A 144179-nucleotide genomic window follows, 5' to 3' on the forward strand; every position below is an offset into this window, starting at 1 on the left:
GTTTTCCAGATCAGGGTACATTCCATTCGATCCTGAGATCGAGCGCTCTTTTAATAGGCAAAGGAAAATCTATAGACAAATTCTGGCGGGTTTTGAGGAGGACAACAGTCGAAGAGATCCTCCCTCTGATTCTAGTGACACAGATATTCCTTCACATTCAGAATCAGAGATGATGACCCTGAAGAAACTCAGTGACTACTCGCAGCCGAAGCTCACAGATTTCCCGCACCTTACTCCCACTTCGGAACTAGATGGAGTTCAATTCGAAATCAAGCCCCAATTTATCACTATGATAGAGAGGAAGAAATTCAGTGGAGCTAAGGGTGAAGATCCTAATCTTCACATCGCAGATTTCTACCAATATTGTAACACCATTAGACAAGTCGGGGTCACACAAGACAAAATCAGGGAGATTCTTTTTCCTTTTAAATTATGTGGAAAAGCTAAATTATGGTTTAATGGTTTGAATAGAACTGCACTTGGTATTACTGACTGGGAAACTCTTGCTTTGAATTTCTATAATAAATACTATCATGCAAAGAGAAAAGCGGTGCTAAGGAGTGCTATTCAGAACTTCGCTCAATAGGCCGACGAAACGCTATATGAGGCTTGGGAGAGGTTCAAGGATCTACAGAGAGAGTGCCCCCACCACAATCTAGCACAATGGCAATTGATCCAAGCATTGTATAACGGACTTGGAAATTCTTCTAGATCAGTGCTAGATTCTGCAGCTAGTGGGAGGTTCATGAATTTAAATGTGGACGATGCAGGACGGGTTATCGAAGACATGGCAATACACAATTCCCAATATGGGAATCCGAGAGGGTTTGCAAATAAAGGAAAATAGAATGTCGATTCCGTATCCTTTTTGCAAGCTCAATTAACGTCTATTTGTAAAAAATTAGATAATCTTACTGTTGCTCCTAACTCTGTAGCTAATGTTTCTGCTGTTGCTAACAATGAAGCTTTTTGTGAAAATTGTGGAATTGTAGGTCATTGGGAGAAAGATTGTAGGAGCTCTATGGAACAAGTTAATGCCTTTCAAACCTATAGGCAGAATAACCCCTATTCCAATTCCTACAATGCCGGTTATAAGAACCATCCATATCTTTCATACCGGAGCACCAATGTACAAAACCCTCCACCTCCACAATAACCACAACAGAAAACCCCACCACAGCAAAAATATTATCATCCTAATTCCGGCCAGAAAAGCCAAGCATCACCCTTATCATCTTCCGACCCTACCATGACAGAAATTAGAGCAATGCTTACTAATATTCAAAAGCATATGGAGAGTAGGGATGCGCAAATTGATTCTATCCTAGCCCATAATAAAATCATGGACAATCAAATTGCACAACTTTCATCTACCCTACAATCCCATCAGTAGGGAGCTCTACCATCACAACCTATCCATCCTACAGATCATGCCAATGCAATCACTCTAAGGAGTGGTTCACATTATGATGGACCTCCTATGCCAAAGGAAGATAGACCAGTTTCTGATCTAGATTCCTCTATACCAAACGCTAATCCTGCCAGCCCTGTAGGGCTACAAATAGATACTAACTCTACTAATGTTTCTGTGCAGGGTAAATCGCAGGATAAGGGAGGAGATGTGCAGAGCCCGGTTATCAAACTTTCATTCCCTAATAGACAACTGAAGAGTAAGCTTCATAAACAATTCGGTAAGTTTTTATAGGTTGTGAAAAACCTACAGGTAACAGTTCCTTTTACTGACTTAATCACTCAAGTTCCCGCTTATGCTAAATTTATGAAAGACATTCTTACTAGGAAAAGGGCCTTTAGTGAAGTAGAAACTATAGCTTTCACAGAGGAATGTAGCGCTTTATTTCAAAACAAATCCCCTCCTAAATTAAAGGATCCCGATAGTTTTTCTATCCCTTGTCATATAGGGAATGTTTTTATTGATAAAGCTTTGTGTGATTTGGGTGCTAGTGTCAGTGTCATGCCATCCTCTATCTGCGCTAAACTTAATATGGGAGAATTAAAAGTTACTAATATAACTTTGCAAATGGCAGACCATTCGGTAAAATACCCCTTAGGTATTTTAGAGGATGTCCCTGTCAGAGTTGGTAAATTTTTTATTCCCGTTGATTTTGTTGTGTTGGACATGGCAGAGGATACAAAAATACCCATTATATTAGGTAGGCCTTTTCTCCATACTACAGGAGCAATTATTGATGTTAAAAATGATAAACTAACCCTTTATGTAGGTGACGACAATGTTACTTTTTATTTAGGGAAGGTTTTGAAAGGGCCTATGCTGGAGGAGAATTGTTGCTATATTAATGTAATTGATATAATGGATGATATTTGTGATGATAGCTTGCCACAGGTTCTTACAAAGGATCCCCTAGAGGAAGTTCTCTGCGGGAATTTATCTAGAGACAATGCAAGCATTTGGGGTAATAAGGTACATGATATTGAAAAGGCTCTTTCCTTAAAAGAGTTAAGCCCCAAGGAAACAACGAAGGTAGTAAATTTAGTTCAAGAATCAAAACCTGCAGAGGTCAAGAAACCTGAGCTAAAACCTCTCCCTTCTCATTTAAAATATATTTTTCTTGATGAACAGGAACTATACCCCGTGATCATCAGTACTGCACTTACTGACCTACAAACTTCCCAACTTCGAGGGGTTCTCAAAACCCATAAGAAAGCTATTGGGTATAGTATTGATGATCTCAAGGATATTAGCCCTGATTTTTGTATGCACAGGATACATCTAGAGGACAACTATAAGACCTACATTTAACCCCAACGAAGATTAAATCCCAACATGCAGGAAGTAGTCAAGAAGGAGGTTATGAAATTACTTGATGCAGGTATTATCTATCCTATTTCTGACTCCAAATGGGTAAGTCCTGTGCAGGTAGTGCCAAAAAAAGGTGGTATGACTGTGATAACAAATGAAAAAAATGAATTAATTCCCACTAGAACTGTAACAGGGTGGCGTATGTGCATTGATTATCGTAGATTAAATATCGCCACTAAAAAGGACCACTTCCCTCTTCCCTTTATGGATCAAATGCTTGAGAGGTTAGCTAATCATAAATTCTTTTGCTATTTGGATGGGTATTCGGGATTTTTCCAAATTCCGATTCACCCTGAAGATCAGGAGAAGACTACTTTTACATGCCCTTATGGCACTTTTGCATATCGTAGAATGCCCTTTGGTATATGTAATGCACCCGCTACCTTTCAACGTTGTATGATGAGCATTTTTTTTTATTTCATAGAGTCTATTATGGAAGTCTTTATGGATGATTTTAGCGTGTCTGGTTCTTCGTTTTATTCATGATTAATTAATCTCGCTAAAATTTTGAAAAGATGAGAAAAGTGCAATTTAGTTCTAAATTGGGAAAAATGTCACTTTATGGTGACAGAGGGAGTAGTTCTAGGTCATATCGTATCTGATAAGGGCATACAAGTAGAAAAAGCTAAGATATCAGTGATTGAGCAATTACCTCCCCAAGTCAATGTTACGGGAGTTAGAAGTTTCTTGGGTCATACGGGGTTTTATCGCCGTTTTATCAAAGATTTTTCTAAAATTGCTAAACCACTGACTCAGCTTTTACTCAAGGATGCTCCTTTTATTTTTACTGACGAGTGTCTTCAAGCTTTCAACAGGATTACGCAGGCTTTGATATCGGCACCCATCATATGTGCTCCCGATTGGAATCTTCCTTTCGAGATCATGTGTGATGCAAGTGACTTTACGCTAGGAGTCGTGCTTGGACAGAGAAAGGACAAGGTTTTGCATGCTATTTATTATGCAAGCAAAACTTTGGATGAAGCTCAAGTCAACTATGCCACTACGGAAAAGGATTTCTTGTTGTTATCTATGCTTTAGAGAAATTTAGATCATATCTTGCTGATTCTAAAGTCATTGTTTTTACTGACCATGCAGCATTAAAGTACTTGATAGCTAAGGCGGAATCAAAGCCAAGGCTACTCCGATGGGTTCTTTTGCTCCAAGACTTCAACATTGAAATAAAAGATAAAAAGGGAGCAGAGAACGTAGTGGCAGATCACTTGTCACGAATCAGGTATGATGAGGGTAAGGACTCTCTTCCTATAGATGATTCATTCCCTGATGACAACCTTTATGCAGTTGTAGAGAAACACCCTTGGTATGCGAACTTTGCTAATTATTTAGTGGGTGGTACTCTACCTCCTTACTTGTCCTACCAACAGAAAGAGAAATTCCTTTCTGATCTTAACATTATTTTTGGGATGATCCTTTTTTGTTTCGTGAGTGTGCAGATGGATTATTTCGCAAGTGTGTTCCCGAATGGGAAGTTCATGGCATTCTTACCAGTTGTCATACTTCACCTTATGGAGGCCATCATGGCCCCACTAAAACGGTGGCTAAGATTAATGAGTCAGGATTCTATTAGCCCACTATGTTTAAGGATGCTAACACCTTTGTGCAGGCTTGTGACTCTTGCCAGAGGACTGCCAACATTTCGCGGAGGCATGAGATGCCCTAAACCGGGATTCTTGAAATAGAAATATTTGAAGTTTGGGGTATTGATTATATGGGGTCGTTCCCAACTTCCAATGGGAATTTCTACATACTCGTAGCCGTCAATTATGTGTCCAAGTGGGTCGAGACCATAGCTTCACCAACAAATGATGCCAAGGTAGTCATCAAGCACTTTAAGAAGATCAGATTTCCGAGGTTTGGTGTTCCATGGGCTATTATTAGTGATGGAGGTATTCACTTCCATGAAAGACAATTGGATAACCTCCTTAAGAAGTATGATGTATATCATAGAACCGGGCTTAGTTACCACCCTCAAACTAGTGGTCAAGTTGAGGTCTCTAATAGGGAAATCAAGGCGATTCTAGAAAAGCTAGTAGCCAAATCAAGGAAAGATTGGAGTATGAATCTTGATGACACACTTTGGGCATACTGAACGACATTCAAGACACTAATTGGTACTTTGCCTTATAGATTAGTTTATGGTAAGGCATGTCATCTTCTTGTGGAGTTGGAGTACAAAGCTTTTTGGGCGATCAAGGAGCTTAACATGGATTCTAAGGTCGCAGGTAAGAGAAGACTCCTCCAACTCAATGAGTTAGATGAGTTTAGATTTTCGGCATATAATAATGCGCGAATCTACAAGGAGAAGACCAAGAAGTGGCATGACAAGAGGATCTTACCAAGAGAGTTTGCACCGTGTGATAAGGTTCTTCTCTTCTATTCTAGATTAAAGATTTTCCTAGGAAAGTTGAAGTCTAGGTGGTCCGGTCCCTTCACTGTCACAAGGGTGAACAAATTTGGTTCGGTAGAGTTGGTCAATGATAAGGGTGAAGAGTTTAAGGAAAATGGTCAACGATTGAAAGTGTATCATGAGGGCACTACTAGTAGAGATGTGGAGGAAACCCTCCTAACTCCACTTCCAACCTGAGCAACAAGATGGTAAGAAGGTCGTGCGGGACCTAGATAAACAAGCGTTTGCAGGAGGCAACCTGTATTTCTTGCTTTCTAGACTAGTTTTCCATTTTTTTTTATATTAGAGAGGTGAGGAGAGTGAAATTTTACCTTTTATAAGTGTTTCTGTACAGGTATAGATTTGAGAGGTATAGAGATGTAGAAAAATTTGAGTACGAAAAGAAATCGAAGAAGAAGCGAAGAGAATCCGACTGGGCACGGGCTCGATCGGGCGGAGCTTGCCTGATCGGGAGCGCAAGCGAGGAAAATTTCAGCTCTTAATTCGCCCGATCGGGCGCGCAACTGAGTTGGATTTGGAGCTTAATTCGCCCAATCGGGCGTATTTTTGTGGAAAATCGAGTGAAGGAAAAGATATGTCGGGCGAAGCTCGCCAGACCGGGCGAGTGAAAAGGCAAAATTTTACTTCGTATTCGCGCCCGATCGGGCGGATCTTGCCCGATCGGGCAGGCAACCAGACATCTGGAATTCAGTATTTTAGCCCGATCGGGCGAGGCTTGGCCGATCGGGCGCGCCTATTTTTGGCCGTTCCTTTTATTCCTTTCCCTTCTTTCTTTCCTCACTTTCTTCTTCTTGCATCTTCTTCATTACTACTTTCTCTCTCTAAATCCTCCATTTTTATACCTTCAAACTCCCTTATTTTCAAGATCTCCTCCAATTCTTCCATCAAAACTCAAATATTTTTACATATTCTTAAGCCTTTCATCTTTCTCTACAATCTACACCAAATTTCTACCACTTTCTCTCAATTTTTCTCAAAACCCTAAGAGAGAGAGAGAGCTTTAATTCCTACCATTTCTCATAAAAAATGGCTCTCAAAAGATCTAGGACCATAAGGGGGGAAAGCTCAAGGAAACAAGCGCCTAGGATTGACCCGGAGTTGCAAGTTCCGGGATGGGAGAGGGTGGTCATCACCACCCAAGAGCAAAGGCAAAGGATGATCAATCTCACGTCAAGGCAGGTAATTCCTACACGTTTTGTTCATCACCCCACCCTTGCTAGATTAGGAATTGATAAATCCGTAGAAAAATTGTTTAAAGGAATTGGCATGAGTGGTTTGTTTAACTTGCACTATGATACTTATGATTATTTGACCTTGGAATTTATTTCTAGTTTTAATGTCATAAAATCTAATGCTTTGATTACTCATGTTCAATTTCGATTGCTTAATAATGATGTTAGATTGTCTTTGAAAGAATTTGGCAAATTATTTGAGTTAAAATCGGATAGACCAATCGAACCTCCTCAAGACAACATTGCCATTGTCTATCAATCCTTTACGGGGGATGCCAACTTGAACCTCCAACATGCCAAGGGCACTTGGATTCAACATCCCGTGCCAAAGTTTTGGCAACGGTTTGTTGGCCTTAACATCTTTGGGAGGCATGAACCCGCCAATGTTAGGAGGGATGAACTAGAATTGTTAGGGTCATACATGATACCTAGGAGTGATAAGCTCAACATTGTCCATAAGATGGCCCAAAACATCCAAAGGGTGGCCAATGCGGCCGAGGCGGGTAGGTCTAGGGTACCCATTTATTTTGGTGGTCTAGTAACTCACATAGCGGTCAAACACCTTAACTTTGTCCCTAACAACGAAAGGAAGGTAGCCGGCCCAAAAATTATGGACCTACCCTATTTAGGTGGCCTAAATTGGATAAATGTCATAGGAGGTGAGACTTGGTGGGTGATTCAAAGGGAATCGGGTAGAAGGGACAATGCTTTTACTTTGCCTAACCCGGTTTTGACCAAGTTTGAGAAGGGTCTACCTTCTTACACCTTCGACTTAGGCAACCAAGGTGAGGCCGAAGCGTCTTACTAAGCACCACCCTCACCACAACCTCAATTTCACCAACCATCACCCCAACCCTACACATATGACATTCCCACTTCCTCAACCAACTACAACATTGACCCCAACGCCCCTTATGACTTTTCGGCTTTTAGGAGCCAATTGGGTATGATTGAGGTAGGGCAAGAGAGAGTCGAGAGTATGGTTAGGAACTTGGACACTAGAGTTGGGTCTCTAAATAGACGAGTGGGGTATGTGGAGAGGAACGTCAGGAGGGGTTTGTACCCAGTGTACGATGATTATGCACGTCGGGGGGCTATTACCCCCGAATCACTTGTTCCTGATTGGTTCCAATATCCTCAAGGAGGATACACGGACCTAAGTGCCTACAGTACCTATGTGGACTACTCATCGGTCCATGGTTATGGGACCGATGTTCCTTTTGGTGGGCTTGGGGGGGAACGTGGATCCTAACTACTTTGCAGGTGGTTTGGGTTATGGAGGTGGTGGTTCGAGCCATGGAGGAGCCGGTTCTAGCCATGGAGGGGGCTATTCGAGGATGGACGAGGATGAGGAGTAGGCTACACTCCCAAGTCAATGAGGGCATTACTTGATTTGGCTTGGGAGGGTGATCTTTCGCTTGGTAATTCTCTTCCTTTTCTCTTTTTATTTGCTTTCTAGTATAGTTTTTATTTGTTTTCTAGTGTAGTTTCTATTTGCTTTCCTTTATGAGAAAAATACAAAAAAATTGAAAAATAAAAAAAATCCAAAAATACGTTCCAATGAAATGTAAATCATGCCTCCCTGTGCCCCTTACTTGAGAAAATTTGTTTTGATTCTTGGTTATTGATAATGAGCATTGTGGATTTGTTGGTCATGATTTGAAGTTTAATTGTTTGGATTCCTAAACATGCGTCAATTTTTCCAACTATTTGTGAATATAGTGCTTGACTAGTTGATTTGGTTAGGAATGTGTGATAGTTCCATAGTTCCTGGTATGTCAATGAATTTGAGTATTGATTTGCAACTATGAGTAGTGTTTCATGACTTATTATTATGCACATGAGGAGGACGAAGGCGTTCATTCTTTTAGGTAGCCTTCAGAGTATTTAGATACATTTGTTCCCTTCTTGCTACCCATGTTGTTGCCTATGCCCTTTTATTGTTTATTTAGCCACATTACAAGCCTATATGAGCCCATTGGTTACTAGTCCCAAGCTTGGCTTGCGTGAGCTATTAGTTGGTGAGGTGAGGGAGTTGTGGTATGCACATTATTTGCACAATGTGGGAATAAAATAAGAGTGATTGTTCTTTGATTTTTGATTGGAAAATATTGTTATGTTGTGTTACAAAGTTGAAATTTCCAATATGAGTTAAAAAGAATAAAAAATAGCAAAAGGAAAAAATTTTAATGTTCAAATGTTCTATTTGAAGGTTGTTCAAGAAAAAAAAAAGGAAAAAGTTCAAGTTTGAAAAAAAAGAAAAAAAAAAAGAGAATGAGTTCAAAGTTTGTATTTCACTCAAGTTCTACATTATCATATTTTTATGAGTGAATTTTGTAAGTAATGGGTTTGTTTATGTTGATTGGAGTTGTATTTGGTGGTTCTTGTTGGAGTTAGTTATGTTGTTGGAGATGTATGATCATCATTTATTTTTTATCATGGGTTTGTTAGGATTTGGCTCCCTTAATGCATAGCTTTCCTCTCCCATACTCCCAAATTTATCCTACCCTTTACCCTAGCCTTACATTACAAGCTTTAAAGACCTTCCGACCTTGTGCATGGAGTTGTGTAAATGTGAAAGTGTTGTTTATCAATGCAAGTTATGACTTGACATATTCCGAGTCGACTATTAGGTTGAGTGTATGTCTTTTTAAACACGAGTGTGTGAGTTTGGGAGGGAATTGTTCACAGTAAAGGGGTTGGTTGGAGAGCGATCGAGTACATCTTTTACTCGCCACATAAATGAGAGTTGAGTGTGTGAGCACTGGTCTTGAATTCTATTTGCTCTTGTGGTTTGCTCTATTTGACAATTGTTGGGGAGGAAGGGAGATTGGATGAATAAGATTGATTTATGTTAAAGCATGTTCATTAGATTTGCCTTGAATTGTTTGTGCTTGATTTGATTATTGGGGTGAGGCATGTTTTATAATGTTCATTAATGAGCTCTTTGCTTAGGGACAAGCATGTTGGGGTTTGGTGAGTCCGACTCATCGCGGAAACGACCCCGACATAAGGAACCACTCGTAATTAATAAAACCATAAAGCATAAATAAACACGAGAAAAGGAAGAACGAATCATACCCTTGAAGCGAGCTTCACCCTCACAAAACAGGCTCTTACTTGAAAGCCATGAGCACCGCAAATGCCGTGCCTCCAACGGTATCCACCCACACAGGACGAACACGACTTTTTAGGTCCGTTACTTTGGAGTTGGCAAGGTCCGACCAAAACCCAAGTGTTATTGGAGTTTAAGAGTTTTTCCAAAATATGGAATGCTCTTTCTAACTCCCACTCAAGCACATTTCTCCAAATCCCAAGATTGGTATTTATAGAGAAATGTAGGAGTGAGAATTTCAATCCCATCAATGTGGGATCATGAAATTCCTCAATTTAATTTAAAGCTAAAATAAATCAAATATGCAAGCAAGTAATAAATCAACAAGTGTCTTAGTCATATGTAAAGAGGAGTATGGACCACTTGGAGAGGAGGGGACCATACTTACTCCCCACTCCTTCCTCTCCTTTTGACACTTGTCCACACAAAAGCAAGCTTCACTTACTAGCTCTCCCCTTTACCCGACCCTATGCCACGACCCAGCTAGCCCCGCCCGTGCAAGTAGTAGCGCACGCGCCAGCATGCCTCGCTTTGCTTGCGGGCTGTTGGCCGCTCCTTGCTAGCACGCCTCGCATATGGTTCGGGCTGCTAGCTCGGCTAATCCCCTATCACTCAGGATTCCGATGCTAGGGTTATTTTGGTCATTGTTGATTTATTACTAATTTGCCGTCTCGTCTTTTTTATTATTTTTGACTTGACTTCCGACGCTCGGTTTCGACGCTTTAAGCTCGAATTTCCGACGTCTCAATATTTAACACTCGGGCGACGAATTAATTTCTTCCGAATTAATTCATCGAGTCGGTTCGTATATTTTGCTTATGTGTGACCCGAAGGGTTCAGTCAAGATTAAGCTGTAATATTAATTATATTAATATTACTGATCGGAAGCGGCCTCCACCCAGGCATTCCGAACACTTGACCTTACTGAATATATTAGCTTTCTAATAATTTTGAACCCGCCATCAGAATAATACACTTGTTCGAAGGACACCATTCCTTTCAGTCTCCCACTTGTCCTTCCGGACAAGTGTGCATTTAGTGTATAGCCCCTTTCCTATGTCTCTTCATGAACTACAGAGTAAGATTACTTGTCATCTCTGTTACGTCCAGAAGTGTTTCTCGAAATCCGAGTTTGACTGTCAATAAGCAGATGATTTCTAAAATCCATCTGAGCACGGCCATGCATTTTCACAGTCTCGCTCTTCGAGAGGCCTTGTAAACAACAAGACATGTTCCCTATTGTTAGTAGGGGGACATTTCCAGTCTTGTAATGTAGCTTCTCTTACTAAGAGGACCTAGCCGCCCGATATCTGTCGTTATAATCCCCAGTTACGGCAGACGTTTGGCGGATACCATAGCGGACTAGTACTCAAACAAGAGACCTCCCACTACTCATGGTCAAGGAAAAGAGTTCCGATAGTAATAATGAGAAAAATATTTATGACGATTTTTAAATCTCTTAAAGTATTCTCATAGGTCGATCCAGTATGATTCTAAACCAATACCTGTGCAAATGATTTATATCCTCATAGCACAAGAAACGGTGCTATAAATCATACTACACACTAATCTCTAATGGTCATTAATCGTCCACAAGAAATATGACCTTGATTAGGGATAATTTTCGATTAAAATATTCAATGTTCACTTAATAGGTGTTTCTTTATCCAAGCCATTGACTTGATACCCTATTTTAAATATTTATTAAAATCGAATGGACTCATTATTTAATTCTAAACCACAATTAAATAGTTTTGTGGAATATTTAGAAATATTTTATTCCACTATGAAACTTCACAATGTTTCATCTTATGATAAATGGTTTTTCCCAAATGTTTTAAGAGTAGTACTCTTCATAAAACATTCACAAAAATCACTCTCATATTTGATATGCTTGATTTCTTTCATGCAATTATGAATGTTGTCGTTCACTTATTGCATAGGTTTAGTTATAATTACTTTGCAAACCTTAGCATCTTCATTATCCACCATTTCCATAATAAGATGATAAAATTTTGAGAGTGTTAATGGATTACATGTGATTCAGGATTTATTGTCCAAGCAATGGCTCCCACTCATTTTCATGATTTGAGACCTTCTACTTGACAACCTACAATCATTAATGTTCAACAACGAACTTTTCCATTTAACATCTATCTTATTATTGCCTTTAAGGCAACAATATTCTCAACATATGTTTTAGTACACTCTCCGCTGATGCCTTGCATGTATTTCACTCCAAACGACTCACAATGGTTCGGAATACTCAAATCACTTAAGATCATGGAAATTTATCTTAAATTTCCACACATTATACATTGATGCATATCCATGTTACCATTCTCAAGCCACGACACTTCTTTCCTCGTGCTTATAATTGGCTTCCTTGCTAAGGATCTAATCCTTGTTAAGGTTTGTGCTTACAACATCAAAACTCAAGTTGTATTTTTTTTCCATGCGTCAAGAACTCATCCAACTACTTATTTAAGTGCTATGGATGTTCTTGACTATAATCTAATGATCTAATACTTAGATTAATGTCGACTGGTATTATATACGTACTTCACAAGCTCTAAGCAAGTAAGTCGTCTGACGATTCCATATCATAGCTTTACATGATGGATTTAATTCTAGAATGATTCTTAATTATAATCCATCCACGTGACATTTAGCTCATTCAGTTACACTGAGTTTTCCCAAAATGTTCGCTATGTGATATGGTTGAAAGTCTCTTACTAGAGTCTTTCTTGGTTAACTTAGTATTTAGCCTAGCTTATGCTTAGTTCAAACATTTACTTAGCTTCATACATATATGGGTCGAAAGCCTTTCAATGTCCTTCATGTTTAACATGGTAAATTCCTTTACTCATTTAAACATTTAATTAAGTCTATACCATAGAACTTAATTCCCAACATGTACTAAGTATCGTCTTTAGCTTGGTCCATTGTCGAAAATACTTTCAAATCTAAGCATTTGGCATTTGATAGTTGTTTCACAATATAGTTCGTAAACTTCTCGTTGGACCTTTACTTTTGCTTCCACTAAACTTCTTGTTCATCAGAATTTCTATGTTTCTCCATAAGTCAATCCTCTTATTAACTTTATGAGAAAACACGTTCCAATTCCTTCATGCAATGCTTCCTTTAATCCCATGACGGATTCCATGTGCTTGCTATCAAATCTAGCATTATTTAGATTTTCAAAACCCTTAGACTATTCCATAGTCACTTCCAAGATCCTATTTTGGGAAGGCGGTTTTGGTATCTATTTTTCCATATTTCATATTTGCAATTTTGCTAGATCAATCACGAAAAGACTTAAGCATTCCGATTGGTGAATAGGTTTATATTAAAACCAACTCCTTGAAATTAATTATATCCTTTTCAACCAATATAGCTATGTATGCATATACATTTCCACATTTGTTAGTCTTCTCCTTGAAAACTTATTTGCAATTGATGGATCTTTCATCCTTCATGCAAATTAATCATGTTTCGAACATGATTTTCAAACATGGAGTCTATTTCGGATTTTCATGGCCTCTAACCATCATTCGGAATTTGGATTTGTCGTAGCTATCTTACAAGACATTATTCCTTTGCTTGTAAGTCTTAGGTTTATTTCTAACTTAATAGAAAATTTATAGGATTCAATCCAAGCCTTTGGTGAATTCTATACCTATACGGGGTAATTGCATCAAACATTGAGTTTTAAGGCGCTTTCAAAGCCCTTTTATCATGTTGATCTTACTCCAACATTTTTAATGTTTTGTGAGTAATGAATTCTCTTTTAAGGCACTTGTAAAGTCCTTTTGAGTATTCTTGATCAAGCATTCTCATGAAGTCCTTTAAGGTATTCCAAGATTCTCAGTTCTAGTTTGTCGCTAAGCTCGATGGTCATCGAGTTCATTTTCCTCCCACTTGTCGTTTTGGAAACGTTTTACTTTCCAGAAAGACACCACTTAGAGAAACAAACATTATGTTCTCAATTAGGATGTGGAGGTAATGCCCGTAGTCTTACTTGAATGCTTACAAAGAGACATGTATATTGTCTTTGGGTAAAAGTTTGTTGTGAAACAAATAGTTAGCTCCCACTTGAGCTATCTTTAGTCTTTATTGAGCCATTCAGCTCCCACTAAGCCACCTAGCTCCCACTGAGCCACTTAGCTCCCACTGAGCTAGTGAACTCCCACTGAGACTAACAGCCATAGACATATACTTGAAAAGACTTTTAGAAGTTATTTCTATCCATAACTGAATATGGCGTCCTTTCTTAGCTTTGACATATTGTTTAGTGTAACATTAGTCATTTGTGTAAATCATTAAGAACTTTATAGGAAGGGTTGTGAACCATCATCGTTTGAGTCATTTTTCAATGACATCAAGGTCTCCGTGAGGACACACTATGTTCTATGTGGAGTTCTTTATGAAAATTTCCATTCATAACTTTGAGATGGTCACGCTTGGCTCAAGCAAACATTGCTTGATCTAATCTAGAAGTTTTGATATCTTGCCAAGTCGATTCTGTACTTCATTGGACTCTTGAGTTACTCAGGTCAAGTTTGTTCACATTTGATGAATATAGCCATATCCTTTCAAATTCTTTGTGAAACGTTGAAGTAATTGATTCCTCTTTAGCCTTCGGAGTCAATTGTCTATACCAAGAACAATAGCTCTCTGCTTTGTCGGTTTCAACAACTAAGACTTGCTTGTGTTAGAATGATTCCAAATTGAGCAACTATCAAGAGCCTATCTAATAGAATCTTGAATACGTTCTTGTCGATATGACATTGTTAAAGATGTTTGGAACGCAAATCAAGCCCATGACTTGAACTTAGTGAGTTAATCATGTTAGGGAAATGTTTGTTTATAATCAAGCATTCTCGACTCAACGCTTGGATAACCATGCCATTCAAATAAATCTCGCAACTAATTCTCATTACTTTGAATGTGAGTCTTTCCGTGTGTAAACGGATCAATTGCTGATTATGGAACATAATAACCATTATTTGTTCCAGCCTTTGGCTTAAAAGGTCTTTAAACAAAACATATGACCTTACAACTGATGTAGATTCTTCTTGCTTCTTTCTAAGCTTGTAAGTCGATAACTTAGCTTAACTTCAATAGTTTGAGGTCACTATCATAGTGGAACACTCAAGCAGTATCCGATACTTGTGAAGATAACGAATTGCTAAGTTAACTACAATAACATGAACTCATGAGTTGAAATGGAATCTAATTCCTTTTCTTTGTTCCTTCTTTCCTATATTTCTTATCATACAATATCTCATAATCTTACTTTAAGAATTATTTCTTTAAGTACCTTGACTCTTATACTTTGTTAGGAATAATCAAGCACCTAGTGCGCCGTAAAACAAAGTTCCATCTTTTCCATTAATTCTTACTCGAATTACTACATCAATGAGTCCTACTCAATTATGTATGATGCGAAAAGATACATTGGTTGTCAAACATTGACAATCTTGAGTTTGCAACTCAATACCTCATGTTTTTTCAAAACTACCTAGTATTTTGAATACATGATGTCTAACTGTCCTTTCGTACTTAGTTATAAAAGTCATTTATGAGAATTGTATTTTAGAAATGTTTTTCCTGTCTTTGAGAACTATTATCAAGGATTTCCTTTACCAATCATGGAAACAATATTATTTGATTTAGAATACTATAAATATAAGTGCAAAGTATAACCATTTATCAAGAACATAAAAATTTTGAAATTTAATAGCATTCATGCAAACTTCAATTTTATTAAACGTCTTATTTACGCATAAAAATTGTCCCTATTTGGCGAAAATAAGGCGATTCCAAGATACGAAGAAACAAGGAGTGGTTAAGCATGCTTTGGCTTGTCTTAACACTAAATCTTCTAAGGTAAGTATTGCCTTTTTAATGGCTCTAAGCCACTCTTGGTTAGATAATCGTCGCATCTAATGCATCTTTGACGATGTATCTCTTTTACCACGGTATGTGAGGACTCCTCACTCATACCGATGAGTTCAACCAAAACCAACGTGCACACCCGGTGTGCCTTATGAGCCTTGGAGAAGTGATGGCACCTCGCTTTGGCGTAGCCTACCATCACCCTCGTTCGGTTGGTAAGTGTTGTTTTGGAAAGGAAAGTTTGACTCAATATTATTAGGGACCTTGGATTTCTATGTTGGTTGATTTAAGTGAACTTAACTAATCATCGCAACATAAAGAAAACCTAAACATGCATCTAACGAATAATTTACATGTATATATATAAGCATAAAATATAAAGCAAAATTATAAATGCATATTGGCAACTAGCATGACCCCTTGAATTCTTCAAATCTTCACAAGGTCTTCATTTGCAATTCAAGGCTTTGGCTTCCAAGATATGTCGTCTTCAAGACTTAACCAAACTATGCAAATACTAGTGTCTACGACTAGGAATAATCTAAATATTAAGGTACAAAAATACATAACGGTGCGTAGATCGTATTTAGATTTACAAAAAATACATAACGGCACGTAAACCGTATTTTCTATCCTAATCGGGTCCCACTAGTTGCCATTTCATATAACCTGTGAGAGAGAATATATATTCCATTCATCCATTCACTATTTGAGAATGGCCCATGCAATTTACAATATCAAACAAGTAAAATGCATTTAAACAACGCGCGCACTAGTAACTAATCTAGGTGGTTAATCCGATTAACACGCCTAATTAAAACTAGTTAAAGTTGTTTAACCGATTATGTAATTGACGTCATTAATAATTGAAGCTCCCACTAAATTCCGCATTTCCCTTAATTAATCTAACTAATTAAGTCGGTAGCACCCAAACTTGTCAAAATAAAATTTTTCCAATGCCGCTCAAAACCGAGGCCTAGCCTCCCAAAATTTTAATTAAAATAAACAAAATTAATTAAAATAAATAAAACGACAAAGTAAGCAAATATTAAGCCAACCGCATTTCAAGTGGCTTTTGCTTTAAGCGTTTTGCCAAAGAAACTCGAATAATTGCAGCTCGTGCAAACCAAGCACACTACGGCCATTCGCCTCACCGCACCAAGCACATACACACACAAAAGCTCCGCACACACGGCCCGCGGCAAGCAGCCTTGAGCTGCTTCCACTGCCGCACGCTCGCGCACGCACAGCCATGGCTCCTGCTGCGTGGCTGCTGTGGCCATGTGCTGCTGCCGCGCATATGGCCGTACGCAAGACGGGGCAGCCACCTTGGCAGCCACATGCGGGCTGCTATGCAGCCCAGCTAGCCAAGGGTGGTTCTTTGCCTCGTTTTGCGTGCCATGGCCTCGGGATTTGATCCCATTTCGCGAGACATAATTAATTAATTCTAAATTAATTTTAGAACTAACTGAATGAGCAAAAAATAAAAATTTTAAACAAGTCCAACTTAATAAAATTTCAAAGTGCAAATAACAAAAATAATTCCAAGAACCATTCTTAATGAAATTGGTTTAGCTTGGTGCAATAAAAAAGTTGAGACAATTTCTCACTTTTAATTTAATCAATTTAAATTAAACTTGAGAATTTGACAAAGTAAGGGGAAGTTGGAAAAATATGAACTTTAATGTTCAAATGAAAATTCCAACATCTAAATTTTGTGAATCCTTGAAAATTATATCTTCCAACATGAAGATAACCAAATTTCTATCACAAAAATTGAAACTTTATCTTTCCAATCAACTCAAAATGATTAAAACAACAAAGTTTAACATAAAATAACATGGAATTTAGTGGTTTTTAAAGTTTCAATCACTTATCACAAATAAAGATTGAATCTTTAACACTTAGGAAGCCTCAAAACAAAAAATTTCACACTAAAAAGCAATTAGTTTGCAATTATGTGAAAATAAATCAACCTTTAAGCATCAAATACTACCAAGTAAGTGTGCTTTAAGGGGACTTAAAAATGCAGAAAATAATGCAAATAATCAACCACATAATCAACAAGTTATGCCATTAATTTGAAGGTTAGAAAAGACTTAAAAAATTTTCGTCAAAAACAAAAAATCCCTCGGAAAAGGCATTTCTGGTAAGAATTTGGCTAAAACCACAGTCCCGTAGGGAGAAAAAACCTTTTCAGAACACCTTTTCCACCGTAATTAATAAAACCATAAAGCATAAATAAACACGAGAAAAGGAAGAACGAATCATACCCTTGAAGCGAGCTTCGCCCTCACAAAACGGGCTCTTACTTGAAAGCCATGAGCACCGCAAATGTCGTGCCTCCAACGGTATCCAACCACAAAGGACGAACACGACTTTTTAGGTCCGTTACCTTGGAGTTAGCAAGGTCCGACCAAAACCCAAGTGTTAATGGAGTTTAAGAGTTTTTCCAAAATATGGAATGCTCTTTCTAACTCCCACTCAAGCACATTTCTCCAAATCCCAAGATTTGTATTTATAGAGAAATGTGGGAGTGAGAATTTCAATCCCATCATTATAGGATCATGAAATTCCTCAATTTAATTTAAAGCTAAAATAATTTAAATATGCAAGCAAGTAATAAATCAACAAGTGTCTTAGTCATATGTAATGAGGAGTATGGACCACTTGGAGAGGAGGGGACCATACTTGCTCCCCACTCCTTCCTCTCCTTGTGACACTTGTCCACACAAAAGCAAGCTTCACTTACTAGCTCTCCCCTTTACCCGACCCTGTGCCACGGCCCAGCTAGCCCCGCCCGTGCGGGCTGCTAGCTGCTGCCAACTCGGCCCATCACGCCCACGCACAAGAGTGCGGGCTGCTGCAGCCGAGTGGCGCTGCTAGCTAGCCACGCACTAGTGCGGGCTGCAAGAAGCAGTGCACGCGCCAGCATGCCTCGCATTGCTTGCGGGCTGTTGGCCGTGCCTTGCTATCACGCCTCGCATATGGTGCGGGCTGCTAGCTCTCCTAATCCCCTAACACTCGAGATTCCGATGCTAGGGGTATTTTGGTCATTGGTTATTTATTACTAATTTGCCGTCTCGTCTTTTTATTATTTTTGACTCGACTTCCGACGCTCGGTTTCGACGCTCTAAGCTCGAATTTCCGACGTCTAAATATTTAACACTCGGGCGACGAATTAATTTCTTCCGAATTAACTCGTCGAGTCGGTTCGTACTTTTTTCTTGGGTGTGACCCGAAGGGATCAGTCAAGATTAAACTCTAATATTAATTATATTAATATTACTGATCAGAAGCGGCCTCCACCCAAGCATTCCGATCACTTGACCTTACTGAATATATTAGCTTTCTAATAATTCTGAACCCGCCATCAGAATAATACACTTGTTCGAAGGACACCATTCCTTTCAAAGCAAAGGTTTAGCTTGGGGGAGTTTGATATGTCCATTTTATATATTAATTTACCCCCATCCCTTGGTCATAATTAGTAGTGTTTTTGGCTCTTTCGAGCCACTTTTATTACTAATTGGTGTTTTCTAGTGTTTTCGTAGTCTTTGTTGATTTTTGTAGGAAATTGCACCTTTGGAGCATTTTCTCAGGTTTTTCATGGAGCGACGTTGGGAATTAGAAGAGCACGACCATCTTTGAAGCCCAAGGCCGGTTAGATACCGAAGTATTTGGACCGAGTATTCAAGACCCGAAGAGGAAATCCAGATTAGGCCGAGGAATCAAGCCCAATCGAAGTCCAAGCCTCGAAGAGAAGCAAGGGCCCGATCGGGCAAGCTAGCACGATCGGGCGCGGCATGAATTTGGTGCTGGTGCGTGTCCTAGAGCGCTCGATCGGGCGTTGCTGCTGAGAAGAGGCGCAAGGAAAAAGGCGCACCCGATCGGGCGGCCTCTAGCCCGATCGGGCGCGTGTTTTTCTCAGACCTGATTAGATTAGTTTTAATTTTTGTTTTGAGGAATGTTTAAGTACGAATTATGTACGTAATTTTGGATTACCTTCTGTTTGATAGATTTTCTCTCTCTACTTAGGATATTTCTCTCTCTTAAATTCTCTCTTAACTTTTGTTCTTAATTACTTCCATTAATCCTGATTTCCTTTGGTAACAATTTCTTCTCCTTTAATTTCACCTATTTCATTTACTTCCTTGATTATGTTTTGTTTATTTATTTGATTAGTTTAGATATGATTATGTCTGAGTAGTTTCATTCTATGGTTTATGGGGATCCATAATTAATATGAAGGGATAATTTATTATTATTGATTATTGGTATTGCATGATAATTTCTTATTGAATTGTTTTAATTCTTTGCAATTAGATTATAAATCTAGCAGATGTAATTTTATTGTGAATGTTTAGCAATATTGAATTGATGTATCGAGCAAATGTTAATTTAATATTAAAGGCTATTTTTAATAGGAACTTAGAGCTAGTAAATTGCGAGAGCCTGTTGATCATGTTATTTGTGCAATGGTGATTATTAGTTATTATGTTTTATCCCGGAATAATAATTATTGGTGAACCTGTGACCCTATGCCTTCTTATTATTGTTTTTCTCCCTAAACTTATTCTTCGTAGTATATAATTTATTCCCAAAAATATTGGTTACTTAGATAATTTAGATTATAATAATTAAATAGGAGTAAAAAGACTTGTTTCCCTGTGGAGTTCGACCCTACTTCCCTATCTACTTTAGTTAGAGGACTTAGGTATTTACTTTTGATTAGGGGATACGACTTTACCCTGTCAAATATGCTTATTATGATTCCTGTGATGCTTCCTTTTCTTTCCTAATATCATGTTAGTATCATGTTAGGGTTAAAGATTTGATTTTTATTGTTTAGTGACATGCTAGGGGTTGTTAGTATCATGCCTACCATCTTGCTATTATGCTTTAACATGATTATTATGATTATGATTATAATTATTATTTATGATTATTATGTTACTTGATATTTTTATTGTTATTGCTTGATCACAGCTTTTGTGCATGTTTAAGGGAATTGGTACTTGTAATCATGCTTAATATGATAATTAATAATTTTGTTTAGGGTTAAATTTATTATAATTGAAGTAATCGCTAATAATAGTTTTATTTTAGCATTAATATTCAACCAACATAGATAAACATGAATACGAGAAGAATAAAGTAAGAAAGCGCACATGAATACGAGAAGAAAAAGTAGAGGTCTATTATTAGGGCAGGTTCAATCTCTTTTAGGTTGGATTTGTACCTTCATCCCCGAACTACCAGTCATGGTTCCAGACCTATTGGAGTTGACGATCTCCTGGATCGTTAAGGGGTGTAACCTTCACCTCGTGAATGGTTTGCAATTTCCTAGAACTTGTTGGCGAATCTTTTCCTCTAGCTTCTTTCCCTTTGGACGCCACCATACTTAAGTATATGATCACAGTGGGGTTTCAAGTTTGGGGTAACGCTTGAAATATTCCCTACAGGTTCCGGATGATATTTGGGGAAGAAATGATGTATAACTTGCTTCTCCAATTTTTCCATTTATTGTCTTTCCCCAAAGTCATAATGCTATTTCTTTTTCATTTTTTTGCTCCCCCATTAAGTCTAGTATAGACACCTTTCTTTTCCCTTAGATAATTTTGTAGATTCTTTCTTTTTTCCCTTTTAAAATGAGCATTTATTTCCTTATATATGATCATTTCATTATATTGCATTTAAAAAAAAAAATAAAAAATCCATGTCCAACCAAGAACAAGGTATACCAATGATTTGAGGCACCCCTTGTAGCCACATCATATTGTTTTTCACCTTTCTAATTTACAATCCTTTCTTCATAAACAACTTTGAGCCTCGTCTAATGATAGACCTTTCAGTTTTCAACCTACATCTACCTAACCTTGGGATGGGATGGTGTGTAACTTATGTAACTTCAAAAAGCTTGAGTGATTTCAAAAGATCAAAATAAATAAAAAAAAGCGATAAGAAAATAATAAAAGTGTACAAAAGGGCAAGTGTTCCAATATCTTTGATATGATAATGTCTTCGATATGAACACATCTCAGATTGCGTTTCTTATCGAGTGCTCAGTACTGTGCCTGAGAAACATGAATGCCAAGTGAGTGATAGACCGCATGATCGGGATTGCCCAGACTTATTAAAATAAAATAAATAAAGCATAAAAAAGAAAAGAAAAAGAGTGAGAAACCTCAAACATGAAAATACAAATATTCCAAAAGCAAAGTTGCACACCTTGGGGGCTTTTCTAGGGTCTCGAGCCTTTTATCCCTTCCTTCTTCAACCTTAAGGCTAACCAAGTTATAACCCCTAAAAAGACCTTTTTGATGTATACACACATTTGTGCGAGGTTCTGCTAGAGCTACGTTCGGCCTGATTCCTAACGGATACGTAGGCAACCTCACATCGAGGTGCGGTCGTAATAAACATGCATTCATATTAACATTCACACATCATTATCATATCAAGGGATCTCCAATGCTCATCCCTATCTACTTAGAGCTACACTTGGGGGTTTGATCCTTACATCTTTAACTTACCTAGCCTAAAGAGTCACTATCATTTGACACTTCTTGAAATAATATTTTCCCACACACTTAGCTCTTGCAGCCTAACTTTAGTATCACTTTCACACACCGCAGAGATACATGACCAAATATACTTTCCCTTAGGAACCCTTTGTCATGAAATCTTAACATAACGCTAAAGCATGCCTTGTCATGTCAAAATCGCTCATCAGTGATCATTCCATCACAAAGTATGAAGTACATAGCCTCCACGGCTAAGTTACCTAAACACTTTCATTATCGAGTCAACTAGGATAGTCTAAGATGTTACAATCCTTGTACTATAAGAGAAAACGTTAACGGAATAAAATCATTTAACATGTACCTTTAAAAATTTTGCTTCTTTCTTTTTTCGCGTATTTCTTTTTCGGGTGAAAGTCGGTACCCTCCACAAAAATGACAGAAAACTTTTTATTTTTTGCATTTTTTAGTCACACGATCACAATACAATGCACACACGGGTCATGAGTCACACGTGTCAATTCACCTTATGTCAACCTCAAGTCAGTTAGTCACGTTGAGTCAACCTCAAGTCAATCTGTCACGTTGAGTAAACCTCAATCAGTCAATCACCTTAGGTCAACCCTAAGAAAGAAACATCAAGCCTTAGGTGAACCCTAAGAAAAGCACTAGAAAAGTCTTTTGGCAATCTTTTGATTTTTATAGGATACAACTAATCAGCAAAGCTCCTGTTCTCAGCCAACCGAACGATCGCAACAAACATTCAAGTATCAAAGCTCTATTGTTCAGAGACGCGTGGACATATCATCAAAGATCTTTGTTCAGAGACACGTGGACATATCATTGAAGCTCTTTTTCTCAGAGACGCGTGGGCATATCATTCAAAAGCTCTTTGTTCAGAGACGCGTGGGCATATCATCAAAGCTCTTTTGCTCTGAGACACGTGGGCATATCATTCAGAAGATCTTTATTTAGAGACGCGTGGATATATTAAAAAGAAGCTCTATGTTCATTGATACATGAACATATCAAAAAAGCTCTATTGTTCACAGACGAGTGAACATCAAAACAGCAAGATGGCGTTCCCTAGCTTGTGGAAGGTTGTCACAACGACAAATGCAGCAACAAATAAGTTACCCCAGAGACGTGTGCTTGACGGTGTAAGATACGCGTTTCTTTGACTCTCTTATCTATTTTAACTAACCATAGTTTGCAGGTATCGGCGTTATGAGAATGATTTAGGATTGCAGAATGTTCTGAATCATTCTCTGTCCCATTTGATACTTTGACTTTTGTTTTCGAAACTTGCGTTTCTCCAAACTCAGTCAAAGTGGGGGCTTCTGTAAACACACATTTGTATGTCCCCAAAACCAAACCCACTGATGAATACCTTTCATGTCATTTGCTTATCAAACAAATTGAAAGTGTGAAAATTCTAGTGATGAGGATATTTTTATTAAAATATCTCTTCTTTCTGTTTTTGAAAATATTTCTTTTCTTACCTTATTTATGAAAAACGTGCATTACAGTTTAATTTGTACCATGATAAGGGTCCAATAATAGTGCAGTTGGATAGGGCTTGAAAAGACCTTTCCAACGATATATTATAAGCCCAATTCCGATGAATAATGAGGAAGTTATGGCCAAATTACTAAACTGGGCTCAAACCGAATTTTACCTACGGCCCAATGATCTAGATGAGGGCCTATTATTAATTATCATTCCTAAAGCTATTAGGATTTATTATAGTCTTCTAGAATATTCTAGAAGATTCTCTTAAATCCTAATGGAGTGAGGATTGACAATTATGTTTCAAAAAGATTGAAATTGAATAAAACTACTCCTTTTTAGAATCCTTGTTTTATACGAAGTGGAATATATTCAGATTTTGTTTTTGAGCCTCATAATATTTATCCAAATCTTATATGGTTGGATATATCTTGAAATATCTTTCCAATGATATATTATAATATTAAATCCGAGGTATAACGAAAAAGATATGAATATGAAACTTTATCCAAAACTGACACCCTTCCACTATTTCGGCCATATCTTTGTATCTACAAAAGATTTTAATTTGATTATAATTGGGTTGGGAAGTAGACTTCAAGATCTTTCCAACGACATTTTATATGACTTATTTGTACTTCTAGATCAAAACATATGATAAAAACAAAATCCGCAAAAACTGTCTTTCAGCGTCGGACGACAGGACCAGCGTTCAGCGCCAGGCCCAGCGTCTGGCGCCAGACCTGGCATCTGGCACTAGAGTCCAGCTTTTGGCGCCACGCGCGTGATTGAAGCTGCAATCGTGTTTTATTCTATTCAAAACTCTAATTCGTTTTTTATCTTATCCGGCTAATTTTCTCTATAAATAGCCTTCTAAAACCTTTGTTTTCGATCATCAATTCTGTAATTCTGTGTCACCAATTCTCATCAAGAATCTCTTGATTACTCTCTTTCTCTCTCTTTTCTAAACTAGCTTTTTACAAACACCATACCACATTCACAAGATCTAGGAACACCTAGCCAAGTTTGAAGTTGCCTTCGCCCTAAACGTGAAAGGTTTTAATTTTCTGAGGGTTTGGTCACAATTCTCTATTTCAATTATTTAATTTAATTGTTAATTTTATATTTTCCTTGAAGTTACTAACGCGTGTATTTTGATATTAGAAAGAGGTACGAGGCATCTAAGTAATTGTTTTAATTGTTTGCATTGTTATTATGATATAAAAATCATGTCTAGGTTGTTATTAAGATTCCTAGTGTCATGTTAGGGTGTTTTGATCTTCCTTGTATCATGTTTAGGGTAACAACTTTAATTTCTTATATCAAATATTCTTATTATGATTCCTGTGATGCCTCCTATTCTTTCCTAATATCATGTTAGTATCATGTTAGGGTTAAAGCTTTTATTTTTATTGTTTTGTGACATGCTAGGGTTTGTTATTAATCTTGTTAGTATCATGCCAAGGATCATGCTATTATGCTTTAACATGATTATGATGATTATAATTATAAGAATTATTTATGATTATTATGTTGCTTGATATTTTTATTGTTATTCTTTGATCACACATTTTATGCATGTTTAAAGGGAATTGGTACTTGTAATCATGCTTAATAAGATAATTAATAATTTTGTTTAGGGTTGATTTGATTATAATTCAAGTGATCGTCAATAATAGTTTTGTTTGTGCATTAATATTCAACTAACATAGATAAACATGTTAATGGTTAATCCTATTGATTGCATGTTAGTCAGATTGCGCACATGAATACGAGAAGAATAAAGTAGAGGCCTATTATTAGGGAAGGTTCAATCTATTTTAGGTTGGATTTGTACCTTCATCCCCGAACTACCAGTCATGGTTTCAGACCTATTGGAGTTAACGATCTCCTTGATCTTTAAGGGGTGTAACCTTCACCTCATGAATGGTTTACAAGTTCCTAAAACTTGTTGGCGACTCTTTTGCTCTATCTTCTTTCCCTTTGGAAGTCACCGTAGTTAAGTGTATGATCACAGTGGGGTTCAAATTTGGGGTAATGCTTGAAATATTCCCTACAGGTTCCGGATGGTATTAGGGGAAGAAACGATGTACAACTTGCTTCTCCAATTCTTCAATTTATTGTCTTTTCCCAAAGTCATCATGTAACCTTTATTACATGACAAGGTGAACCACCTGGGACCGGATGATTGGGGAGCTTTACTTTGGTAATGCGTATGGGTGAAGGCCTCAAAGCTAGGTTCAATGTCTTGCATCCTACAAGCGGCTACAAACCCTACAATATTAACCCAAGAATTGGGTGCTAGGTACCATACCCCCAGGCGGTACCCATCCTGGATCCTTTTAATAGCCGAATCTAACGGAAATCTAAGGCCTTCCTGTATTGTGGTAGAATAGCACCCAAAGCATGAATCTCCATAGCTTTGGTCAGGCGGCCAGACAACTACGTCGTCAATGGCAGGATCATTTATTTGGTAGACGGCACCCATGACATAGGTGTCCCGAAAATTCCCCAAGTTTTTCCGCATGGTTCTTTGGGTAGATGCGTATATATAGGTAAAGTAGTGTAAGGAATATTTCAAGCATTACCCAAAACTTGAACCCCACTGTGATCATACACTTAAGAATGGTGGCGTCCAAAGGGAAGGAAGCTAGAGCATAAGAGTCGCTAACAAGTTTTATGAACTTGTAAACCGTTCACAGGGTGAAGGTTACACCCCTTCACGATCTAGGAAAGTGTTAACTCCAATAGTTCTTGAACCTAGACTGGAAGTTTGGGGATGAAGGTACAAATCCAACCTAAAAGAGATTGAACATATCCTAATAATAGGCCTCTAATTCATTTTTCTCGTACTCATGTGCGCTTTCTGACTAACATACAATCATTAGGTTTATCCTAAACCTGTTTAATCTATGTTGGTTAAATATTAATGCACAAGTAAAACTATTGTTGGCAATCACTTGAATTTTAATCATATTTACCCTAAAAAAGATTATTAATTTTCTATTAAACGTGATTTCAAGTACAAATTTCCTTTAAACATGCATAAAAGGCGTGATCAAGCAATAATAATAAATATCAAGCAATATAATAATAATAGTAATAATAATAATCATCATAATAATTATAACAATTATAATCATAAATCATAAAAATAATCATAATCATGTTAAAGCATAATAATAGCAAGATCTTAGGCTATAGCCCTAACATGATACTAACACGCTATTAAGAAAGAAAATAGGAAGCATCATAGAAATCATAATTGATATAAGCAAATTACCATAAATATGATACTAAAAAATTATCCTAACATGATACTTGGAAAAGCATCCTAACATGATACTAGGAATCAAAATAACAACCTAAACATGATTTCTATATCATAATATCAATAAAACAATTAAAGCACTTACTTGGATGCCTCGTATCTCTTTCTAATAACAAAATACACACGTTAGTAACTTCAAGGAAAATAATAAATTAAAAAATTTAAATAGATATTAAGAAAGTTTAGACTAGATTTGGGACCAAACCCTCATAAATCAAACCTTTCACGTCTAGGGAGAGGGCAACTTCGAACTTTGCTAGGTGGTTCTAGTGCTAATGTATGAGGAATTGTGTTTGTAAAAAAGTTGGTTTAGAAAGAGGGAGAGAGAATCAATAAATTCTTGATGAGAATTGGTGAGAATTGATAAGAATTGATGATTTGAAAAAGGGGAGATATGACCTCTATTTATAGAGAAAAAAGAGGGTCAAAGAATAAGAAAAGAATCCGAATTCGAATTGAAATAGAACTCGATGGACAGCAGTTTTTGCGGATTTTGCTTTTATCATATATGTTGATCCAAAAGTCCAAATAAGTCATATAATATGTCGTTGGAAATATCTTGAAGTATATTTTCCAACCCACTGAAAATCCGATTAAAATATTCTGTAAATAAAAAGATATGTTCAAAATAGTAGGATGGTATCAGTTTTGGATGGAGTTTTGTATTTCTTTCATATCTTTTTCGTTATAGCTCGAAATTAATATTATAATATATCATTGGAAAGATAATTTCAAGATCTATCCAACCATATAGGATTTTTATAAAGATTATGAGGCAGAAAAATATTATCGAATAGATTTAGGATTTAAAAAAAAAAGGAATGTTTTAAAAAAGAAAAGTTTTTATTTAACTCAAATTCTTTACTCTTATCTTTTCAAAAAGGATAATTAAGATCTTCTATAAACTTATAGAATCTTCTTATTAATCCTTATTAGTTTAGGAATAGGATTAGACCTTTGGACCCTCCTTATGATCATTGGGTCGTAGGTAATAACCGATTTGGGCCTAGTTTAATATTTTTGCCATAACTTCCTCATTATTCATTTGAATTGGGCTTATAATATATCGTTGGAAAGGTCTTTTCAAACCCCATCCAACTACATCATTATTGGACCCATATCATGGATAAAACTAAACTGGAATTCACGCTTTTCAAGAATAGGGTAAGAAAAGAAATATTTTCAAAAACAGAAAGAAGAGAATTTTAATAAAAACATCCTCATCACTAGAATTTTTACACTTTTGCTTTTTTGATAATCAAATGATATGAAAGGTATTCATCACTATGTTTGGTTTTGGGGAGACACAAATGGGTGTCTACAGAAGCCCCTAGTTTGATTGAGTTTGGAGAAACGCAAGTTTCAAAAACAAAAGTCAAAGTATTGATAGGGACGGAAAATGATTCAGAACGTTCTGCGATCTTAAATCATTCTTATAACGCCGATACCTGTAAACTAGTGTTAGATAAAATAGATAAGTGAGTTAAGAAACGCGTATCTTACACCGTCGAGCACACGTCTCTGGAGGTAATCGATCTGTTGCTGCACTTGATGTTGTGACAACCTTCCACAAGCTAGGGAACGTCATCTTGCTGTTTTACTGTTGCTGATGTTCACTCGTCTCCCAACAATAGAGGTTTTTTTGTTTATTATGTCCATGTGTCTCTGAATAAAAGAGCTTCAATAAGCCGCCCACGCGTCTATGAGCAAAAGATCTTTTTGAGGGATGTTCACTCGTCTCTGAACAAAAGAACTTTGATGATATGTCCACGTGTCTCTAAACAAAGATCTTTTTAATAGTATGCCCACCCTTCTTTGAGCAAAAGAGCTTTTTGATATGTCCACGCGTCTCTGAACAAAGAGCTTTGACGATCTTCCTTAAGCTAGGGGATACCGCCTGAAGACTGCTACCCCTGCAAATTCCTCCAATTTTTGATGTGATAGTCTTCTACAAGCTAGAGAAAACTATAGAATATTGCTTCGCCTGAAACGATCTTCTACCGCCTGATGACCATCTTCCGCAAGCCAGGGAATATGATCGAAGACTGCTCCACCTTAAGCCATCCTTAGTTGTTGCGATAATATTCCAAAGAAAAATACCAATGATCAACGCTTGTTGATCCTTAATGCTACTTGAATTTTAATGTTGATGCTTTGGGTGATGACAATGCTCTTTTCTTTGGGAATAGTTGCCAACATAACTCTTGTATGAATTGATGCAATCCGATTTAGGGAAAGTTGTCAATGCTTCGTAACAATCCATCCTTGGAAATGTTGCCACGACGAAGCAACAATCCGTATCTCGGAAAATTTGCCAAAATCCAATTTTGGGAAAAGTTGCGAATGCTTCGTAACAATATGTCATAAGAACTTTGCTACGATTGACAATCCACATCTTGGCATATAACTTTTGAAAGAAATCCACCTTGGAAATTTGCCAATGCTATGCGACAATCCATTTAGGAAAATATTGCCACAATTAGAAATCCTCGTCTTGGGACATTTGCTAAAAAGAGTTGACCGACAATCCAATTCGGGAAAATTTGCCACTTACTGAAATGAATGACAATCCACATTGAGGAACTTTTGCCGAATTTTATGATGAATAAAGACCTACGACAATCCTTTGGGAAATTTTGCCTTAAGGAACTAGGTGTATGATAATCCAATCTCAGAAATCTTGCCAGCGATGACAATCCGAACTTGGAAAAAATTGCCAAACTAAGAAGGAGCACGACAATCCACGCTTGGAAACTTTACCAGAGATGACAATCCAATCATAAAAAAAATATCGTTTAAGAAGAATGTGTGACAATCCATATTTGGAAAAAAGCATCGAAAGAACCCTCTAGTTCCACGGTCACTACTTTTGTGATTCGTGCTGGTGATTTCTTTTGTTCTCTCCATATGTTTGATAAGGAAACCGGAAAATCGGTCATCAAGGGTCTGAAAACCAAAAAAAAATGGAAAATAAACTTGTAAGTTACCTATGAACTGTTGAATTTGAAGTCGCTTTTGCATCAAAATCACTATACAAACCATTAAATGTATTACTGACATCCTTTTTCCTTTTTTCTACAGCTTGAGCACACTCAAGAACTAGTAAAGGGCAAATTGGTCCCAAGTGTGGAGAATGACCCTTTCACCATGGCTTTGGGAAGGCCATACCATCCAGGATGAGTAGTAGGTTAGGGAGGGTCATTGCTAGGATGGAAAAAGGTGATGGGTCCAGAATACACAAAATCAGGTAGATCTCGAGCCATTGTTAACTCACCGAGGGAGTTGGATGCCAAGGTAGCATTAATTAAGGAACAAGTACGCAATGAGTTAGTAGGTGAATTCAATGCTTGGGAGAAGATGATGAACTTACCGACTTTGCCGCTCCTCGCGACTACACTTGTCGACTCATGTTCTCAACCAAAAGGACAAGGAGAAGGTGATAGAAATGGAGGAGATGAGATACATGGAGAAGATGTGCTACCTGAGGTAATTTCAATTGGATAATTAAAATTTTAATAATACTGAGTTAATTGAGATATGAGGTGGCATGATTGATGAACTGTTGCAGGTTCCTACTCCTACACATGCGAACTCGAGGGAGCTTGATAATCCAACACAGTATGAATATCCAGAATTACAGGTGATTTGTAACACTCTACCTTAATGAATTTTGTTATATTATCAATGGTGTAGTAAAAGACTTATTTAGATAACTTCTTTTTGTTTAAGTGTAAGAAGACAACCGTTGTGCACTTCTAGCCTCAAGCATGAAAATAGTGTGCAACTGAGTTTCGTGGCATATGGTTCTGCATAAGCGACGACCGGTGCTACGACGAGGCCACATCATTACCAAGTTGGGATCGCTTTGGTGGTTAAGGGGTTCGAAGACATCCCACTACCTGTACCGATAGAGGAGGTTGAGATAACAAAGCTTTGGCAAGCTATAGGTAGCTTCGTTGATTCGCCACGTGCGTGGGTGAGGTTGATTAACGAGGTAATTTATTTATTTTCATTTTTTTAGTGTTAAATAACCGTTAAGCACTCTCTAACTGCACTTCTGAAAATAAAGCCGCTAAAATAGCACGACTTCCTGGGCCCCATCTCCGATGCCGAGGCAACGCCAGCCTTCATTGGTGCTCCATGCGCTGCTCCGGCCTCCGAAGCGCTTGCCTGGGCTGCTCCGGCCTCGGCAGCAGGCTGCCCGGGCTGTTGCAGCCTCAGCAGCAAGCGACATCCTGGGTTGCTACAGCCTCGACATGCGGTGGCCGGGGCTGTGGTGGCCGGGGCTGCCGTGGCCTCGGCGGGGGTTTCCAGGGCGGCCTCGGCGGCGGCTGCTTAGGCTGTTTCGGCAGGGGCAGCGGCGGCGGCTCCCTCGGCTTTTCCGGCCTCAGCGGAAGGTGCACTTTTTTTGGGAATATTTTGAGCCATTTTTTTTTTCTTAACTCAATCCGCCATTGAATTAATATCATAATTACAAATTGTAGACACCTAAAAATGTCTCCCCAAAACCAAACCGGTTGATGAACACCTTTCACCGCCATTATTGGTCGAGTTGATTATTTAATCTTTGGAGTGCATAAATCCATGTTCTATCCAATATATTTCATGAACCAATCCAATTTCTAGCTCATTTCCCTAAACCATAACCTATTTTCCACTTTTCGTGTCCACATCGCAAAACTGAGAGAAACTGATTTTATGGATATAAAATTTTGATCCAATTATTATTTTTTTGGATAGGAATTTAAATAAGCTTTCCAACCATATATCATAAGCCCAATTCCGAGCTATAACGAAAAAGATATGAGCAAAACATTAAACTCGGCCCAAAACCGATACCCTTCTACTAAAACAGCCATATCTTAAAATATACAAATTATTTTGACCTGATTTTAATTGGGTTGAAAATTAGACTTGATAAGATTTCCAATGATATATTATATGCTTTATTTTGAGTTACGGATCAAAAGTTATGATGATTTTAAAAACGGGTAAAAAACTGGAATTACCGCGCAACAGCTAAAATGCCGCGACGCGGTAAGATCTGACGTGGCACGGGAGAAATTCCTGTGACACGGTAATTTGGAGGGCATTTTCATATTTTTTAGTGCCCCGTGACTTGGCATAAGTACCGTGACCCGGCGCCATATGCCGTGACACGGTGGACTTTGCCGCGTCACGGCGTTTTCTGCCGTGTCACGGTGGGTTGCTGCCGTGTCACGGTGCTTAAAACTTTCCCGCGTCACGGGGAACTGTGCCGCGACACGGGAATTACTGCCGTGTCACGGTAGGAATTCCCGTGTCACGGTGCCAGTGCTGTGACACGGGACAACTCCGTGTTTTTTCCGCGTAATCCCTTCACGCGTTTTTACTCCCGTAGGTCAAATATTTCCCGCGTCACGCTAATTTCCCCCGTGTCACGGTACAGTCTGACCGTGTCACGGTATAGTCTGACCGTGTCGCGGTAGCCTTTTTTAGGGTTCCGTGTGTTCCCTCTGCTCATTTTCCCTATAAATACCCCCCTCCTTTCTGCAGTTCGGGGCAGCAATAATCATTCTCTCTCACCTTGCACCAAAAATCATCCTCTTCTCCCTCTTTAACCTAATTTCTAGCCTCCTTATTCTTCCATAATAATTCCCCTAAGAACTCCAAGGAGTCTATACTTAACCCGAGGTTCCGTCCTTAAACCAAGGCGTGAAAGGTACAAATAACTGAGGGTTTGGACCAAATCAATTCTACTTTTTATTTAATTTAATTTTCATTTGCTTTATTATTTTTATTAAAGTTACTAACAATTTATTCATGATGTAGCAATTTAAAGGAACGTGCGAAATGTGAGTAATTATTAATTAATTTAATTACTCTTATTTTATTTTCTTATTGCTAGTATCATGATTAGGTTATTTTATATTTGATTTGACTAACTCTATTATTGTTGAATTGCTTCCAATATTAATGTTTATTTTATTATATTTATGATCACTATATTGCATATTTAAAGGGAATATGTAATTGAAAATCACGCCTAATAAGATAATTTGGACAACCGGTTTAGGTTCCTTTTTAATCTTGTTATTTAATCAAGTGATCACAAATATTTTAGAATTATATGTTGCATTAATATTCAACCAATTTAGCCTAATAATAGTTTGGAGAAAATTGAATATTTTATTGTATGCCTTTGAGATCACAGGAATGCTTTTCAATATAAGAATCGAGTAGAGGCCAATACGGGCGAATGTGACTCCATGACTCACTTCGTACCATCATCCCCGATCCTCCTTTCGTGGTTCCGAACCATATGGAGTTAGTAATCTCATGAATTATGAATGGGGTGTAACCTTCACGGGTCAATCGTTGTTGCCTATCGTTGTCCCTTATCGTGGTTGCCTTTTTATGATCCGTGAACGGTTTACAAGTTCCTTAAAAACTTGTTGGCGGCTCCCTACTTTATTTGTCCCTAATCGTATGTGTCAATTCCCACTTCCTATGAGTGCCAAGCATATTCACCACATGCTTTAACGTAGGCGCACTTCGAGCGACGCCTACACATATTTATAAGTGATTGTGACTTGCAATAACATTAAAGAAGCTAAGTTCTATGTTTTTGGGTCCATTTCATCAAACTAAAGCCATTTTGAGCAAAAATGGATTCTCACATGCCTATTTTCTTCATTCTTAACTTATGAACTTATTCTTTCTAAAACCATATCATAATTACATATTTATAAGTGAATGTGACTTGAAATGACATAAAAGAAGCTAATTTTTAAGTTTTTTGCTCCATTTCATCAAAATATAGCCATTTTGAGCCAAAATGGCTTCTCACTATCCTATTTTCTTCATTTCTCAACTTATAAACTTATTATTTCTCAAACCATCTCAAAATTACATATTTATAAGTGATTGTGACTTTAAATGAAATAAAAGAAGCTAATTTCTAAGTTTTTTTGTCCATTTCATCAAAATAAAGCCATTTTGAGCCAAATTGACTTCTAACAAGCCTATTTTCTTCATTTCTCAACTTATAAACTTATTATTTCGAAAACCATCTCATAATTACATATTTAAAAGTGATTGTGAATTGAAATTACATAAAAGAAACTAATTTCTAAGTTTATGGGTCCATTTCATCAAAATAAAACCATTTTATACCAAAATAACTTATATTATGCCTATTTTCTTCATTTCTCAACTTATAAACTTATTTTTCTAAAACCATCTCATAATTACATATTTATAAGTGATTGTAACTTGAAATAACATAAAATAAATCTAATTTATAATTTTATGGGTCCATTTCATCAAAATAAAGCCATTTTAAGCTAAAGTAACTTCTAATGTAACTATTTTCTTCATTTTTCAACTTATAAACTTATTCTTTTTCAACCTATATAAGATTTTGCATGGAAGCAAAACTTCAAAGAGAAAGAGGGTGGAGAAGCCAAAAAGCATTGATCAACCTAACAAGAAACTAAGTGAACGATGGTCTAACAGTGAACAAGCGTCGAAGTTGCACTATTCGAAAGGTTCACCCGTGCAACCTACTCAACTTGTTGAAGACATTGTTCTTCAATCGCTCTCTAGTGATTTGACCTTTCTTCACAACCGTGCTTGTCATTTGGCCGATCCCATGGAAGTTGCACTTCCTAAGTCAATGTTCCACTATGATAAGGATGCAGTTGCATGGATCAGCAAAGAAGATGTGAAGGAATTTCTACGTGGTGCAAAGCTTAACATTTCCCTCATTCAAACATTCATGTGATACTTCAATGCCCACATAATCTACAATTTTTTGAAGTAATTCAAATTTGTGGTGGATAACTGCTTGGGGCATAACCAAAGCACTAAACTGAAACTAATTCTCATTGTAAAGTTGGGTGGTTATGCCCCAAGCAGTTATCCACTACTAGAATCCTAGGCAACCCCCGTGATGTACTATGTTGAACAGAGTATCAGGGAATCAGTGCGTGCGAGAGACAAGTTCATATTGGCCCCATGTTATATAGAGTAAGTCTAACCATATAAAATTCAATCGATTTGGCCTCATTATATGTTGACTCCTAAATATTAATTTGCTTGTCTATTGTGAACTTATGTAGGGAGAATTGGAGCCTCATGGTTATTTGTAATTCCAATAACACAATTTATCACCTTGATTCAGCTTGATCATTGGAGAAGTGGGTAGTGAAGTCTATATTGCAAAAGTAAATATGTATAGCTACCTAGTGATGATTATTGCTAATAATAACTAGTTTAGTAGTCAGAGGACTAATCAAATTTGAGTGTACTTTATTTACTACAGTGTTATGAAGAAGCTACATTGTCACGCTCCTTAGGGTGCAACATGGAAGTCGCCGTTGGTAATTTACATGATATTGTGTTTATCTTCAAAATCTATGTTAGTAAATATTTACTAATTTCCTTTGCATGTTTCACTGATGTGGTTTATTTGTCATATGCTAGTGCGCACAACAAGAAAATGGACTTGATTGTGCTTTGTATGTGATGAGATTCATGCTTGACATAGTGACTCATTGTACGAACAGTCAACAGCTTGATGAGGTAAGTCCTAAAACTTAATGAAATGCTATTTTGATGTGATTTCTAGCCTTAGACACCTAATATTACCAAACATTGACATGTTATGAGAAATAAATAGGTCATTTAATAAGAAAGGTAGAAAATGGGCTGAATAGAAGTCATATGGGCCATATTTGTGCCATTTTGTGTTAATATGCTCTTTTGATGTGATTTCTTTCCTTATCACCTATACCTAGATAATATTGACATGTCATGAGATAAAAAAAGTTCATTTGATAAGAAATGTAGGAAATGGGCAAAGTAAAGCCATAAAGGCCATATTTGGGCCATTTTGAGTAAAAAGCGTCTTAAACCTTAATAAAATGCTCTTTTGATTCAATTTTAGGGCTTAGACACATAAAACTAGGTGACATTGACATGTTATGATAAAAAAAAAGTTCATTTGATAAGAAATGTAGGAAATGGGCTAAATAGAAGTCATATAGGCTATATTTGGGCCATTTTGAGTAAAATGCGTTGTAAAACTTAATGAAATGCAATTTTGATGTTATTTCTAGCCTTAGACACCTAATATTACCAACCTTGAAATGCTATGAGAAATTAATAGGCCGTTGGTAAGAAAGGTAGAAAATGGGCTGAATAAAAGTCATATGGGTCATATTTGGGCCATTTTGTGTTAATATCCTCTTTTGATGTGATTTATTTCCTTATACACCTATAACTAGATAATATTGACATTTTATGAGATAAATAAAGTTCATTTGAAAAGAAATGTAGGAAATGGGCAAAGTAAAGCCATAAAGGCCATATTTAGGCCATTTTGAGTAAAATGCGTCTTAAACCTAAATAAAATGCTCTTTTGATTCCATTTTAGGGCTTAGACACATAAAAATAGGTGAAATTTACATTTTTTGTTAATGAAATAGTTCATTTGATAAGAAATTTAGGAAATGGGCTAAATAGAAGTCATATAGGCCATATTTGGGCCATTTTGAGCAAAATGCGTTGTAAAACTTAATTAAATGTAATTTTGATGTGATTTCTAGCCTTAGACACCTAATATTACCCAACAATTACATGTTATGAGAAATAAAAAGGCCATTTGATAAGAAAGGTAGGAAATGGGCTGAATAGAAGTCATATGGGCCATATTTGGGTCATTTTGTTTTAATATGCTCTTTTGATGTGATTTCTTTCCTTAATAACTTATAACTAGTTAATATTGACATGTTATGAGATAAATAAAGTTCATTTGATAAGAAGGGTAGGAAATGGGCAAAGTAAAGTCGTATAGGACATGTTTGGGCCATTTTGAGTAAAAAGCATCTTAAACCTTCATAAAATGCTCTTTTGATTCGATTTTATGGCTTAGACACATAAAACTAGGTGACATTGACATGTTATGAGAATGAAATAGTTCATTTGATAAGAAATGTAGGAAATGGGCTAAATAGAAGTCATATAGGTCATATTTGATAAAATACAAATTGTTTAGCTTAATTAATTAATTCTAACATAATTTGTTTATATTTCAAGTTTTGCAAGGTACAAAAGGATGGTCTGTTGACAATCAAGGAACTTAATGAAGTTCGTGACATGTTGGTGTCTTTTATCACCTTTAACATGTAAATGTCATTTTAATTGGAAATTTATGTTAACTTTTTAACTATATATTATTTTTCATTATTTACTTTCTATCATATATATATATATATATATATATATATATATATATATATATATATATATATATATATATATATATATATATATATATATATATATATATATGTATATATAACAATTTTTTTGTATTGTATTGCATTTGGGAATATTTTTATATTTGTACATATATGAATTCTTGTTTTTAATATTATTTGTATCTTATTATAATATTTAATAATATTGTTATTATTAGTAATTATAATAATAATATATTATTAATTATTTTATTTAATATTATTGCCGGAATTACAGTTTATTATTGCAGGAATAATAGGGTGTTTTTTTTTAATATTATTGCATTAAAAAAGGAAAAAAAAAATATTACTGAAAAGGCACCGGTTAACCTATGCGAAAAACTGCTGCCACCAAAAAAAAATTGCACAGGACTATTTTAGGCACCGGTTGACCAGTGGCCAAAATAAATAAAGGCACCGGTTTACCGGTGCCAAATCCGGTTTATGGCACCGGTTTTGAACCGGTGTCAAAAAGGGGGGTAATTGGCACCCCCCATATTGTAACCGGTTCAAACCGGTGCCTTAAGCCGGGTTCGAACCGGTGTCCTTTGCTGTTTTTTTACTAGTTTCTAGTAATTCTTTGTAGGGTAAATCCCAAGATTTGAGATATGTAGGGTCTTGCTATCAAACTTCCATTCCCTAATAGACATTTAAAGAGTAAGTTAGATAAGCAAATTGGTAAGTTTTTTGAGGTTGTGAAGAATTGCAGGTAATAAATTCTTTCACAGATTTAATTACTCAAGTTCCTGCATATTCAAAATTTATGAAAGAAATTTTAAGTAGAAAGAGATCTATTAGTGAGGTAGAGACAGTTGCTTTTACTGCAAAATGTAATGCTATATTATAGAATAAATCTCCACCTAAACTAAAATATCCGGGTAGTTTTTCTATTCCATGTCATATTGGTAATCCGATGATTGAAAAAACTTTATGTGATTTGGGTGCTAGTGTAAGTGTTATGTCATTATCTTTGATCTCTAAATTAAATATGAGTAAGTTAAAAGCTACCAATATTACTCTGCAAATGGCCGATTGTTCTGTTAAATACCCTATAGGGGTTATAGAAGATGTTCCTATTAGAGTAGGTAAATTTTATATACCTGTTGATTTTGTTATTCTTGATAGGGAGGAAGATTTGCATGTTCCGATTATTTTGGGTAGACCAATCCTTCATACTGTAGGTGCAATAATAGATGTGAAAGGCGGTAAACTTACATTATGTGTAGGGGATGATAATATTATTTTTAATCTAAATAATGTCCCTAAAAGCCCCATGTTAGAGGAAAAGTGTTTTAGTATTGGTGTGGTTGATGTAAATAATTTTTCTAATAAGCCCTAAGCTCCCGTTAGAGATCCCTTGGAGGCGGTATCTTGTGTTGCATCTTCCGCAAGAAAAACTAGTACATGGAAAGTTGAAGTGGATGCTATAGAAAGAGTTTTAAATTATGTTGGGCTCGGGTTTGAAGATGAACAAGTGGGGATTAAGAAGCAAGTTGTAGAGTTTGTGCCTGTAGTGAAAGTCCCACCCGATCGAGTGGCATTTGCTCAATCTAGTAAAAATACGAAGAAAATCAATGCCAAAATGGAGTCTCGTGCAGCAAGTCGGTAAACACCATCTTATAGGACTCCAGAGTCGGGCTCGGTCCGGCCACGATCGCCCGGTCGGGCGCGAAAACACGACAGCAAAACAAGCCAACTTCAAACTGCTATAACTTTTGCGTTTCTTAACGAAATTATGCGTGTGACTTATCGTTGGAAAACTCTTCAAGTCTACTTTACAATGCAATTAGAATAACTGAATTATCATTTTTGTAAAAATTGTTACGAGCAAAATAGTGAACATGACTCGTTTTTGCCTCTTCTCTTACTAATATTTTGTTTCTTTTTTGTCCAAAATCATACCAACGTGATGCATTGCAATGTTTGGGATGGTGGTAGAATTGAGTTTGATGATGAGGAATAGTCACTTGGATTACTTGTTTCCCTCTAAGCCAATGAGGACATTATTTGATTTAGCTTAGGGGGATTTCTTGTGTATATAAGTATTCTTTCTTTCCCTTTTCTTTTTATATTCGTTAGTGTGTTTAATTTTGTTTCTTTGCTTTCTTAGTTTAGTTTGTAATTCTTTCCGAGGTTAGATTTTTTGCTTAAAAAAAAGCTAAGGAAACTCATTCGTAAAAGGTGAACAATTCTTAAACTTCAAAATCACAATTTTATCTTAAATTGTTTATTTTTAGAGTTGAATACTTAATTAAAACCCTAAATTTTTTGAAAAGTACAATAAGTCAAATGTTCAAGGTAAAAACACCAAAAAACAAGAAATTAGATAATATACAGAAGAAAATTCCAATTGTTGTTAAAAAACTTTTGAATGGATTAAACAAAGAAATTTCAGAAAGTATAAATAACAGGTATATTTTTGTTCATATATGTTTGATGTTCATATACGTTGTGCTTCATGTCTAGATATGTGTTTTATGAAGTAATAATTTGTTTATAAAATAATTATTTATTTGGATGTTGTTTTTTTGCTTATTTTGTTGTTTAATATTGAATTATTACACCAAGTACTGAACACCCTTAAGAAACTTTTGAACAACAAACAATAATCACTAAAAATCCCCCAAAAACATTGAACAGTCCCTACTTTAATATTTACGTTCATATATGTTCTATCTGTTTCATGCTTATATTTAATTTGCATTATGTTCATATATTTTGTGTTGTATGAAGTCAAAATGTGTTTAAATGTTAATTGCTTTTCATTATCTTGTTTATTTTTTTTTTTATTAAAAGTCACAACTACTAACAAGCCCCCACATACATCTTAACAATCTCCACAAATATCTGATCAACCATCACAAACCACTAAACAACCATCACAAACCACTAAACAGCCCAAACATGCATCTAAAATACCCCCACAATCATCTGATCAACCATCAAATACCAATGAACAACCATTAAAGACATCTGAACAACAACTAAAAGCATTTGACAAATCCCTGAAACTTCTTATAAGCCATCACAAGCAACTGAAAACCCCCCTAGAACTTCTAGTGTTCCATCACAAGCAACTGAAAACCCCCCTAGAAATTCTAGTGTTCCATCACAAGCAACTGAAAAAACCCCTACAACTTCTCAGAAGCCACCAGAATGAAACTTCTAAGAAGCACCCAGAAGCGACTAAAAAGCCCTTAGAATTTTCTGATAAGCAACCAGAATACACTAAACACACTTTAATAGCTTTGAACCCCCAATCAGAAATAAGGAAACCCCCTTCAAAATCCATTGAACAACGTACAAAAGCTTCTAAACTACAATCAGAAAATACTGAACAACCTCCAACAACTTCTTCAATTGGAAAGACTACATAGAATGCTGCTCAACCTTTAGTAAAGTCTTCCCAACTATTTCAGAGTTAAAATCTTTGTATAATTTTTGTTCATTTTTATTTTTATAATATGTTCATTTACTAAATAAAAATATTCATTTCCTTAATAAAATTGACTTAAATGTTCAAAACAGTTCGGGCAAAAAGAAGAAAACATGTTGCAAATAAAAAAAGGCTGAAAGAAATTCTTGAAAGTAGCAGAATGACAAGAAGAAAAAGCTCCTAAGAAGTACCAAATTCTCAAATTGAAGAAGCACAGGTTGTTCAGATGAAAGAGTTTCAGAGAGCACGAAAAGTTAAAAAATTAATAAAAGGGAATTCAAAATTAAAAGAAGGGGGTTCAGAACATAGAAAGTTTTGGTGTAAAGGAGGGTAAAAAATCATCTTAAAAAGAAGTTCATAATTCACCTAAGGGAGTACAGAAGAAACCAAAGGTTTTTCAGAGAGTCAAGAAAGGTGGACTTAGAGAGAAAAAAAGAAAGAGAAAAGATGATGATGAGGAGTTGTTTGATGTAGATAATGTTGTTAATTTGAGTGATGATAATAGTAAAGATGTAAAGGATGAAGAAGACTGGCTAAGTGTTAGATTAGGACATGTTAAGTTTATGAAGTTTGTGAATAACTTGACGAGGGGTGGAACTAGGTCGTTGAAACTAATCCTCCCTTGGTCAAACTAATTTTATAAAAACTTAACCGACCTACATACTAGTATAGAGGCAAGTTAAGGGTCGAACCCAAAGGAACGATAATGTTCAAGCGCTCTCATTTATGCGCCTAAGCTAGGTCGCAGTCTAAGGATTAAAGGTAAACACTAACAACTAACAAACGAAGAACTAAACAAATAAAACACTAGGAACGGGGATCAATAAGTAATCATGACAATTGTAGCAACTTAGAAATACATGCAGGTCAAAGGTTGTGAAGACTAATGGCAAGCTCATTCAAAAGAATCAACAAGCTATCTCCTAGAGGTCAAACTAGCGCCAACTACAAGAGACTCTAACTAGGAGCATCACTAATCAAGCTCAATTGACAATTGCAATTCATAAATCAATGGTTTGTATCATTAGAAACTACAATGCAATCTAGCATAAGTTCAAGGCCTAATCGAATAACACACACGCAAACTTCCATTAATCACTTTAATCTCAACAATTAATCAATACAATTCCCCAAATTAAGCACAATCAATCAATCATACAAGTTTCACCCTATCCCTAGCCAAACAACTTCTCAAACATCATCATTTAATTAACTAACAACTAAAGAAATCAAGAATCGACAATATATGAAGAAAAACTACACTAATCAAAGAACAAAATCAAAACAAACAAACATGAATATTAAACAAAGAAATAAAATAAGATGGAGTTAGAAATGCTCATTGATAATAGAGAAGATATTCAACACAATTGTCACCATTGAATCTTCAATCTCTCAATAACCATTGAAATTCCTCACTTTATCTCTCTAACATCTACTCCTAAACTAACCCTAAAACTAGAGAGAGAAGCTCTCAACTAAGCTAAAATTATGATCAAAATCTAAAATGAAACTTGCTACAAAAATTTGGTTCATAAGGGTATTTATTAGAGGGTCGAAACTTAGAAGAGTGAAGCCGGAACCCACAAAGGAGCGACGCGCAACAGGCATGTGCGCCCGCGCTCTTCTGGGTTTTTTTGGATCTTCTTGCGGCTTCGTACATTTGCTAAGGTCTTCGAGTGAACGCGCAATATGATGATGATGAACACTAAGAGTGGGAGTCCCAAAAAGCACTTGACAGTGGGTTCAACACCCCATCTTCATGAGAGCACGGCTTGAGAGCGCAAGAGCTAGAACTTGGAGAATCCACTTCCTTGCATCTTGAGCTTTCCAATTGCCATGAGCTTGCTCCAAAAGCATCTTCCACCCTAGTAAATCACCAATATCAAGACACGGACCTCATACAATACCGACAACCACGTAAATAGAACAAATAAAGGAGAAAAGAGTAGATTAACCAACAAATACACAAAAACTACAAAATAAGAAAGGAAAGGTAAAACCAAGACCAAATGCATAAAAGTAGGCATTTATTAAGCATGAAAGCTATGAAAAGAGGAAAAAAAACAACCTGAATGCTCATCATGTGGGTGCCATTTTTGACACCCTTCATAACTTAACCCCACATCATAAGCAAGCAGTGGAAGAAATGGGATTGGGGCATTACTTGATGTCTACCTCCATAAAATGATGTAGTATTTTGTGACGTGGTTCGCTTTTGAGACATTTTGAAGAAAACAGGTGCACTCTATACTTGTCATACACTTGTTGATATCAATGAACAATATTAATATGTGCAGATTGTATATGGAGTGCCAAGAGGAATATTCAAATATCTAAGTCAAATGTTCATAAGAAACATATAACATGTTCAGATATCTTAAAAGATTAAAATTTATTATATAATTCAGAATTAAAATAAATGTTCACAAGGAAAGTACCTCGTGTTCAAATATATAACTTAATTTGTTCATAATTCCAAATTTTGATAAAATTTTAAAAATAAATAAATTAAAAGCGAAAAAATAAAGATGAATTTTTAGAAGAACAAGCAATTAGCTTCAAACACTTCATTTATTACATTGCACCTATTTTAAATGCATAATCATTGTACATATATATCATTTCTTTTACCGTCACTTCTAACTTGTTTCCCTCATTAATTTATGGCTCTTTATTAGTTTCCACTAATACAATTGCATATATATTCATTGAAATATAATAATAATTATAACAAGTATGGTTAAACAACCTAAGATACGTGGTATATGTTAAGATATAGAACAATAATGTTCAAATGTCTAACTCAAATGTTCATAAGAAACATATATATAACATGTTAAGATATATATCTAAGCTAACTTCACATGTTAAAATTAAAATATTGTAAAAAATAAAGATACATTAATAAGAAACAAAATAAATGTTAATAAATCAGAGTTAATAGATATTCATATCAAAATAGTTTGAGTTTATTTAATAAAGTTAGAATGTTCAAAGTTATTATAATTAAACATAAGTAATAATATTTTATAAAAAAAAAAAAAATTTGATTTTAATTTTTTGTAAGTATGATTACTGATTAGTTAGAAGTATTTTGATATTTGATGTATCAAGAACCGAAAATATATTAATTTAAGAGATACGATCAAAATAAAGATTTGTATTGACTTGGATTATGTTGATGTACATATATATTTATTTAATGTTCATTTTTATAGGCACTGTGTTCAAATTAAGAACACCACTTGCTAAAATCACATGTGTACAACTATAACATATGAATATGAACTGTATTGAGAATAAATATGAACACTTGCTCAAAATTATTAGTCATTGAATTATATTTTATTAATACTTTATAATTTGATTTTTATAACAAGATCATGTAGTGTGTTTATATTAATTATATAAAATTAAAATATTTTATGACTTATTATCAATTTGATGTTTATATCAAAATTATGTATCTTCATTTAGCAAATGTATTGTGTTCAAAATTAAATATACATGTTTAATATTATTTAAATTACAAAAAAAATTTAGTTTATTTTTTTTTAATTTAATCTTTAATATCAAGATCTTTTGGGTTTATTGTATACATCAACTGTATATTCATTTTATATCAATATATTTTCAAGTTGCTGTTTTTTTTTTCAATTTATTAAACCACATGTTCATTATCACTACAAATAAAGCAAAGAGCCAATAACAGGAATAAACGTTGCCATTCCAAAAAAAAGGTAGGAATAATGGAAGACACATGTGGGTTCATTGATAAAAAGGATAGGGACCTCCATCATCTTTATTTCTCAAAGATGAAAAAAACAACATATATTGAAAAATCCTCTTTATGCATCCCTGATATGTCCACCTTCTTTAATTTGTTCTTTCTTTGCCCTCTTCGATTTCCTCTTCCTCTCATCATTTCAATTTAATTTTATCAAATCAATGCAGAACTCGTTTTTGAAATTTCCAACAAATCAATAGATCCTTCCAAATCAATAAGAATTACTAAGCAATTCTAGTAGAGTCTCATCAATTTAAAGATCAATTATACCCAATTCGCCAAAAATTTCACATCAAATCTAGGTTTTAAATAAAGTTGTTGAAAGAGAAATATTATAGGTCAGAAAATATAATCAGATTTAGAAAACAATTACTTGAGTTACATTTGACAATTTATCTTGATTAAGGAGGCAATTGGAGTTTGAGAAACAGAGATAGAGGTGGAATGAAAAATGAAACAGCGAGAAGAACAGGGAAAAGAAACTAAAGAGCTTAAAATGATTAAAACGACATCGTTATACGGGTGGTGCACATAGAGTAAGGTGGACCATGTTCATTGTTGTGCCTAAAATTTCACCCTAAGTTCTTATGTTCTACACGAAGCTAGGTTACAGGTTATAGGTTGGCATAACGCAGGTCGAAGATAGCTGAAAATCTAACATTCAGGTACCATGCATGCCAAAGATATTTTTATGGAATATTCCTAAGAATCTCTAAGTGGAAAAGGGTCCAAGATTCCTTCCAAGAAAATAGGAACCACTTCAAGAAGCCTTACCATTGAAGAAGACCAGTTCAAACGTAAAAGGAAAAGAACTGAAGATGTGGAGAGAAAATAGGAACAACCTTGGCCCTCAATTTCGGATTCTAAGGGATTGAGGGGGAGAGCCGTTGAGGGCTTCCTGGATATTCCATAGGCTACAAATGGGAGCATATTATTTGTAAAAGGCATCACAAAGTACTTGAGCCTAATTATTAAGTACAATCATAGTGTTCTCTTTATAAGATTATCTTTCTAGCATAAATCTGTAACCTACATTGTAATCGATTGATCTGATACACTTAGTAGATTGGTGGACTCATAGCCACCCGTAGTTTTTATCCTTGTTCCTGGGGTTTTCTGCGTCATCATCTTGTGTGCCTTCTTCCCTTCCCCTTTTGCTCTATCTGTGATTCCCTCCTGTTTGTTTCTTAAAACATGTTTCAGCAATTTTTTCCAAGTTAATCGAGCAGTAACTATTGCAAACCAGGTTGAACCCAGTATTTGATTTTTTTACCAAAACCAGGTACTCCTAAATCAGAACTTATGAATCTCGCGATGGATTTGCTGAATCCCCTTTTGTGGAGAAAATTGCTAGAGTGTGTATTCCCCCAAAATTGAGTATCCCCTCCTTTCCAATGCTGTATGATGGAACCACCTACCCTCAAGATCACGTGGCCCAGTACATGCAGAAAATGTGGCAATTATAAATTCCGTGGAAACTCATTGAGCCCACCATGTGCAAGTCCTTTGGCGCTACTCTTTTGGGACCTGCACTCCACTGGTTGATCAACCTGAAGCCGGGTACCATCGCCAGTTTCTCAAGCTTGGTGAACAAATTATACTAGTAGTTCGCTACCATCAGAGAGATCGAAAAACAAAGAAGTGACCTGTACCGAATCGTCCAGAAGCAGAAAGAAATAACTCGGCAATATTGAGACAGGTTCAATCGAGAAATGGTTAGCATCAAGAATTGTGATAATTCAACTTCTATTGAAGCCTTTCGTTTGGGTATTAATTATAGACCCAGATTATATTATGAGCTGACAAGATATCCATGCGCCTCTGGAAGAAGTTAGAACTAGAGCAATACCCGAAGTCCGCGTCGAGGAAGATGAGCATGCCAGAAGCTGGGTCGAGAGAAGGCCAACTAGGTATTCAAGATATCAATCATTCGGAAATTAAACCTTCGAACCCGGACAAAGTAGCTGGAAACCAAGGCGCAACAATGTCAATAGCATATCTGATCCGAAAGTAGGTGAAGGCTCTAGCAAGACAGCAATAGAGTACCACCAAAATATCAGCTCATATGGTTTTGATACAGACATAGTGGGAGTTGTGAACGCTGTAAAGGATATTGGGCAACAAGTGAGGTTACCTAGGAAGAGCGAAAAACCTGAGCACCAGAAAGATAAGTCCAGGTGGTGCAAGTACCATGAAGATCATGGGCATAGGATTGACGAGTGCAAAAATATTAAGAGAGAGGTAGCTTGGCTACTAAAACGGGGTTACATGAAAGATCTCCTTGGAAAAAAGGAAAAAGGACCTGAGGTTAAGCGGGAAGCCCTGCCAAGTCCTCTAGCTTCACCTACTCCAGGTGTCGTGATCAGTGCAATATCAGGAGGATCTAGAATCAGCGGTATGACCTATTCCAATGCAAAAAGGATAGCAAGAGTCGGCACCTCAGCCTCTAGCATCCCCCTAACCTATCTTAGTAGAAAAGAAAAAATGCATGATGAAATGAAGGTGGTGTTTGATGAAAGCAGGTTCAATGAGCCCGAGCACCATGATTGCTTGGTTATTTCCCTACATGTTGTTAATTACAAAAAGAGAGCACTGGTGTATAATGGATCATGCCGGCTTCAACGAATTGGATATCATCAAAAGATCCACAGTTCTTTTGGGGTTCAATGGAGAACCCATGAATTCCCTAGAAAAAATCAAGTTGCCAACCTTGCTCCAAGGTGTCAATATGATGCACAAGTTCTATGCGATAGACTACAAAACTGCCTATAATGTGATAGTGGGAACATCTTGGATCCACAAAATGAAGGTTGTCCCATCTACTTATCATCAGCTACTAAAGTTTCCGAGTCAATGGGGGGTAGCAGTAGTTGAAGGAGATAGAAAACAAGCGCGAGAATGCTACCAGCTCGCCCTGAAACCTCATGGACCTTCCATATAGCAATTACAGCAAAGTCCGGCGCCCAAGCGTCCGGATGAGTTCTAGTTAGATTAAGTAGTGCTGGATGAGTTAAAGCCAGATCAGAAGGACAAAATCGGAGCTACATTACTTCCAGAATAGAAAGAAGACATCATCAAATGCCTTAGAGTAAATTCAGATTGTTTCACCTGGTCACATTAAGACATGAAGGGTATCAGTTAAGAGGTCATCACTCATAAGCTGAACGTAGACCCCCAGCATAAAGCCGGTGAAGTAAATAAGGAGGAAATTGCACCAGAGCGTAATCAGATCATCAACGAAAAAGTGCAGAAACAGCTAGATACCGGGAAAATAAGGGAAGTAAAATATCTAGATTGGCTAGCTAACGTAGTCGTGGTCAGAAAAAAGAACGGTACTTGGAGAGTCAGCATCATATTCACGGATTTTGACGTCTTCAGAAAATATGAAATGAAGTTGAATCCATCAAAATGCTCATTTGGCGTATATGCAGGTAAGTTTCTAAGCTACGTAGTCACTCAACGAGGAATCAAAGCTATCCCAGATTAGGTACGTGCTGTAATTGATATTCAATCACCTAGAAACCTGAAAGAGGTAAAAAAATTAACTAGAAGAGTAGTTGCATTAAATAGGTTCATTTTGAGATCATCAAACATATTTCATCTGTTTTATACCGTTTTATAAAACAATAAATGTTTTGCGCCTCCTCTACCATCTAAACCTGCTGATGGAGAGTCTTTGAAGCTTTACCTTGCAGTCAGCACCCAAGATGTTAGCGCTGTCTTGGAAAGGAAAGATTAAAGTCAGCGGTTACCTGTTTATTATGTTATTAAAACTCTCCTTAGATCTTAAACAAGATACTCATCTCTCGAAATACTTGTGTTAGCACTAATAGTGGCTAGTAGGAAGTTACGCCATTACTTCAAAACTAACTCAATTATAGTGAAAACTAACTACCTTATTAAGGTTATTTTACGCAGAAAAGAGTTAACAGGTCGAATGGGCAAATGGGCAATCGAGCTTAGCGGATTCAGTATCTCATATGAACAAAGGACATCTATCAAATCACAAGCTCTTGCTGACTTTGTGGCCGATTAATCCTAGATCTAGAGCAACAAGCAGCCTTAGAATCAAAGCAGCTCAACCAGGTTGCCAGCCCTGGTACCTGGATACTTTATGTTGATGGATCATCTAACTTCCGAGGAGCAGGTCTAGGTGTAGGGCTGAAGTCACCACAGGGGGGACATGATGGTACAATCTATTTGTTGTAATTTTGAAGTTACTAATAATGAAGCTTAATATAAAGCTTTGATTGCAGGTATGAACCTCGAAAAGGAACTAGGCGCTACTAACTTGCAGGTATTCTATGACTCTCTCTTTGTGGCAAGCCAGATGAACGATTAATTTGCAGCTAAGGATTCCAAGATGATCTTATACTTAGAATTCGCAAAAACCCTAGCAACCAAGTTCTCGACCTTCACCATAAAGTAGATACCTAGAGATAAAAACACAGGCAGATGCTTTAGCCAACCTAAGATCAGCTCTAAGAAAATCAAAATTCTCCTCAATCCCATTGATCGACCTACTAGCACACACCATCAATGTATACATCCAACAACCAAAACCTAAGGTCCTAGAACTTGTAAAGCCAGACCCATATAATCCAGAGATACTCAACTCTACTCCTAGTAAGCTTGTTAAGATCGAACCAGAAGAACTTAACATTATCGCACCTGTAAGTAACAAAACCAGCTAGATACAACCCATATTCAAATACCTAGAACGTGAGATACTACCTGAAAATAAAGCCGAAGCAAGAGACCTTAGGTTCAATGCCAGCAGATACACAGTCATCCAAGGCATCCTATTATAAAAATCTACCAGGGATATCCTACAGCGTTGCATAAAAGAAGATGGATACGAGCAGATCCTTACAGACTTTCATGACGGAGAATGTAGAGCCCATTCATCTTGAAGAACCTTAGCCAATAGAATACTCACTTACGAATACTACTGGCCAACCTTGCGTGAAGATGCTTACAGGTATGTGCGTAAATGTGACAGTTGCCAACGACATTCAGGTATCACCCATAATCCCTCTATGCCTTTTCATACTACCTTAAAACCTTAGCCTTTCATAAGATCGGGCACGGACATAGTAGGAAAATTGCCTCCTGCCCCAGGTTAAAAGGTATATATGTTGGCTCTAACAGATTATTATTCTAAGTGCATTGAAGCAGATGCATTCTAACAGGTTCGAGACAAAGAAGTTATCAATTATATTTGGACTAACATAATCTGCAGGTTCGGAGTACCATCTAAAATAGTTTGCGACAACGGATCCCAATTCGTAAGAGCCCCAACCAGACACTATTGCGACAAATGGAACATCACGCTAGTTACTTCAACACCTGTACCTGCAAGCCGAATCCAGTAACTAGGTCATTATCGGATCCTTGAAAAAGAAGTTGAAGGCAAGAAAGGGCAAGTGGGCAGAAGAGTTACCAAGGATCCTATGGGCCAACCAGACCACACCAAGAACCGCTATCGGCCAAACACTCTTCTCATTGGTATATGGATGCGAAGAAGTACTACCTACGGAAGTCACCAATCCAATAGCTAGATATGGTTTGATGACACCAGAGCGCAACAACGAGGAAATGTCACAAAACCTAGATACCGTGGAAGAGCGAAGAGACCTAGCATATATAAGGATGGCTACCTATCCGCAAATGGTAGCTAGGAGTTTCAACAAAAACGTCAAAGTTAGGTTAATCGAAGTAGGAGATTGGGTCCTAAGAAAAGTCTTCCAGAACACCCAAGAGCTTAATGCAGGTAAGTTGGAGGCAACTTGGGAAGGGCCATATCAGATTGTGAAAGTGGTTGGCAAAGGGGCCTACAGGTTAGCTATATTAGACGGTATGATGATACCCAGAAGCTGGAATGCAGCACATTTGAAACTCTATCATTTCTAGAAAGTTCATTCATCAAAGTCGCTTGTAAAATAAAATAAGAAAAAATAAAATAAAATAAAAATTTTTACATCGTTAACCTCCGAAAAAACATTAGTACAAACATAAGCATCGAAGGGCCGTTGTTGGCAACACCAACGGTCGACTGTAACTCGCTGTTTTGCAGGAACCAATAGAGCACAACTTGAGAACTAATCGCAATCTAAAAGCACCAAGGCAACACGAGAACCCAAAGTAATTTCACCTCTAACCTCTATGATGCTGATACAGGTTCAACCTACTTAATGAACAAAGTAGCTACGGGCCGAAGCGCCAGATATTGCAGATTTGCAAAAACAAATTCACAAAAGCATAGACAAAATATACTCACAAGTCAAAGATACCAGTGCAAACTGAGGTAACATACGTTTATTCAAAGGAACCTAGCGCTCAGAATTCAAAGTTCAAAATTCAAAGTTCAACATTTGCTCCCTCGAGCAAAGTAAAGCTAATAAACAAAAGACTATGTTATAAAAAGCAAATGTAGAAAACAAAGCAATAGAAAACTAAAATTCAGTTGTTTCTCCATTCTCGTCAGTTTCCTTAGGTGGAGAATCAAGCTAATGACCTGGAGAAGACTGAACAATAGATTTTGTAGCCTGAGGATCACTGATTTTAGCAAAGACTTAGAGTACATAATATTCTGGAGACCCTGTTTTATCAACACCGCACCAAGTTAGTATAAGCCCACCAACAAGTTAGCTAGACAAATAAAAAATAGCAACCAAAACTGCAGGACCTACTGAGCTCCACCTACTAAAGCCAAAGAACCATCCAAACTTGCTAAGCTCTTAGATGCAGTTAGAAACAGAAGCTTCTGAGCAGCTGGCCATATCCCATTGTAATACCCTCCTCAGCAAGAAACTCAGCAGGAAAGCTAGCATCATAGGTATCTGGAATGACCACAGTCTCGAAAGGAGCATTAGACCTAGTGCGATGAGACTTAGGTTCCTCTCTGTCGGACAAGGTCTTGGAAGAGCTATCCTCAAATTGATGAATAGTAGTGTCAATTGAGCAACCAAGAGAACTTTCACCTCTGTAGACACCCATTTGTGTCTCCCAAAAACCAACTCGGTGATGAGTACCTTTCACGTCGAATCATAATTGAATGAAGTGAAAGTGAGGAAAGTCTAGTGTTGCGGTTAGTTTTTATTTCATTTCTTTCTCTGAATTTTTGAAAACCTACTTTAAGAAAATAGCCTATCCAGTTTAGTTTGGTCCGTGACATGGGTCCAATAATAATGTAGCTGGGTAAGGTTTGAAAAGAGCTTTCGAACGATATATTATAAGCCCAATTCTGATGAATAATGAGAAAGTTATGGCCAAATTACTAAACTGGGCCTGGTTTGATCTTTATGTGCGGCCCAATGATGTAGAGGAGGGCCTAATATTGATTTATCATACCTAATGCAATTAGAATTGGTTATAGTCTTCTAGATTCTTCTAGAATGTTATTTTCATTCCTAATTTAATTAGCATTTATAAATTAACTTTAGTTGACTTTTTAGAGTTTTAATCGGAATAAAAGAAGTATTTTTAAGGAAATTAAAATACGATTTTGCCCTTCTGTAAGGCTAAATTTTATCAAAATTAAGAAAACGCGTGACATTGTTTTCTAGCGCCTGACGACAGGATTAGCGCTTGGCGCTATGCTTAGCGTCTGGCGCTAAGTCGTTTTATTCTCTTCGAAACTCTAATTCGTTTTTTATCCATCCAGCTGATTTTCTATATAAATAGCCTCCTAAAACCTCCATTTTCAATCATCAACAACGAATAATTTTCTTATTCTCTCTAGTTTTCAAGAATCTCTTGATATCATCTCTCTCTATTTTCTAAACAAGCTTTTCGCATTCAAAATTCAGGATTCACAAGATCTAGAAACACCTAGCCAAGTTCGAAGTTGCCTTCGCCCTAGACTTTAAAGATTTTAATTTCTTAGGGTTTGTTACCAAATCTCTCTTTCAATTATTTAGTTTAATTATTTTTTTATTATTTTCCTTGAAGTTACTAATGCATGTATTTTTTTATTAGAAAGAGATACGAGGCATCCAAGTAAGTGCTTTAATTGATTTTATTGATTTTATGCTATAGAAATCATGTCTAGGTTTTTATTATGATTCCTAGTGTCATGTAAGGATGCTTGATGTTTTGAATGACAACAATGATTCCTAGTATTATGTATAGGGAAAAGGTTATAATATGAAATATGACAATTGTGATTCCTGCGATGCTTCTTATTTTCTTTCCGAATATTAACGTTAGTATCATGTTAGGGTTTAAGCTTTGATTTTTATTGTTTAGTGTCATGCTAGGGTTTGTTATTAATCTTGTTAGTATCATGCTTAGGATCTTGCTATTAATATTATGCTTTAACATTATTATGATTATTGTTATAATTGTTATCATGTTGCTTGATATTTATTGTTATTGCTTGATCTCGCCTTTTATGCATGTTTAAAGGGAATTGATACTTGTAATCATGCTTAATAAGATAATTATCAATCATGTTTAGGGTTAATTTTATTATAAATCAAGTTATCGCATATAATAGATTTGTTTGTGCATTAATATTCAACCAACATAGATAAATAGGTTTAGGGTTAATCCTATTGATTTCATGTTAGTCAGAAAGTGCACATAAATACGATCAGAATAAAGTAGAGGCCTATTGTTCCAGACCTATTGGAGTTGACGATCTCCTGGATCGTTAAGGGGTGCAACCTTTACATCGTGAACGGTTTACAAGTTCCTAAAACTTGTTGGCGACTCTTTTTCTCTATCTGTTTTCCCTTTGGACGCCCCCGTACTTTAGTGTATGATCACAGTGGGGTTCAAGTTTGGGGTAATGCTTGAAATATTCCATACAGTTTTTGGCGACTCTACTAGGGAGGATTTCTATTTTAATTCCTGAAATTTATTTTGGCAATGATTTAGAATGAGTGGATGAGACTCGAAAAATTCTAAGTATTTCATGTGCGTGATTTTGATTAACATTATTGTCATATGCGAAAAAAAGATCTCATTGGAAATACCATCCGTAATGAATTAGAACATAGGATTTTTACACGTAGGAAATTTGAGGAATATCGTTCACAACTAGGATCGAAAGAATGCTGCGCGAAACTGGAAAATTTTATCGAGCACAAAAAGCTGCTGAGGCATGTAGGAACTAGCGTCAGAAAACAGAGTCTAGCGCCGATGATTTGACTCTAGCGTTAGGCGACAGTGTCTGTCGCCAGGCGCTAAAGCCAAATCGCAGCGCCGACCTCTATTTGTTGGCGCCAAGTTCTTCCAGTACCGAGCCAGAAATATGCGTTCTAATTTTGAGCAGTTTTTAGCACTGTTTTCTCGATCCTACTTCCTGATTGAGTTTTTGTCACTTTTCTGAAACCCATATGTGTTCTACATATGGACATAACCCTCCGGGAATTCATGCTCTATCTACCTGATTGAACGCTCTTTGCAACAAAGGGTACATCATGTTGAATTCACCAAACCATGGAAGCGAGTTTTTAACTCACGGTGTCCCATCCACTCGCGCCAACCCTTCAAAGGTAAGGCTTCCACGCGTTGCATCCGGACAATTAACCATGGCCCCTCTTTGACTAACCCATATCCCGAACTTAAGAGAACTAGAGCCATGGTTAGGTTGCAAACTCATTGCATCATATTGTGCTTACTTGACTAATTGTGCATTATTTGTTGTGCATACTCTATGTGTTTTTCCTAACCCTTTGTTTATCTTGTGTTAAGACTAAATAAACTGATTAATGACTAAAATAACTTTGCCTAATTAATAAATTAATTAATTTGAGTAATCAAAATCTAATAATTTAATCAGAATTGACTTAGTATGACTTTAGGCGTACTCTGTAAAGTAATGATACCGAACGCAGTTCCAAATCAATGTTCCAGCAATGGCGCCGAGATTTGGACTGCAGCGCCCTATTGTGGAGTGCAGCGCCTGGCGACAGTTCTGTTGTTTTGCGCTACACTGCACAGTGCGGTGCCAGTCTTGTCTTTTTGACGATAGTTCAGTATATTGCTCGAGTCATCACTCTGTGTCTAATTGAACAGTTTGCTAATCAACTCGATTATTTTTATTAATAATAATACCTTGTTAAGTCCTTAATCGAGTCTAGACACTAAGTCCCATGGTCTCACACAAGAGTCAAAGCATGTCACTTGCACTCATTATATGAAGCACACACTAATATGTATGCACACTTTGACCATGTCAAAGAGAGCATAGTATGCGCTGTTTTCCGTCAGTTTTTTTAGAGGGGTAAGTCGGATATTAATCCTCCAATTAAACCACTTGTTTGAACCCTATACTTGATTCCCTAAAATATACACCTTATTTTTGCTTTTTTCTTTTTTTTTATAAACCCGTAAAGTCAAAGTCAATTTGAGTCAAGTCATTAAAACAAAAATGGTTTAATTTAGAGCGCGTGGTCAAGAAAGGAAGGGCATTTGATCAAAGACAACATTTACATTCAAGTTCAACTTTTCGACAAGCCAATTGCTCGAAAAAGGAAAGATAAAAAGATAATGGCAACTCAAGAGGAAGTTAATGAACTCAGGAACGAATTGATTACTGTGACTGAGGCGTTGAAGGTTTTAACCCTCAAAATCAATGACCCTGTGAAGCAACAACAGACGGACCTCATGCAAGAAATCTTGAGCAAGTTGTCTAGTAACTACAAGTTTCAAGGCATTAGTTCACAAGGGGTCTCGGTGGACAAGGAGCTTCTTCCGCAGAAGTTCAATACCAACGACATCCCGAAATTAAAAGCAACTGATAACCCTTATTTTCATCTAAGAGCTTTTGAATTAATAATGAGTATTAAGGTTATTGATAAGAAAGTGTTTCCCTCTTTATTTTCTCTATCTCTTGAAACCGTTTTCCAACAATGGTTCTTCTCCCTTGACAAAGAGAGAACCTTTACTTGGGAGTCAATAGTAAACACTTTCATTAATAGGGAACTTGAAATACTCAAGCAGAAGGAGAATTAAGGTTTCATTTCTTTCTTTAACAAATGGAGATCGAGAAACCTCTGCTAAGATGATTGAAGTACCAAGCGAAAAAGAATCTGTGAGGTTGTTCATAAAAAACCTTCAAGAGAAGTACTCCAAGCATCTCAAATACAAAAATAATCTCCATACCTTCAAGGTCGTCTATGACATTGGAATTAAAATTGAAGACGACCTGGCTAAGCTGAAAGCTGCTAACAGTAATTCCATCAATGGCTGGAAGGGCAAGAAGAACGACAATCCTTCTTCTTCCAAAACTACCCACTCAAACAATGTTAGCACCTATAATCTGAGTGAAGTCTTTGCTATGAACAACCAAGGACAAAAGAAACCATTTAAGAGGAAATTTACTCCTATAGGTATGAGTTATGACACCGCATTTGACCGACTAAATGCAAAAGGTCTCATAACTCCCATTGGACCATTTGGGGACCCACCAGTTGAGAAGAGAACACGTAACTGGAACCCTAATGCACATTGCAAATATCACCAAGGTAGGGGCAATCATACTGAAAATTGTTGGAAGCTTAAGGAAGCTATCCAAGATTTAATTTATAACAATAAATTGCCATTGCCTCCTGCCAGTAAGAAGCCAAGCATTGACAATGCACCTCTCGCTCATTCCTTGGCCATCTCTAATGAAGAAAACGAGGTTGATTCCTCATCTCTCATCAAACCTATTAAAGAAATTTATGCTATCGGAGAAGAGGAGGAGATCTTTTTCGATGCCATGGATGACTTCCCCAAACAAGCAAGCAAAGAAGATGTACGGATGCTAATATGGTCCATGTAGGAGGGATCAAGTTTGCTACGTGAAGCTCTCGAAGTCGCAAAGAAACAAGTAGAGGAGCTTCAAAAAAAGTGTGATAAGGTTTCACCCACGAAAAAGAAACCCTTCTCTCTACAAGTAACTGACGGACCCAAGAAGAGTAATAAACTCTATACTCATATAGGGACTTCATACGCTAAAATGTTCAAAATGTTCTCCGAGAGTGGTAAGGTCAAACTTCTCGAACCGAGACCATTTGAATCGCTAAAGTGGACAGACAGATTCTACTGTCAATACCATCAATCAAGGGGACACAATATTGAAAACTATTTAAAATTTAAAGATTTAATTCAGAAAATGATTGATGATAAAAAGCTAGTCCAAATTCCACAAGAAGAAGACATAAGCATCAATGGAGTTTGGGACAGTGATGAAGAAGATGTCTACCTAAAAGACATGGATAGACCTCCACCTTCAGTGTCATATTCCATAGCTGATTTCTTGGTTGAAGAGGATTCATCTATAGACGACCTCACAAGGTAAGGAAGAATGCAACCTCCCATTTCAACACAACCTATGCTGATTACACAGCAAGTTCCCATACCTATCATAGAAGACAATGATATTGTAAGACAATTAAAGAAGACCAAGGTCGAGATGAATGTATGGAAGCTTCTAGCTACATCACGAGAACATAGGTTGGCAGGGATGAATGCCTTGGATAAGATAGGGATGGATTATGACACCACTTCTGATGGGTTGGCAAACTTCCTTACGAGTGATCTCTCTGGTCCTATCAATTTGATCACCTTTTCTGACAAAGATTTACCTCCAGAAGGTGACAAGCATTATACGGCGCTAAACCTCAAAGTTGTTTGCAAGAGAATGAACGTCCCAATGACTCTTGTAGACAATGGATCGGCAATTAATGTCTGTCCACTTAGAACTATTAGGATGTTAGGCATAAGGGATGAAGATTTAACCCCGTCAACACAAGGAATAAGAGCTTATGACAACACTCGTCGTCAAGCTCTTGGTAAGATTACCATGAATATAACGGCAAGAGCAATAGAACATGCTACTACATTTCAAGTGGTACATATCAAAGATTCATTCAACTTATTGTTGGGACGCCCTTAGCTTCATGACCTAAAGGTCGTCCCTTCATCTCTCCACCAACAGGTAAAAGTCATAGTTGGAGGAATTCCTATCACGATCGATGCTTCACCCATGAGGATTAAAGCTATAGAAAATCCAATCATTAATGTGGAGCACGATGAAGACAATGAAGATTTGTGGGGCTTTAATGAAGAGGTCTCCTTAATCGAGGAGGATGAAAGGACCCCTCTCTGGCACGACCCCCACTCCAATATGACAGTAAATGCTATTCTAAAGAAAAAAGGGAATTTTCCCGGAATGACTCTAGGAAAGAAGACATGAATAGCAAAACGACTGAAATTACCTGGCCTCCCTAAGTTAGATATTGTCGGACTTGGTTTAGAACTGACTTGGGAAGATCTCAAGCGAGCCCAGGAAAGGTCTATGGCGCGTAGGAATGCTCGCACACAAAAGAAAGCAATCCTAATGGATCAGTATCCTGTTACTCTCAATGGATAATTCATAAAAGAAGGAGAGGACTAACTGTGCTATAAATTTCCCGAACCTTTTGTTGTAAATGGAATAAGGCAACCGGGATTTGAAATTTTCTTAAACTGCTATTTTCTAGATGAAATCCCAACTCCTATCCACAAGGAGAAAACACCCCCATGTTTTGACTTTAATGTCATTTGATTATTATTTGGGCGAGAAAAAGATGAGCCGAGATACATAGAGGATAATTCCCCACTTATCCAAACGGTCCTACAAAGCAAGAACTTTGACCCCTCAAAGCTCATCACTCCAGCAAAAGGATTAATACAAGGGTTGCACAAGACAATCAAGGTGACTACTCCAAGTGGAAGGAAAATCTCCTTAATGACAGGGCAAGGACCGATGTTTGAAGAGTCTTCTGAGTCTGAGTCTGAGTCTTTTCCTATAGTGTCATCAAAGTCCTTAGTTGTATCACCCCCTCTTTCTTCTATCTCTTCCCCTAGGATAGTTAGCAATAAATTCCTAGAGGACATCTCTCTTTTTGATGTAATGATTTCTGAATTCAATAATATGTCTTCTTCAGCTTACTCCTCATGTTTTTCTTTAACCCATGACGAGCATTGCTTAACTAACAATGAAAATGACAAAGAAATTATTAAAGCAATGGAAACACTTGAAAAGAAAACACCGATAATTGAGGAAACCGAGACACTCAATATCTCAGATGATTCAACCATTAAAAGAGATGTTAAAATCGAATTAACACTTAATGAACAAAAAAGAACCGATTTAATTAATCTACTTAAACAATTTATCCATGTATTTTCTTGGCATATGAAGATATGCAAGGTATTAATAGAGAAATAGCTCAACACACTATACCGCTAATTTCAGGAATGAAACCTGTAAAACAAAAGGTACGTCGAATGAAACCCGACGTAGCTCTTAAAATAAAAGAAAAAGTTCAAAAACTAATAACTGCAGGTTTTATCAGGGTATCCAAATACCCCGAATGGGTGGCCAACGTTGTCCCAGTTCCGAAAAAGGATGGAAGGGTAAGAATTTGTGTGGACTATCGAGACTTAAATAAGGCAAGTCCAAAGGACAACTTCTCTTTACAACACATCGATATTTTGGTAAGTAATACAGTGAATCATGCACTTCTCTCGTTCATGGATGGATGCGCGCGATACAATTAAATTCTCATGGTAGAAGAAGACATGGAGAAAACAACCTTCATAACACCATGGGGTACTTACTGCTACACGGTAATGCCATTCGGGTTGAAAAACGCGGGTACTACATACAAACAAGCAGCGACTGCCTTACTCTATGACATGATGCACAAAGAAGTTGAAGTATATGTGGACGATATGATTGTAAAATCAAAAGATCACCAAGGCCATCAAGTAGCCTTGAGAAAATTCTTTGAAAGGCTAAGGAAATACAACATAAGGTTGAATCCATCCAAGTGTGCTTTTGGAGTCACCTCAGGCAAGCTTTTAGGTTATGTCATAAGCTCTAGAGGAATAGAGATAGACCCAACCAAGATCAAGGCAATCATGTCAATGCCACCGCCCAAAACCGAGAAACAAATTCGAGGATTTATTGGCCGATTGCAATACATAAGTAGGTTCATATCAAAATTAACAACAATATGTGAACCAATATAGAAGAAACTAAAAAAAAAATGTATCTGTAATATGGGACGATGAATGTCAAAAATCCTTTGAAAAGATCAAAGCCTATCTCGCAAATCCTCCCGTATTAGCACTAGCACTTCCAGGAATACCTCTTAGGTTGTACCTAACAGTCACCAAGGAAACAATGGGAGCCATGCTTGCATAATAAGTAGAAGGTAAAGAAAATGCAATCTACTATCTAAGTAAAAAGATGCTCGAGTATGAAGTACGCTATACACCACTTGAGAAATTGCGCCTCGCATTGGTGTGGTCCACAACTAAGTTAAGACATTACCTGCTCGTGCATACAGTCTTCATAGTTTGCCGAATAGATCCATTCAAGTATTTATTCGAGAAGTCTACAATCAATGGGCGCATATCAAGATGGATAGTCAACATAGCCTAGTTCGATGTAAGATTCATGCCTGAAAAGTCTATCAAAGGATCTGTGGCCTCAGATTTCCTAGCGGATTTTCCAATAGAAGATTCAACGCCAATACACGACAATGAATTTCCAGACGAAGACTTGATGGTCACAGAAGATGATACTTGGACCTTATACTTCAATAGAGCCTCAAACCAAAAGGGATGTGGCGTTGGAGTATTATTAGTATCACCTGAAGAAGAGCATGTCCCAATCTCCATAAACCTTGATTTCAACATTACCAACAACGCTGTTGAATATGAAGCATGCGTGGTAGGCCTTGAAACAGCTTTGGCATTGGGAGTGAAGAAATTACGAATATTCGGGGACTCTTCATTGATCATCAACCAGATTTCTAAAAGGTGGAAAGTAAGGAGCGAAAGTCTAGCCCTTTTCCAAACTTATCTGGAAACTCTCACCAATCAGTAGAAAAGGTAAAATACACATATCTACCTAGAGAGGAAAATCAATTTGCTTATGCCTTGGCAAGACTAGCCTCAATGGTTAGGATTCCTACGAAAAATGAGCAAATGCCTCTAACCATAGAGAAAAGGCACAGACCGACCTATATTCAAACTATAGAGGATGATGAAGTGATCCAAGATGAAGGAGGAGAAGAAGAAGAACCATGGTATACAGACATACTTAACTATGTCACCAAAGGAGAATACCCTCCTCATGCTAACAAAAGAGCAAAACAAGCATTAAGACTTTTTGCTTCCCAATACGTACTAATAGACAACGAGTTACATAAAAGGGTACCTAAGGGTCGAGCTCTCTTATGTGTAGGTAAAAAGGATGCTCAAAGAGCTATGAGGATTGTCCAAGAAGGCATTTGTAGAACCAACGTTAATGGCAAAATGCTAGTCCAAAATATAATGCGAGAAGGATACTATTAGACTACCATGAATAGGGATTGTCATCAATATGTGAAAAGATGCCCTAAATGCCAAATTTACGCTAATTTACAACATGTTCCTCCATCTCCACTCTACACCTACAGTTCACCATGGCCATTCTCTACATGGGGAATTGACATTATTGGTAAAATTACTCCTCGAGGAACAGAAGCTCATGAATACATCCTAGTAGCAATTTATGACTTCACAAGGTGGGTTGAAGCACAATCATATGCTAAACTCGTTGTAAAACATGTAGCACTCTTTATCCAAAGGAATATTATTTGTCGATATGGAGTCCCACATGAAATAATAATTGACAATGGAGCTCACTTTCAAGCTGAGTGTGAAGAATTATAGACCTCAAGCAAATGGAGCAGTTGAAGTAGTTAATAAAAATCTAAAGACTATCATCGATAAAATGATAGAAAATTACAAGGATTGGCCTGACAAACTCCAATTCGCACTTTTGGGTTATCGCACGTCAATTCGCACATCAACAGGAAATACGACATTCTCCTTAGTTTATGGGATTGATGTCGTACAACCTGTAGAGCTAGAGATACCATCTCTACGCATTGCACTAGAAAGTAAACTCGATGAAGTTGAATGTACTAGGGCGAGATATGAGGAGCTAATTCTACTTGATGAAAAACGACTAGAAGCTCTACATCATACTCAATGCTATCAAACTCGTATGGCTAGGCATTTTAATAAGAAGGTCAAGACAAGAAACATCAAAGTAGGAGACTTGGTGTTAAAAGCATTAAGGAAAAATGTTTTAGATCCAAGGGGCAAATTTAGGCCTAATTGGTCTGGACCCTATATTGTCAAAACAATCTTATCAGGAGGTGCAGCAAAATTAACTGGTATAGATGGCAATGAGTTCTCGAACATGACAAATCTTAACCAACTTAAAAAGTAATACCCATAATTACTTGAGTAGGATACTCAAGAGAGCTACGTTTGGCCTTATTCCTTAGAAAAAGATACGTAGGCAACCCTTTACGGTGCGGCCACTTTACTTTCTGCAAACCTTCATCCCAGATATAAAAATAAATTCGACATAAATTCGACGAAGCATCGGCGTCATAGAAAAAGCTTTTTTGCCGGCCGATGAACATTAGCGCCAGACACAACATTTGTCGTCAGACGCCAGACTGCCGCAGCCGGCGCCAGTCAAAAAAAGCAACGCCGTTTCTTCTGGGAGCATCTGGGCATATTTCGGTGTTTTTCGGAAAATTTCCGACTTCCGTACTCAAAAAAATTTCTGAAATATTAAATTTTCTGTTTTCATTGCTTGAATAAATTAAATTTAAAAAAGCAGAAATTTCAATAATAAAATAAACTAAGAAATTACATTATTAATGGAATTTAAATAGCGCTTAATTAAACAAATTAACTTTAAGTTTAAAACTAAGTCTAATAATTTAAAGTTAAGCAATAATTCAATCTTTCTTCTCTTTCTTTGCTCTCTTCCAATTTTTATATGCATCCTCTTCATCATCCATGGCTTTAGCTAGTAGGCATCCTTTAGAGGACCTACATTCAATTTTGGAGTAAATACTTTCTCCCTTAGCTTGGACTCAATGTTTCTTCTCTACCCAAGCCTTCTTCTCTGAAGTTTTAGTTTTTCTTTTCCCTATCCGTTGTAGAGCTCTTTTTCTTAGGCATCATAGGTATTTTGAATTCAACCTTTTCACCCAAGCGTTCCTTAACAGAATTACCTTGTCACTAGACGACTCTTCACATCAGTCTTACTCTGATTTTTCTTCATGTCCTTTGAAGGTTCCTTGAGAAGCCACCTCTTCACATCATTGGGCAAGGAAGGAGGAACCTTTTGGGTAATCACTTCCCATAAAGGTATAGCGCTCCAATCTGCATCAAAATTTTCTACTTCTTAAGAAACCGAGAATTCATAGGGACAACGAAGACCCCCAGAAGGAATTGTTTAAAGTAGGCCGTACTGTCTTTTTACCCTGCAGGGATAATAAAAAGTTATCTTGGTTAAGCTTGGAAGACGACAGAAAGGTTGCTTGTTAACACCAACGATCTTGTCTATTTTCCACCAAGGGATGACCCACTTGATGGCAAAGTTCTAAGAGGCAAAGACATTCTTCCATTCACGGCGCCCCATCTTAGTGAAGCGTTTCTTTCTCCTCACAAAACAATTTGGAGTGTATTTTTCAACATTGTTGGGAGGACTAATTAATTCTAGTCTTTGCATTAGCCACATCTGCAAAAAATTCAATGCAAATAAATTAATATTACTATACAAAAATATGTTTTTGATTTCATTAATTAAAAATATTATTTTTCTACCTGTAATAAAATTGGAGAGCCCCGAAAAGGTACTTTTGGATTTCTCTTCAATTCATCAAGATTAAGCATAGTCTCTCCAACAATTAATGGTATTAGATTTCTCCTAGATTCAACCTGCTCTAAAACAGTGGATATAATTGCTTGGCCCTCATTAGTTCTACCACTAGTGAGAAGATATTGGTTAAGCATGTAAAAGAAAAAAACCTTTCTACTATAAACATGAAAAGATTCAGAATAAGGTCTATCAAAGTAGTGGCGTGCAAATTCTTTCAAATTAACTATGCTACCATATACAATATTTTTTAGATATTTGTCTCTTAAATTAAAGAAGTGCTCAAAATCTTTATAGAAATATTCATTTATTCTAGGGATTACTCCAAGATCTAATGTAGGGAAGCCTAAGATAGCACTAAATTCTTCCGTTAAAGGGCTAATTTCATCACACACTAGTCTAAAAAGATGAGTATTCGTATCCCAATATTCTAAGGCGGTATTAATGACGTATATATCAAGATCTACCACCTTGACACCATAGATACCCCCCATATGAAAAAAGTCTAATTCTTTTCTCTCTTTGGCAGTTAGAGACCGACACTATTCATGAGTGAAGTTGGTAAAACTCTTAGTGATTAAAGACATGATTATTTTTCAAAAGCTAAGACTATGTTTAATCTGCTGAAATTATGAAGAAAATCGGCAGACTAGGGGGCTATTTATACCCAACATCGGCACAGTTTCAATCCGGAAAGGATACGGAGTCAGCGCTCACCAGCGCCAAATGCTAGAGTCTGGCGCCAAGCGCCAGCATTAGCGTCTGGCGCCAACGCAAAACGTATGGCACCACGTGACGCTAACGTGTCTTATCAGCGAGCTTTTCAAAAACCACGTTTTTTTTTGCTGATTCAAATTTGAACAATGGCTTTATGATTTTTTATCCCTTCTTACACCCTTTGAATTAATTTATGTATTAATTCTTTCCTTTTTTTTGGATTTTATTCGGACTTAATTTTAAATTTGTTGTTAGTCCAATTTTTATTTTTCATTTTCTTTATTTCTTTTTTGAGGGAGAAAGTTGGATACCCTCCATCAATAATAAAAATGACGGAATTTTTGCGTAAAATATTAATTATCACAATTCTTCGCACACACAAATATGCACTTAAAAATGAAAAATAAATGCTAAATACATAAGCTCATAATAATATGTATATACAAATATGTCTAATAAATGAGTCAATTAGGCAAAGTTCTATACAAGTCCAATAAAAAACACAGGTATAAACTACGGCGCTAGACGACGCAGATCATGAGAGACGCCCATCATGTCATAAAACTGCGCAGTACGAGGAGTAAGCTTTTCACCAGCTCCAGCTCTAGTCTCCTCGGCAGGTGGAATACTCAGCACAAGACCCGTCCACCCAAGATCGCCCTGAGGCTGAGGCTGCGGAGGCTGCTACGATGACGAGCCGACCTCATACATCCCACAACCTCTGGAAGCCGAGGTAGCCTCTCCCTGGTCTAACGGCCCATCACGTGCGCCCTCAGATGAAGAGCCCGAGCCCTCCACCGCCTCGGTCTGAGAAGCCTCAGATTGACCACCCCGACCGCCAGAACCAGTACGGCGACGTCTCGAGCTAGACCTCGCCGGATCTCTCCGCACCTCAGGTCTCACCCGGGTATAAGATGGAATGGGCTTACCCTGCAAGAAGAAATCAAGTCAGAAGCAATCAAAATAGAAGCATAATAACGCAGAAAAAAGAAGAAATTCCTCCTAAACAGCGTCGTCGCGATGACACGTAGCCACATTCCTCATCCTAACGAGTTGACTCCGGAAGGCGTCTATACACCGTGCCATCACTGTGATCACCTCGCATGAGAACTGTCCGAGAAATAAAGTTAGTACCAATGCATAACATATATGAACAAATTGCAAATAAATGAACTTACTCGAGACTATTGGCGAGGAATCGACCGCTCCACGAAGCGCTAATCCTCAGGAGCCGGAGGAATCATCTCCTCGATGGGCCTGTATGTCCCCTGGTAATGGATGGACATACGAGGTGGCAAGAACTCAGTAGGCCCAGCCTGACAAAAGCAAATCAAAGTCAGTAAAATATCACTTGGGGGCTACTTAGCAAAAGATAAAATATGAAAATTATATCGTCGCCTCCATGGACAGAACATGGGTCGGGGCTAACAACAACAACAGCTCCTCCTTATTGAACCGCCCAAGGATCGCATAAGATCACCAAGGGGTGCCAGCCGTCTCCGACATGCTAAGCAGCCTCGCGTCATTGAACATATGATGCGGCGGAAGAACAGGAACGACGAAAGTATCCGAGGAGTGCTGAATAGCAACCCTTTCTCAAAGGTACGCAACCGCTCAATACGTCCCTAAGAAGTAGCGACGCTCAGCACTGTAATGTGCGGCTAACCTAGGGAAAACCAAGCCGTTCCACGGCCGGTACTACACATCACGCTCATGCGTAGAAAACCTATGACATGGGAATCTACTAAAGGTAATACAAAAATGTTCAACTATACAAAGAACCATGTCGAGAGGATATGATCTCGAACATAAGCTGTAGATATCCAAACGTGGCAGCCTCCCCAATAGGGCTCACTGGAAACCCGTTTGGCGACGGTCTCGCCGGTGCAACTGAAGGAAAGTACTCGTAGAACCAGATCTACAAAATACAAAAAGTATCAGCAAGTGCTAACCAAAAGCTTAGAGCTAAACTTTATGGGAGATAAAGTATACCTCTACAACTCTCCAGAAGCTGGACAGAGCGACGTTCCCTGTGAAGGAGGGGTGTCGACAAACACTCGAACAATATCAGCATAGGCTAAGCTGGCCCATTTGTAAGTCCCGATCAAGTGAAGATCACGGACTGCAGGAAGATAGTAAAGCAGCACTCTACTGCCCTTATCAGGAGAAGCGTCCCTGACAGCAAGATAAGCGCAAAGATGTGCACCCACTGCTCTCGGGTGGTGGCATCATCCTCCAAAGTCGCCGTCAGAGTTGATTGGCGAATACCTTTGGCACTAAACTGAGTCGACTCTACCTCAGTATGATCCCGAACATCAATCGGACCAAACAGCTCCTCAACCTCAGGAGAGAAGACGCTAATGTTGCTGTCGAACGACAACGTAGTGGAACTGAACTCCAGTCTCGTAATGAGACTGAAGTCGGTTGGGGTGACCATCATCTCACCCCAAGGAAAGTGGAAAGTGTTGGTGGTGTTCTAGAAGAACACCACCAGGGCGTGAGCCATGCGGTGACTCCCGTCAGAAGAAATCATGGCCTCCGCGGCCTCGAACAGTGCAGTTAGCCCACAAGACAGGTAGAGAAGTCTCACATCTCCATCGACGCTGATGTGCATCTATATAGGTCCCCTAGAGTATCGTTACCGGAGCCATGGCAACGCGTCCTACCAGCAATAATCCCACGCCGCACCCTCTCATAAATGTGGTGGACGGGGGAGAAGTATAAAGTCTGCTCATCCAACTCAGGATAAGGACCGAGAGAAGTGGACGGGTCGGCGTCCTCCTCTACAGGATCATGCTCCAATCGTGTGCCTTGGGACCGTGAACCCGAACCTCGTTATCTATCCATACTACATTGTGTAAAATATACGTAAATTAAGTTTCTATAGTATCTAAGGTTCGCCTAGCCGCATAATACTATGTTCGCAAAAACCAGAGTGCGTAATACTAAAATAGAGTACAATTTCAAATTGAGCATACACAACATTTTTCAAGCATACAAACAATTTCTTGCAATACTATGGTAATTATTGTGACAAATTGGACAAGAATTGCTAGCAAAAGGCCACATTGTCTTCCCGACCTTAAAAGGTCCAACAATGGTGATTTATTTGTTTCTTCACCAAATTGGGTCAAACAAGTCTCAAATTACTCCCAAGTAAATATATAAACATAATCAAGCAATTTCATGTCATAAAATTTGACAAACGAAGCAAATTAAGCAATTTAAGTTTTGAATTTTCAAGAAATTCGTGAACAAACATGTGAAAAATTCATCAAAAGCGGAGTGAGTTTGAAGAAAACTTACATAGACCGGGAAAGTAGATGAAAGAAGCTTTGATTTGCAACAAATTAGAGAAAATTTGGTTGAGAAACGAGCAAGATTGAGCACTTCAAACTTTTGCGACGAGTTTCTGAGAAAAGAGCAGCAACAGCGAATATGATAAAGAAAACGGATATACGGAAATCCCGACTCTAGCGCCAAACGACAGCTTTGGCGCGTGAAGCTAGATTTTAGCGCCTGGCGTTAGTTCGAGCGCCTGGCGCTAAAGCTAAAATTGTGGCTCCAACAATATTATAGCGCCGACAGAACGCTCAGCCACTCAGAACGGTTATGTCGACCTCTTACAGCAATTTTGGGTTTCTTGGTACGCTGGTTAGCCCCTCTAAAAAAATTTGACATGATTTAGTAATCGACTTGATTACAATTACATAAAGTGATCGACCTGATAAATGATCGTCTCACTTAACTTAATGCGCCTAAACATTAGCTCATTGCAAAGGCACCGACATAATGGTTCATACAAAGCAAAGGCACCGACATAATTGTTCATACAAAGTAAAGGCACCGACCTAATGGTTCACATATACAGCAAAGGCACCGACATACTGGTTCACAATTCAAAAAGCACCGACATACTGGTGCAAAAGCAGCAAAAGCGCCGACGTACTGGCATAGAAAAAGCAAAGGATCGACAGGAGTTGATCCTCGGTGATACTCTTTAGGGTATTGTCGCAACAAATGAGGATAGTTTTAGGCGAAGAAATCTTTGATCGTGTTCCCTGGCTTGCGGAAGAAGGTCACAAAGCTCTAGAAGGTCGTTTCAGGCGAAGCAATCTTCGATGGGATTCTCTAGCTTGTAGAAGTCTATCACGACGAAATTGGGGGCAGTTACAGGCGTAGCAATCTTCGGGTGGTATTCTCTAGCTTGTAGAAGATCGTCAAAACAAATAGCAGGATGGCGTTCCCTAGCTTGTGGAAGGTTATCGCAACAACTACAAATACAACAATGCAGCAACAAATCGGTTACTTTTAGAGACGTGTGCTCGACGGTGCAAGATACGCGTTTCATTAGTCTTTTATCTGTTTAACTAACGCTAGTTTTGTAGGTATCGGCGTTACAAGAATGATTTAGAATCGCAGAACGTTTTGAATCATTCTCCATCCCTATCGCTACTTTGACTTTTGTTTTTGAAACTTGCGTTTCTCCAAACTCAGTCAAAGTGGGGGCTTCTATAGAAACCCATTTGTGTCTCCCAAAAACCAAACCCGGCGATGAGTACCTTTCACGTCGAAACATAATCGAATGAAGTGAAAGTGTGGAAAGTCTAGTATTGCGGTTAGTTTTTATTTCTTTTCTTTCTCTCTATTTTTGAAAACCTATTTTAAGAAAACTACCTATCCAGTTTTTTTTTGGTCAATGACAAGGATCCAATAATAGTGTAGTTGGGTAGGGCTTGAAAAGAGCTTTCCAACGATATATTATAAGCCCAATTCCGATGAATAATGAGGATGTTATGGCAAAATTACTAAACTAGGCCCGGTTTGATCTTTATGTGCGGCCCAATGATCTAGTGGAGGGCCTAATATTGATTTATCATTCCTAATGCAATTAGAATTGGTTATAGTGTTCTAGATTCTTCTAGAAGGTTCTTTCCATTCCTAATTTAATTAGCATTAATAAATTATCTTTAGTTGACTTTTTAGAGTTTTAATCTGAATAAAAGAAGTATTTTTTAAGTAAAATACAATTTTGCCCTTCTGTACGGCTAAATTTTATCAAAATTAAGAAAACGCGTGAAATTGTTTTCTAGCGCCTGACGACAGGATTAGCGCCTGGCGCTAATACTTGGCGTGTGGCGCTAGCCTTAGCGTCTTGCGCTAATTTCTGGCGTCTTGAGCTAAGTCGTTTTATTCTCTTCGAAACTCTTATTCATTTTTTTATCCATCTGGCTGATTTTCTCTATAAATAGCCTCCAAAAACCTCCGTTTTCAATCATCAACAACGATTAATTTTCTTATTCTCTCTAATTTTCAAGAATCTCTTGATATCTTCTCTCTATCTCTTTTCTAAACAAGCTTTTCGCATACAAAATTCCGCATTCACAAGATCTAGAAACACCTAGCCAAGTTCGAAATTGCGTTCGCGCTAGACGTGAAAGATTTTAATTTATGAGGGTTTGGTCCCAAATCTCTCTTTCAATTATTTAGTTTAATTGTTTGTTTATTATTTTCCTTGAAGTTACTAACTCGTGTATTTAGTTATTAGAAAGAGATAAGAGGCATCCAAGTAAGTGCTTTAATTGATTTTATTGATTTTATGCTATAGAAATCATGTCTAGGTTGTTATTATGATTCCTAGTGTCATGTTAGGATGCTTGATGTTTTGAATTACAACAATGATTCATAGTATTATGTTAGCATCATGTTAATATCAAATATTACAATTGTGATTCCTGCGTTGATTCATAGTATTATGTTGGCATCATGTTAATATTACTAATATTCATGTTAGTATCATGTTAGAGTTTAAGCTTTTATTTTTATTGTTTAGTGACATGTTAGGGTTTGTTATTAATCTTGTTAGTATCATGCCTAGGATCTTGCTATTAATATTATGCTTTAACATTATTATGGTTATTGTTATAATTGTTATTATGTTGCTTGATATTTATTGTTATTGCTTGATCACGCCTTTTATGCATGATTAAAGGGAATTGGTACTTGTAATCATGCTTAATAAGATAATTAATAATCTTGTTTAGGGTTAATTTGATTATAATTCAAGTGATCGCCAATAATAGATTTGTTTGTGCATTAGTATTCAACCAACATAGATAAATAGGTTTAAGGTGAATCCTATTGATTGCATGTTAGTCAGAAAGCGTACATGAATACGATCAGAATAAAGTAGAGTCCTATTATTGGGGCAGGTTCAATCTCTTTTAGGTTGGATTTGTACCTTCATCCCCGAACTACCAGTCATAGTTCCAGACCTATTGGAGTTGACGATCTCCGAGATTGTTAAGGGGTGTAACTTTCACCTCATGAATGGTTTACAAGTTCCTAAAACTTGTTGGCGACTCTTTTGTTCAATCTTCTTTCCCTTTGGACGCCATCGTACTTTAGTGTATGATCATGGTGGGGTTCAAGTTTGGGGTAATTCTTGAAGTATTCCCTACAGCCTCTCTTCCTTTTAACTCGTTTAAGCGCTTCCTTACGGGACATTACTCCACTCTTCCCTGATACAACCCAGTAAGCTACAACTCTTAGCACTCTACTCAAAGCCAACAAGTGAATAAAAATGGAGTTTCAAAATCATACCTTAAGTCAACGTAGCACTAGAAGCAACAGAAGGATTAGGTTGATCACTTACAGTCTTCCCATGAATCTGATACAATACCTTTATAGTTAGCTCAGAACCGTCCTCTGGTTTGATAGCATCTAAACACAGATCTGCAAAAAAGACATGAAATCGAACCCTTATTAAATATACCTTACTCTAAGACCTATCTCACTTGAGATTGAATGCTTACCTTTGTGCCAGCCACTCCTCATCCACCTTCAAGATTCCCCTAAAGAATCCTTCCGCACAAAAAAGAACCTCGATTTCAATGACCTATCTTTGGTGTCATAACTCATGAAAGAAGGAGGATTGTACGAAGCCCTCCTATATACTGTTACCATGTCAAGGACCTTCTACCTTAACTCATAGCATCTAATAAAATCAGCAGCATTCACCTTCGTTTCCCAATCGGACGTAGCCTCATTCAAAATACTTATCAAATTCCAAACCGCAGGCATAAGATGTCCTAGGCTCAAATCAAAAGTTTCTAGGATTTTCCCAGCTAGATGAGGAAAGGGGTAAGTAAACCCACTTCTAAATGGGTACTCGTAGAACACCACATTCTCCTTGCTGCAAAGCTGTGGCCTATCATCAGGCAAGGCAAAATCAGCACAATAGAATCAGGCAATCCAGCTATTGCCCTTAGTTTTGCTAAATCTGCCTCTGTAATTTTTCTAGGTTTATCCTCATCTTCTTTCCCAATCTTACTCCGGCCGACTCTCAAGTTCCTATTCGTATATATATGACATTTCTTCTTAGCAACATGCTTAATTTTCACCGTAATTGCAAAAAACCTTCGCAAGAAAAATCAAAGGAAATAATGAAATTAAAGGGAAAGGAATTCAAAGACTTACTAGGGTAAAGAGGATTGACAAAGCTTGACTCCACTATTGCAAAATCCCAGATTAAATTACGCCTTCCCATTCTCGATTTCCTTCCCCCAATTTTTGCAATTGGAAACCTTAGATTTTTTGGAACTGGATTTATCGTGAAAAAAGATTAGTTAGAGAAATCCTAGATTTTCTAGAATTGGATTTATCTATTTATAACGTATTTATTGTGTCTAACGGCTTCAATTTATGTTTTAAAGGGATATTTATCATTTGTAACAAATTTGAATTTATCCTGGGATTTTTAATTTATCTTTTCATCTTTTCTAACGCATTTTCAAGTTTACCTCATAGAAGTCACTAGAACATCAAAGAGACAAGCTGGGGGTAAACTGTTATGCCTAAAATTTCACCCTAAGTTCTTATGTTCTACATGAAGCGAGGTTACAGGTTACAGGTTGGCATGATGTAGGTTGAAGACAGATGCACAGCTAACATTCAGGTACCAAGTAGGCCAAAGATATTTTTATGGAATATTCCTAAGAATCTCCTAGTGGAAAAGGGTCCAAGATTCCTTCCTAGAAAATAGGAACCACTTCAAAGAACCTTACCATTGAATAAGACCAGTTCTAACGTAACAGGAAAAGTCCATGAGACATGGAGAAAAAATAGGAACAACCTTGGCCCTCAATTTCGGATTTCAAGGGATTGAGGGGGAGAGCCATTGAGGGCTCCCTGGAAATTCCAGAGGCTACAAATAGGAGCATATTCATTGTAAAAGGCATAACAAAATACTTGATCCTAATTATTTGTTGGGGTTTGGTGAGTCCGACTCACCGCAGAAAAAAACCCAAAAAAAAGACTTTACTCGCAATAAATAAAACCATAAACATAATTAAATTAATCACAAGATTAAGATAAAACGATTACCTTTCGGAGCGTGCTTCACCCAACCGAATGGGCTCATATTAAAAGCTAGCTCTGAAAACACGAAGCCTCAAACGTTTATCCACCTGCACCAACGAATATCGACAAGGTCCAATGTCTTGGGGTTAACAAGATCCGACCAATAAAACCCGAGCAATTGAGTTTAAAGGCTTTCACTAAATTTGATTCCTTTTCCAACTCTTGAGTTCAAGGGTTTTCACTTACTAGTGATGCCCTTTATAACTCTTACTCAAGAATCATTTCCAATGCCCTTACTTGGGTATTTATAGGAAATGATGAGAATATGATTGTCTCTCCCGCCAATGTGGGATTGTTGGATTTTCACATTTTTTTTAAAAGTAAAATATAATTATTTAAGCAAGCTAGTAATAAATCAACAAGTGTCAATTATTCATGAGAGAGCAAGTGAGGACCACTTGGAAAGGGAGGGACAAAACTTTCTCCCCACTCTCTTCCTCTCCATGTGCCACATATCCTCCTAAGCTCCCACTTGCTCCTCCTTGGTCACGGCTCATCTACCCGTGCCATAGCCCAACTACCCGCACTTCGAGATACGGGCAACTGATTGCGGCTAGCAAGCCACGCACTCTGAGTGCGCTGCTGCTGCATGCTGCTAGCATGCCGGGCACTATAAGTGGTTGCTGTTGCAACTTGCTGCCCTTGTACGTCGTGGCTGCTAGCAATGGTGCGCTAGCATGCACTTGTCAGCCTCGTCTCTGTTTTATGCGCATGCTATCCACCATGCTTGTGCATTATGCCCCTAGCATTCGCATTTCTCGGGGCACTCCAACGATAACGGTATTTTGGGAATTATGTTGATTTATTACTATTTGCACGTCTCGTCTTTTATTATTTCCAACTCGACTCCCGACACTCGGTTTCAAGACTCTAAGCTCGAATTTCCGATGTCTAAATAATTATTACTCAGTCGACTCATTAATTTCTTCCGAATTAAGTCGTCGCTTAGGTTCGTGGACTGCTTGGGTGTTACCCGAAGGGTTAAGTCAAGATTAAGCTATAATATTAATTATGCATTAATATTACTGATCGGAAGTGGCCTCCACCCAAGCATTCCGATCACTTGACCTTACTGAATATATTAGCTTTTTAATAATTCTGAAACCACAATCAGAATAATACACTTGTTCGAAGGATACTTTTCCTTTCAATCTCCCAATTTTCCTTCCGGACAAGTGAGATTTTAGTGTATAGCCCTTTTCCTATGTCGCTTAATGCCTCTTCATGAACTATAAGGTAAGATTATTTTGTCATCCTTATTATGTCCAGAAGCATTTCTTGATTCTTAGTCCGACTGTCAATAAACTGATGATTTCTAAAATCCATAGGAGCACGGCCATGCATTTTTACAGTCTCGCCCTATGAGAGGCCTTGTAAACAACAAAGACATATTACCTAATTTTAATAGGGTGAAACTTCCAGTCTTGTAATGTAGCTTCTCTTAGTAAAAGGACCTAGCCGCCCAAGTGATGCCGTTATAATCCCCTATTACGGCAGACATTTGACAGTCATCAAAGCGGACTAGTACTCAAACAAGAAAGCTCACAATACTCATGGTCAAGGAAAAAGGTTCCGATAGCAATAATGAGAAGTGTACTTATGACGATTTTTAATCTCTTAAATTATTCTCATAGGTCGATCGAGTATGGTTCTAAACCAATGCTTGTGCAAGTGATTCATGATAATCATGTCCTTTTAGCACATGAAACGGTGCTATAAATCAAACTACACACTAATCTATACTGGTCATTAATCGTCCATTGTTTAAATGACCTCGACTAGTGATAATTTTCGATTAAAATATTCAACGTTCACTTAATAGGTGTTTCCTTACCAAGACTGGTCTTGATATCCTATTTTGAATATTCCAAAAATCAAATGGACTTATTATTTAATTCTAAACCACAATTGAATAGTCAACGGAGTGATTTAAATTGCATGAAAAATTTAATTACTCCAAAAACTGAATGGTTCATCATAGTGCTTTACATTAAAATTATCTAAAATTAATTAAAATACTAAAATAAGGAAATCTAAGCTAATCTCCAATGTGCCTGATTCCCATTGCCTCAACGTGCTTATTGTTCTTCACTTGACGCAAAGGTTTAGTCAGTGGATCGGCTACATTGTCATCTGTTCCAACTTTACAAATTCTAAAATCATGTGAAAACGCCGCTTGACATGTTTGACCTTCTGATGTTCTCTTGGCTCTCGAGCCTGAGCAATAATTCCATTATTGTCACAATAGAGGTCTATTGGTCCCTCAATGGAGGGTACAACACTAAGTTCACCAATGAACTTGCAAATCCAAACAACCTCCTTAGTTGCCTCAGATGCTGCAAAGTATTCGGCTTTAGTTGTAGAATCTATAGTTGGGCTTTACTTAGCACTCTTCCAACTAAACGCTCCTCCATTGAGACAGAATATGTATCCAGACTATGACTTGAAGTCGTCTCTGTCTGTCTGGAAGCTTGCATCGGTATAACCCTTTACAACTAATTCATCTCTACCATTATACACCAGGAATTTATCCTTATTCCTTTTTAGGTACTTTAGGATATTTTTGGCCGCAGTCCAATGCGTCTCTCCTGGATCTGATCGGTATCGACTTGTAGCGCTCAAGGCATACGACAAATCTGGCCTAGTACATATCATTGAATACATGATCGATCTAATAAGCGAAGCATATGGATCTGATTCATCCTCTCTTGCTCATTAGGTGTCTTTTGACACTGATTCATGCTTAGGGTTATGGCATGCGACGTGGGTAGGTGGCCTCTCTTGGCTCCTTCCATGCCGAATCAAGTTAGCATCTTATCAATATAAGTACTTTGACAACATCCTATCATCCATTTTGATCTATCCTTATAGATCTTGATGCCTAGTATATACTGATCCTCTTCCAAGTCATTCATTGAAAAATATTTTCCAAGCCAAGCCTTTACAGACTCTAACAATGGAATGTTGTTTAGAATGAGCAAAATGTCATCGACATATAAGACCAGGAAGGTGATGTCACTCCCATTGACCTTCTTGTAAACAAAAGACTCATCTAGATTCTTGATAAAACCAGACTTACTAATGGCTTCATCAAATTGCACATTCCAACTTCTGTTTGCTTGCTTTAATCCATAAATGGATTTCTTAAGCTTGCATACCTTTCCAGCGTTGTTTTGGTCGACAAAACCTTCAGGCTGTGTCATATACACAGTTTCTTCCAAAATACAATTTAGGAAGGCGGTTTTAACGTCTATCTGCCATATTTCATAATTATATTATGCAGCAATCGCTAGGAGGATCTGAACGGATTTAAGCATTGCGACTGGAGAAAAGGTTTCATCGTAATAAATACTATGAACTTTTCTATAACTTTTTGCCACCAATCTAGTTTTGTAAATGAATACATTTCCATCTATGTCAGTTTTCAACTTGAAAATACACTTACATCTGATAGGTGTGTAGCCTTCGGGTAAGTTAACCAAGTACCAAAACTGATTTTCAAACATGGAATCCATTTCAGATCTCATGGCCTCTTGCTATTTAGCAGAGTCGGTGCTTGTCATCGCTTGCTTGTAGGTTTTCGGTTCATCTCCATACATGATTAGGATGTCTTGATTCTAAATTAAAAAAATCCAAGATAACTATTAGGTTGAGATCTCGGCCTCTAACACCTATGTAGGGTAATGGCTGAGCATTTGCATTGTCAGTTCGACTTTGCATATTTTGACCTTCTTTAACAGATGCTACATGAGCACTTTGAGTGTCATTTTTTTTTGTTGCTCATCGTCACGAACTTTGTAGAGTTTGATTTTCCTCCCACTTGTCATTTTAAAAAGGTGTTCCTTCCCCAAAAAGACACCATCGCGAGCAATAATCACTTTGTTCTCCGATTTGTTGTAGAAGTAATACTATTTGGTTTCTTTTGGATAGCCCACAAAGTAAACCTTATCAGATTTGGGATGAAGTTTGTCAGAAATCAATTTCTTGACATATGCTTCGCATCCCCATATCTTTACAAAAGTAAACCTAGGAGGTGTGTTCGTCCATAATTCGTATGGAGCCTTTTCTATAGCTTTCGATTGAGCACGGTTCAATGTTAGTGCCGCAGTTAAAAGTGCGTGTCCCCAAAAAGAGATAGGAAGATCACTAAGACCCATGGTTGATCGTACCATGTCTAACAAGGTTCGATTTCTCCGTTTTGATACTCCGTTCCATTGTGGAGTTCCTGGAGGTGTCAGTTCTTAAAGTATACCACGATCTTTCAAATGGTCATCGAATTCTTGGCTCAAGTATTAACAACCTTGATCAACTTGAAGGGCTTTGATTTTCTTGCCAAGCTGATTTTCCACTTCACTTTGAAATTCTTTGAACTTGTCAAACGATTCAGATTTTTGCGACATTAGGTAGACATAGCCATATCTATAATAGTCGTCTGTGAAAGTGATGTTATATTGATGCCCGTTTCTTGTGGTGCAGCTCATTGGTCCACATATATCGGTATGTATTAGACCTAATAATTCTCCTGCTCTTTCTCCCAACTTGGAGAATGGCTACTTTATCATCTTGCCTAATAACATCCTTCGCACCTCTCAAAAGATTCTAAATTGAAAGAGTCAAGAACGCCTTCTTGAAAAAAGCTTCTTGATGCGTTTGATGTCAATGTTGCCATGACAACAATGCCACAAGTAAGTTTGATTTGACTCCATGGTCTTAGCTCTTTTGGTATCATTATTCACATTATAAACCTGTTTGTCTAAAGAAAGCACACAAAGACCATTTTCAGAATTTGTGATAAACATTATCGAGATAAAATGAACATTCATTGTCTTTTACTCGAGATTCAAAACATTTGGCGTCAAACGCCGAAATTAAAATGATGTTTTTGGTAATGTTGGGAACATAGTAAAAAATATCAAGTTCCCAAACAAGCCTAGAGGGTAAAGACTAATTGAGAGTTGCAACGGATACGACTGCAATTCTGGCTCCATTGCTTACCCGGAGTTCAACCTCTCCCTTCTCTAGCTTTCTAAAGTTCCTTAGTCCCTGAAAATTGGGACAAAGGTGTGAGCCACATCCGGTATCTATTACACATGATGTTTAGCTAGTGAAGCTTAAGTCTATAACGAATATACCTAATTAAGAAGCAACGGTTCTATTGTTCTTATCTTCGTGGAATTTGAGGCAATTTATATTCTAATGTCCCTTCTTCTTACAAAAGAAGCATTCAGAATCAGATTTAGAAGATGCTTTTGGAGCGTGCTTCGCCCGAGCGAATGTGCTCTTACTTGAAAGCCAGCTCCGAAAACACGAAGCCTCCAACGTTGATCTTCCCGCACCAACGAATACCGACAAGGTCCAATGTCTTGGGGTTAGCAAAACCCGAACAATAAAACCCGAGTAATTAAGTTCAAAGGCTTTCACTAAATATGATACCTTTTCCAACTCATGAGTTCAAGGGTTTTCACTTACTAGTAATGCCCTTTACAACTCTTACGCAAGCATCCTCTCCAATGCCCTTACTTGGGTATTTATAGGAAATGATGAGAGTATGATTGTCTCTCCCACCAACGTGGGATAGTGGGATTTTTCACATTTTTATTTTAAAAGCAAAATTAAATTATTTAAGCAAGCTAGTAATAAATCAACAAGTGTGAACTATTCATGAGAGAGCAAGTGAGGACCACTTTAAGAGGGGGGACCAAACTTGCTCCACACACTGTTCCTCTCCATTTGCAACATATCCTACCTAAGCTCCCACTTGCTCCTCCTTGCTCACGGCCCAGCTACCCGCGCCATAGCCCAGCTACCTGCACTTGGAGATGATGGCTGCTGCTTGCGGCTAGCAAGCCACGTACTCTGAGTGCGGGCTGCTGCTGCACGCTGCTAGCATTCCGCACACTCCGAGTGCGGGCTGCTGCAACTTGTTGCCCTTGTACGCCGTGGCTGCTAGCAATTGTGCGCTAGCACGCATGATGAGTGTCATTTATGGCATTCATAGGGTAGTCTTTTAGGATGTTTTCACCCTATTTGTATAGCTTTCTTTTATTTTTTTAGTCATTTCTCCTTTAGTTTCCTTATTTCTTTCTTTCTTCGTGTTTTACTTTCCTTTATGTGGTTTTCTTCGTGTTTCCCTTTTATTTAGCTCTTTTTATTTTTTATTTTCTTTCTTTGTTTACTTTTGTAGGTGTTTAAGGAGTTGGCTTTTCAAAGGGATGAAGAAGAGCCAAAAAGGCTAACCATAGAACAAGCAAGCTCATTGGAGAGGGCTTAGAGAGGGCGCGGGCCTTATTGCCGCAAGCGGGGGTCTGCTAGCCGCGGGCGCGGGATTGCTGCAGCCTCAAAACAACCGATTCCAACCACGAACTCCCCGCGAGCAGGCCGCGGGCACCCCGAGGGCGCAGGCCTAGCCCTGCGAGCGCGGATTCCAGGCGCGGGCTTGGGGGTTTTCTACTCTACGGGCGCGGGTTTCAGGGTTTTCTTTGCAATTTCATTTCTTTTCTCCTTTTGTATATATATTTTACGGCCTTCGTTATTCTTAATACATGAAATTCGTAAGATTAGAATAGTTTTCTCTCTCCTCTCTCTAGAATGAGGTTAGTTTAGGAGTTCCTCTCTCTAGATTAGGAGTACTTTTAGAGAAAGAAAGTGAAAGATTTCAATAGTGATTGAGAGATTGAAGACACAAGGGTGACAATTGTGTTAAAGATCTCCTATATTATTAATGAGCATTTTTAACTCTATTTACTACTACAAAAATGGTCAAAGAGACCCGTCCAAAATAGCCAAAGAGACTGCCTTAGAGGCGGTCTTTAGCTAAGCGGTCTCTTTGGCTAAGAGACTGCTTGTAAAGAGGCGGTCTTAAGTTGTTATACCAGAGACCTATTATTTAAGAAAAACAGTCTCTTTGGGTTGTTGATATTTTGAAATTGTAGAAGCATAAGAGACCGTTTTTGTCAGAAAAGCGGTCTCTCATATACCAAACTAAGACCGCTTTTTTAACTTAGCCGGTCTCTCTTTTTAAAATAACTATGACCACTTTCATAGTTAGGCGGTCTCTGTTTATTTTTTTTTAAATTACAACGTATGTGCAGAGACTTGCATGTATGATAACCAGTCTCACAATGGGAGTTTTTTTTATCAAAATTTTTTATTTTCTTTCGAATAATAAAATTTTTAAATCCTGCTGCATTAAACATTTGCGCCAAATATATATAGTTCTGGTATAAATCCCTTTTTTTTATCTAACATGTACTAACCAAAAATAATCCTAGAACCTGCTAATATATTATATACAAATAGCATTATATATATATATATATATATATATATATATATATATATATATATATATATATATATATATATATATATATATATATATATATATATATATATATATATGTATATATATATATGTATGTATGTATATATATATATGTATGTATGTATATATATATATGTATGTATATATATATATGTATGTATACATATATATGTATGTATGTATACATATATATGTATGTATGTATACATATATATGTATGTATATATATATATGTATGTATACATATATATATATGTATGTATGTATGTATGTATGCATCAAACTATATATATCCAACACAGTACTAATATATGTAAACAGTACTAGCTAGCTAGTTGCCAATGTATCAAAATACAAAATGTAGAGATATTTCAAGTATCAAGACTAAAAGTAATCATTCTGTAATCACCAATCACGAAGGTTCTTCTGGCTCCTCAAGATCAAGAACATATTGAATACATAAGTCTCTAATCTCATCAATATCTTCTGAAGAATATGTGCAAGGATCTTTGGGAAATATCTACAACATATGTTATTACTAAATGAGTAAAGAAAGATATATAATCACATAAAAGTTTTGACATAACAACAAACTAGATTACAAAATTAGTTTCAACATATGCCATTATTGGGTTTTTTTTTCTTTAATTTTTTATTGACAGGGATCATCAATACAATGTTATCTTTTGGCACACTTCTCTTTTTCCTTGAAAGATATATTCAGGGTCTGCCGAGTTAATCTCTTTGGTATGCATAGATTTTACCATTTGGTAACTAAATGCCAGATCAGAAGCAACAAAAAGGGCAGGAAACTAGTGATTTTGGGGATCTCTTAGCTGCTGCTCCCTTAGGCTCTTTTGATGTGAGACTACGGTGGGTGGCATCCAAGGTGAACAAGGATCGATTGGGTGTGTTTGCTTCTCTAACTTGGGCAATTTTGCATTGTAGGAATATCCATGTTTTCAAGGGTGAAAACAGTGTTGGTGTTGTGCATGTGGATGTCGGGTTTGTGAAGCTTTTCTTTGACTATTGTACTTATAATGCTAAGGTGTGTGCTACTAGTAAGGGGACAAGACCTATATTGAGAGCTTCGTGGCGTCCTCCATCTGATGGTAAGGTGAAAATCAATGTTGATGGCCATATAATGTAGATTGGTGGGGTTAAATTTGGGGATAATTTGACAATTACTACCGCAAGTTAATACCACTTTGTTAATTATTACCGCAAATTAAAAAAGTTGTGAATTAAAACCGCAAAAAATTTTAAGATGTTGCGATTACTACCAAACCCCCATTAAACCCAACTATGACGTCATTATATCTCTTTAACCCATGTTTGCCCATGGTTAAGGGCCTTAACCAGCCCCCCCCCCCCCCCAAAAAAAAAAAAAATTAAATGGGTACGAATATAATGACGTCATGGTTAAGGGCTCTAACCCATGTTTGACCATGGTTAAGAGCTTTAACCATGGGTTTAAGTGATATAATGACGTCATAGTTGGGTTTAATGGGGGTTTGGTAGTAATCGCAACATCTTAAAAAATTTTGCGGTAGTAATTCACAACTTTTTTAATTTGCGGTAATAATTTACAAAGTGGTATTAGCTTGCGGTAGTAATTTGCAAATTTTCCTAAATTTTGTGCTGTTATCCGTGGGTCTGAGTGGAAAATTCTTGTGGCAGTAGTGAAGCTACTGGTAGGGGGACATGACCTATATTGACAGCTTCATGGCGTCCTCCATCTGATGGTAAGGTGAAAATCAATGTTGATGGCCGTATAATGCAGAATGGTGGGGTTAAATTTGGTGCTGTTATCCGTGGGTCTGAGTGGAAAATTCTGGTGGCAGCAGTGAAGCACACGGCTCTGAGCTGGACACCCTTGATGACAGAAGCAGGGGCTGCTAGATATGGCTTGGAGTTGGGTCGAAGGCTTGGATTTTATGAGGTTTTCCTTGAGTGTGATGCATTGCAAGTTGTTTGAGCAATTTAGACATAACAGAATGGTCGTACACTAGTGTTCCTTTAGAGCTTAACCTACCTCACTAAGTAAGTCTATTGGTCCAAAGCAACTACCTGGAGAAATCAGAGCATTTGCGTCTCTAACCTCAATTACAGTGAGAGATATATGATCACAGATTGTAGAAACAATAATTTTTCATGGAAACTACTGAGTTGAAACATAACGAATGGCATTTGAGCAAGCTGAAATAGAACAGATTGCATTTCAGTTCAGATTTGAAAGATGGGAGTTGTATTGTCAGTTTACACTAATCTTCAATACAATTTATCAGTTTTGGGTGACAATTTTATTCCCTTTTTTGCATAGATTTCAATGCTTTGTACTGATTCCTAACAGCTTGTTTGAGGAAGAATAGCATAAGGAAAGGATAAAGAGAATAACAACCATTTAGGCTAGTTTTAACTTTCTTATCAAGAAAACAACCTAATAAGTTAAGTTTCCATATTCCATAGTGAATGCTGGATTTATGGGATTTATATCCTTATAAATGATTTATAAATAAAGCTTATAAGAAAAAAAAAATTAATGTCCATATTTGGTGTAACCAATCTAGTAGTGCATCCCCAAGGCTTCATCACTTACCAAAGGAAATGCAAGAAGAGGGGGCAGACCAAGGGGTTAACATATGCATGCATAAATAATACAAGTTAAATGACATGTATGTTTAATATACTTGCTTAGAAATCCATAATACTCTGTTCTATATAATGTCAAGCATATATAGCGACATACAAAGTAACCATAGTGCTTTTTGTATGAATATTGTAGAGGACATTGATACAATAAAATAACCATTAACACAGTTTGGATCTGATTTTACACTACAAAATATGAAATATGCTAAAAATAATAATGACTTACAGGTGGTTGCTTCCACCCTATTTTTGGATTCTTTTTTATTTTCTTGATATCTTTTTGATGCTTCATGCTGAATTTAACTATTCCCCTACAGAATCATATCGAGATGGCACGGTCAAGAAGCTAAGCACGATATGCTTTGTTTGATTAAAAATCATTGATATATAAATGTTTCTCAGCACATTATGCGATGCATGAAACAATGAATATTGCTCAGGTCTACAATATTTCTTCTAATGAATGTTGTCTTTAAATATGATGAAACATGCACAGTGTTGAAACAAGATTTCATGATAAGGGCTCTTAAAGGGAAGGATGATTGATATGGATATGGATGTGTGAGTGAAGTGTGTGAATGTGATACAAAGGCTGGCTGCAAGGGTTATGGTGATGGATAGAGATGTGAGAAGAGTCAAAGATGATGACTCTTTAGGCTGGGTAGGCTAAATGATGTGGGTTCAAGCCCCCAAGTCTAGCTCTAAATAGGTTGGGGTAAGCATTGGATATTCTTTGACTCGATCATGCATGGATATGAATATGAATGTGGCCGCACCTCGATGTGAGGTTGCCTACGTATCCGTTAGGAATCAGGCCGAACGTAGCTCTAACCGAACTTTGCACAATTGTGTGTACACCTCAAAGAGGTCTTTCAAGGGTTGTAATGTGGTTAAGCTGAAGGTTTAAAGAAGAAAGGGGTAAAAGGCTCAAGACCCGAGATAAGCCCCCAAGATATGCAATTGTGTATTACACTATGCAAGTTTTTTTTTCATATATTTTTTCATTAATTTTTTTTTCATTCTTTCGAATCAATGTCGGCAATCTCAGATCATGCGGTCCATAACTCGCTTAGCATTCATGTTTCTCAGGCACGGTACCAAGCACTCGATGAGAGACGCAATTTGAGACGTGTTCATATCAAAGACATTGGAACACTTGCCTTTAGACATTGGTTTGGTTTTTGTTGCTTTTTTTTACTTGTATTTGAATGTTATACAATTACACATCTTCCAATCCCAGGGTTGAGTGAATGTGAGTTGAAGAAATGAAGGCCAAACATTAGGCGAGGCTCAAAGTGGTTGATGAAAAAATGGATATGTGATTGAATGGTTAATGGGGAATGAATGGGTTGCAAAGGTGCCTCAAGTCATTGGTGTACCTTGTTTTTAGTTTGGCAATTGATTTTTTTCTAATCACATGATCGAATGTAAGAAAGAGATGCTCATTTATGAAGAAGGTAAGAAATGTGACACATAGACACATGGATAAGGAGAATATATGCTAGACTTTTTAGGGGGAAGGGTTTAAAACAAAAGAAGAAGAAAACATGAAATCTTGGTGAGAAGCATGCATCGTGCATTGTCTTCATGGCTATTTATGAGTAACTTCTTGCCGCCTGGTGAAAAAAAAAGTCTCTTGTTGTTGATGCTTTGATTGGAAGGAAAGAAGGAAGGAGTGACGTTCCCCTTATTCTTCCAACTATTGCATAGTGACTTTAGACTCAAGTACTGTGTAAGGAAGAACTAACTTAATGCATTTACTCAATACTCGGATTGAAAAGGAAGAGTGTATGAAACGATTTTGAAAACTGATGGGAAATACTCCACTCATTTCTATTACGACGAAAAATAAACGATGCATTCATGGTCCTAGTATACGATCATAAACAATATAGTGCATTACTCGAAGACAAAGTGTGTGCAATGACTCAACATGTGTGATTAGGTGAGTTTATTGAGACTCGTGGTATGATCGCATGGCTAGACATGAGGACGTTGTGAAAAACAAAGGACCCAATGACCAAATTGCACGGAAGACTAAAAGACAAACTAACTTGATTAAATTTGTCCAATTTTAATGTTTATGGTATTTACTAGGTGAAAACGGTCCATTGGCAATCGTTAGTCATAAATAAGATCAACCACAATCAAAGACAAAGAACACATGTTAAGGTTAGCACAAAAATCGATCACAAGAAACTAGGAAGAGGACTAGAATTCTAGAAGAGTTATGACTCATGGGTATAAAAAAATAAAAATAAAAATAAAAATCTAATTCTATAATCATATGTTATATGAGTTGACACAGATTAAAGGACTTGGCTAAGACTAGCTTGACAAATTTTTTTTTTTTATAAATAAAATAAAATAAAAAATAAAAATGGTAACGTTGAAATGACTCCTAAACTGGATAGGCAGTAGTATATCGGTTATTATTTTTGATCTGTGACTCTTATTAGGACGAAACCAGCTCCAAATGAAATATAAAACTCGGGGCTACAGATCCATTGGTTGCACAACACGTAACTCTTTCTAGAACTCCGGCTATAACCAAAACAAGTTGACTCTTGTGTAGTATACGGGAATAAAAATCCGAGTGACTCAAAAATTAAAAAAAATAAAAAATTCTGTGGCTCGACACTAATAATAATAAAAAAGGATTTCATAAGAGAAAATAAATAAATAAATAAAAATTCAAAAAAGGCACATATGATGCAATGAAGTTCGCAACCTAAAGTCAAGTTCTATGTTCGACTATGGTCAAGCTTAAAAGGGTGTCAAAGGGTACCATGGTTAAGAGTTTGGACGCGTTTGCAAGGAAGCCTCCCTTGAGGGTGTATGCCAACGGGCGGCTCCGCGAGTTCATGATGAAATCTAACTCGACTCCATGGTTTGGGTAGATTTAAAAACTCGGATGAACCCTTATTGCCATGAGCGTTTTTGCGTTGATAGAGCTTAAATCCCCCGGGCTAGCCACATACGTAGAAGACGTACTATTGTGGCAAAATAGGTAATCTAAAATGCATATGCAAAAATTCCCTAGAGACCGAGCCTCGCCCTTTTTCGAGTAGGGGCAGGTGGATTCCTCCTCTATGAACACCAGATGAGTTGGTTTTCTGCCGTGAAAACCACGTTTCTCACCGTCCACTTGCCGGCATAGTCGATGGCATGTTTTGCCATCATGGTTCCGGAGCTGGAGGTTTGGTTCCTCGACTATATGGGTTTATCACGAGGGATCCTATCACGAACGCCTTATGGGAATCTGCTGGTTTAGTAGATTTTTATTCGGTAGTCGTAGGGTTACGCAGTGCCCGGGGTTGTGGCCCGACAGTCGTTCGCGCGTTGTTAGAGTATTTTTGGGATACTACCAACACTTTTCACTTTGCTTTGGGGGAGATGACATTGACCCCCCTGGATTTTAGCATGATCAGCGGTTTACGCTTCACCAATCGGGTCGTACAGCAAATGTCTGACCTTACTTGGGGGCAACTGAGGTAGCAGATTTGTTAGGTCCGGTTGTTCAGCACATCAGGACTCAGCTGGTGCCTCGAGGTGGTCCTAAGAGCGGGCGATCAGAGTTGGCTTCTGTTCTGGCCCGTGGCTTTGACATGGATGAGACATTACCTGAGCAGCAAGTACAGAACTACATTTTGATTCTCATTTCCGTAAATCTTTCTCCTGATAAGAGTTCACGTGAGCTCGTTTGCTACCTTCCTTCTTTAGTCAGGATCGGGAAGATATGATCCTTTAGTTGGGCCAGCCTTTGATATGCCGATCTTCTCTTGTCGCTACGTCATGGCTGTAGGCAGCTGAATGACCAGGCCTATGTCTCTGTCTACGATTTATAGAGAGTCGTAGAGGTGACGATCTTTCTTCTTCTTATTTAGTTTTAATCTGTTTGAATCATGTGCTTAGAGACTTCTTTTCATTACAGCTATGGTTCTATGAGCACTTTCCGGGATGAGCCCCTCGACGGCGTCGTGGAGCGGTCCATGACTTTCTTGTCGCAGCTAGCTGGCGCGAACGAGGCTAGTTTTGAGTTGAGGTCGTCCCTATGCTACGCGGGCTGCTACGCCGAGGCACCTCTTTCATTGTTGTCAGAATTAATTTTGCAACATGTTTTTCTCTACCTTGATGTTATTTTCGGCGTTCATTGTAACTTTTTTTGGTTTTCAGGTTGCTGTTAATATCCAGTATCGGCCTTGGGCTGGGATGACTGATCTTCCCGAGGCCATGCAGCTTTCGGCGTACCGTACTGTTTTTGTTGTTATTGGAAGCTTTATTTGGTATCTTGGGGAGCGTGTTGTTTGTCAGCACAGTGATTATCACTATGTGGTGCCCTTGCCTCCACCGGAGTCGATGCTGGACTCACGTTTGCTTAGGGAGTTGATATACAGGGGAGAGTGCTACACCTTTCCTTGACAGGAGCTTGTGCGTATGGTGGGCGATTATTCACAAGATATGCTTCCTTTTTTTTGCTCTTTCAACCCGTCTTCCTGAGGTATGATTTCTTTTAAGATTTTTGTCGCTAGTCTCTGTTTAAACTGTCGAATAACCTGATTATCCGATCGTATTTTCAGACTATTGTTCGCGTGTGGGGAAGATTAAGGTTCCGCCTCAATCCGTCTGCTACCCAGGGTCGATTGGTATTACTGAGGGTCATATTGTTGACGCGCCAGAGGGTTTCCGAAAGGCACAGGAGTCTTTGCCTGATATGTTTGAGCCGGTATGCTTTTTGACACATTATTCATTCTTTTTAATACCACTTATTGCTGATTTTCCTTTGCTTTGTTCTCAGCCTACGCACCCCGAGATGATGGGATTCATGAAGCTTGTTGACGCTTTGAAGTACTTCATCATCAAGCTTCGGAGTGGTGGGAGTTGTCGGAGCGGTTCTGGCAATCTTCTTGAGGTATGTTCACTTTTTTTCCATTTATACCATTTGTTTTATTTTACACCATCTACCTCTTCTGATTTTGTGTCTTTCAGGAGCGACGGAGGTCCCGCTCGTGCTCTAGGCATAGAGGCATGGACAAGGGGGAGCCTAGTCGCGGCAGACGATCTCTTGAGGTTCGTCAGCATTCTCTGTCTCAGCGACAACCTCTGCTTTCTTAGTCGTTTCAAGAGGCTCAATGGCAGACGATCTCTTGAGATCCGTCAGCATTCTCAGTCTCAGCGGCAGCCTCTACTTTCTCAGTCGTTTCAAGAGGCTCAATGGCAGCAGCGGTGTTCATCTTCACAGCCTGAGTTTAGGCAAGTCATTACTCCTATGGATCAGGGTTTATACTCAGTTCCATTGTCTAGGGCGCTTCCTCCACCGGTGCCCGGTTTGTTTTTAGTTCCAGTGTCTAGAACGATGCCTCCACCGACGCTCCCCACCTCTTAGAGTCAGTCTACGCCGTTAGCCAGTTGGACGGGTCCTGCTTTGACTTTGTCTGCTACTGGAGCTACAGAGGCTAGTAGGGATACTACTCCTCGTACCCGGATGATGGAGGGATTCTTTGGTTAACCGTTCCCGTATTCACATGCTGGAGATGACACTGATCCTCACTCTTCTAGTTCTACAGATTTTTGACCGAGGGTCTTTATTTTGTACTTTGGTTGATGACACTTGACACTGCTTATGCATCTTGATTCAATTTGTACATTATTCACAGTTTATGCATTTATTAGTGTGTATTAGTGTGTGCTTTAGACTCATTGTGTGTAATTGTGTATTTATTAATAACGCGAAAAAAAACGTAAGTGGAGGGTACCGACCTTCTCCAAAAGAAAAAGGAATAAAAAAAAGAGAAAAAAGGGTCAAGTTTTACAACTCCTCCAAAATAAAAAGGAAAAATAAAAATACGCATGGAAATGGGACAAGTTGTACAACATCCCCAAAAGAAAAAGGAAAATAAAAATAAAAAAAATAATAATAAATAATAAAGATAAATAAAAATAAGAATAAAGTAATAATAAATAATAAAACAATATAATAATAAAAATAAAAATAAAAAAAATAAAAAAAAAAATAATAATAAATGGAGAATTTTATTAGGAATAAAACTCTTGAAAAACATAATTAAAAAATAAACGGTGAAGACAAAACAATAAAAATCTGGATAAAAATAGGTAAAGGATAAAATGAAAACGCGTGGGCACCGCGGCACGACACTATACACCGTGTCACGGCAAAGGCTGCCGTGTCGCAGCATAAATTCCCGTGACACGGTTAAAATTTCCGTGTCACGGCGCTCGTATTCTGTAGTAGTGTGGTTTGCACGTATAGAAAGATAGATTTTAAGCGTTTCCAAGCGTTTTTGCTTTAAAATAGGACCAGTATATTCGTGATATGCATAATTACAAAACATAAAATAATTAGAATTTAATATTTCAATGATAATGTCTTAGAAATTGATAATACATTGTGCGACTGGTCTTATTCTTTGACCAATGCTGACAAAAGAGAGTTCAAATTGTTTAATGTCAGAGGCTTATTAGCCTTGAGACATGTAGCGATAGAACATGACTTTCTTAGGGCAGCTTTAGACTATTGGGGTCCACAAACACATTGTTTTAAATTTGATTACGATGATATCTGTCCCCTACCGAAGGAATTCGGTGCCCTCTTTGGGTTTCATGCCAGAAATCTCATTGCCATGCCTACCCTACGTGAGTATTATTACCAAGATTTTGAACGCCATCTAAATTTTTCAGATCCAAATTTAAATAAAATTGTGTGCAGGAATGTGGTAGATTTAGACAAAGTTGGAAATTTGTATTTCAATCACCCTGTCTCTTATTCTTATCATGTATACCGTAGAAGTGATTATATTTTTTGCAAGTTTAGCAAGCTTTTACGGTAGGGTAGGACATGCTTGTTTAGCGTATGTGCTTGAACACGTTGAATGTGGGAGATCTCCTATGCCTACGTGCCTTGGAAAAACTTTGCGCGGCCTTAACAAAGCAAAAGCTGACCGGAAAGCCGTCAAGAAGGGCTCTCTAGTACTGTTGCAGGTAATAACGCGCTCTTAGTAGCCCATATGACACAAAACAGGCACTGTGTCACGGTGCATTCTGCCGTGTCACGGTGGTTTTCTACATTTTTCTTGTTTTTTTTATTATTTTTTTTTTTGGACTGATTTTTTTTATTTTGCAGATTTGGTTGATGGAGCGTTCAGAACATTTTGATGCCCCCGGCAATATTGAAAAATATGGTCCCAAAGATCTAGTCCGCATGAAGAAGAATTACTCTGCGAACATGTCATATGATGATTGGAAGAATTTCTTTGCAAAGAAAGAATTTTCCATTCGGTGCGTGTTGCCTTGGTGGAGGCTTACTAGGATTTTTGGCACGAATGATACTCCGTATTGTCGCGTTCCTAGTATTTCAAAGCTGACTTTTAATTATCCTTCTCGATTGACGCGACAATATGGACTTGAACAAGTAGTTCCACGCTATAACGATATTCCTCGTGAAGTATCGTTGCATGAAAGTAACGTTCACAAGTACGAGGCTTATTGGATTGGAAGACCTTTGTGGACCGTTTCTGCAAGAAACCTAGCTCCTCCTCCTTTATCTAAGAATACAAGGCATGGTTGAATCCTAGAAGTAGAAGGGATCGAGTTGGATCACGCAACTTTGATGTGAAGGGACGTCTTGGAAGTAAGAAGGCGCCTCCTAAAGATCGTCTAGGTTCGAGAATACAAGAAATTGAGTTTAAGACTCCTATAATGCCTAAAAAGTAGAATTATGTTATAGGAAAGGGTAAGGAGAAGATGGTTTATAAAGAGAAGAAATCAAAGAATTCTAAGAAAGGTGAAAGGGGTGAAGGTTCGACTAGGGGTGTGATTGTTTGGGCCACGAAAGACACACTAATGGGAAAGGCCGACCTAGTTGAAAAAAGAGAAGGAGGTTCCTAAAGTGAAGAAGGATTAGATCAATATTGTTTTGCTTATATGATTTATAATTTCTATTTTTAAAATAAGGCGCATGATGCCAATAATTGTAGTCACATTTATTTCAATAATAATAACATATTTATTTTCACCTTAAATAAAAAATACAACGAATTTTTATTTATTTATTTATTTATTTATTTATTTATATATCCTAGTCAAGAAGTCATATGCAATGGAAAAATAACAACAATCGTCGAACAAATAACAGAATTCGCAAAGTCCAGTTTTACTGCGCCGCGTATTTTTTTTTTTGAAATTCCACCGTGCCACAGTGGAAACTGGCGTGACACGGTGAATTTCCCCATGGCGCGGCAATTTTTATTTATTTTTTTTTATGCTGGTATTCCATCCTGCCACGGTGGACCCTACCGTGACACGATGAACATTTTCGTGGGGCAGGGAATACTGACGTGGCGCGACATAATTTTCTTTTTCTTTTATTTATTTATTTTTTAATTTTTTAAATTTTTTTAAATTATTTTTTCTATTTTTTGTCGTGCTACGGGGTATTCTACCGTTTGACGGTGCTGTTTGACGTGGCGCGGTGGATGCTGAACTGGCGCAATGTCTGATTTTCTTGATTTTACCTCCATTTTGTCGTGGCGCAATGCTAAACTGGTGCGTGTACTTGATCGACGGAGGAAGAATTTTTTTTTTAAAGTGGTTGGGCTCCCTTGAGGGGTTGCCTACGTATCCTTAAAAAGGAATCAGGCCAAACGTAGCTCAATTGGGTCTTGAACCCATGCAACTAGGCATAGAATTTCTTGAGTTGATCCAAGCTAAGTTGGTTAAAATGTGGAAACCGTTACTGTCCATGTCTAACAAATTTGCCGCTCCGCCAGACAAAATGGATTTAACAATGTACAGACCTGAACAATTTGGTCTAAATTTCCTCTTGGATCTAACACATTTTTGCAAAGTGCCTTAAGCACCAAGTCACCTTCCTTGATAATCCTAGTCTTGACTTTTTAATTGAAATGTCGTGCCATACGCTGTTGGTAGGTTTGGACATGATGCAAAGCTGCCAAGCGTTTTTCGTCAAGTAAGACTAGTTCATCATATCTTTCTCTAATCCAGTCGACTTCATCTAATTGGCTTTCCAACGCGATTCGAAGAGAAGGGATTTCGAGCTTTATTGGTTGTATAGCTTCCACTCCATAGACCAAAGAAAAAGGAGTAGCCCCCGTTAATGTACGAACAGAGGTTCGATAACCCCAAAGGGAGAAATATAGCTTACTTGGCCAATCTTTGTAATTTTCGGTCATCTTTTCGATGATATTTTTCACATTTTTGTTGGCCAATTCAACCGCACCGTTTGTTTGTGGTAACTTCATGGTTGTTTATGAGTAACTTCTTGCCACTTGGTGAAAAAAAATGTTTCTTGTTGTTGATGCTTTGATTGGAAGGAAAGAAGGAAGGAGTGACGTTCCCCTTATTCTTCCAACTATTGCATAGTGACTTTAGACTCAAGTACTGTGTAAGGAAGAACTCACTTAATGCATTTACTCAATACTCGGATTGAAAAGGAAGAGTGTATGAAACGATTTTGAAGACTGATGGAAATACTCCACTCATTTCTATTACGACGGAAAATAAACGATGCATGCATGGTCCTAGTATACGATCATAAACAATATAGTGCATTACGCGAAGACAAAGTGTGTGCAATGACTAAACATGTGTGATTAGGTGAGTTTATTAAGACTCTTGGTATGATCGCATGGCTAGACATGAGGACGTTGTGAAAAACAAAGGACCCAATGACCAAATAGCACGGAAGACTAAAAGACAAACTAACTTGATTAATGTTTATGCTATTTACTAGGTGAAAACGGTCCATTGGCAATCATTAGTCATAAATAAGATCAACCACAATCAAAGACAAAGAACACATGTTAAGGTTAACACAAAAATCGATCACAAGAAACTAGGAAGAGGACTAGAATTCTAGAAGAGTTATGACTCATGGGTATAAAAAAATAAAATCAAAAATAAAAATCTAAATCTATAATCATATGTTATATGAGTTGACACAGATTAAAGGACTTGGCTAATAATAGCTTGACAAGAATTTTGTTTTTTTAAATAAAAAAGGTAACGCTGAAAAGACTCCTAAACTAGACAGGCTGTAGTATATCGGTTATTAAAGATAAAACTCGGGGCTACAGATCTATAGGTGGCACAACACGTAACTCTTTCTAGAACTCCGGCTATGACCAAAACAAGTTAACTCTTGTGCAGTTTACGGGAATAAACACCCGGGTGACTCAAAAATTAAAAAAAATTAAAAATTCTATGGCTTGACTCTAATAAATAAATAAAAAGTAAAAAAAGGCACATATAAGCACATTGTCATGAATGATGCAATGAAGTTCGCAACCTAAAGTCAAGTTCTATGTTCGACTATGGTCAAGCTTAAAAGGGTGTCAAATGGTACCATGGTTAAGAGTTTGGACGCGTTAGCAAGGCAGCCTCCCTTGAGTGTGTATGCAAACGGGCGGCTCCGCGAGTTCGTGATGAAATCGAACTCGACTCCATGGTTTGGGTAGAGTTAAAAACTCGGATGAACCCTTATTGCCATGAGCGTTTTTGGGTTGATAGAGCTTAAATCCCCCGGGCTAGCCACATACGTAGAACACGTACTATTGTGGCAAAATAGGTAATCTAAAATGCATATGTAAAAATGCCCTAGAGACCGAGCCTTGCCCTTCTTCGAGTAGGGGCAGGTGGATTCCTCCTCTGTGGATGCCAGATGGGTTGGTTTTTTGCCGTGAAAACCACGTTTCTCACCGTCCACTTGCCGGCATAGTCGATGGCATGTTTCCCCATCATGGTTCTAGAGCTTGAAGTTTGGTTCCCCGACTATATGGGTTTATCACGAGGGATCCTGTCACGAACGCCGTGTGGGAATCTGCTGGTGTAGTAGATTTTTATTCGGCAGTTGTAGGGTTTCGTAGTGCCCGGGGTTGTGGCGCGATAGTCGTTCGCTCGTTGTTAGAGTATTTTTGGGATACTACCAACACTTTTTACTTTGCTTGGGGGGAGATGACAGTGACCCCCCCCGGATTTTAGCATGATCAGCGGTTTACGCTTCACCAATCGGGTCGTACAGCAAATGTCTGACCTTACTAAGGGGCGGCTGAAGTAGCAGATTGTTAGGTCCGGTTGTTCATCACATCAGGACTCAAGTGGTGCCTCGAGGTGGTCTTAAGAGCGGGCGATCAGAGTTGGCTTCTGTTCTGGCTTGTGGCTTTGACACGGATGAGACATCACCTGAGCATAAAGTACAGATCTACATTTTGATTTTCATTTCCGTAACTATTTATCCTGATAAGAGTTCACGTGCGCTCGTTTGCTAACTTCCTTCTTTAGTCAGGATTGGCAAGATAGGATCCTTTAGTTGGGCCAGCCTTTGATATGCCGATCTTCTCTTGTCGCTACGTCATGGTTGTAGGTAGTTGAATGACCAGGCCCATGTCACTATCTACGGTTTATAGAGAGTCGTAGAGGTGACGATCTTTCTTCTTCTTGTTTCGTTTTAATTTGTTTGAATCATGTGCTTAGAGACTACTTTTCATTGCAGCTATGGTTCTATGAGTACTTTTCGGGATTGGCCCCTCGACGGCGTCGTGGAGCGGTCCATGACTTTCTTTTCGGAGCTGGCTGGCGCGAACGAGGCCAGTCTTGAGTGGAGGTCGTCCCTACGCTACGCGGGCTGCTACGCCGAGGCACCTCTTCCATTGGTGTCAGACTTAATTTTGCATCATGTTTTTCTATACCTTGACGTTATTTTCGGCGTTCATTGTAACTTTTTTTGCTTTTCACGTTGCTGTTGATATCTAGTATCGGCCTTGGGCTGGGATGACTGATCTTCCCGAGGCCTTGCACCTTTTGGCGTACCGTACTGTTTTTGTTGTTATTGGACGCTTTGTTTGGTATCTTGGGGAGCGTGTTGTTTGTCTGCACAGTGATTATCACTTTGTGGTGCGCTTGCCTCCACCGGAGTCGATGCTAGACTCACGTTTGCTTAGAGAGTTGATAAACAGGGGAGAGCCCTACACCTTTCCTTGACAGGAGCTTGTGCGTATGGAGGGCGATTATTCACAAGACATGCTTCCCTTATTTGCTCTTTCAACCCGTCTTCCTGAGGTATGATTTCTTTGAAGATTTTTGTCGCTAGTCTCTGTTTAAACTGTTGACTAACCTGATTATCCGATCGTATTTTCAGACGATTGTTCGCGTGTGGGGAAGATTAAGGTTCCGCCTCAATCCGTCTGCTACCCAGGGTCGATTGGTATTACTGAGGATCATATTGTTGACGCGCCAGAGGGTTTCCGAAAGGCACAGGAGTCTTTGCCTGATATGTTTGAGCCGGTAAGCTTTTTGACACATTATTCATTCTTTTTAATACCGCTTATTACTTATTTTCCTTTGCTTTGTTCTCAGCCTACGCACCCCGAGATGAAGGGATTCATGAAGCTGGTTGACGCTTTGAAGTACTTCATCATCAAGCTTCGGAGTGGTGCGAGTTGTCGGGGCAGTTCTGGCGATGTTCTTGAGGTATGTTCACTTTTTTTCCATTTATACCATTTGTTTTATTTTTCTCCATTTACATCTTTTGATTTTGTGTCTTTCAGGAGCGACGGAGGTCCCGCTCGCGCTCTAGGCATAGAGGCTTGGACAAGGGGGAGCCTAGTCGCGGCAGACGATCTCTTGAGGTTCGTCAGCATTCTAAGTCTCAGCGGCAGCCTCTGCTTTCTCAGCCGTTTCAGGAGGCTCATTGGCAGCAACCTCAGCCTTCTCCGCCATTATAGAACTTTCAGGGTCAGTGGCAGCGGTGTTCATCTTCACAGCCTGAGTTCAGGCAAGTCATTACTCCTATGGATCAGGGTTTATACTCAGTTCTATTGTCTAGGGCGCTTCCTCCACCAGTGCCCGGTTTGTTTTTAGTTCCAGTGTCTAGGACGATGCCTCCACCAACGCTCCCCACCCCTTGGAGTCTGTCTACGTCGTTAGCTAGTTGGACGGGTCCTGCTTTGACTTTGTCTGCTACTGGAGCTACAGAGGCTAGTAGGGATACTACTCCTCGTACCCGGATGATGGAGGGTTTCTTTGGTTCACCGTTCCCGTATTCACATGCTGGAGATGACACTGATCCTCACTCTTCTAGTTATACAGATTTTTTACCGAGGGTCTTTATTTTGTACTTTGGTTGATGACACTTGACACTGATTATGCATCTTGATTCAATTTGTACATTATTTACAGTTTATGCATTCATTAGTATGTATTAGTGTGTGCTTTAGACTCATTGTGTGTAATTGCGTATTTATTAATAACGCGAAAAAAAACGTAAGTGGAGGGTACCGACCTTCCCCAAAAGAAAAAGGAATAAAAAAAAGGGACAAGTTTTACAACTCCTTCGAAATAAAAAGGAAAAATAAAAATAAGCATGGAAATGGGACATATTTTACAACATCCCCAAAAGAAAAAGAAAAAAAAATTACAAAAAAATAATAATAAAAAATAAAGATAAATATAAATAAGAATAAAGTAATAATAAATAATAAAACAATATAATAATAAATAAAAAAATAAATGGAGAATTTTATTAGGAATGAAACTCTTGAAAAACATAATTAAAAAATAAACGGTGAAGACAAAACAATAAAAATCCGGATAAAAAAAGGTAAAGGATAAAATGAAAACGCGTGGGCACCGCGACACGACACTGTACACCGTGTCACGGCAAAGGTTGTCGTGTCGCAGCATAAATTCCCGTGACACGGTGGAAATTTCAGTGTCACGGTGCGCGTATTCTGTAGTAGTGTGGTTTGCACGTATAGAAAGATATAATTTAAGAGTTTCCAAGCGTTTTTGCTTTATAATAGGACCAGTATATTCGTGATATGCATAATTACAAAACACAAAATAATTATAATTTAATATTTCAATAATAATGTCTTAGAAATTGATAATACATTGTGCGATTGGTCTTATTCTTTGACCAATGCTGACAAAAGAGAGTTGAAATTGTTTCATGTCAGAGGCTTATTAGCCTTGAGACATGTAGCGATAGAACATGATTTTCTTAGGGCAGCTTTAGACTATTGGGGTTCAGAAACTCATTGTTTTAAATTTGATTACGATGAAATCTGTCCCCTGCCGAAGGAATTCGCTGCCATCTTTGGGTTTCATGCCAGAAATCTCATTGCCATGCCTACCCTACGTGAGTATTATTACCAAGATTTTGAGCGCCATCTAAATCTGACATATCCAAATTTAAATAAAATTGTGTGTAGTAATGAGGTAGATTTAGAAAAACTCGCAAATTTGTATTTCAATCGCCCAGTCTCTGATTCTTATCATGTATACCGTAGAAGGGCTTATATTTTATGCAAGTTTTGCAAGCTTTTATTTGAAAACGGTACGGTAGGACATGCTTGTTTAGCGTCTGAGCTTGAACACGTTGAATGTGGGAGATCTCCTATGCCTACGTGCCTTGGAGAAACTTTGCGCGGCCTTAACGAAGCAAAAGCTGACCGGAAAGCCGTCAAGAAGGGCTCTCTAGTACTTTTGCAGGCTCTCTAGTAGCCCCTATGACACAAAACAGGCACTGTGTCACGGTGCATTCTGCCGTGTCACGGTGGTTTTCTACATTTTTTTTTTAACTTTTATTTTTATTTGGACTGATTTTTTTTTTTTTGCAGATTTGGTTGATGGAGCGTTTAGAACATTTTGATACCCCCTGCGATATTGAAAATATGGTCCCGACGATCTAGTCCGCATGAAGAAGAATTACTCTGCGAACATGTCATATGATGATTGGAAGAATTTCTTTGCAAAGAAAGAATTTTCCATTCGGTACGTGTTGCCTTGGTGGAGGCTTACTAGGATGGTTGGCACGAATGATACTCCGTATTATCGCATTCCTAGTATTTCAAACCTGACTTTTAATTATCCTTCTCGATTGATGCGACAATATGGACTTGAACATGTAGTTCCATGCTATAACGATATTCCTCGTGAAGTATCGTTGCATGAAAGTAACGTTCACTAATACGAGGCTTGTTGGATTGGAAGACCTTTGTGGACCGTTTCTCCAAGTAACCAAGCTCCTCCTCCTTTATCTAATGCATACAAGGCATGGTTGAATCCTAGAAGTAGAAGGGATCGAGTTGGATCACGCAACTTTGATGTGAAGGGACGTTCTGGAAGTAAGAAGGCGCCTCCTAAAGATCGTCTAGGTTTGAGAATACAAGAAATTGAGTTTAAGACTCTTATAATGCCTAAAAAGTAGAATTATGTTATAGGAAAGGGTAAGGAGAAGATGGTTTATAGAGAGAAGCAAACAATGAATTCTAAGAAAGGTGAAAGGGGTGAAGGTTCGACTAGGGGTGTGATGGTTTGGGCTACGAAAGACACCCTAATGGTAAAGGCAAACCTAGTTGAAAAAAAGAGAAGGAGGTTCCTAAAGTGAAGAAGGATTAGATCAATATTGCTTTGATTATATGATTTATAATTTTTATTTTTAAAATAAGTCGCATGATGCCACAGTGGAAACTGCCGTGACACGGTGAATTTCACCATGGCGCAGCAATTTTTACTTTTTTTTCGGTGCTGGAATTCCATCGTGCCACGATGGACACTACCGTGACATGATGAACATTTCCGTGGGGCGGGGAATACTGACGTGGCGCGACATAATTTTCTTTTTCTTTTATTTATTTATTTTTTTTTAATTTTTTTAATTTTTTTAATTTTTTTTTTTATTTTTTGTCGTGCTACGGGATATTCTACCGTCTGACAGTGGTGTCTGACGTGGCGCGGTGGATGCTGAACTGGCGCAATGTCTGATTTTCTTGATTTTATCTCCATTTTGTCGTGGCGCAATGCTGAACTGGCGCGTGTACTTGATCGACTTAAGTGATCGATATTTAATTAAGATGAGTGGATGAGACTTGAAAGATTCTTGAAAAGTAAACCTGTGATTAATTTGGAATTTTTACATAAGCATAGACGTTTTAACGTCGCATTAGGTCTGTCCCGTAGGAAAAATTGAATAACTTGATTGTGTATGAAGGAAAACAGGGCAACAATCAGATCTTACAACTGTCGTGCCATGGCATAATCTGCCGTGTCACGGCAGTCCTAAAATCAGTCTGGTGGCTTGTTTTCCCTTCTCATAGTCAACTTCCTTCGATTTTTCTGAAAAAACGTGTGTGTTCTACATGCGTCTTAGCCCCGGGGGATTTAAGCTCTATCAACTCAAAAACGCTCATGGAAATAAGGGTTCATCCGAGTTATTAAATCCACCCAAACCATGGAGTCGAGTTCGATTTGATCACGAACTCGCGGAGCCGCCCGTTGGCATTCACCCTCAAGGGAGGATGCCTTGCTAACGCGTCCAAAATCTTTACCATGGTACCCTTTTGACACCCAAAGCCATACCAATAGTTGAACATAGATCTTAACCTTAGGTTGCGAACCCTTTCTTTACATCATCGTGACTAAATGCTACATGATTTTTTTGGTGCTAACCCTCATGTGTTTGCTCTTTTTGTTTACCCCATGACCGAGGGTTTTTATTTCCACATAGTAATTAGTACGGACTAAAAATTGATTAAAACCTGAAAATTATGCGAATTTAAGCCTGGAATTGCGCACCGTGTCACGGCAGGTTTACCGCGCAACAGTGTTCAATGTCGTGTCACACTCTGTACCGTGTCACGACAGTCAGCACCGTGACACGGTGCCCAAGAGGTTAGTCCAGTCAGCTTTTTTTGGTCTTCGTGCATGCTTATGTGGTTCGTATGTCTTGTTTGGTGTCCAGTCTAGTTGTACGGTCATAACACGTGTCCATAACCTTCACTTAATCACTCACATGTCGTGTTCACACACTTTTTCCGTTAGTCGTGCACCATTTCTTGACCGTATTTTAGGGTAGTCTTGTGTCGTTTTTTTTTGGAGTAAGTCGGATGGTATCCTCCCATATAATTTTTTTTTTAAATAAAAAAAAGAAAAAAAAAAGAATAAAGAGAACTTCAAATAAATAAGTATTTTTTTCTGGATGGGTTAAGGTTATGTTTGGTCATTAAAGGTGTGTTTGTTTCGGTGTCACAACACTTGGTCAAGAAGAAGAGGTAGATTGTTACGGTTCGAGTAAATACCTCAACAACCTCTTATACTAAAGAGGCGTACAAGGAAACCACCACAATCATCTCCACAAGATCCATCTCAAGTCTACTTTCAACCAATGGCTACTAAGGAAGATATCGAGAACATCAACCAGACAAATGAGATGTTGTCTAACATGATGCAAACACTCAACACTAGAGTCAAAACGGTAGAGCAAGGCAATCAAAAAAATGTCACTGTCGCTGCAATGGACAAGATTGAGGAACGAATGAGTAAGATCTCTGAAGAGTTCACTTATATGGAGTAACCTGTCACCACTTCGTCCATAAGGGACAAGCATCCTGAGAAGTTTTCCACTGCTGACATTCCCAAGTTCAAGCCTACATATAATCCGCTTTTCCACTTGAAGGCCTTTTCTTCCACCATGGCTCTTAAGGGAGTAGATGTGACACTATTCCCTAATGTGTTCCCTCTTTCCTTAGAGCATGCCTGTCAACAATGGTTCTACTTCCTGGAATCCAAACATGTTGCGACCTGGGAGGATGTCGCTGAAAGCTTCATGAATTGTTACAAGTGTAACATCTGATGAGTGTCATTTATGGCACTCATAGGGTAGTCTTTTAGGGTTATTTCTTTCCCTTTTTCATGATTTCTTCTCTTATTTTTGGTCCTTTTTCATTTAGTTTCTCTTTCTCCTCTTTTCTTTATGGTTCTCGTGTTTTTCTCGTGTTTTCCTTTTATTTGGCTCTTTTTCCCTTTTATTTCCTTTCTTTGTTTGCTTGTGTAGGTACTTGGAGAATCACCTTTGCAAAGGAATCAAGTTGGGACCTTAATGACCAAGCAAGGAAGAAGCATTTGGCTAGAGAGGGCTTAGGGAGGCCTTGGAGAGGCCTCGGAGAGGTCTCCAAGGTATTTCCAGCAGGCCGCAGGCGCGGGTCAGTGAAGCCGCGGGCGCGGGCTCAAGAAGCACAAATTGCTAGATTTTGGCAGGAGCTTCCCGCGGTTGCCCCGCGGGCTCTCCGCGGGCGCGGGAAATCTGGAGAGGGCGCTCCGTCTCAGAGAAACCGCGGCCCCCTGATTGAGTTTTGGGAGCAGGGGATTAGCCGCGGGCGCGGGTTTATCCTGCCGCGGGCGCGGGTGTTTCCCATATAGCCCGCGGAGGGTTCCGTACCCATTTCTCCGCGGCCGCGGATTCATCGGGAGAGGGCGCGGGATTTGCCGGTTTCTTCTTTACTTATAAATAGAATTATAATTCCTTTTTGAAACCAACTTTTTGATAATATTTCATTAGCTTAGTTTTAGAGAGAGAATTTAGAGAGAAGTTAGAGAGAAGTTCTTGGTTTTGGATTTGTAACACAACATTTGATCAATCAAGTTTGGATTTCTTCATTTTCAATCATCAATATTAGTGAGAATCTCTTCCTTCTTTCATCTCTTACTTACTTGCTATTGATTTACGCTTGTTGCTTGTTTTTCTTTGGATTTGTTTTTAATATTGTTGAATATTTTGATTTCTCTTAGATTTTGATATAGAATGATCAATGCAATTTCTAGTTATTAGTTCTTGAATTTCACCATGATTAGTGAGTAGTTTAGTTGCTAGGGAAAAGGGGAAGCATGTTTGATTAATGAAATTGCTAGTTGATGCTCTTTGATTGATTGATTTGTTGCAATTAAATTGGTTGACATAGTTTTGCATGTGATTGATTAGACTAGGAGTGATCAACCTATAAGATTAATCTAGATTGCATTGCAACTCTTAGTGACATGAACAATTGATTTGAAAGTTGCTCTAATTGATTGGGTTTGCTTGTGATTCTTCTTGATTTGCCTTTCATAGTGACTCCTAGATTGGCCTATAGGAGATAGCATTTGAACTCTCTTGATTGCTACTATTGTTTGTCCATTGTAATACTTGAATTAATTGATTGAGCTCTAAACTAGCATTATCATTGAACTTGCATGTGGAACCTATATCCCTAGTGTTTAGATCTTTGATTTACTTGATTAGACTTGTTTAGGTTTACCATAGTGCCAACCATAATCTCAACTCCATCTTCGAGATAGCTTGATTTAGACTCTAGTTTTCATCATTGCATTCCCTAGGGATCGACCCTTTACTTGCCCTATACTCATATAAGGTTGGTTAGGTGTTTATAAATTTAGTTTGACTTGGGGGAAGAGTAGATAACGACATACATTTTCCTCTTGTCAACATCCAGGCCAAGACTTTTGAACGTGAACTCTCCATTCTCAAACAGAAAGAGAATGAAGGCTTCACGAATTACTTAAGCAGGTGGAGGGAAACATCTGTGCTCTTGGTAGATTCCCCCAAGGAAAAAGAGATGGTTCGCTTGTTTATTGCCAATTAGACTCATAAGTACAAGCAACACTTGAATTTTCTGCCTTTTAGTACCTTCGAAGCTGTATACGATATTGGAATAAATATCAAAGATGAACTGATAAAGACTGCTGGTAGCAACAATAATAACAACAGCACTTGGAAAAACAAGAAGAATGACACTCCTTCTTCTTTGTCTTCCAAGCCAAATAATGCTACCAACAATATCAATATCAATGATGTGCTGGCCCTTAATGTTTCTCCTTAAAGATACCAAAGGCAAAGGAGGGTTTACACGCCTTTGGGAATGACTTATGATGCTGCTTTTGACCGCTTGCATAGTCAAGGACTGATTATGCCAATTGGACCGTTTCCAGAACCTCGACCAGAGAACAGAACCGCTAGCTATGACCCCAATGCTCATTGCAAGTTTCATCAAGGCAAGGGTCATAATACTGAGAAGTGTTGGAGGTTGAGGATGCAATCCAGGATCTTATTGATGCTAATCAACTTCCTGTCCCTCCAGGGGGCAAGAGGCCTAACATTCAAACAGGTCCTCTTTCTGATGCTTTGACTGCATGTGAGATGAAGTCTCCTTTGATCCGTCAATACTCATTCAACTTATGAATGAACCTTTGCCGGAAGTTGTATTTGTCTCGAGCTATGAAGAAGTGAATGGAATTTGGGATAGTGACGATGAAGACGTCTATCTATCATGTTTGTCTCTTGGCACAACTGAAGAAGTTTAGGGAGACCTTGAGGTCAAGGTTCTCACCAGAAGTGGACGGTTGCAATAGCCTAGTCCACCTCCACCGCAATCACAACCAATAGTTGATCTCATCGACCCTATAAACAACGATGTGGTCAAACAATTACAAATGACCAAGGTGGAAATGAATGTATGGAAGCTTTTGGACACCTATCATGAGCATCGAAAGGCTGTGATGAATTCTCTGGTGAAAATAGGAGTTGATGATGATATGACTCCTCATGGACTGGTCAACTTTCACACTACTGAATTTCCAAGTACTAGCAACTTGATTTCCTTCTCTGATAAAGATCATCTCCCGGAAGGGGACCAACATAATCAATGTATGCCCACCCCGCACTGCAAAGAAGTTAGGCATAAAAAATGAAGAATTGACTCCCTCTACTCAAGGGATTCGCGCTTATGATAATACTCGTCGTCAAGCCGTGGGTGCTATCATGCTAAACATAAATACCAGAGCCATAGAACGTCGCACCAAGTTTCAGGTGGTGGACATTAAGGGTTATGTCAATCTTTTGTTAGGACGTCCTTAGCTTCATGAGCTAAAGGCGATCCCATCGTCGTTGCACCAGAAAGTTAAAGCCATAGTTGGAGGGGTTCCAATTACCATTGATGCCTCCCTCATGCGCATTCAAGTTAATGATACTCCCATCGTCCATGTCAAAAATGACAAAGAAGATGAAGATCTCTAGGGGTTTTCGCTCGATGATGTTCTCATGATCGAAGAAGAGGAGAACTGTCATCTCGACTTCGATCCTTATTCAAATATCAATGTAAATGTCATTATGAAGATCAAGGGCATTTACCTGAAATGACCCTCGGGCTCAAAAAGAAAATGGCTCAACTTTGGGGCCATCCTGGTGCACTCAAGAAAGATATCTTTGGCTTGGGATTCAAGCCAACAAAAGAAGATATGAAAAAGCCATCCCGAAAATGAAGGCTTGCAATAATGCTCAAATCATGAAGACAGAAATGGCCATGGATTCCATATCCATTCACCCTCAATGGCCAATATATCAAAGAAGGGTAAGGCTCGCAATAATGTTCGAGATGTTCCTTGGTTGTGACTTCGTCTATGAAAGTGAAGAACTCTTCACAATTGAGAAACCAGCTAGTCAAACTCTGATGATATGAACATTAACCTTTTTTTGGACTAGAGAAGAATGAATCCAAGCCTGTCTGTAATGATGATTTCAAACTCATTCCAGCTGTTATATCAACCAAGGATTTTGACCCCTCCGAGTTAATTGTCCAGGCTGATAATATTTCAAAGGGATGGAGCAAGACAGTGAAGATCACTACGCCAAGCGGAGAGAAGTTGGAAATAACCGCTGGCGAAGGTCCTATGTTTGATGAGTCGGAGTCATCTGGGTCCGAGTCCGAGTCTGAGTCTAAATCTGTAAACGAGTGCTTAGGGTCTAAGGCCGACCCTCTTTCTGCTATAGAATCCAATCCTGCGTCTCTTGTTGAGCCTTCTCTTTCTGTCCCAAATAATTCCGGCGAGGTCGCAGCTGACCTTGCCCTCCTTGATGTAATGACCAATGAATTCAATAAAATGAATACCTTTGCTTACGATGTGTGTCATTCCCCTAACCTTGATCAATATTGCTTTGCTAATGATAAAAATGACAAAGAAATAATAAAAGCAATGGAAGAACACGAAATTAAAACAACAATTATTGAAGATACAGAAACAGTTAATATTTCCAATGATACGACTATCAAAGAAGTAAAAATTTGATTAACACTAAGTCAAGATGAACACAAAGAACTAATTAACTTGCTTAGTGAATTTGTTGATGTATTTGTTTTGTCATACCTAGATATGCCAAGAATTGACAGGGATAACCTTGATCAATATTGCTTTGCTAATAATAAAAATGACAAAGAAATAATAAAAGCAATGGAAGAACACGAAAATAAAACAACAATTATTGAAGATACAGAAACAGTTAATATTCCAATGATACGACTATTAAAGAAGTAAAAATTAGATTAACACTAAGTCAAGATGAACGCAAAGAACTAATTAACTTGCTTAGTGAATTTGTTGATGTATTTGCTTGGTCATACCTAGATATGCCAGGAATTGACAGGGATATAGCTCAGCATACGATACCACTCCTTCTAGGTATGAAGCCGGTAAAATAAAAACTGCGTCGTATAAAATTAGATGTGGCCCTCAAAATTAAAGAAAAAATCAGAAAGCAATTGGTTGCAGGTTTCATCAAAGTATCCAAGTATCCAGAGTGGATAGCAAATGTGGTTCCAGTCTCGAAGAAGGATGGAAGGGTCAGAATGTGTGTTGATTACAGGGACCTTAATAAGGCAAGCCCGAAAGATGGATTCCCTCTACCGCATATTGACATTCTGGTCGATAACACAGCAAACCGTGCACTCCTATCATTTATGGACGGATACGCTGGATATAATCAAGTATTAATGGTCGAGGAAGATATGGAGAAAACCACATTCATCACACAATGGGGTACATATTGCTATACAGTAATGCCATTCGAGTTGAAAAACGCGGGTGCCACCTACCAAAGAGCAGCCACAACATTGTTGCGTGATATGATGCACAAAGAGGTGGAGGTCTATGTTGATGATATGATCCTTAAGTCAATAGATCGCCCAGGCCTCATCATTACACTTCACAAGTTCTTTGAAAGACTCCGCAAGTACAACATGAGAATAAATCCGGCAAAGTGTGCATTTGGGGTCACGTCAGGCAAACTACTTTGTTATGTGATCAGTTCTCGAGGGATTGAAATTGATCCCACAAAAGTCAAAGCGATCATGGCCATGCCACCGCCCAAGAATGAGAAAGAAATTCGAGGCTTCATTGGAAGGTTGCAATATATAAGTAGGTTCATATCAAAACTCACGGCGATATGTGAACCTATATTCAAGAAGCTTAAGAAAAATTTCCCAATCACATGGGATGATGATTGCAAAAAATCTTTCGACAAAATCAAAGAGTACCTGGCAAACCCACCCGTGCTAGCACCAGCAATGCCTAACTTTCCTCTTCGACTCTACCTTACGGTCACAAGAGAAACGATGGGGGCAATACTAGTACAAGAGATCGAAAGCAAGGAGAATGCAATTTACTATTTGAGCAAGAAGTTTCAAGGATATGAGACACGATACACACCGCTTGAAAAGTTGTGTCTCGCACTTGTGTGGGCCGCACAAAAACTAAGACATTACATGCTCACTCATATAGTGCATGTCGTGTCCAAGATGGATCCTCTTAAGTACTTGTTCAAAAAGGCAACACTGAATGGCAGATTATCAAGGTGGATAGTCAACCTTGCTCAATTTGACTTGAAATTTGTACCACAAAAGTCCATCAAAGGTTCTGCGGTTTCTGACTTCTTAGCAGATTTTAAGCTAGAAGAAGTTGAGAAAAAAGAAGGTGAATATGATTTCCCTGACGAAGATCTACTCATGACCGAGGACGATAGCTGTACGCTCTACTTTGACGGAGCTTCAAACCAAAAAGGTTTTGGTGTAGGAATCATGCTCGTGTCACCCAATGAAGAGCATATCCCAATTTCCATGAAGCTCGACTTTGATGTCACCAATAATGCCGCAAAGTACGAAGCATTCATTTTGGGATTAGAAACGGCTGTGGCATTAGGAATTAAGAGGCTTAGAATCTACAGTGATTCGTCACTAATCATTAACCAGATCTCCAAGAGATGGAAGGTGAGAAATGAAAGTCTCGCTATGCATCAAGCTTATCTGGAACCTCTCACGGAGCAACTAGATGAAGTGGAATATACGTACTTGCCTAGAGAAGAAAACTAGTTTGCCGATGCATTGGCTAAATTAGCATCAATGGTGCGAATTCTAACGGATACAATCAAAATGTCGTTGACCATAGAAAGAAGATATGAGCTAGCTTATGTTCACGCACTTGATGATGAACAAGAATCACAAGAAGAAGATGAAGAGCCATGGTATACTGATATCCTTAACTACGTGACAAAATTAGAATACCCTCCTAATACTGAATAAAGGGCACGCCGTGCTTTGAGGCTCCTGGCCTCAAAATATGTGCTCATCAGGGGAGAACTCCACAAAAGGACTGCATTAGGGAGAAATCTCTTATGCATAGCCAAGAAAGAAGCACACAAAACCATGGAAAATCTTCATGCCGGCATATGTGGAACGCATATGAATGCTAAGATGTTAGTCCAGAAGATTCAACGACAAGGTTATTATTGGACTACCATGGAGAGAGATTGTCAAGAATACGTCAAGAAATGTATGAAATGTCAAGTCTATGGAAATTTGCAGCACGTTCCACCTTCGCTTCTATAGACATATACCTCTCCATGGCCTTTCTCTACTTGGGGTATCGACATCATTGGAAAGATAACGCCACTAGGACAAGGGGGGCATGAATTCATCTTCATAGCAATCGACTATTTCACCAAATGGGTCGAACCTGCCTCATATGCTAAGTTAACAGCAAAACATGTAGCTCAATTCATTGAGAAAAATATCATATGCCGCTATGGGGTACCTCATTAGAAGTTTAGTGATAATGGAATGCATTTCAAAGCCGAATGCGCGCAACTATTACAGAAATATCATATCAAGCATCACATATCATCACCCTACAGGCCACAAACAAATGGTGCGGTCGAATCGGCCAACAAAAATGTGAAAACTATCATCGAAAAGATGACGGAAAATTACAAATATTGGCCAAGTAAGCTACATTTCGCGCTTTGGGGTTATCGAACCTCTGTTCGTACAGCAACGGGGGCTACCCCTTTCTCTTTGATCTATGGAGTTGAAGCTGTACAACTAATAGAGCTCGAAATCCCTTCTCTTCGAATCGCGTTGGAAAGCCAACTAGATGAAGTTGACATAATTAGAACAAGATATGATGAACTAGTCTTCCTTGATGAAAAACGCTTGGCAGCTTTGCATCATGTCCAAACCTACCAACAGCGTATGGCGCGACATTTCAATAAAAATGTCAAGACTAGGAACATCAAAGAAGGTGACCTGGTGCTTAAGGCACTTCACAAAAATGTGTTGGATCCAAGAGGAAAATTCAGACCAAATTGGTCAGGCCCGTACATTGTTAAATCCATCTTGTATGGCGGAGCGGCACAATTGGTAGACATGGACGGTAACGGTTTCCATAATTTAACCAACTTTGATCAACTCAAGAAATTCTATGCCTATTTGCATGGGTTCATGACCCAATAGAGATACGTTTGGCCTGATTCATTTTTAAGGATACGTAAACGACCCCTCAAGGGGGCCCCGACCACTTAAAAAAAAAATTCCTTGGGGAGAGGAAAAATTGAAAAAGAAATAGAAAAAGTGGTCATGAAATCTTGTCGTTGCAGCTCGCCTCATGTGTTGTGCTTATCATCACCCGGTCTTCTTGCTAGCTAGAGGCAATGAAATCTTGTTATTATAAATTAGATATGGGATGACCTCTTTTAGCTTCCAACAGCTCTCAGTAGCATGACCCCTACCTTGTTGGTATTTGCAGTGTTCATCTGGATTCCAACTAGGTAACCTCTTCTTAGGTGCGGGATCTTCAATAGGTCCAATAGGAGTTATGAGACCTTTAGCATGAAGGCGATCGAATGTTGTGTCATAACTTATGCCAACAGGTGTAAAGGTTCTCTTTTTCTCTTGTTTGTTCATGGCAAGGACCTCATCCAAGCTAACGTTATTCGAGTAGGTAGTTTTAGAAGAAGAAGGATTGTCGTTCTTCTTTCCTTTCCAGTCACTGTTGCTATTGTTACTATTCTTGGCCATCTTATTGCTAAGAGGAACATGAAGGTGGTTTGAATCAATGAGGTCTTGAACGTGATCTATGAGGGCGAAACATACTTCGGTGGTGTGACCACGACCTCTATGGTATTGGAAATAAGAATTTGGGTCCCAATTGGGAAACCGTTTCTCAGGCGGAGGGTCTTCACTCGGACCAATGGGGTGAATGAGACCTTGATCGTGAAGATAGTCAAAAGCTTGATTGTAAGTCATTCCTATTGGTGTGTATTCTTCAATGGTCCGTTTTGCCCGTGGCTTAGGAGCATTGAGTTCTTCATTAAATCCTTGGTGATAATTTTGTTCGATAACCATCATCCGATTTTCTAGTCTTTCTACTACATTCAAGAGCATGGAAATGACATCTTGCAGTTTCCGAACGTCCTCTTTTAGACTTGACAAGTTTTCCCTGGTATTATCTAAGAAAATACTTTCATCCTCCTAAATCATGGCCACTTCATTAAGAGAGGTTATATAAGCTATCTCGATCATGGGCTCACCTACAGGTGTGATAAGAAGTGAAGGATCAAAGAATGTTTGTCTTCTGCGATGACTAGAATCTCGGAAGTTTTATTGTCATCGATCAGATCTTGAATAGCTTCTTTGAGTTTCCAACACTCATCAGTATCGTGACCCTTTCCTTGGTGATATTAGCAGTGTTTATTAGGATCCTACTTAGGTGGCCTGGCTTCTGAATCGGGTCCTTGATAGGTCCTATGGGCATGACTAGTCCTTTGTGGTGTAGCTTTTAAAAAGCTATTTCATAACTCATACCAAATAGAGTTAACACTCTTTTTTATCTTTGGATTCGTTATTTAGAAGTGTACGTAGCATGTACTTCATTAATGGGAGAGGAAGAAGAACGATGGTCGTTCTTCTTTCCTCTTGGACTTTGTCTTTCAAAAGGTCATCTTCAATGTCAATGCCTATATTATACACAGCCTTGAAAGTATTCAAGTTGTGTTGGTATTTTAAGTTCTTTGAATACTTCTCTTGAAGATTCTTGATAAACATCCTCACATATTTTTTTTTTCGGTGGGCACCTCAATCATCGAGCAGAAGTTTCCCTCCACTTAATGACGAAAGAAATAAAGCCTTCATTCTCTTTTTGTCATAGCATCTAGAGTTGCTTATAATCGGCTTCGACTTGAATATTACACTTATATCTGTCAATTAAAGCGTTTACTATCGATTCCCAGGTGGAGGTTTTCTCTTTGTCAAGGGAGAAGAACCATTGTTGGCAAACAGTTTCAAGAGATAAAGAAAACAAGGAATGAAAGACTTTCTTATCAATCCCCTTAATGTTCATTTTAGTTTCAAACGCTCTTAAGTGAAGATAATAATTATTTGTTGCCTTGAATTAAGGGATGTCAGTGGCATTCAACTTCTGCGGAAGAAGCTCCTTGTCCACCGAGACCTCTTGTGAACTAATGCCCTGGGACTTGTAATCACTAGATAGCTTGCTCAAGCTTTCTTGCATGAGTTCCATTTGTTGTTGCTTCATAGGGTCATTGATTTGAAGGGTTAAAGTCTTCAACACCTCGGTTATATTACATTAGTCAATTGGTTCCTAAGTTTGTTGACTTCTTCTTGAGTTGCCATTATCTTTTTAGCTTTCCTCTTTTGGCGAATCGGTTTGCCAAAACTTAAGACTTGAACAAAGGTGTTGTCCTTGATTAATTGCCCTTCTCACCTTGACCAAGTACTGTGGAAAGGGAAATTAGGGATATTCACTTTTAATTATTTGACTCAAACTCTATTCAACATGCATAGATGGAAGAAGTTAAGAAGAATGAATATTGTGATATGGAGTAAGACGATGTAGATGGAGAGATATGAAAAATTAGGAATAGAATGTACCCCCAACTCAAATGACTAAAAAGACGACTCATGCATGAACCTAAGACATGGTCATAGTGTATATACATATTAATGGGTGCTTTATTGTTAGTGCAAGTGACATGTTAAAAAAAGTGCCATAACCATGTGGCTAGACTATGTGACTAGACTCGAACAAAGACTAAGCTAAGACCTCACGTATACGCATTAAAATTGACAGGCTGTGGTATTTTAGTCATAACTTTTTATCTGTGACTCTGATTGGGATGAAATCAACTCCAAATTAAAGATAAAACTTGGGGCTACAGATCCATAGGTTTACGACTCGTAGTTCTTCCTAGAACTTTGGCTATGACCAAACAATTTGACGCTTGTGCAGTATACGGGAATAAAAATCCGAGTTGACTTAAAGGAACTATGACTCGATTTTAGGTATATTTTTTAGCTCAAATTAATTGATTAACTAATAAAGAAAAGCCCATTAGTCATTAATTAGTTTATTAAGACTTATTTACAAACACAAGCCAAACCAAACGGTTAGTTTAGTCACATAATAAGTCTGCACAAATAAGAAATGCACAAGTAGTCAAGTAGTCACAACATGATGCAATGAGTTTGCGACCTAATCATGGCTCTAGTTCTCTAAAGTTTGGGATATAGGTTAGTCAAAGAGGGTCCATGGTTAATTTTCCGAATGCACCGCGCGGAAGCCTTACCTTTTGAAGGTAAATTCAACATTCTCGGATGTACCCTTTGTTGCACAGAGCGTTCAATCAGGTAGACGGAGCATGAATTCCTAGAGGGTTATGTCCATATGTAGAACACATATGGGTTTCAGAAAAGTGAGAAAAACTCAATCGGGAAGTAGTATCGAGCAAACAGTGCTAAAAACTGGTCAAAATTAGAACGCATATTTTTGGATCGGTATTGGAAGAACATGGTGCTAGCGACAGAGGCCGGCACCGCGATTTGGCTCCGGCGCCTGGCGACAGTAGTGTCTCCTGACGCCAGAGACAAATCCTCGGTGCTAGACTCTTTTTTCTGACGCTAGATCCTACATGCCTCAGCAGCTTTTTGTGCTCGATAAAATTTTCCAGTTTCGCGCAACATTATTTCAATCCTAGTAATGAAAGATATTCCTCAAATTTCCTATGTGTAAAAATCCTATGTTTTAACTCATTACAGATGGTCTTTCCAATGAGATCATTTTCATGCATATAACAATAATGTTAATCAAAATTACGCACATTAAATACTTACAACTTTTCGAGTCTCATCCACTCATTCTAAATAATTGCCAAAATAAATTTTAGGAATTGAAATATAAATCCTCCACAGTGGATTTGCCAAAACACTGTCGGAAATATTTCAAACATTACCAAAAACTTGAACCCCATTGTGATCATACACTTAAGCATGGTGGCGTCCAAAGAGAAAGAAGATAGAGCAAAAGAGACGCCAACAAGTTTTAGGAACTTGTAAACCATTTACAGGGTGAAGGTTACACCCCTTAACGATCCAGAAGATCGTCAACTCCAATAGGTCTGGAGCCGTGACTGGTAGTTCGGGGATGAAGGTACAAATCCAACCTAAAAGAGATTGAACTTGCCCTAATAATAGGTCTCTTCTTTATTCTTCTCGTATGCATGTGCGCTTTCTGACTAACATGCAATCAATAAGATTAACCCTAAACCTGTTTAATCTATTTTGGTTGAATATTAATGCACAAATAAAACTATTATAATAATATTAACCCTAAACCAGATTATTAATTATCTTATTAAGCGTGATTAAAAGTACAAATTTCCTTTAAACATACATAAAAGGTGTTATCAAGCAATGATAATAAATGTCAAGCAACATAATAATAATCATAATAATTATAAAAATAATTATTATCATGATTATCATAATCATGTTAAAGCATAATATTAATAGAAGGATCCTAGGCATGATACTAGCAAGATTAATAACAAACCCTAACATGTCACTAAACAATAAAGATCAAATATATAGCCCTAAAATGATACTAAAATGATATTAGAAAAGAAAATAGGAAGCATCATAGAAATCATAATTAATCTAAGGGACTTAGTTTTTACCCTAAACATGATACTAGAAAGATCAAAACGCCCCAACATGACACTAGGATTCATGATAACAACCTAGACATGATTTCTAAATCATAATATCAATAAATCAATTAAAGCACTTACTTGGATGTCTCATACCTCTTTCTAATAACAAAATACACACGTTAGTAAATTCAAGGAAAATATAAATCAAACAATTAAATTAAATAATTGAAAAACAGATTTGGGACCAAACCCTCATAAATTAAATCTTTCACGTCTAGGGAAAAGAAAACTTCGAACTTGGCTAGATGTTTCTATATCTTGTGAATGCGGAATTTTGTATGCAAAAAGCTAGTTTAGAAAAGAGAGAGAGAGAGAGAGTATCAAGAATTCTTGATGTGAGTTGGTGATAGAGAGAATTAGAGAGTTGATGGGAATTGTTGATTGAAAACGAAGGTTTTAGGAGGCTGTTTATTGGAAAATCAGCCGGATGTGATAAAAAACGAATCAGAGTTTCGAAAAGAATGAAACACGATCGCAGCGTCCAACACGCGTGTGGCGCCAAATGCTGAGTGCAGCGCCAGACGCTAGGCTTGGCTTCTGGCGCTGCAAAACAATTTTTGTGGATTTTGTTTTTATCATATCTTTTTATCGTTGGAAATCTCTTGAAATCTTTTTTCCAACCCAATTAGAATAAGATTAAATTCTTATTTGAATAAAATTATATGGCCGAAATAGTTGAAGGGTGTCAGTTGTGGATAGAGTTTCATGTCTCATTCATATCTTTTTCGTTATTACTCGGATTTCATATTATAATATAGGAAAGATATTTTCAAGATCTATCCAACCTTATAAGATTTGGATAAATATTATGAGGCACAAAAATAAAATCTTAATATATTCCACGTCGTACAAAACAAGGATTCTAAAAAGGAGTAGTTTTATTCAATTTTAAACTCTTTGAAACATAATTATCAATCTTAACTCCATTAGGATTTAAGAGAACCTTCTAGAATATTCTAGAAGACTATAATCAATCCTAATATCTTAAGGAATGATAATTAATAATAGGCCATCCTCTAGATCATTGGGCTGCATATAAAAACCAAACCTGGCCCAGTTTAGTATTTTTGCCATAACTTCCTCATTATTCATCGGAATTGGGCTTATAATATATCGTTAGAAAGGCCTTTTCAAGCCCCATCCAACTACACCATTATTGGACCCTTATCATAGACCAAACTAAACTGGAATGCACTTTTTTCATAAATAAGGTAAGAAAAGAAATATTTTCAAAAACAGAAAGAAGAGATATTTTAATAAAAACATCCTCAGCACTAAACTTTTCACAATTTCGCTTTGTTCGATAATCAATTCACATGAAAGGTATTCATCACCGAGATTAGTTTTGGGGAGACACATTTAGGTGTCTACACTACGAGCCTTGGACTTTTCCTGGGCTTGCTTTAGATCTTCTAGAGTCGTTTCGAAACCAAGTCCAATAGTATATAATTTAGGGAGGACAAGTAATTTTATTTATTTTGCTATCTCCTTTTCCTTTCCAAGAGTCATTCCAGGAAAATGTCCTTGTTTTCGGAAAGTAGCATTTATTGTAATATTAGAGTGGAGGTCATAGCAAAGAGGGGTCCTTTCATTTTCCTCGATTAAGGAGACCTCTTCATTACAGCCCCAAAAATCTTCATCATTCTCATCGTGCTCCACGTTAATAATCGGATTTTCAACAACTTTAATCTTCATAGGTAAAGCATCGATTGTAATAGGGATCCCCCCCCCCCTCGACTATAGCCTTTAACTGTTGATGAAGGGACGGCCTTAAGGTCATGAAGCCAAGGGCGTCCCAATAATAGGTTGAAGGAAGCTTTAATATCCACTACTTGGAAAGTAGTGGCATGTTCTATTGCTCCCGCCGTTACATTCATGGTATTTTTTCCAAGAGCTTGGCGGCTAGTATTGTCGTAGGCTCTTATTCCTTGCGTTGATGGGGTTAAATCATCATCCCTTGCTTATTCTTAAAATCCTCGCATTTCTTAGTGGACAAACATTGATTGCCGATCAATTATCTATAAGAGTCATTGGGACATTCATACTCTTGCAGATTACTGTGAGGTTTAGAGCCTTGTAATGTTTGTCACCTTCCGGAGGTAGATCCTTGTCAGAAATGGTGATCAAGTTGATGGGATTCGGAAGGTCACTCGTGAAAAAGTTAGCCAACCCCTCAGGAGTTGTTTTAGAGTCTATCCCTATCTTGTCCAAAACATTCATTACCGCCAACCTATGTTCTTGGGATGTAGCTAGAAGTTTCCATACGTTCATCTCGACCTTGGTCTTTTTAAATTGCTTGACAACATTGTTGTCTTCTATAATTGTTATGAGAACTTGTTGAGTAGTAGGAATAGGTTTTGTGGTTATGGGATATTGCATTCTCTCAGATCTTGTGAGAACATCTATGGGTGAATCTTCTTCATCCCAAAAGTCACTTAATGGATATATCACTGAAAGGGAAGGTTCCTCCATATCCTTGAGATAGACGTCCTCGTCATCGCTGTCCCAAACCCCATTGAAGCTAGCATCTTGTTCTTGTTGAATTTGGACTAACTTCTTATTATCAATCATTTTTTGGATTTAATCTTTAAATTTAAAGAAATGTTTGATGGTATGTCCCCCTGATTAATGATATGGACAGTAGAACCTATCTATCCTCTTTAATAATTCAAATAGTCTCAATTCGAGAGGTTTAATTTTACCACTACCGGAGAGAATTTTGAACATATTAGCATAGGAAGTCCCAATTGGAATGTAAGGCTTATTACTATTTTTTGGTGTGTCAATTACTTGGAGAGAAAACGGTTTCTTCTCCATGGGTTGAACTTTATTGTTGGCCATTTTTTCTCGTTTCTTTGCGAATTCGAAAGCTTTGTGTAACAAGTCTTTTCCTTCCCTCATTGATTGTATGAGAATCCATACTTCTTCTCTATTTGCATGTTCTCTACTGGGAGGGAAATCACTCATGGCATCGAAAAAGGTTTCCTCCTCTTCTTCGATAGCATAAATCTCTTCAACTAGTTTGATGAGGGATTAGGGGTAACCATAGAATTCCTCATCATAAATAGCCAAAGAATAAGAAAGTGGCGCATTATTGATGCTTGGCTTCTTGATTGCAGGGGGAAATGGGAGTTTATTGATGTCAATTAAGTCTTGGATAGCTTCCTTAAGCTTCCAACAGTTCTCAGTGAGATGGACCCTGTCTTGATGAAACTTGCAATGTGCGTTGGGGTTCCAGTTAGCCGTCCTCTTTTTGACAGGTGGATCCCCAAATGGACCAATGGGAGTTATAAGACCTTTTACATGTAATCGGTCATATGCGGTTTCATAACTCATACCAATAGGAGTAAAGTACCTCCTAAATGGTTTATTTTGTCCTTTTGTTCATGGCGAGGACTTCACTAAAATTAAAAGTGCTAACATTGTTTGATTAGGAGGTTTTGGAAGAAGAAGGATTGTCGTTCTTCTTACCTTTCCAGCCACTATTAGAGTTATTATTAGCACCTTTTTGTTTAGCAAGGTCGTCTTCAATGTTAATTCCAATGTTATACACAGCCTTAAAGGTATGAAAGTTGTTTTGATACTTAAGATGTTTGACAAGGGAATAAACGCGTCGTCAATTGTCTATCCCTAGATCAAATACAATTTATACAACCTAAAAAAACCTAATACGAGTATAAGGCAAGCATAAGGGTCGAACCACAGAGAACGGATAAACACCACCAAATGTTATCGACAATTAAGCTAGCCCGGAATAGGGGATAAATAAACTAAAGTCTAAAGATGCTAAAACAAGAAATAAAACATTAAGGAAAATGGTTTAGGTATAGCATTCACTTGAACATAAACAAAGGCATAGAAATTGAATTAATTATGAACTAAACATGCTAAAATATCGAAATAAAGGATCCAATCTAGCCGCCATCCGGGGTCAATTGGCTTCTCCTAACATATCCTATATGTTTCCACATTAGAACCATATACTAGGAGGTACTATTAAATAACAATCGATGGTAATGAATCTTAACTAAGTCAACTTCCGTTTCTTGTTAGCAAAGATTCACCTTTAATCAACCAACAATGTGCACTTGCAAGAAGATTAAAGAATATCAAGCATATAAAGACTTTAATCACAAATAAATCAATTCTAAACCCTAGAACATGCTCAAGGTCCAACTACACCACAACCATCCCCTTAATGGGGAAATTAATCACTAATCATGTTAATAACAAGATTAATTAACAAACAATCAAGGATAAACATGATTAACAAGCAATACCAACAACTAAAATAATAATCAAAATAAAACAAATAAAAATAGAGGAGAGAGAGTAAGAGATTGCTCATTAATTGAAGATGAAGGTCTACAAAGGATTTAACAAGCTCCTTCTTCTAAATCCAAGTTCATTAATGAAGAAAACCTCACTTTCTCTCTCTACCAATGAAGACTAATCCTAACCTAACCTAAAAGTAATTAGAGAGTAGTAAAATGATAGTTCTTGAATCTCCTTTTAATTACCCTCAAAATTGGGTATTTATACTAAGCTAGGAAAAATAGAAAAAGAAAAGAAAAGAAAATAAAATAAATTAAAAAGGAAAAGTAAAAATAAGAAACTAAAATAAAAATAAAAATAAAAGAAAGAAAATAAGAAAAGAGAAAAGAAAACAAAGAAATAATAATAAAAATAAAAGAAAAAGAAAATGAAATAATAAACTAAACCCACAAATCCCCACCAAAACAATCAGCTACCCCCATTTCTTCTTCGATATTCATGGCTGCTCCATCATCATCATCGAACAACCATCATCAATGGCTCAAAATCATCACCGACATCTTCATCAACCAGTAATCAATCAAGGTCGTTCAATTTTCATTAAAACTCGCGTGAGAAGCTCGTGAAATGGTTCGATCGAACCGGTGGCTGGTTCGACCAAACTACGAGGTTGGTTCAGTCAAACCAAGGGTATGTTCGACCACTCCTCTTCGAATAACAAAACCCCCAAAGTCTTTGACTCGAAGTTCGGCCGAACACTCATTGATTTGCTCGAACTTGATTAATTTGCTAATTGTTCTGATTTTTGGGTCGATTGGTTGCTTAATTGGTGGTGGTTGTTGACGGTGGTGCAGGTGCGCTGCTTGTTGTTGTTGTGAGGTGAATTGGAGCAGGGGATAGGAATGCGTGGCTGGTTTGGGCAATTGCAGCTGCGTGTGAAGGTGGTGGTTGGTGCTGGTGTGTGAGTGGTGTTGTGTGGCTGGTGCGGGGCTGCTGTGGTCAGGTGGTGTGAGTGGAAGGAAGAGGTTAATTGGTGGCTTATTTGGTTGGTTAAAAGCGGTGGAGCTGGTGGTGCGTGGCTGCTGTAGTTGTTGAGGTTAGTAGATGCGTGGCTGCTCTGTTTGCGGCAGCTGGTGGTGGCGAATTGTTGCTGGTTTGTGGGAACGGTGGCTGATGGTGTTGGTTGCAGCTATTGATTAGTTTGGTGGGCTGCTGTGTGCGTCAGGGAGCAGGGGAGTTGGCTGGTGGATTTGTGGTGTTGGTTGCGCTGCTAGGTGGCTGGTGCAGTGGGTTGTTGGTGTTGTGAGGTGGTGGTAAGGTGAGAGCAGTGGGTGTGATGCGTGAGTGAAGGAGAGGGAGCAGGGGAGTGAGATGTTGTTGCTTGGGGTGGTGTAGGATAATGAAGGGTGCGGTGATGGATAAGGGGCAGCAGGTTTGTTTGGCGTTTGACTCAACTTGGAACCCGAACCCCTACACACAAAACCAAAGGAAGGAATTGGGAAAAGGAATAAGAATAAAATAAAATGAAAATAAATAAAGGACGAAATAAAACAAACCCAGGACAAATAAAATAGAAATAAATAAAATAAAATAGAAAATAAGAGACATAAAACTAAACTAAAAATAATTAAAACTACGCAATAAAATAAAATACGAAAATAGGCTAAAACTAATAAAATAAACAAAATAAACCAACACACTCCAAAATTACCAAAATAAACTAGAAACTTTATTAAAGAGAAAACAAGAGAATAAAAGGAAAAATAAGGGAAAATAAACACGAAAATAACCTAAACACTACCCCTAGGAGTGACATAAATGTCACTTATCAAATTCCACCAAGCTAAACCTTTGCTCGTCCTCGAGCAAAGCTAAGGCAAAAGAGAACAAGATGGAATTATTGAAAGCAAAAGAAACAAAACAGAAACAAAGAGAAATAATGTACACTAACTCAGTGTCGTAGGAATCACGAATGCATTTAGCGTATGCATCAAGCCCTTTAAACCCCTATGTCGCCAAAGAGGACGAGTAAGCTCTCGTGAGGGTTTCCTAAGAGGTTACCCCACAACTCTCGACAAAAACCAAGGCAAGGCAACAAAAGGAAAAAGGAAAAAGGAAAAGAAACACTAAGAGAAAAAGCAAAATACAAGCTCATATATGGACAAGAAATAAGGACGAGTACTAATGAATGCAAACCTTTCTAAATGGACAAATGTATGCACGTTCCAAGATGTCAATGGTTGATTGAAATATAACACATGCTAAGCATAGAGAACTACTTAGGACTCAATCCACCCTAGCCCCAACCAATCGGGCCACGTTCTCTCCACTAGCTTCAAATCAACCCTTAAGCTAGCTTCTCAAGATTCCACGAAGGAACCGGAAAAAGATAAAGAAATGAAAAATTTTGAGAAGGTAATCCCGACGTCTCAACTATGCATACTCTTTCTATAGGTTTGAAGTCTATCTCCCTCCACCGTTCTTTTGATCTAACCCACTAGAGTCTAAGGGTCTTTTTATTGGTTGTAACGTAAGGCTAAGGGTTAAGGCGGGGTAAAAATTTAAAATTTGGTGATAATTCCTAAGTGAAGCAAAAAGTGCGTCCGACACTCAAAAATAACTCAAGAATTCACTAAATATCAAGCAAAAATACCACTAATGACATTCCCCCAAGCTTATTCAACACAAACACACAATATTCCCCCCCAAGCTTGAACAAAGCATTGTCCTCAATGCTTAAACTAGGGAAGAAAATGAAACTATCGAAAATATTTTTGTTGTTTTGTTTCTTTTCCAAATTTTTTTTTTTTTTTTTTACTTTATTCATTGTCCTTGCTTTTTTTAAAAAAAATTTTGAACGGCTTTTTCTTGAAACTTCACTTGATTTTCATAAATTTGCATCATTCTTTACAAGCTCAACTCTAACCAAATCTCAAAGTGCTTCTTGTTTATGATCAACAACTCAAAACTCAAACCTCACATGCCAATGCTTCACTTTCTAAAAGGGTTGGTAAACATAGGCCATTAGGTTTGTAACATGGTTTAAACAAAAGCGGGAAACATAAGCTCAAATTGGTTAGCAAGTTGGTTTATGCAAAATACAAAATCAAATTTGTAACAAAACAAAAAGAAGATAAAGAAAAAAAAATGAGAAAAAAATGACACCGCTCTAGGAAATAATAATTCAACGCACGCAAGAGCTTGTCAAATGCACTACTACACATTTCATGGGGGTGTAAATAGGCAAATGACGGAATAAGAACATGCAATAAAATCATTGCACGCAAGTGAAGAGGGAGATGCCAAAAGAAAGAAGAAGAAGGATCGAAAGGAAACTCAAGAAAGTAAGAAGTAGAAGAAGGAAAAGAATAATGGAAAGAAAAGGAAAAAGGCAAATCCTCATCACATAATTTTTGGTTGACAAAATTCCTCTCTTCCTCAATAATGATGGAATGAGGGACATGAAAATCATCCATAGAGGGCGGCTTCCCAATAGGCTCTTTGAGATAGGAAGGGAGAGAAGTAGGGTAAGGAAGGATGTGGTCGAACCTTAGAGAAAAAGGGGTATGAGAAACGGGAAAAGGGGTAGCTACTCCCTCACCACAAGGTCTCACATCGCCAATGAGGGCATGAAAATCAATCATAGCATCCTCAAATGAAGGGCACTCTCTATCTACACCTCCCTCAAGCTCAAAAACTCCAAGGGAGTCAACCTTATCCTCCTTTTCACCACAATAGACAACCTTTCCTTCAACTGTCTCAAAACCCAAGGTCCCAAAATCGTGCATGAATGGAGGTAGATTCATCTCAAACTCATCTAGGTCCCAAGAAGCGTTCTCGATGAAATCATCCAATAATATATAAGTCCTCATATGACTCTCGAAAAATATGTGGGACATTACCTCAAAAGAGTCTATATACTCATAGATTGAAGGGTCACAAACATAAACTTGAGACTCATCAAGATGGGAAGAAGGATTAGGATTTTCAAAATCAACACTCTTTTCATTTTCAACTCCTTCACCATCACTCGAATGCTCTCTAATGGGATCCTCACTCATATGGGGAAGAGAAAAATAAGGAAGGGCATTTTCTTGAGAGTTGGCTAGTTGGAGAATTTGGCTCTCAATCATCTTCATTCTAGCTTCCGTCTCCCTATTCTCAACTTCCCTCATCTCGTTATACTTCTCCATCATCTCCATTATCTTCATTATCTTCTCTTCCTTAAAATTTTCCATAGAATTACCCTCATAAAAGGACTCATTAGAAGCATAAGGGAAATCATTTGAAGCCATGTAAGAACAAGAAGATGAGGAGGGAGGATCATTCACATTATAAACATGAGCATCATCATATTGGGGAGAGGGGGCATAATAAAAAAAAATGAGATTCATCATCAACAATAGGAGATAGAGAGTTGAAATCACTTGTACTAGGTTCACAAATAGGATCACAAGATAAATCATGGGGATGCATGCCACTAGTAAAACTATTATCACATTGAGAATCAAAATTAGCAACATTACATGCCCTATTGCGTACTTCCTTAGCAAACCGTACCAAAAAGCTCCAAGCACTATGAACCGATAATGCTTGAAATTCGCCATTAAACCTACTTTCAATTTCATATCTCTTTTGTTCATTCATGCCATAGTAACAAATTTCACAAGCTCCACAAGGATTACAACCATTATAGTTCAAAAACCCCACAAGTCTATGGAAGTAGACATAAAAAGGCTCATCATCATATTGAGGAAAAGAAAAATGTGCCATTTTTCAAAAACAAAACAAAGAGAACAAAAACAAATCAAAAGAAAATATATACAATGGACTAGTCTCAATAAGATAACATAACGGTAATGGAAGCCGTTCCCCGGCAACGGCGCCAATTTGACAAGGGAATAAACGCGTCGTCAATTGTCTATCCCTAGAAAAAATACAATTTATACAACCTAAACAAACCTAATACGAGTATAAGGCAAGCATAGGGGTCGAACCACAGAGAACGGATAAACACCACCAAATGTTATCGACAATTAAGCTAGCCCAGAATAGGGGATAAATAAACTAAAGTCTAAAGATGCTAAAACAAGAAATAAAACATTAAGGAAAATGGTTTAGGTATAGCATTCACTTGAACATAAACAAAGGCATAGAAATTGAATTAATTATGAACTAAACATGCTCGAATATCGAAATAAAGGATCCAATCTAGCCGCCTTCCGGGGTCCATTGGCTTCTCCTAACATAGCCTCTATGTTTCCACAATCGAACCATATACTAGAACGTACTATTAAATAACAATCGATAGTAATGAACCTTAACTAAGTCAACTTCTGTTTCTTGTTAGCAAAGATTCACCTTTAATCAACCAACAATGTGCACTTGCAAGAAGATTAAAGAATATCAAGCATATAAAGACTTTAATCACAAATAAATCAATTCTAAACCCTAGAACATGCTCAAGGTCCAACTACACCACAACCATCCCCTTAATGGGGAAATTACTCACTAATCATGTTAATAACAAGATTAATTAACAAACAATCAAGGATAAACATGATTAACAAGCAATACCAACAACTAAAATAATAATCAAAATAAAACAAATAAAAATAGAGGAGAGAGAGTAAAAGATTGCTCATTAAATTAATTGAAGATGAAGGTCTACAAAGGATTGAACAAGCTCCTTCTTCAAAATCCAAGTTCATTAATGAAGAAAACCTCACTTTCTCTCTCTACCAATGAAGACTAATCCTAACCTAACCTAAAAGTAATTAGAGAGTAGTAAAATGATAGTTCTTGAATCTCCTTTTAATTACCCTTAAAATTGGGTATTTATACTAAGCTAGGAAAAATAGAAAAAGAAAAGAAAATAAAATAAAATAAATTAAAAAGGAAAAGTAAAAGTAAAAATAAGAAACTAAAATAAAAATAAAAATAAAAGAAAGAAAATAAGAAAAGAGAAAAGAAAACAAAGAAATAATAATAAAAATAAAAGAAAAAGAAAATGAAATAATAAACTAAACCCATAAATCCCCACCAAAACAATCAGCTACCCCCATTTCTTCTTTGATATTCATGGCTGCTCCATCATCATCATCGAACAACCATCATCAATGGCTCAAAATCATCACCGACATCTTCATCAACCAGCAATCAATCAAGGCCGTTCAATTTTCATTAAAACTCGCGTGAGAAGCTCGTGAAATGGTTCGATCGAAATAAAATAGAAATAAATAAAATAGAAATAAATAAAATAAAATAGAAAATAAGAGACATAAAACTAAACTAAAAATACTTAAAACTACGCAAGCAAATAAAAAAAAATAAAATACGAAAATAGACTAAAACTAATAAAATAAAGAAAATAAACCAAAACACTCCAAAATTACCAAAATAAACTAGAAACTTTATTAAAGAGAAAACAAGAGAATAAAAGGAAAAATAAGGGAAAATAAACACGAAAATAACCTAAACACTACCCCTAGAAGTGACATAAATGTCACTTAACAATGTTTGGAGTACTTTTTCTTAAAGGTTCTTAAAGAACATCCTCACACATTCCTTTTCACTAGGTACCTCAATCAACTTTGCAGAAGTTTCCCTCCACTTATTAAAGAAAGAAGTGAAACCTTTATTCTCTTTTTACTTAAGTATTTCAAGTTTTCTATGATTAGTTTCAACTTGAATATTACATTGATAACTATCAATGAAAGCGTTTACAATAGACTACCAAGTAGAGGTTTTCTCTTTGTTAAGGGAAAAGAACCATTATTGACAAACGGTTTTAAGAGATAAAGAAAAAAAAGAATGAAAGACTTTCCTATCAATCCCCTTAATTTTCATTATTGTCTCGAAAGCTCTTAAGTGGAAATAATGGTTTTCTGTTGCCTTGAATTTACGGATGTCGTTGCCATTGAACTTCTGCGTAAGAAGCTCCTTGTCCACCGACACCCCTTGCGAGCTAATGCCCCATAATCTGTAGTCATTGGATATTTTGCTCAAGCTTTCTTGCATGAGCTCCATTTGTTGTTGCTTCACAAGGTCAATGATTTGGAGGGTTAAAGCCTTCAACACCTCAGTAATGCTAGCCATTTGCTTCTTAAGCTCATTGAGTTCTTCTTAACTTGCTATTATCTTCATAGATTTTCTTTTTCGACTGACTGGTTTATCTAAAAGTTGAACTTGAACGAAGAGGTTGTCCTTGATTAAACGCCCTTCCTTTCTTGACCACATGCTGTAAATTAAACCATTTTATTTGTTTTAATGACTTGACTCAAATTGACTTTGACTTTACTAGTTTATGAAAAAGAAAAAAAAAAGCAAAAATGGGGTGCATATTTTGGGGAATCAAGTTTATGGGTTCAAACAAGTGTGGTTTAATTGGAGGATTAATATCCGACTAACCCCCCAAAAAAAATGACTGAAAATATGCGCATACAAGACTCTCTAGACATAGTCAACATGTACATTCATATTAGTGTGTGATTTATTTGTGAGTGCAAGTGACATACTTTTACTTTTATGTATGACCATGGGACTAAGTGCTTAGACTCAATTAAGGACTACATATGGCTACTACCATTAACAATCTGATTAATACACTATTTAATTAGACTCGTCCTGATGACTCAAGCAAGAAACTGAAATGTCGCCTAAAAAACAGTATTGTCACCGCACACTGACGTGCAACGCTAGACGACAGAGTTATCGCCCGGTGTTACACAGCAGCGTTTGGCGCCACAACCCAAATTTTTGCGCCATTGCTGGAGCATCAATCAGGGACTGTTTTCAGTATTAGCTTTTAATTAGTTAAGTTAATTAATTAATTAGGCAAAGTCCTTTTAGTCATTAATTAGTTTATTTAGACTTAATCACAAGTCAAACAGACGGTTAGGAAAAACACATAGAGTATACACAAAAAATAAGGCACAAGTAATCAAGTAGTCACAATATGATGCAATGAGTTTGCAACCTAACCATGGCTCTAGTTCTCTAAAGTTCCGGATATGGGTTAGTGAAAAAGGGTCCATGGTTATGATTCTGGATGCACTGTGCAGAAGCCTTACCTTTGGAAGGGTTGGCGCGTGTGGATAGGACACCACGAGTTAAACTCGCTTCCATGGTTTGGTGAATTCTACATTCTCAGATGTACCCTTCCTTGAGTCTGGATTCTTACAAGATTAAACTGCCTGACGTAGGAGCGTAGCCCTTCTCTATTCCCCTGCTGCACATTGCTCTAATCGAGGTTGGTTTTCTTTGCTGGGATGTTCTTAGTGAACTTGGAAGCAAACAAGAACACAAGTGTCTTGAAGTTGTTAATACAACCAGCCGGCAGGTTTCCAAACCATTGTTGGGCTTTGCCCTTCAGGGTAGTTGGAAAGCAACAAAACCATGCGGTACCAACTAACCCTTGTAAGTACATCAGGTGGGTGTATGCCAGAAGGTGGTATTTTAGGTTAGAGGTACCATCATAGCTCCCTACCAATACATTTTTAACCTTGGTCGACTATTCGGCCTCGGCTATTTCTCTGGAGAACGCAGAGGGTTGTTCTCCATGGTTTTGTAGCCGAAGCTTCCAGTCCATAGGCTGGTAATTATATGCCAACTATCCTCCGAAGAAGACAGGCTGAATGTAAGGCAAGGCAAGCGGCCTGTATAATGGCTGAGCCGTATTCTACGCCAAGTTGATTATATGGGGTCCTGGCTGAACGAGAGGGCCGCTTGACGGAGTCCCATGCACAAACTGTGAATTCCTCACTGAGGTATGTTATCATGATAAGTCGATGTGAATGCCAACTCAGACATCTGCTAGTTCTTCTTTTGCTCGATGTAATGTCGAGCATCAAAGAATGTCTTTTTGCTGCCATCCGGCCGTAAATGCCAGATGGCCTTTCCCTTTACCATTTCTGGGAAACGGAGTCAAGAAAGATAGATCCAAGGCCGAGCTTTCTCCTTGGAAGCAGGGAGAGGAGTCGGATGATGGTCCTTGGCGGACTTCTACTTCTCAGCCCGGGCTGGCTTTTTGGGCGACTGCTCCTTCCTAGGAGCAGTCGTCCTCTTAGTGATTAACTCTTTGATTTCACCCTTGAAATTGCTCATGAATTTCACGATCTCTTCTCGAGTGACCGAGGCTAATCCTACCGCCTTAATTAGGTCAGACGGCTGCCCTGGGGGTTTGCTTGTATATCTAGTGGGCTTGCTTGTACCCGCCTGGTTAGCATTGCGCTCCCGCCTGTCCTTGTGATGGAGGCTCTTAGAGATGAATGACCCATCGTGGGCAACGTAGGTTTCGATTTCTCCATCTTCACCAGAGTCATGGTTCAAATGGACCTCTGCATCAACCGTAGGCCGGTTAGTTTTTGGAGGCGGCATAGGTTCTTGTGAAACCATCTTTGAGGTACTCTCTCCATAGACGGTGCCCAAATGTTTCGGGTGCTTTTATGTTCCTTGGGAGAGTTACGGCTCAAAGACTAGATCCGACAAGGGGGCCGGTACGTGAAAAATGAATTGAGCTTTGGATGGTCGGAGGTCCGCCTCCGAATGTAAAGTTAGTATCTTCTCGGATTCCTATATTAGGTGTTCTAGAGCAATAACTGTCCTAATGATGTTCCCCTAATTATTGGGGGAATCTCCCTATTTATAGGGTCCTAGAAAAGTGTGCCTTCTCCTAGGGTTTGATGACCTAGGAGTTAGGGCAGCGCTGTTTTACGGCTACATTGGGATTTTGGCCTTGAAGGCCCTAATTTTTCAGATGCCATATCTTCATGACACATGTCAGCATCTAGGGAGTCCATTTGGACGCCTCTTAGAGTGGCACGTATCCCAAATCACATATATATATTCCGTACTCTCCTTTAAATGTAATTAGATTAGCTTAGCTTAATTTTCTGATTTTTAGCTTAATCTATAGAGAGAAACAGTCTAAGTTTTGCCATTTTAGAGAGAGAAAGTGTGGATTCCTCCATTTTTGAGGTTTAACTTTTATGAAGAAGCTTAATCAATCTCTTTGCAGAACTGTAACTTCAATGAATGAGCATTTCCTTACTCTTTTCTCTTTACTTTGCTATTTGATTATGTTTTAGACTGCTTTTGCTTTGTTAATTAATCATTAATCATGCCTTTGCTTGTTAATTTCCTAATTGACTTGTTAATTGCTATGGGTTGTGAGTAGTTATTTAGACAAGGGTGTGGGGATGATTTAGTTAGAATTTGTTCATTCTTTTTGTTTGGGATTCAAGTTGATTTTGATTAAAAGTCTTTATATGCTTGATTATTCTTCGATCTTCTCGCCAAGTTTCATGTTGTTAGTTGATTGAGGGTGTATTTTTGCGAAATGAAATGATAGGTGACTTAGCTTAATTAGTTCATTTGTATCGATTAATATTTGATTGCACCTCCCAATATGTGGTTATAATGTCATAACATATAGGCTATGTTAGGAGAAGCCAATTGACCCACAAAAGGTGGCTAGATTGGACCCCTTATAGCGATATTCGTGCATGTTTAGTTCATTATCGGCTTGTTCCCATGTTATTACATGTTCAATTAAAACCTACATCTACCGATTCCCCTTGGTGCTCTCTTTATATTGTCTCTATTTCATTTCACTCTTTGCTTTAATCTCTTAGATAATCCCGTTCTTCGCCCCAAGATAGCTTAACTAAATAGTAGTGATCGCAGTGTTTGGCTCCTCCCTGCATTTCGATCCCTTGCCTAACTTATACTTTATTTGGTCTGTTTAGGTTGTATAAATTTTATTTGATTTAGGGTTAGGCACTTGACAACGTGTTTATTCCCTTTTCAACCTGTACCCTTGCTTGTTGCACAAGTTACAAGCGACTAGATTACCCTCACAGTCTCCCTGGTTGGTTGTTGGAACATCACTTTCAATAGTATACTCTTTGGTTATGATCTCTAGGTTGCTTCCTATTTCCCTTATGAAAATTTCGCCCACCTTGGTTGTTCCTATTATTCCGAAAGTTATTACCTTGATGGTTATTAAACTTATGCTTCTTAAAGTTATTCTGGTTCCTTGATGGTCCAGAATTAGTCATAGGCGCATTTCTTTTCTCTCTAGCTTCCAACTCAGCCTTTTCAGCTTTCTCCTTCGACTCTATTGCATGTAAATGCGCTGCCTTACCTTATAACTCATCCAAATTGTCAAACAGTTACCCTGACAACATCCCTTGGAGAGAAAGAGCTAATCCTCTCACAAACCTTCTAGCTCTCTGCATGTTAATAGCCATTGTATCCACAAAACGAAAGAAAACTCGAACCATAAATCTGCCTCACCCCTTAGGTAGTAAGATGCACTACTCACTTTGACTCATGGAGACATGCTACTCCCATAAACACCTTATCAAACTCTCTCAACCAGCTCTCAAGGACAGCTGGGTTCTCTCAAGGACAGCTGGGTTAGGTTCTCACTGATAGGTAGGACGTTTGCTTTGGGCTATCTTCTTAATAACTCCCCAGCAGGGTCTGAATTATTATTGTTATTCTTCTCTGCTAATTGTTAAGCACCAATAATTAATTTCCTTACTACTTCATACAGATCATTTTAATTGTTGTTTCCTCCTGCCATTCTAGATCTCCTTAATAAAGAAATTACTACTATTAGGTAGGTTGGAACTCTCGTGCAACTAAGCAATAACTACACTACTTGAATGCAAGTATACACGCAATCATTTTGAATTATAATAGAAGCAACTGCTCAATTCCTCCTACTAATAATTCAACAAATTGTATTAGTTGTTATGAAACCATTTTACTAAAATAAGTACGCCACAAAAATATTTTTTAGTCATTTCCCTTAGTATGTACCATTTACAAAAAGAAATAAATAAAAATTTAATGTTTGATAAGCTCATGTAAGGAAAAAGGAATGATTCAAAAATAAATTATAATAATTTTATTAAAATATGAAAAAGAAATGTTTGAAGCATCACAATTGTAGCTTTGCTACTTATTACTCGCACAACTTTATTAAACTATAACTATGAATAAAGAATAAATCTCAAAACAATAAAGGAAAGTTAATCTATAATCTACAAATATTGACATTATCAATCTTGTCTTTGATCTCTCTGTACAACTTTGGATTATACTCAAGATCACTCCCATTGTTTGAAAGGAATGGTGACCTTCAAACAAGTGTATTATTCCGATAGAGGGTTCAGAGTTGTTGAAAAGCTATTTATTCAGTAAGTTCAAGTGATCGGAATTACTCGGTGGAGGCCGCTTCCGATCAGTAATATTAATGCAAAATTAATATTACAGCTTAATCTTGGCTGAACTCTTCGGGTCACACCCAAGCAACTAACGATCCGACAGGACAAATTAATTTGGAAGAAATTAATGAGTCGCTCGAGTATTATGAACATAGATGTTGGATATCGAGATAGGAGTGTCCAGACTGAGCGTCACAAGTAGAGTCGAATTAATAAATCGTTGAGACGTAAAATAATCTAATGACACAACATATTAGGCCAACACACACTGCCGCAAGCAAGGTGCAATCACCAAGTAGCTAGCTATCTAGGGCTTGTGCACTTGCAAGGGCATTTGCGGGGTGCTAGCAAGGCATGCTAGCAAGCCCGCATCAACAGCCAAGTAGCGTACAACAGCCTTGTGGGATTGCGGTACGTGCTGGATGGCCGAAGCCAAGAAGTGCACATCAGCCTTGCGGGCTTGCGGTGCGTGCTGGCTGGCTGAGGACCAGCAGTGCATGCAGCCCTTTGACTTTCATGTAGGTGCAAGGCCCAACCGAGTCAAAAGGGGGCCTTGACTTTTTTTCCCTTGATGACCAAGGAGGTTGACCGGTCAGGCCTTCTTATGATTGGTGGGTTTGGTAGCTTAGGGAACAAGGAGACCATGTGGTCCTCACCTAACCACTCCCATGTGTGAGCCAAGTGTTGTTTGATTTATTTGTGGTGCTATTTAATTTAATTTAGAATTAAATTAATTGTTTGTTTTTCTCACGCTATCATTTCTCCCACTTGGAAAGATGATGGGAAATTTGGAGAGCTTTTGCTTATAAATACCAACCTTAGGAGTTTGGATTGTTCACTTGAGTAAGATCTCAATTACGCAACTCCACTTGAGAGAAAACCTATACGTTCATTAATTACTCGAGTAGTGTTTTGGTCGGACTTGGCTAACCTCCAAGTATTAGACTGGACGGGTCGAGTTATGGGAGGACTTCGTTTGAGATCCTTGCCATTTGTGAGGCTAAGCTTTCCTCAAGTACGAGCTCCATCCGGTTAAGCGAAGCACACTACTTTAGTCTTTTCTTTATTCTTGGTATTTATGCTTTTTGTTATATTGATTATGAGTTTGTTCTTGGGCTCGGGTTTATTTCCGCGGTGAGTCGGACTCATCGAAACCCAACAGCGGTATCGGAGTCTTACTCATTTATTTTTATAACAAATAATTTTCAAGGTGTCTTTAATGATTTATTTTTCTGGTTTATGTGACTAATTAGTTTGGTAGCTCGGTTTTATTAATTTAAAACCCGTTTTAAAGCTAATTAATTGCCTCGAACCCAGTTTTTTCGCCCAAAAATATTGAATTATGGGTGGAAACAGCGTTTTGGAAATTTTTTTCCCTTTAGAACTGTAAAAGAGGCCAAAATCTAATCAGAAATGCCTTTTTTGAGGGTTTTACGTATCGACGTAAAATTTTAAATTTTTAAACCTTGAATATTTATAGCTTATTTATAGTGATTATTTATATGGTTCTTTCGTTAATCATTTTTTGAGCTCTTCAAGCATGGTTACTTTGTAGTAATTAGTGCTTGAAAGATTGGTTCAATTTTAACATAATTGCAAATCCATTGCATTAAGTGTGAAAAATTTATACTTTGAGGCTTCCAAGAGCTAAAGATCTAATCTTTAATTGTTTGAAGTGGTTGGAACATTGAGTTACTAAATTCCATTAATATTTGGTTGAACTTTTGATTTAATCATGTATTAAAAAGTTGATTGGAATCGTAAAAGTTTTAATCTCGTGATAGAGATTTCATTTATCTTCATATTGGAAGATATAATTTTTCAAGGATTCGCAAGTTAAAGTTGGAATCTTTATTAGAATTTCATGTTCATGATTCCAACTCCCATTTTTTTTTGTCAAAATCTCATGATTAATTTAAACTAATTAAATTAATAGTGAATATTGCCCTTATTTATTTTGTTACACCAAGTCGAACTAATTTTATTAAAGAATTGTTCTTGGGAATAATTTTATTTTTGTGCACTGTGATGAATTTTATTTAAGTTGGACTTGTTATAATTTTTCATTGTTCTCATTAAATTAATTTTAAAATTAATTTGGAATTAATAAATAAAGTCACGCAAAACTTCGGGTTTAATACCGAGATTGTGGCACGGAAACCAAGGAACATCACCCTCGACCATTCGGGCTACTAAGCAGCCCACATGTGGCTGCCTAAGGGTTGGTGCGCTTGGTGCACGCTACACACCAAGTGGCGTGGCTGCTACCTGCTTTATAGCAGCATGGCACACCATGGTCGGCCAGCAAGCAGCAACCCATTATAGAACTTGTTGCTGCTGTGGACAGGGAGCGTGTGTGTGCTGTTTGGTACGGAAAGGGGTGTGCGAGAGAGAAGCCATGGTGCGGCAGCATCATAGTAGCAGTAACCTTGGCGGACCATAATGTGAGGGCTGCAGGTAGCGCCCAGCAGCACTGTGGCACGCATGACTAGAGCTAATAGGCAGTGCCCAGCACACACGAGCATACGAGGGCTGGGGCTGCTAGACCTGGCAAACCGCACACACTTTTGTGTCTCTTGGTTTTAATTTTGCAATTTTTGCCGTTATAATTACTCTAATTTATTTTATTATATTTATTTTAATTATTTGAATTAAATTTTTGATGCTAGGACTCGATTTTCAGCTGCATCGGCAAAAAATTTATTTTCACAAAATTTTAAGATTACAAATTTAATTAATTAGATTAATAAGAGGGATGCAGAATTTAGTGGGAGCTTCAGTTTTAATTGCGATAAATTACATAATTGGTTAAACAACTTTGACTAGTTTCAATTAGACGCATTAATCTGATTAACAACCTTACTTAGTTACTAGTTTACGCCTGTTTGTGCATTTTTACTTGTTTTTCGTTGTAAAATGCATGGGTCATTCACAAATAGTGAATGGATGAATAGAATGTATATTCTCTCGCATGTTTTATAAAAGTGGCAACTAGTGGGGCCCGATATGGATAGAAAATACGGATTATTTTTCGTCTCGTATTTTTGTAAATCTAAATACGCTCTGCAAACCATTGAGTATTTTTGTACCTTAATATTTAGGTTTTTCTGATTAGTAGTACTAGTATTTTCATTATTTTTGTTATATCTTGAAGACGGAGGTTCTTGGAAAATAAATCCATGAAGTTGCCAAACACGACCCTTAAAGACTTGAAGACTCAAGGGGTCATGCTAGTTGCCAAGTGCATCATTTATTTATGTTTTCAAGATATATTTATGATTATATAAATGAATAACATGTTAGATGCATGTCTAGGATTTCGAATGATGTGATGATTAAGTAAGTTCACTTTAATCAACCAACATAGAAACCCTAAGTCCCTTAAATATTGAGTAAAATTTGTCATTCCAAAACAACATTTATCGACCTATTAAGAGTATTGATGGGCTACGCCAAAGCGATGCATCACTATTACTCCCTAGGATTCGTAAGGTATGTTGATGGGTTTGCCAAAGAAAGACATTGCATACATGTTGGTTTTTGTTATACTCAAAGATATGAGTGACGGAGTCCTAACATGTCGTGGCAAAAAGGATAAGTTGTTGAGAGAGCATTAGATGCGACGATTTATCTAACTAAGAGTGGCTTGGAGCCATTAGAAAAGAGTTGCTTACCTTAGAATATTGAGTGTTAAGACAAGCCAAAGCATGTTTAATCACTCATTGATTCTTTGGATCTTGGATTCTCCTTATTCTCGCCAAATGAAGATAAATTTGATGCGTGGATATGACGCTCAATAAGATAGAAAGTTTGCATGAGTACCTTTAAAGCTAAAACTTATTATGCTATTTTCTTAATAAATGTTTATACTTTGATTTTATATTTGTAGAATTCCAAATCAAACTATATTGTTTTCCATGATTGATAAAGGAAATCATTGAGAATAGTTCTGAAAGAGTGGAAAGACATTTCTAAAATACAATTCTCATAAAAAGAATTATATAAGTCCGAAAGGACGCTTAGACATCATGTATTCAAAATACTAGATAGTTTTTATAAACATGAAGTATTGAATTAGAAACTCAAATTTTCAATGCTTGACAACCAATATCTTTTCTCTTTATACATTGGTGAGTGCAACTCATTGATTTATTAATTTAAGTACGAATTAAAGGAAAAGATGGAACTTTGTTATACAATGCACTAGATGCTTAAATATGCCTAACAAAGTATAAAAGTTAAAACTTTAACAAAAATGGTTCTTAAAGATTACGAGATTAAGTATGATAAGAAATATAGGAAACAAAGAACAAAGAAAAGGAATAAGATTCTATTTCTACTAAAGAGTTCATGTTAACTTAGCATGTCATTATTTTAACAAGTATCATATACTGCTTGAGTGTTCCACTTTGAAAGGGAACTCAAACTAGTTTAGCTAAGTTATTAACTTATAAGCTTAGAATGAAGCAAGAAGAGTTACATCAGTTGTAAGGTCGTATGCTTTGTTTAAAGACCTTTAAAGCTGAGGCTTGAACAAATAAATGGTTATTGTGTTCCATATTAAGCAAACAATCCGTTAACACACGCAAAGACTCATATTCAATGTAAAGAGCAATTGTTACAAATTCGTTTGAATGGCATGGTTAGCTAACCGTGAGTCAAGAATGCTTGATTATAAATAAACATTTCCTTAACATGAAAACTCACAAAAGTTTTAATCATAGGCATGATTTGTCTTCCAAACATCTTTAGCAATGTCACATTAACAAGAACGTACTCAAAGCAATATAGGCACTTAGCAGTTGATTGATTCGGAAACATTTTAAGAAAAGCATGTCTTACTTGTTAAAAACTGAGAAACTAAAGAGCTATTGTTCTTGGCATAGACAATTGACTCCAAATGCTAAAGAAAATTTAATTACTTCAAAGTTTCACAAAAATTTGAAACAATGTGGCTATACTCATCAAATGTAAACAAACTTGACTTAAGTAGCTCAAGATTCAGTGAAGTACATAATTGACTTGGCAAGATATCAAAACGTCTAGATTAGATCGTGTAATGTTTCCTTGAGCCAAGTGTGACAATCACAAAGTTATGAATTGAAATTTTCATAAATATCTCCATAAAGAGCATAATATGTCTTCATGGATATCTCGATGCCATTTGAAAATGACTCCAACGATGATGGATCACATCCCTTCCTATAAAAATCTTAAAGATTTGCACAAATGACTAAAGGTACACTAAACAAATGTCAGAGCTGAGAAAGGACACCATATTCAGTTATGGATAGAATTATTTTCTAAATGTCTTTTCAAATATATGTTTAAGGCTCTTAGCCTTAGTGGGAGATCACTAGCTATCTGGGATCTAAGTGACCTAGTGGGAGCTCACTGTATAGACCTAAAAATGTCTCCCCAAAACCAAACCCGATGATGAACAACCTTTCACCACCAATATGGGTCGGGTTGAGTATCTAATGTTAGGAGTGCTTAAATCAATGTTCAATCCCGATACATTTCATAAACAAACCCAACTCCTAGCCCATTTCCTTAAACCATAACTTATTTTCCACTTTTCATGCCTTTAAACCCAAAATAATTCATTTTGTGTCCCTTAAAATAATTCATTTCGTGTCCTTTATATAAAAACGTTTAGTCTAGTTTATTTTGGTCCATAATCTGGGTCCAATGATTGAATATTTGGATGGGCTTGAAAAAATCTTTCCAGCAATATTATATAAGCTCAAATCTTAATTATAACGAATAAGTTATGGTTAAAATACTAAATTGAGCCAAAACCGTACCTAAGCCCACCTTACCTAGGACCCAATGATCATGTGGAGGGTCTAAAGGATTTAATCTCATTCCTAAAAAAATTAGGATTAATTGGAAGCTTCTATAGGTTCCTAAAATATCTTAATCATCCTTTTAAAAATATAAGATTAAAGAAAGTTTGAAATTGAGTAAAACTGCTCTTTTTGAAACTCTTAATTCTATTCAAATTGAATGATGTCCAAAGATAGTCAGATGTGATTTTTTCCTCATAGTTTTTATCTAAATCATTAATGGTTGGATAGCCCTTTAAGTTTTATTTTTAATGATATATTAAAATATTAATTCCGAGCTATAACAGAAAATTATAAAATACATACGAAACTCTATCCAAAACTTACACCGCCCAACTATTTCGGTAATATCTTTTATTTTACAAAGTAGTTTAATATGATTATTATTGAATTAGAAATTAGAATTCAAGGCCTTTCAACGACATATTATTTATCTTCTTCCATTTTTTGGATCAAAAGATATGATAAAAATAAAAACCGCAAAAACTGTCGTCTATCGCAAGAGTTTTATTCTGATTTGAATTCGATCTTTTCTTGATTCTTTGACTCTTATTTTTTCATTATAAAAGAGGTTATGTCACCCCTTTTTCAATCATCGACAATATTGAAAACAAAATCATTCTCTTCTCCCTCTTTAGCCTAAACACTAGCCTCCTTATTCTTCCATAATACTTGCATTAACAAGCACTCCAAGGAGTCCATACAACACCCGAAATTCTATACTTAAACCAAGGTGTGAAATGTATAATTAACTGAGGGTTTGAACCAAATCAACTCTACTGTTATTTAATGTAATTTCCATTTGATTTATATATTTATTAAAGTTATATCTTTTTGTTTATTCATGATGTAGCAACTCAAGGAAACGCGGAAAGTGAGTAATTAATCACATAATTACACTTATTTTTATTCTTGATGCTAGTATCATGATTAGGTTTGTTATAATTTGATTTGACTAACAATTTATTGTTCAATTTCTTCCAATATTAATGTTGATTCTATTATATATTTGTTGATCACTATATTAAATGTTTCAAGGGAATATGTAATCGAAAATCACGCCTAATAAGATAACTTGGACGACAGGTTTAGTTTTCTTTTTAATTTTATTGTTGAATCAAGTGATCATGATATTTTAGAATTATCTGTTGCATTACTATTCAACCAATTTATCCTTATTTTAGTTTATAACAAAATGAATCTTTGTTTGCATGCCTTTGAGATTGCAGGAATCACTTTTCACAACAAGAATTGAGTAGAGGCGAATAGGAGTGAACGTGCGCGTAACTCCATGACTCACTTTGTACCATCATCTCTGATCTTATTTTCGTGGTTCTAAACCATATGTAGTTAGTAATATCATGTATAATGAATTAGGTCACCTATTTTTCCATAATAGTACGTGTTCTACATATGTGGCTAGCCCGGGGGATTTAAGCTCTTTCAACCCGAAAACGTTCATGACAATAAGGGTTCTTCTAAGTTTTTAAATCCACCCAAACCATGGAGTCAAGTTTGATTTCATCACGAAATCGCAGAGCCGTCCATTGGCATACAGCCTAAAGGGAGGTTGCCTTGCTAACGCGTCCAAACACTTAACCACGGTACCCTTTTAACACCCAAATAAGCTTGACCATAGTCGAACATGGAACTTGACCTTAGGTTGCGAACTTCATTGCATCATGCGTGACAATATGCTTATATGTTCATTTTTTTTTACTTTTTTTTCTCTTATCAAACCATTTTTTTATTAGAGTTGAGTCATAGGTTTTTTTTTTTAACTTTTAAGTCACCCGGTTTTTATTCTCGTATACTGCACAAGCGTCAACTTGTTTTGGTCGTAGCCGGATTTCTAGATGGATTTACGTAACGTGCCACCATGGATCTATAGCCCCGAGTTGGTTTTGTGCCAATCAGAGTCACATATCCAAATTTATAATCGATATACTACTGCTATATAGTTTAGGTGTCCTTTTAGCGTCAACTTTTTTTTTTTTTTATATTTTCATGTCAAGCTAGTATTAGATAAGTCAACTAGTATCGCATAGAATTATAGATTTTTTTTATTTAGGAAAAATGTAAACTAATAATCCCACCTTTATTGCGTCTTCTATAAACAATCCCACCTTTTGAAATTCCAGAAACAATCCCACCTTTGGTAGGGATCTTCGATTAACAATCCCTTTGACCTATAACCTGTTAAGCATATATTTTTTTTTTCTTTTTTCTTCTTCCTAATCTCTCTCATTGGGCCACCAATCCACCAACATAACTCCACCCTGCTCCCTCACGCACCAACCTGCTCACCACGTTCATCTCACCTTACACCAACAACAAGCTGCTACCCCCCTCCCACTTCTCCACCGACAGCAACTGCATGCAACAACAGCTCACAATAACCTAACTACCCCCAAAAACACCACCTTGAAAACCCGTAGCCATAGTCCGTCACCCAGAATACCCACTTGTCCCTTGCCGCCCCCTATTCACCACAAAACCCCAAACCATGCCGAAAAACCCCTTCAACCACCCCGAAAAACCTCCACAATAGGCCTGAAAATCTTCACCCCTAGCCAGAAAACCCCCACCCAGCCTCGAATCACCAACCCCAACAATGAGTTTCCAGGAAAATTGGAAATTGCGAGCCCAAAAAACCAGTGGATTTCTTTGTGGTTTAATTTTTTTTCGTACTCTCTTCATTCAATTAGTATTTCTATGTTTTGATTATTTTCTTGAATTGTTTTGTTGATTTTGTTGTTGAAATTGAATTTAGGATTAGTGATCGAGATATTGAATGCTCTCCTTGGAAAATGATCTTAATAATCTTCCATTGACGACTAACACTGCTACGGGGATAGGGCGGCGATGCGGTGGGGAATGCAGTGGTTGGGTCCGGCGCCTTGGGGGGTAAGTTGGGTTGTAGTGGAAAGCAAGTGCGGGGGATGGGGAGGAGAATGTAGTGGCGGGGTTGCGGCAGGCTGAGGCACAGGTAGGGGGTTTTAGTTTTTTTAAATTAATTTTGCTTTTTTTTTAATTATTAAAAATTAGAATAACCCTATTAAAATCCGACACGTGTCTTAAACCTAAGAAATTCCGGTTACTAAAATAATCAAACCGGTCAGGGATTATAAATGGAAGATCCCTACCATAGGTGGGATTGTTTCTGGAATTTCAAAAGGTGGGATTGTTTATAGAAGACGCACTAAAGGTGGGATTATTATATTACATTTTTCCTTTTATTTATTTATACCCTGGAGTCCTAACTCTTCTAGAATTCTAGTCTTCTTCCTAGTTTCTTGTGATCAATTTTTGATCTAAACTTAACATGTGTTCTTTTTCTTTGACTGTGGTTGATCTTATTTATGATTAAATATTTCCAATGGAGCGTTTTCACCTAGTAAATAGCATAAACGTTAAAATTAGACGAAATTAATCAAGTTAGTTTGTCTTTTAGTCTTTCGTGCTATTTGGTCCTTGGGTCCTTTGTTTTTCACAACGTCCTCATGTCTAGCCATGTGATCATACCACGAGTCTTAATAAACTCACCTAATCACACGTGTTGAGTCATTGCACACACCTTGTCTTCGAGTAATGTTCTATATTGTTTATGATCGTATACTAAGACCATGCTTACGTCGTTTTTCGTCGTGATAGTAATGAGTGGAGTATTTACCATCAGTTTTCAAAATTGTTTCATACACTCTTCCTTTCCAATCCGAGTATAGAGTGAATGCATTAAGTGAGTTCATCCTTGCACAATACTTGTGTCTAAAATACTAGGCAATAGTTGGAAGAATAAGGGTAATGTCACTCCTTCATTATTTCCTTCTAATCAAAGCATCAACAACAACAAATTTTTTTTCTCACCAGGCAGCAAGAAGTAACTCCTAAACAACCTTGAAGACAAAGCACGATGCAACCTTCTCACCAAGATTTCATGTTCTGTTCTTCTTTTGTTTCAAACCCTCCTACCTAAAGAGTCTAGCATAGGTTCTCCTTATCCATGTGTCTATGTGTCACCTTCCATACCCTCTTCATAAATGAGCATATCTTCCTTACATTCGATGATGTGATTAGCAAAAAAAAAGTAATAATTAATTTTCGAACCGAACTCAAGGTATACTAATGATTTGAGGTACCTTTGCAACCCCTTCATTCCCCATTAACCATTCAATCACATATCCATTTATTCATTAACCACTTTGAGCCTCGTCTAACTATTGGCCTTATTTTTTCAACCCACATTCACCTAGCCCTGGGATGGGAAAGTGTGAAATTTGTGTAACATTCAAAAGGAAAGTTAAAAAAAAAAAGTAGAAAAGCAACAATAAAACAATGTCTAAGGGCAAGTGTTCCAATGTCTTTGATATGAACATGTCTCAAATTGCATCTCTCATCGAGTGCTTGTTACCGTGCCTGAGAAACATAAATGCTAAGTGAGTGATGGACCGCGCGATCTGAGATTGCCCACATTGATTCAAAAGAACGAAAAAAATATGTTGAAAATAAACTTGCAAAATTCAAAATTTTCAAATTCACAATTACATATCTTGGGGATTCTCTCGTGTCTTGAACCTTTTACCCTTTTCTTCTTTAAACCATCAACCAAACAACATTAAAACCATTGAAAGACCTCTTTGAGTTGTACATACTCTTGTGCAAAGTTCGGTTAGAGCTATGTTCGGCCTGATACCTGACGGATACGTACGCAACCTCATATCGAGGTGCGACCACATTGATATTCACATTCATATCCATATTTATGCCTAATCCTTCAAAGAATATCCAATTCTTACCCGTACCCATTTAGAGCTAGACTTGGGGGATTGAACCCACATCACATTAGCTTACCTAGCCTAAAGAGTCATCAAATCGACTCTTCTCACATTTCTTTCCATCGCCATAGCCCTTGCAGTCAGCTTTAGTATCACATTCACACACGTCACTCACACATCCAAATCCATATCATCTTTCCCTATAAGAACCCTTTTTTATGAAATCTTGTTTCAACACTGTGCATGTTTCATCATCTTTCAAGACAACATTCATCAAATGAAAACATTATATACTTGCTTAATTTCCAAATCTAAGCAATATTCATTGTTTCATGCATCGTATATCATGCTTAGCTCCTTTGCCTAAGAAACTTTTATTATGCAATACTCATTAATCACTTCATCTATATACGTGCTTAGCTTCCAGACCTAAGTGATGTTCAAGAACGTTTCGTTACACCATATATGATGCTTAGGTTCGTGACCTAAGTTCATTCATCTATCGTGTCACATGATGTGATTGTCCTTAGCCTCCTAGCCTAAGAACATGCATCATGCATATATTATCTTCAAGAAAAGCAATTCAATTTATGGGATTCATTTTGTCTTACTCAACGAGGAAGTTATAACTTCTTCCCTTTTTCATGTCTTATATTTTTGGGAAACTCAAAAACTTTTTCAAAATTTTCTCATCGAGGAAAGTTCGAAAATAAAAGTTCAGTTTTCACGTCTTTTTTTTTTGGGAGAAAGTCGGTACCCTTCACTCCTCCCTTGACAAAAATGACGAAAATTTTTTACTTTTGCATTTTCGGTTGCTGGTGTTTGCACACACACCATATACACACACAACCACAAGTTAAACACATGTCATGTCATGTCAATCATAGTCTATACGAGTCCCTTGGCAAATTTTATTTTGCAGGTCTCAATTACAGCCCACATTTGTGGACAAGCAAATAATCTACAACCTAAGTTCAAGGACAAGCGAACAACCTATAGCCCACGTTCGGGGACAAGAAAACCAATTACAACCCACATTCGAGGATAAGCGAACCATCTACAGCCCACGTTTTGGGACAAGCAAACCATTTACAGACCACGTTCGGGGACAAGCGTATCATCTACATCCCACTTTTGGGGACAAGCGAACAACTTACGCCCTCGTTCACGGACAAGCGAACCATTTACAACCCACGTTCAAAGACAAGCAAACAATCTACAACCCACGTTTGGGGACAAGCAAACCAACTATAGCCCACGTCCAGCGACAAGTAGACAATCTACAGCCCACGTTAGGGGACAAGCGGACCATTAACAGCCCACGTTCGGTGATAAGGAAACCATTTACAGCCCACGTTCGGGGATAAGCGAACCATTTACATCCCACGTCCGGGGACAAGCCAACCATCTACAGCCCATGTTTGGGGACAAGCGAACCATCTACAGCCACGTTCGAGGAAAATCGAACCAACAACAGCCCACGTTTGGGGACAATCAAAACATCATCATTTTAACTAATAATCTCCCTAACAAATACTATTCACGACGCAAAGTTCTTGATACACAGAGACTTGCAATCTCATAATTAGACAAGTTTTTCTTCAAGTATGGAAAATTGTCGGTCGTTGCCACCTCTTAATCTATCAACTTTCCTGAATCATGGAAAGTATCTCAAAAAAATATCATCAAGTGGATTTCTTCAAGCATAGAAAACTACCAAATTTATTTTCCACCAATACACTGGTTTCAGATACCATCGAACATATTCGTTACCGATATACTTGTGTCATATAAGCATTCTTTCTCTTTACTCTTTTATGTGTCGAACTAACATTTTTCGGCAGGTATCGGCATATAAATAGTGATTTATGATCACGAACGCCTTAAATCATTCTCCGCCCCCATCGTCTACTTTGACTATCGTTTTTGAAACTGACGTTTCTACAAACTCAATCAAAATGGGGGATTATGTAGATACCTAAAAGTGTCTCCCCAAAACCAAACCCGATGATGAAAAACCTTAGAGTGCTTAAATAAACATTAAATACAAATACATTTCATAAACCAACCCAATTCCTAGCCCATTTCCTGAAACCATAACTTTTTTTCCTCTTTTCGTGCCTTTAAACCAAAAATAATTCATTTAGTGTCCCTTAAACACATTCATTTCGTGTTATTTTTGTGCCTCATAGTTTTTATCTAAATCTTAGATGGTTTGATAGCCTTTTAAATTACCTTTTTAATGATATATTATAATATTAATTCCGAGCTAGAACAAAAAAGATATTAAAGAAATACAAACTATTTTAACATTATTTTGATATTAAAGATATTAAAGAAAAAGATATCTAAATTGACGCCGTCCCACTATTTGGAATATATATTTCATTCTACAAACTATTTTAACATTATTTTGATTAGATTAGAAAGTAGGCTTCAAGATATTTCCAACGACGTATTAATTATCTTATTTCGATTTTTGATCAAAAGATATGATAAAAACAAAAACCACAAAAACTTTTGTCTATTGCAAGAGTTTTACTCCGATTCGAATTCTATCTTTTCTTGATTCTTTGACCCTTTTTTCATTATAAATAGAGGTCAAATCATCCCTTTTTAGCTCATCAACAAGCTTGATCACAAAATAATTCTATTCTCCCTCTTTAGCCTAAATACTAGCCTCCTTATTCTTCCATAATACTTCCCTCAGGCACTCCAAGGAGTCCATACAACACCCAAAGTTCTATACTTAAACCAAGGTGTGAAATGTATAATTAACTGAGGGTTTGGACCAAATCAACTTTAATTTTATTTATTTTATTTCAATTTTATTTATATATTTATTGAAGTTAATTACAGTTTATTCATTATGTAGTAATTCAAGGAAGCGCGGAAAGTGAGTAATTAATCACTTAATTTCTCTTATTTTTATTCTTGTTGCAAGTATCATGATTAGGTTTTTTACGATTTGATTTGACTAACAATTTATTGTTGAATTGCTTCCAATATTAATGTTTATTCTATTATATATTTGTCAATCACTACATTGCAAGTTTCAAGGGAATATGTAATCAGAAATCACGCCTAATAAGATAATTTGGACGACCGGTACAGGTTCCTTTTTAATCTTGTTGTCTAATCATGTGATCACGATATTTTAGAATTATGTGTTGCATTAATATTTATCAAATTTAGCCTAATGTTAATTTGGAACAAATTGAATCTTTGTTTCCTTGCCTTAGAGATCACAAGAATCACTTTTCACTATAATAATCGAGTAGAGGCCAATACGGGCGAATGTGACTCCATGATTCTCTTCATACCATCATCCCCGATCCTGCTTCCATGGTTTCGAACCATATGGAGTTAATAATCTCATGGATTATGAATGGGGTGTAACCTTCACATGTCAATTGTTGGTTCCTTTCGGTCTCCCTTAATTGTGGTTGCCTTAAATGATCCGTGAATGGCTTACATGTTCCTTAAAAACATGTTTCCGACTCCCTACTTTCCTTGTCCCTAATCATTGTCCCTAATCGTATATGTAAACTCCCCTTTCCTATGACTGCCAAGCATATTCACACATGCTTTACCGTAGGCGCACTTCAAACAACGCCTACAATTTGGCGACTCCAGTAGGAAGGATTCTTGGTTAATTATCGATTTGATTGATCGGTATTTTATTGACATGAGTGGATGAGACTTGAAAGATTCTTGAATTGTATTCCTTCAATTTAATTCGTATTGTCACACATGCATATGCATTTTAATTTTCCTATTTTTCCACAATTGTATGTGTTCTAAGTATGTTGATAGCCCAGGCGATTTAAGCTTTATCAACCCAAAAACGCTCATAGAAATAAGGGTTCTTCCGAGTTGTCAAATCCACCCAAACCATGGAGTTATGTTTGGTTTCATCACGAACTCGCGGATCCACCCATTAGCATACACCCTCAAGAGAGGCTGTCATGCTAACGCGTCCAAACTCTTAACCATGGTACCCTTTGACACCCAAAAGCTTGACCACAGTGGAACATAGAACTTGACTTTACGTTGCAAAATTCATTGCATAATGCTTGACAATGTGCTCTCAAATCCTTTTTTTTTATTTAAGTTTTGGTAATAGTCGGCGTTCTAGAAAGATTTACGTTGTGTGCCACCAATTGATCTGTAGCCTCAAGTTTTATCTTTCATTTGGAGTTGGTTTCTAACCAATCAGAATTACATATAAAATGTTATAACCGATATATTATAGCCTGACTAGTTTAGGTGTCTTTTAAGTGTCAAACTTCTTTTATTTTTTAATTTTTTTTATCTTTTCATGTCAAGCTAGTCTTAGTCAAGTCCTTGAATCCGTGTCAACTCGTATAACATAGGATTATAGTTTTTTATTTATTTATTTATTTATTTATACCCATGAGTCCTAACTCTTCTAAAATTTCGGTCCTCTTCCAAGTTTCTTGTGATTTTTTGCTAACTTTAACATGTGTTATTTGTCTTCGATTACGGTTGATCTTATTTATGACTAACGATTTTCAATTGACCGTTGTCACCTAGTAAATAGCACAAAAAATAAAATTGGAGAAAATAAATCAAGCTAGTTCGCCTTTTTATTCTTCCGTGCTATTTTTTGTCCTTGCCTCAGTCGTTTTTATACCGTTTACATGTCTAGCAATAGGAACATACCACGAGTCTAATAAACTCACCGAATAAAATATGTTGAGTATTTGCACACACTTCGTCTCTGAGTCACGCACCATATTGTTTACGATCATATATTAGGACCATGCATGCGTCATTTTCCGTCGTAATAGGAATGAGTGGAGTATTTTCCATCAGTTTTC

Source organism: Chenopodium album, chromosome 5, assembly GCF_948465745.1.
Source record: "Chenopodium album chromosome 5, dcCheAlbu1.1, whole genome shotgun sequence".
Lineage (NCBI taxonomy): Eukaryota > Viridiplantae > Streptophyta > Magnoliopsida > Caryophyllales > Amaranthaceae > Chenopodium > Chenopodium album.